The 109,787-nt window shown below is 45.0% G+C and overlaps 1 protein-coding gene across 1 annotated transcript; it reads right to left on the minus strand.

Moving 5' to 3' along the window:
- Positions 1-13,973: 13,973 nt before the first annotated feature.
- On the minus strand, positions 13,974-97,016 carry PPP1R21 (protein phosphatase 1 regulatory subunit 21). The gene is made up of 22 exons (XM_066595524.1): positions 96,794-97,016; positions 91,925-91,993; positions 91,698-91,844; positions 89,117-89,215; positions 87,347-87,511; positions 77,543-77,601; positions 73,519-73,613; positions 64,308-64,360; positions 60,228-60,377; positions 57,405-57,506; positions 57,221-57,309; positions 53,348-53,484; positions 52,254-52,346; positions 49,105-49,232; positions 46,528-46,680; positions 36,730-36,822; positions 33,092-33,307; positions 31,054-31,089; positions 26,916-27,032; positions 23,934-24,032; positions 15,979-16,107; positions 13,974-14,586 (listed from the first exon to the last, which is right to left on the minus strand). The coding sequence occupies exons 1-22, from the start codon at positions 96,848-96,850 to the stop codon at positions 14,557-14,559; spliced, it is 2,316 nt and encodes a 771-aa protein (XP_066451621.1). The 5' UTR covers positions 96,851-97,016; the 3' UTR covers positions 13,974-14,556.
- Between the last annotated feature and the right edge of the window lie 12,771 nt (positions 97,017-109,787).

A 109,787-nucleotide genomic window follows, 5' to 3' on the forward strand; every position in this document is an offset into this window, starting at 1 on the left:
ATTTGTGATTTTTTTCTTTTAACACCTTACCGCTCCAGGAAGTACATTTACGTCCTGGAGCGTCGGGGTATGCATGGAGAGAGCATTACATTATACTGCAGGAGCGATCAAAGCATCGCTGGTTGTAGTCCCCCAGGGGAATTTTAAGGTAAAGTAAAAAAAAAAAAATCAATAAAGTTTTATTAATTGTTAAAAAAAAAAAAAGTTATAAAAGTTTAAATCACCGCCCTTTTGCCATATCTATTATTAAAAAAATCAAAATCATAAAATAAAAATACATATTTGGTATCGGCGCGTCCGTAAAAGTTCGATCTATCAAAGTAATGCATTATTTTTCCCGCATGGTGAACGTCATCCGAAAAAAAAAAAAGAACGCCAGAAATGCACTTTTTTAGTTACCCTGTCTCCCAGAAAAAACGCAATAAAAAGCGATCAAAAAGTTGTATGCATTCCGAAATGGTACTATCGGAAACTTCAGGACATCCCGCAAAAAATGAGCCCTCGCTCAACTACATCAACGGAAAAATTAAAGGGTTATTGTGCACACAAGATGACGGCAGAAAATAATTCCCATAATGCACTACTATACTTCGGAATAGCAGTGACTGAGCCTCATAGGCCCCAGTAGCTGGCAGACCAGGAGGCCATATTCAAGCTATTGGGTGCCATAACAACCTATTGGGTCCTTGCAATCACATTGTAAGGGTCCGATGGGTCAACCTTTCGCATGCAGAGACTGTGGCATGCAAAGTGTTAAATAGCGGGGATCAGAGGTTACTCTGGTCCCCACTGTTTGAGTAGGTGGCATGCTGTTATCTGGCAGCTGATTATTGGCTCCCCTTGACACGGCTGCCAGGCTTCTGATGCAGCCGCTATAAAAAAAAATAAAAAATTGAAATCGCATCAGAATAAAGCCCATTAACAACCACAGTCAGAAGACATATCGGCAGTCGGTAAGGATTGATTTATGGTATTACAGAGAGATGTAAAAGAAACATGGCTGGGGACTATAAAATCTGCAAATGTAGAATCTTACAAATATTGGGATGGACCGCCACCCAGAAACCCATCACCGGTGTGCAATCCCAGGAGACGTGCAAAGAAGTCCTTTCTTCAGTATACTGGGGTAGAGGGGGGATAGATCACTAGCAGTCTGGTGGGTACCAGTGTGTTTGCAGTTTATACCTCGTTCCCTAGTATTTCCAGACGGTCGAAGACTTACGCCTAAACTCAAATATTCAGCTGTCCAGCTGAGCCGAGGGGAATGACATCGGTCTCCCACCTCGTCAGTAGCTTCCTGCATTGTTACTTTTAACCCTTTCCAATCCAATTTGTAACCTGGTTTTCCCAGGGGGATTACTCTTTTTCTGTCATTATACAAGTGCACTATCTGCTGGCTAAAGCCAGTACTGCACGAGGTGACATGTTGGATAGGCTCTGACAGCAGAGAGGCTGGCAATATATAGTAAGAGAACCCCGACGGATGTCTTCCAACATTAGAGCTGTACAGCCTTAAATCATAATGTCTTCAGAGGTCAGACAGTGGACTGGAAAGGGTTAAAGGGCCAGACACATTCCGTCAGATTTTTTACATTCTGGAACCTTCCAGTGACAGATTGGATTCCATCAGATTGGATTACTGCTGAAGATTTACCCCAGTAAACAATGTTTTTTGAAGAGCGGTTCTTTAAGTCAGCACTTTTTTTTTCCCCGTCTAGTTTAGCTTGAATTCTATTGAGTTCTAGGACACAATTGTGAGGGGTATGCTGTATATGTGATGAGCTGTAAACTGCAGTTCAAGCAGATTAAGTTGCAAAACCTTCCTGGATTCATTAATTTTCCAATTTTGTACATTTCAAAGTAATGTTTTTCTATCCTCCCGCTTAACAAACAATTTCGTTGGGAGAATGACTCCCTTTAAATGAACTGCACACCAATTATATAAATGATTTATGAGCGGGGGCTGTAAGCTGATAAGACTTTTTAATGGAAACACTGTAGCCTCCTGCTTCACAGAAATAGAACCATTGTCATTGTTGCATTGTCTTGCTATGCCACCTTCTGGAACTTCTGGACATTTAAAGAGCTAAAGACATAACTAGAAATGCTGAGAATGACGAAGGCCTTACCGATATAGCAGAGTTTGACTTGACGTTCAGAAAAGAGGTCTGTGCCACAAGTTATTTGCCCTTCCAATGGCTTTTCAATTACACTTGTCGCGTTTAAATATGTCAATAGCTTTTCAATGGCTTGAGAAAACTGGGCAAAAAAAGTTATCGCGCTCAAGTTAAACTTTGCTACATCTGTATGTTACTCCTGATTAAGGTGCTTTCCACCCCATTTATGACATTTTCTCCCCTACAGCCACCCTTTTCCATGACAATCGAGATCATATAGAAGAAATGGACACAACAGGCCTGGAAAAATTGGAAGATATGTATGACCAGATTGGATGGATAGATTAGATGTACTGAGTGGCCCCTGGATTAGAGAAACCGACCTTTTCATGATGGTGCTTCCCTAATGGAAATTAGACCTGTGACCCTGGGGTGCAGTATAAAAGCAAATAAGCTGTGATCAGTTTTACTGTGAATCCACATTAGATGGGAGAAGCCAGCAACCTGAGCAACTTCCAACGAGGCCTGGTCATCAGTCCTAGCCCAACCGGGGCGAGGATTTCATACACTGCCAACCTTGTGGGGTTTTCTTATGCAGTAGTGTGTAGAGTATGGTGTGATCAAGGGTATCTTGTAGACGAAAAGGGTCAGAGGAGGATGTCAGGAATCAGTCTGATGAACAGGCCATGCAGGAAATTGCAGCCAAACAGAACCCTGGTGCTGCCACTAAGGTATCCGAACGCATCACTCACCATTCTTTAGCACGGATGGACTAGAACAGCAGATGACGAGTACCAGCTCCATTGCTGTCTAAGAGAAACAGATGGGTAGGACTTCAGTTATCAAAAATATTGGATGACTGAGCAGTGGAGAAGCATCAGTTGGTCAGGTAAAACCGGATGTCTGTTGCACCGTAGTGATGGGAGGGCCAGAATTTGACACAAGTAGCATAAGATTGATGACCCCTTCCTGTCAGCTGCTCTGGGGATGTCAGTACTTCCATCTAATTTGCAGCAACTATGAAAAGCTTCCTGTCCGCATGGGCCGTTATTTCTGCACAATGCTTTTAACACCTAGTGGAATTTATGCCATGACATATTGCTTCAGCTCTGAAGGCTAATGGAGGTACAACGCACTACTAGATGAGAAAGGGGATGGGGGGGCTTGTCTCTAAAAAAGTGGCCATGCATGATAGATGAGCTAGTCTCTTATCACTGGGCACTAGTGGCATCTCATGTACATTATTCTAATTAGGTCTCCTGTTCCAAACTACACTGTATATTCAAATTTCATGAATATTTCAGACTATGAATATTGAACGCACGCCTCTGCTGTCGCTGATGGCAGATATTGCAGACCAAGTCTTACTCAGGTAATGGCCTAATTTAATGTGAAATTTAGAAAGGTAGATGGCTTTTTCCCCATTCCAAGTTTTAGAATGTATAAATGTGCCCTTTTATTCCATTCATTTCTACACTCGAAATACCAGCGGCAGACCGAGGCTTTTAACTCCTTCAGTGCTGAAAGGATTTGTATCCTTTCATACCTAAAGCAAAACTCCACGTTAAAGAACTCTTTAAAGGGCAAAGATGTGTTTTTTCTGTAGTCCATCCCATTCATATGCAGCGGCTGTGAGGGCAGGCGGGGGGGTCTTCAGATATACAGAGTTATTCAAAAAGAAGCAAAGTTGGGATTTAAGTATAAAAAAAATACTACAGAAGAGACAGCTACACAATCCGCACATCACTGACAAGAGGACGTTTTATGAGATACCGGCAAGTTCCATTTTCTGCCACATCGCAGCGCTATTTCTTGTTGTTTACAGTCTATAGGAAATTGTTGACGTGCAGAAGAAATCGTTTTGTGTGCTTGAGTTTGCCAAGCGTGAACCCATTTTTGAAGTGCAAAGTAAATTCTGGCGTCCATTCCAAAAACAGACGGCTTGGCACAAGCAAATATCCGAGTGGCAGAGAAAGTTTGCTGAAATTGGTTGCATATGGAAGTGTGTAAAACTGTAAATGAGACACCCAGTGCTGTGATGTACCAGATAATGGAACTTAGACCCCATTTACACTGCCAGATGATTGCTCAAAGTACCATTTGAGTGACAGTTTTGAGCGATCATCTTTGCATAGTCTATAGTAGCTAATTAGCTACTAAAGAGCTACACAGGCGGAGCAGGATACCACTGCTATCGCTTGCCGAATAATACAGATGTTTTGCATAAGCAAACAGCTGCATTGTTCTCCACGCTTACAGCTCACGTTCTGCTGTGAACTACCAGTGGGGGAAGAGCTGAAAGAATCTTATCAGCGCTGCCGCCTGTGATGACAGCCTGCACCGCTGATTAGAGTTCATCGCTCAATGCTGGAAAACTAGAATTGAGCGAGGAACGAATCGTGCAGGAAAACTGCACAATGTCCGTGCATTTAGACCCAACGATTCTCGCTCAAAAGATGTCTTTGAGCGAATTTTGAGCGAGAATCGTTGGGTCTAAATGGACCTTTACTGGTATGGCATTAAAACAAACCAATCTTTGAAACTTCCTCTTTTCAGAGATGTGTGGATTGTGTACCGCTCTTTCGTAGTTTGTACTTGCTCTGTTGTAGTCAGGCTGTGTTTTCTTACTTTAGCAGGTCATCCGTTTTTTACAAATGCAGAAAAAAAAAGGTCCATTTCCCTTTTTTCTGCATTACTTAGCAACTGATTCATGAAATACAGCAAGCACAGAGACATCATCCAAGTGTTGACCGTTTGTTTGCATCCCTATTGACTTGAATAGGCGAGCCTCATCCACAAATCCGGTCAAAATAGTGCATTCTGCGTTTTTGTTTTTTCTTCACGAGACCCGTGTGACCATGTAATTAAACTGATGGGTGATTTGGTACACTGACTACTATGGTTCAGTATGTGGTCAGAGTCTAGTCAGTTGTAGACTCGGACAGCACACAGACTGAAAATATGCTCATGTTCAGAGCAGGGATACGTATGGAGACGCTGCCCGTCATACGCAGAAAAATAGAGCATGATGCGATTTATTTCTCTTGCGTATCGATGCGCAGTGTCCACACACTGGTGTGCATGGAAGAATGAAAGTCCATTGCCTTATATTGAATCCATTCACTGCATACAACACGCTGTGAAAAGCGCCCTCAGAGTACGTCCAGGTATGGTGGGTTTAGCACTGCAAATACGCAGCAAGTTAGTCTGATAGAAGTGGATGTGGTTTCGAAAACCATCCACATATAGCAGAATTGTTCAGTGCGGAAAGACAAGCATGGAGTGAACTTTCAAATCTGCAACATGCCCATTCTGTTGCACCAATGCTGCAGATTTGCATTCACATGGTGCAAGTTTTTTTGCATTGTGAGACGCACAAAACTTGCATGAAAATACAACCCTTTTTTAAAATACAGTTAGTACAAATTTTGATCAGAGTGTAAATGCCTATATGCCACTTCATGGCTGCCTCATTTTAAGTGGGTACTGAGGACCTCATGTTCATTCCGTAAAGGGGACTAAAATATTGATGACCAATCCTCAGGATAGGTGATCAATATTAGATCGGTGGGGGTCTGATTCCCAGCACCTGCATTCATTTCAATGGCAGCGCCAGAAAAAGCCAAGTGCTCCAACCCCCAACAGTTGAGGATGAGCTCTGTTCATTCTGCAAGAAAAGAACACTACAGTTTTAGATGAACAGAACTCGTTCTACTTCAAAAGGCTCTGCCAGTGCTATCGCCATGCTTTTGGTACCATTTTAAAAAAGAGAATATTCTTACAGAATCGGAGCTACAACCATTTGAAGTGGGGTCGGGAATGCTGAATTTACAGTTTTCACTTTTCAGAGGGTTGATACAGCAGAAAGCGGGAAAGGGAGAGCAGCAGAGATCTGCAATTCTCCTCGTCTCTGCCCCTGTCCCAGGCAAGGGGTGAGATGAATATTTGTTCATGTTGTTATCTTCCCATCAATCAGATAGCATATTTGCTCTCTGATTGTCACCTATGGGATTTTTTAACCCAGAAATGGAGTGAAATAATGGGGATTTGCTCACTTGATCACTCCTCGACATCCTTTTACCCTGCAGATGTTGCAGTTTATTGCCAACTGTGACAGCTAATTAGAGATGAGCGAACGTGCTCGGCCACGCCCCTTTTCCGCCCGAATACCGCGATTTCCGAGTACTTCCGTACTCGGGCGAAAAAATTCGGGGGGCGCCGTGGCGGCACGGGGGTAGCAGTGGGGAGTGGGGGGGGAGAGGGAGAGAGAGAGGGCTCCCCCCTGTTCCCCGCTGCTACCCCCCGCACCGCCACGCCTCTCCCCGCCCCCCGGCGCCCCCCGAATCTTTTCACCCGAGTACTGAAGTACTCGAAAATGGCGGTACTCGGGTGCGTAAGTACTCGAAACGAGTACGTTCGCTCATCTCTACAGCTAATGTAAAAAGTTTTTTTCTCCCTCTTAGACAAGGCTTTAAATATTGAAGAAAAAAAAAACCTTCCCATAATTCTTATTACCACATCCATAACCAACTGTACTATAAAATATTACATTTATCCAGCACTGTAAATTCCATAAAAAATACCAAAATAGCTCTTTTCTGTGCATCTCGCTTACACAAAACAAGAAGAAACAATAATGAAAAGGTTGTATATACCTCAAAATGCTACCAATAAAAACTACAAGTTTTACTGCAAAAAAACAAGCCCTTGAACAGCTCTATTAAAAAAGTCCTTTAGTCCTGAAACGTGGCGCCACACAAAACGTCTCCATAAAAATTAAAAAAATAATTTTTTATCTATTTATATTGTGCAGTAGTAATAAAACCTCTATAAGTTTGGTTTTGGCATAATCATAATGACCCAGAGAATGAAATTGAACATAATGTTCATACCACACTGTGAATGCCATAAAAATAAATCTCAGAAAACAGTAGTGAAATAATTTCCTGCAGAGCAATGAAAAAAGAAAAAGCAAATAAAAAGTTATTCAATACATTATATGTAGCCAAGATTTTAATCCTATAAAAATTAGAACTCGCTCCACAAAATACAAGGTGCCATACAGCTACACTAACAAAATAACTATATATAAAGCTATGATCACTGGAACACAAAAGGAGAGACCATTTACTGGTTCTTAAAATTAGTTATGGCACTAAGGGGTTAAAAATGGACCTAAGGTAGCCACATTCTGCGCCAAATATATTTATATAAGAGGATTTCAAAACGTACAACTTAAAAAAGAGGATTTTTTACTTGCCGTAAAATCTTTCTTGTCTCGTCATTGGGGGACACAGCAAAGACCGTGGGATATAGCTACTGCCACTATGAGGCGACAGTAAGCACAAAAAGTGTTAGCTCCGCCCACTGGCTATATCCCTCCCTGCAGACACCCAGCTAATTAGTTTGTATGCCAGCAGTAGGAGCAGCCATGCGGGAACGGAAAAACAACAAAAGATAGCAATATGACACAAAGGTTCTAACTGTAATGAAAACACAGCACCATGTGCAACTTACAGAACCAGGGTCCTGGCCCAGACAAAAAAACGGTGTCGTATAGAAAGGAAGAAAGGGCGGGTGCTGTGTCCCCCAATGACGAAACGAGAAATATTTTACGGTGAGTAAAAAATCCTCTTCTCTTGCTCGTGTCATTGGGGGACACAGCAAAGACCGTGGGACGTTCCAAAGCAGTCCCCGAGGGAGGGAAAAAGGAAAATCCCCAACGCACGCAGTCAGTTTACAGCAGTCTGCAAACTTCCGCCTAGAGAAGCTTCAGCTGACGCAAAAAGTGTGATTCGATAGAATTTAAGAGAAAATGTGTAGGGATGACCAGGAGCCCCCCTACACCCTTGGAAGGCGGAGGCACCATTGCCTACCGCCCGTGAGGCTCTCACCGCCCTGGTAGAGTGTGTTGTCAACCGAAACGGCGATGTCTTACCCATAGCCCAGTAGGCCTCAACCAGCACCAAGCGGATCGAGCCTGAAATTACGGCTTTTGGAGGCCACGAGACCACGATTCGGAGATTCTGGTATCACGAATAGAGAATCAGATCCTCAGAATGACGAAGTCTGTTCCAAATAGATCTATAGAGCTCGCACTAGGTCTAAAGCGTGCAGAGCCCGCCCCTACAGAGCAATGGCTGGACAATGTCCTCATTGATATGGAAAGATGACACCACCTTGGAGAGGAAAGAAGGAACCAGACTCACTACAACCTCATCCTGGTGGAACCCTGTGTAAAGGGTGGCTTCGCTGTGACCTCTGAGACCCTTCAGAGGGAAGAAACACCAACAGGAAGGCTACTTTCCAGGATAATAACCGCCATGGTACCCTTGTTAATGCTTTGAATGGATGAGCCTGTAGGGCGTCCCAGACCAGATTCAAATCCCTACGTGGTACCGAGGAGTAAAACGGGGGTGCGGTGTGAGCGACTCCCAGCAGTAAAGCACACAAAGCCGTCCTGGATGCGAAGGGGCGCTGAAAAAGGACAGACAAGGCGGAAATCTGTCCCTTTGGAGAACTGAGGTTGAGCCCTATCTCCAGCCCATCCTGGCACCAAAGGACGAACCCTCTCCACACGCGATGATACACCCTAGACGGGAACGGCTTCCTAGCCTTAAACATCGTTTGGATGACCGGGTCTGAAAAAACTAGATTTTGTAAGGAACTGGCCTAAAATCTCTTTCTTGCCCATATCATTGGGGGGACACGGCTTCAACCTTGAGACGTTCAAGAACAGTACACAAGGGTTGGGAATATATAAGCAGCCGCATGTAAAGAAGCAAAATCAGCTCTTCAACTGCAAATGGGTCCCTAGGCATCTAGGAGCAAAACGGGGGTCCAAGAACCAGCCCACCACCAAGAAAAAAGTGGAGCTCCCGACGAGGAGCCTCCAATGAGGCACCCGTTCTAGAAACATGTGCCATAACACAGACTCTGGCACAATGACCCTGCACTGCCGTGAAGTGGTGCCACTGCGAGGAAACCACCACAGAACACCAAGACTCCACCAGTGTTGTCAGGAGCAACAGCAGAGAGCCAGGGTGACCAAAGAACCTCTGCCCAATAGCACATCCCAATTAGTAGAGAGACGAGTAAACTGTGCGAGCTGAACGTGACATCAACACCATTAGAAAGAGGGGATGAAACTAAAGAGCTGGGGCCCCTTGACAGGCAACCTAGTTGCTGCATGTGAGCCTCTTTTCGCGATACCCTCCTGAGACGGGAGGGCAAGTGCTAAGAATTATAAATAGTATTAGTGTATACCATCTCACAGTCTCCTGCTAGCAATCCAGCAGGAGGAAATAGCGCAAGAGGATCACAGCGCGCTACTAACTCCGCCGTATTAAATGCTTTGTCTCCCCGATGGTGCTCTTACCTGCATAGGAAGGCTACGTGGAGAAATGCTGCAGGAGTGAAGTCGTTGACCGATCTGACTACAGAGTACTCCTAATGGCAGCAGCCCAGACATGCTTAATAGGGAAGAATGCGAGGTCCGTTTGACATTAGTAACCCACGTCCGCATTAACACGGCTGCCTGAGACTGCAGCACAGTCATCCTAGAAAGCCACGGATGCTGGTTTGGTTCCGAGGCCGCTAGGAGAAGGACTGGACCCATAGTTGATCAGCATGTCAGAGCTGACTGGAGGGGAGCTAGTAGATGGATCTACCACCCCCAGGCACCCTGTTGGAGGAGGCACCCCCCAGCCTACCACTATCCTGACTGGATGTCCATCCCACATAGCGGCATGAGTGCACATAGTATGCAGCACCGGGCGGCCCCAGCCCGCGCCTACTCCTGTAAGTGAGGAAAGTACTAAAGCTGCCTGCAAAGACAGTGCAGACAGGCCACCATAGGGAAGCTAGCAATCCGGTACGGCTCCCCCATTCCGGAGTGTAGGAAAAAAAAGCAATATGTCTGTGGACTTCTTGTGCCCAGTATCCTTCCCTATGGAAGGAACTACCGATGTCAGTAAGCCCAGAATACTGCTGATAACAAGTCTGACCATGGCTGGATGCAATCTTGTACTGCATGGAGAGTGCACATGGCACGTGCTTCTTTTCTTGCCTGCAGTCATGGACATAGACACTGCGCCAAGGCTGCCTGTCGAGAACCGCAGGCGACACCCCTCAGTGAGCTAGCCGCTAGGCAAGTCTCACCCCTGTCTGTCACAGACTTGAGGGGCAATAAGTCCAGAGGCTCCCTGTGCGAGTACTCCTTCCACATGAAGGGTACCACAGGTGTCAGCACAGCCGGAGCCACGCTGCAATTAGTTTGCAAGAAGAGATGTTCACCGGCTGGATACCTGTAGTGAGAGCGCAGATAATAGGTGGCTCTGGCCAGCTCCTGTCCATGTGTCATTGTGCACACGGACACTGCGCCAAGGCTGCCTGCAGGGGAAGAAGAGATCCATCATCACTCAGGAAAACAGGATGCAAGCCACAGAAGAGTCAGAGCCTCCAGACTCAATAGGCAATCCAAAGTACTGAAAAAAGTGGCAGCATGGAGGGATTAAACAAAATCTTAGAAGATCTTTATTGTTCCTTGATCATTCCATAAAACAAGAGAGCAGGCAAGGCTGCCTGCAGGGAACTGCAGGAGGAGCAACCGGAGAGCCACCGACAGGCAAGGCTCCACCCAGTGTAAAGCAGACCTGGGGAGAGATGAGTCCAGGGACTCCCTGTGTGAGTCCTCATTCCACATGAAGGGTACCACAGATCTCAGGAAGGCCAGAGCCATGCTGGCAATTAGTTCGAACACAGTCGTTCGTAAAGACAAGATAATTTCCGGCTGGATGTAATCTTGTACTGTAGTGAGAGCGCACATAGTATGAGGCTCTGGCCGACCCCTGACCGCATGTCATTCTAGATACAGACACTGCGCTGAGAATCCCTACAGGGAACTGCAGGAGGGCGACAGGCGAGGCTTAACCCATATTCTCTGTTGGATGCAAATCTTGTCCTGTGGCGAGAGCGCACTTCTTATGTGGATCTGGCCGGCCACTGTGCGCGTCATCCTGTACTCCAACACTGCGATACGGCTGGCTGCAGGGAACTGCAGGAGGGGCAATAGGGGAGCTACAGATAGGGTAGGCTCAACCCGGTCCAGAGCATGCATAGAAGGTACCATTGGTCAATTAACTCGAACACCGTTGTTCGCCACACGAGATAACCTGTAGCTTGGTGTAAATCTCGTACCATGTGCAGGTACTCTTCCCCATATGGGAGGAACCACAGTAGGACTAGAATCACGCTAAGGTTGACTGCGTTTGCTCTCCTGAGTAGGGGTAGATTGGAGAGTAATACTACTCCATTAACCTGCAGGAGGAGGTGGAGCCATGACGCCTAGGAATGGGGCACATAGCCATTGGTGAGGTGGGGGGGGGGGGGACACGAATTGTGCAAACAGTATAATGCGCGGCAGCCAATACCTACATGCCCATGGTGGCACCAACTAAGCCATGTGACCGCATGCAAAAGACGCCCGGCTACACAAAAACCGCAACGCAGCAGCTACAGCAACCAGTGGCCGGGCCATACATTAAAAGCCGCCCAGCCATGTGGCGGATGGTCTATACCTTAAGGCCATCTATACACCAGAAGCCACATGGCGGCTGGACTTTATCACATTAAGCTGCTTTACCCACAATACCTGGCTTAGGAGGCCAGTGCCTTGCCACTGGGGCTACATGCACTGACTCGCAGGCATGCCGCCTGACGTTGGCAATCAGTTCCTCCTGGATACATCAGACACTCAGGAGAATGACACTGTTCACAGCAGGACATTGCAGAACAGACATACAGAAGTATGACACAGTTCACACAGAAACTGCGCAGAGACACAGTTCACACAGAAACTGCGCAGAGACACAGAAGAATGATACTGCTTACAGCAGGACATACCAGAACCGTGCACGGCTTACAAATGACCCACCATGCCTGCTGCAGAGGACCAGCAAACACTGACAAGGAGCTCCCTTGGCTGACTGATGCCCCAACACAATCAACCCCACCCAGCCTGCACAATTAACCCCACATGTGCAGCTGAGCCTCTAAAAAACAGCAGATCCCATCAGAAGCTCTAAACATGGCCCCAAAGCAACCAGTGAAGGCATAACACAACACATTACATGGCAGCAAATACCTCATGCAACAAATACACAGCCTGACGGGTAGTGTGACACAGGAGGAGACCCTGAACAGGACAGGGTAGCAAGGGAAGCTATTTTGTTACCTGCTTTTTTCTACTCACCTATCTTCTCTTTTTTTCTTAAGACGGCTCCTCAACTCAAGCAGAGCTCAACCCTCACTATCGCCTGCCCTTTCACGGGGAGGGGGGGATGTGGACCACCCGGAAGAAAAATGGGGAGCTCTATGGCTGGCAGGTCCTAGTGCCTTTGGGGTCAACCAGCAATCACTTCCAGCAAAGCACTCACCCCAAACATCGCCTGCCCTGCGCGGGGAGGGGATGCTGACCCAGACAAACGGGATGGGGGGGGGGGCTCTATGGCTGGCGGGACACACGCAGGAGTACCTGGGTGGTGCTCCTTTTTCTTCTGAGGGGGCCAGGCAAACAACAAAAGGAGCACTGAACTTCTGTTCGCCCTCCTCGGTTGGGTTAAAAAGGGAGAGCTGTTACTCTGTTAGCCCTAGCCCATTCTGGAAAATCCATTCAGCCCTTGAGGGTGAGACCGTCCACCTCCTACGGACAATAAGCTAAAACTGATTAGCCGGGTGTCGGCAGGGAGGGAAATAGCCAGCAGGCGGAGCTAACACTTTTTGTGCTTAGTGTCGCCTCCTAGTGGCAGTAGATATATCCCACGGTCTTTGCTGTGTCCCCAATGACACGAGCGAGAAAAGTTAAATTTTTGGGAGGCTTTTTCCAAATTTGACTCTTAAGGGGTTAACATGCCATTTCTGGCAGCCTCATTGATATGAATTGAGCAGTGATGCGCATGTACGACCACCGCTGTCTTAATAGTAGCGCACACCAGGGCCCCTGCCCTGTGGGTAAGGGTGCATTTACATGAGCGTGTGCTGTACATAGGTGCGCACCCACGTACATGCACAAACGCATGAATGCAGGTCCGTGCAGATTGAAAGCAATGGGCTTCCGGCAACCCCTGCAGTGATTTTTGGGGAAGGGCTTTAAATAAAAGCCCTTCACTAAAAATCATCCCTGGCTTGTGTAAAAATAAAAATATATTTATTTAGATTATTTTTTTTCTTTTCACCTCTCCGCTGCTGCTGTGTAAATATTCCCCACAAGGAGTCCCCTTGTCACTGAACACTGCCTGCTGAAAGGGCTGGATCTGACTAGCTGAGCGCTCAGCCAATCACAGGCAGCTCTCAGCCATTTAGTGAATGACAGCTGAGTGCTGCCTGTGATTGGTCACAGTACTCAGCCAATCACAGGCAGTGCTTGGCCATTTATTGAATTCAGTGGATACTTTACTCCCCATAGGGATGAAGAAATCCTCTGCCACAGCTGTGACAGCCATGGCAGGGGATTCTTTACTCCCCGTGGGAAGTTCCTTTGTCACTGAACACTGACAGTGCTTTCACAGTGTTCAGTGACAAGGGGATTCCCCGTTGGGGAATATTGACGCGCACCAGGGCCCTATGGTGTACGCATGTCCTACGTTTTGTTTTGTAGGTACGTGCGTTTGCACGCCTGTAAAACACAGACATGTGAACACACCATAGGGAACCAATGGTTCTAACAGGCGCGTGGTTTTCTGCGCACAATTGTACGCACATAAACATGCTCTTGTGAAGGCACCATAAGTGATAAAGGGATTGTCCCAGCAAAGCAAGTTAAGTCTTTTACACTACGGCATAAATAGAGTCAAAATCTAATTTTGTAAGAATTTATTGATAAACTTAGTAATTTCTCCTTTTGCTCAATGTACAGACATTAAAGTTTCGCACTCGGAGGCATCTTTTTATTTATTTGCACGTAAACAGACCTTGAATGGAACAAAATTCTCCCTTTATGTCTCTGTCGTACGAGGTCACAGAGCAGAAAACAACACAAGTCTCTTACAAAAACAGAACATACGCTTACAGATATTCCATGTGTCTTATAAATGAAGCCTGAAAAAAGTACAAAACAAAACCCACTTTAAAGCTGTAGAGTGTAACGAAATAAAATCTGGTTAAAAAAAAACAAAACAAAAAAGTGCATTGTAAAAACTTTCGAAGGAGGTAAAATGATGCAGTGGAATTCTGGATGATGTTCCATACTTTCCAGTCCGGTCACAGGTTGTTGTCAGGGAAACGTTGACACATTTCATGTTTGGCGAGATCCTTTCACGGAGAGAAAGGGCTCGATTCACATATATCACAGGGATGAGCTGACGGCAGAAACCTTCGTCTGGCAAAGATGGTTTTTCATGGTGTATATAGCAGCAGCGTTATCTGCCCTCATCTGCATCAACTATCGATTCTTGTTCTTCTTAGAATTTCCCTGCAATCACACATTTTAAGAATTGAATTAGCTTATTTTTTCAAGGGCCACTCCAGTGAAAATTCATTTTTCCACCCCTCACTCAATTGCAATATACATAGCAGACATCCACAGTGTGACAGGCAATCACTTCCATGCAGTGCAGCCTCCTGTCCAAACCGTCTCAGACAACATCATGTCGAGGTTTCACCCTGCCTCCTCTTTTACTATTCTATGCCATCAATCCCAAGATTGCACAGCATTACATAGCCAGATAGAGCCTGTACCATCTCTGCCTGCTGGGAGGATAGTGCCATTATCATCTGTAGTGTACATTCACCTAAATAAGCTACCGACCATAAATAGACAGGAGGGTGAGCTGTGAGCTATTCCGTGAGACAGGCGCCTCTAACCATCAGCAGTAAATGTGATAGGAGTGTCCGTATTTCCCTCTAAAGAGCCTGGGTGGTAGGGTCAGTCATACAGGAATGATGCTGTCTGAAAAAAACTGACTAATTAGAGAGCACATAAAGCCAAGAAAATGTGAGCTGGTCAGAATGAGAATCACGTGGCCATCTGAGGAGACCTCCTCCAGGATTTTCAGATAGAAATTAATCAATAGTCAAGGTAATACTATTTTTGTCATATATATCTACTGGGGGCTAGCTACATAATAAAGGGGGGGGGGGGGAAATCACAGTAGGGGCTCATTTAGCTTAAAATGTGGCTAAATGTATAATTTTTAATAATAAAAACATTAAATATTGCTAGTCAATTTTTTAATAGAAGAGCTTGTAGGTCATACACTGAATGGCCCCTTAGTAGAGACACCAGACCTTTCACAATTGGAGCTTCCCTGCATGCGAATTAGACCCGTGACCTCGGAGTTCTGCATAAACTCAAGTGTAGTGAGTTCTCTGTGGATCAGTCTCATAGTTATTCCACATCAGGATGAAAAAACCCAGAGATCTCAGTGGCTTCCAATGACAAGCCGAGGTAGGGGGTTTTCTTGTGCAACGTGTGGAGAGTTCAGTGGAAATGGTGTGATCGAGAAAAAACATCCACCCTAGGGGATCCTGTGGACATTAAAAATAACTAAAGAGGTCATAGGAGGATGTCAAGAATCGTTCTGATGAACAGGCAGTGCACAGACAAGCAAATTACAAGGAATACAACAGTGGGGCTCCAACAGACGTGTCTGAATGCACAACTTGTTGTTCATGGATGGGGTATAACGGGAGACGATCAGTTTGCGTGCCATTGCTGTCCTAGACCTCTGACATTCGAGTTGAAGCTGCAGAGAATGTTGACTGCAGCTTGTTTGCCAAGTGCTTTTCTCATTTATTTCCTATATTAGGTAGGCATTTTCAAGCCCCCACAGGCCATTCACCATCCAATGGTCTCCTCACGTACCTTACTAGCCATCTTCAATGTATCTATTTCTTCCCGTTGCTTTGTTAACGTTTCGTTCATAACGCAGAGGTGATCGCTCATCATGCTCAGCTGATCCTCATAACTTCTCTTTGTTGTAATCAACTCATCCTACAAAGAAGAAAACCTGTTACCATAGTAGATCAGTAGGTGCCATTGTACAGATTCTGTAACATTAAAAGGGATTGTCTCACTCCATGTCATAGAGGAGGATTCTATGTCTGGGATCTTCCTTATCCCTTTAATAGCCCTAGCGCAGCAAAATCATGACGCTTGGTCCTGGGCTTTAATCCCGGACGATAGCAGAAGTATGGTTTGGGATTAAAGCTCTTGCAATCAAGGAGGAGCTGATCAGGGCCTTGGCTGTCAGACAGTTGAGGACCTGGAGGAGAAGGGAGAAGTGTTTTTTAACAGCTTCTGCCTTCTTTCCAGGCTAAATAGAGCTCAATGAGTGCTATGTACTAAAGAGAGAAAGCGGAAGTGTTACATCTGCCATGCGACCCAGCAATCACGTGACTGCCAGGTGCCCCCCTATCACAGCAGAGCTGCAGAGTCCTAGCAGACTCCGATCAGTTTTGTTAGTGGCTGATGTCACTACAGGGGGAGGTTTTCCATTGTAGCTGGAGCTTCCATAGGAGCCCCACTTACAGGAGAAAAGTGTGAAAAAAAACCAAAAACACAACAACACGTCCATAACCCCCAGAGGTGTTACATGATGTCAGGACGGACATGGATGTTTAAAAAAATTGAAATAATAAAATCTATAAATAAATGAAGATAACCGACTGCCACGTTGCCTTCACTTTGTAACATTAAAGAATATTTCCCACCTACACCCTGGTTGGAATATTACAGCGATAGCACCATACCTGTATGAAGTGTCACTACTAGGAGGGGGTTTCTGTGAGTCATATCCTTCAAAGTGTCAGCTACATTTCTGGTTAGACGTTATGGTTTATTGTCATCTAGCAGTATACGGCTGTCCAATGAGCGCAGGATTTTTGTAATCATTTTTGTTTTCTTTTTCTCCTATTTTCGTGTAAGTCTTACACGAGAACGGAACATGTAATGTGCAGGGTCGCCGCACATCGCACTGAAAGCGGATGGGGTGTCTGTGTGCTGTGCGACGCGAGCTGTGCTCAAGGATCTCTGGTGCAACTTGTTCTCAGAGTTCTCAAAAAATATTCCAAAAGCAGACTAAGTGTCCATTGCTGCTATTTGCACTCAGTTGGAGCTCTAACAATTCAGTTTTCCATGTACATTCTCCTGTGTTTCTGTTGCCCTGCTGTTTGCAATCCAGGTGTAGGGAGTTCTAAGCCATTCTGCCAGTACTGTACTGACGAGCATGTCCTCTTCAACACTGCCTTACACAGCCCTGCTAATCATCTGCAAGGCAACTTCTAACTGCCTTCCCCCTGTTGGATGTAGTAACTAGCAGGATCCCCAGTGTCCCTGTGACTACAAAAGCAAAATGCCTAACAACAGGCAGTGGACTGCAGAGGTGCTGGAAGAGACACCCCTACTGGTAGGCACTTCAAATCTGATCTTTTTTTTGTTTTATCACTGAAAAATTAAGAGAAAATTTGTGAGAAAACATCCATTTAAAAATGGACACAGTTTATGGGACTCAAAAGGCGAGGTAGCGGAGAGTCCAGGGAGGCATCTTTCATACTCACCGAGTGCCTGGTTCCCGTGCTCTGTCCCCATCAATTTGGCGTGCGCCAGTAGCTTGAGTGCCTGCACGAGCATCTCCCATTCATGTCGATGGGAGGTGCGCACGCAGGAAGAGTCAAGCTGCCGGTGTGTACTGACTTTGCTGGGACATAGCCTAGAATGTGGTGCTCGGTGAGCATGAAAGATGCCTCCCTGGACTTCCCGTTTCCCTACTTTTCAGCTCTAACTTAGTTTGTAGGACTCAAAGGTGATGACGGTGTCCCTTTAAAAAGCACTTAATGTGAACTGCACCCAAGATAACAATTCTCAGGGTGCAGCCGACATAAAGTTGTTAGTCGTGAAGGTAATATACTTGCCAGTTGCTTTACTGATAAGATATCAGCTGCGGCCCCCTGTTGTGTCATGTGACCCACGCTGTTCCTAGCCAAATCCTACAGCGTCTTCTTTGTGGACTGACGGTTTTTCCCCCTCTTCATTCCTATGAGAGCCACAACGTGAGTCTTATGGGAATTAATAAAGAAAGTGACTTCCGGTTTGCTCTAAAATTCAGCTTGGAACAGTGCGGGTCACGTGGGCCAACAGCGGACCAGAATGGCTCTCTCATCACTAAAGCGGTCTGGAAGTATATTAAAGGGGTTTTCTCAGCTTTTACTATGGAAGACCTATCCTTAATGAGAGCTGTGCCTGCAGTACCAAACTGGGCCACTGCAAAATGGAAAGTGCTATCCTGTTCCAGCGCTCATTGGTCATTGATAGCAACTTTCCCCAACAACCCCTTTAACTGTCCTAGGAGGCATATTGTGTCAACTGCACCCTGAGGAAACAATAAGAAGTTTCCCAAGAGTAGCTCTTTAATGCTTAGACAGGACTAATTAGGAATATACTTTGCAGGATCAAATAGTCTTCTATGGTAAAGAGCAAAAAAAAAAAATCCATTCACATATGTGCACTGCCACCTACTGGTCAAGCAGCAAATCCAAAAATACATTTACAAACTATAAAAAAGGGTTCTCCAGGCAGTGCTTGGCTACACTAGGGTCAGAACCGAAACCACTGCTCCAACCCCCATGTAGTCAACGGCACAGCTTTCATTCAAATCAATAAGACCCAAGCCTGCAATTACAAGTGACTGCCACTAAACAGGAGTCAGAGCAACAACGTCCACTCCGATCAAATTGTATCTCAGCACTAACAGTGGGCACTGCTTGGAAAACCCCTTTAATATCTCAGACTCTGCAATTAAAGCTCCCGTGCCGGAAACTGGTAGCTTCCTTTCTCTCTGGTCTGCTAGTGTTCCGTAGTGGCCAACAGATGTCACCAGACCTAGTAGATAATATTCTAGCTGCCTGAAGCCACCACTAGAGGGAGCTAATTGCGCATGGATATATATTGAACTCAATACCACCACAGTATGCAACTAGCTCTTGCACTCCCTCAAGTGGTGGCTGCAGGGATACAAAATGTTATTAATTCTCTTTGTTTACGGAAGGAATTTGGAGCTCCAAGAGATATAATAACCAAGAAACCAGCACAGAACTTTGAACTTTAAAAAACTGTAAGGGTTAAAAAGCGAACATTTACTTTTAAGACAAAATCAAAACATCACAAACAAATCCAAGTGATGGAAAGTGAAGCGAGGAAGGATGAAGACGAGACATAAAATGCCTTATATCCTTCTTTTAGGCTTTACTGTTATTAAAATGTCCATGCATCTTCCTGACAGTGCACAAATGGCAGACTACATTATTCATGTCCAAAACACGAGACTGGAGCACCGCTGATGGCAATCTGTATTCTTCAACATAAAGGTCATCAAGGAATAAAGCGCGCGGGGAACGAGAGCAGATAAGAAGAGGGGAGAATGGGATGAAAGGCAATAATACACTGAGGAAAAATGAAATGCTATTTAGAAGACATTTCTATAAAGCTATCAGGCCTGATGGAAGAACCAAAAGAGGAAATCAGCAGAGACTTCTAATATTCTTCTCTACGTGGTGACAGAATTAGCATGAGATCAAAAAATATCTGACTTCTACTTATCTGGCGTGGTGGGAAAGTGTCATTACGACGAACAAGGGTAAAACGGCCATTTCTCAGAGGGAAAGGTCCGAAAAAACTTTATTTAACCACTTAAGGACCAAGCACAGTAAATTTACAGCGCGTATATATATATATATATATATATATATATATATATATATATATATATATATATATATATATATATATATATATATATATATATATATATATATATATACATATATACACACACATACATACACACACACACACCACGGGATTAAAGCTCCTGCAAAGAAAGAAGCAGGAGGATCAGATGAGGTTCTCAGTTGTTAGTGACAGCCGAGGACTCAGGAGAAACATTTGACCGCTTCTGCCTTTTCCTTTACAGGCTACAAGGCACTCGATGAGCACCACGTAGTGCGGAGAGAAAGTGGAAATGCTACTTCCGCTATGTGCCCCGGCAATCATTTAACTGCAAGATGCCCCCTGTCACAGCAGAGCTGCAGGGTCCTAGCAGACCCTGATCAGCTCTGCCAGTGACTAGTGTCACTACAGGGGGATGTAACTGGGGCTCCTATGGATGCGGCTCCTGATCATGCCCCAGCTACAGCAGAAAAGTGTGAAATTAAAAAAGGAAAAAAATATATATATTTGCATGTATGTGTGAATGAAATAGAATTTTTCAGCACCAATGGGAAATATTGGGAGATTCTGTTTCAGAATCACCCAAAAATAAGACATGCTGCGAATTTTTGTTTTCGCACTTCCAATGTAAGCAAACAATCACTCACGCAAATTATCCCGTTCAAAGCAATGGGTTCTTACCACATGCGATTTCTGTGCACCTTGCACCTTGAAACGCGTCCATGTAAATACACCCTAATGTGGATATGTGGCAATGGTTTACATATTTCGCTGCTAAGCAATGAGCACCGATGCGGAGGAATGTGCGATTCACTCTCTGCACAGTCTACCATAGGCCCTCCCCTCTCTCCATACAGATACACAGCCTGTGCGATTCATACCCTCTCTTTCTTCCCTACCCATACTGTGTTCTATCAAATCTTGTGATCTGCCCTTCCTGAAGACTCAGATGCTTTCTACAAATCAGATATGCCATTTACAATTCCCCCTGTCCCCACGGTTAGCTACAAAGTCTCATTCATGTGGCAGTATTTTGGATCACTGTTTGTAAGCCAAAGTCAGGAAATTCTCCAAATTACAGAAAAAGTACAAATCTTTCATGTAAGTTTTTGTTTCTGTAGGATCCACTTGGATCTCATTCAGATGGCAGCATTTTGGTTGGTATTTTGCTTTGGTACTGTTGAATCAACAACACTAAAAAGGTACTTTTAACACCGGACGACTGTTGTTCCTGTGTTTTCATAGAAGAGTGATAGTCATTCGGTACATGGAGCAACCATCGCTGAAAATCGTGCATTAGAGCACTTGCTGACTAATCGGCTAAAAAAAGTGAAGAAAGGGGAAGAGCAGAGCAAGCAGACACAGCCATAAGCAGTGTGCTGTCAACTTCAGCAGGGCAGCCACCTATGTGAAGGAGTTCCACAGACTTCACAGCAGCAAAATGGTAGGATATTCTTAAAGGAAACTATTTAGAATGTTGCTTCATGTTGAATGTAGAACGCAAAAGGAACAACAAAAGTTTAGTTCAAAAGGGGTCCATAGCCTTTACATACATACGTATGTTTTAAAAATGCATGAATTAAAAAAAAAAAAGTTGATGTAAATTTTCCATACACAGCCTGCATTTCAAGACCTTGCAGCAAGGACTACAATGCAGCAAAACTGTTCCAACATCACTCACTTACGTGCCTGCTCCGTGTTCCATATTGGTTTCTTCTGACTAGTAATGTCATTGAAAGACGGCTTCATCTGGGTTAATGCTCAGATAAATAATCAATGGCGTTCTCATCTTCCTAACAATGACACTTCCCTGGCAGCGGATCAACAATGGCTCTGATGTCTGAGGTTTAGAACCATGCACAGCGCATTAGCCAGAGGAAATCAGCGGAAGAAAATAAGACGATTCAAATAATTCTTCTCGCTTTTGTGAGCAAACATTGCAAACTGCAGTAAAATCTCATTAGTCTGGCATCCAATACTCCAATTGTGCAACCAATTCCAGAATCTTTGAGAGCAGTACAATCAGGGTGCTTTTACACGGGCCAACTATCAACCGCGCAAAAAAAAAAAAAAGGAATTGCTCAAAAACGAGTGCTTTAAGTGACAGTTGTCCCATGTAGACGTGGGACCAGACAGGGTACTGAGTGAGAAATCACTCACTGGTCGCTGGTCGCTCCCTTTCATATCGCTGAAAGAAAAACAACTTGCGAGCAACTTCTTGGAGTGAACGTAGGCGGGCGGCCGGAGGAGATCTCCGCATGCTTCAGCTCCATTCATTGCCATAGAAAGTTCAGTAGTAAAGGTCAGTGAATAATGGATGGTCACCGCACTCTGAGACAAGTTGTGTTATCACCAGCGTGATAAGTCGCAACGGTGCAAATCACTTTATTTACCTAAAATCATGTTCTTGTGCTGAAGAATACTCCAAAGTGCTGGCCACTATGGCTCCCCCTTCCTCCTAATTTGATGTCCAATGCCTGTTTTCATGAAAAATCTATCCCAGGTAATGGAGAGGAGACTGAGCACAGGAAGTGGAAGAGGGTGATGATCACTCATGCTGCCCACAGAAGTCTATAGAGTGCAGAAGGGAAGGGGGAGGAGGAAAAAAGTCCCACAAGATGCTGCAGCACCTAAGGCCTCCTGTCCACAAGCGATATTTTACTGCGTTACTCGTGGCAATAATTCGCACGCGGGTAACGAAATGAACGCTTTCCATAGGATAACTATGGAAAGAGCAGCCTGATGTACGGTGATTTTCCGTCCGCATATAAAAAAACCCGCGATTTTTTGCGATAAACCTAGCATTATGATAGGTTCATCGTGGAAATTTGGGGTGACAAAGTGCTCTCCAGCGGCAGAAATCCGCGGCGGTATATCGCAATGCCTGTGGACAGCCAGCCCAACTCAAAATTAGGCCATATGTCCACGGGAACGCGCGGATTCCAAGTGCAGAACCCCACAATGTAATTCACCTGTGCCCGCAGCCATGGACATTTTCTCACCTGTCCAGATGCAGTGCGGGTCTTCTCCACCCTGGACGGATCAGCTTTTCTGTTGCACTTCAGAATGTGCGGGCGCCAGCTGGCGTGCTACACACATGTGCAGTGCAGTTTTTTTTTTTTCAAATCTCCTGCTTTCCCGTGGATCTGCGGCACGTCCGCAGTGTCAGCTACGGGTGTCCCACGGATCGGACGGCTGCCATGGACTTGAAAGGAAGCTGTCCGTGTGAAAATTCACAGTAAATGGAACATGCTGCATTTTTTTTCCCTAACGTACGTCAGGAGGAGTGACATCCGCAGGCATTTAATTACCTGCGGATGCCCAATGATGGTTCATGGGCATATTGAACTGCAGATCGTCCACAATTCAATTATGCCCGTGGACATGAGGCCTTACAGATAGAGCCTGCAGAAAGGGAAGACGGCGAGAAATTAAGATGCATGTGATGACAGCTCTGTGGGACATTCCCAAAAACCATCTGTAGTTCCTGCTGGATGAGCTAAACCAGTTTTCCTCAACTGCAGTCCTCAGATAGACATTGCCACGGGTCTTTTTACTATAGGATATCCTGAAAACATGATCTGTTGGCGGTCCCTGAGGACTGGAGTGGAGTTCATTCTCCTGTTCATTATGCATAGGGGATACCTTGAAATGCTGGAACAACCCCTTCAACTGTGGTAAAACCAAGTTCTATGATTTTCCATTATACTTGATGTATCAATTTCAAAATCAATGTTACAATATTACAAAGATTGAGAAATAAGTTTCGAAAAACTCCAACATTTCAGGTGGAAACCAAGGAGATGCCTTTAGAAAAAAAATGTATCTAGTGGCCGTCCCGCATAACCACGATGGCTGCCCTGTACACAGTCATTAAGCCGGGGGCATCAGGACTGCATGCGTATTTACCAATAAGAGTAAAAGTGTCCTTTCGTCTTTCTTGCTCCTGACATTTAGCGGAGTGCAGCTCATACAATGGGGGATATTGGGCCCGCGGGTGGCCTTTGTATTTAAGCGAGTCTTCCCTCTGGACGGTCATTGTGCGAGATCAATGGACGAGTGCGAGGACTGACTTGCCAGCTGGCCGCCCTTACCTGCAATCTGCTGATGCTCAGACTGGCTGATTTGGTTTCTTCTGTTAGGCTCTGATTGGATTTCTCTGCCAATGCTAATCTCTTAGCGAGAGCGCGGCACTGAAAATGTAAGCACATAAATGATAACAAGGTAATACTCGCAAGGCTGTAATTAATCTCATGCCTAACCAAAATGGACTGTCACAGTACCTCGCGGCAGGAGGGGATAGAAACTCAAGCTGTGTGCGGTTCCATCACTATAAAGAGAACTGCCGTCACAATGAATGTAATGACTACCCCAAAAGCCCTCGTTTGCCTCCTGGTAAGAGTGTTTTATCGTGCAGTTAGCAGCGATGGCGTACCTATCCACCAGCTGTTGTAGCAGAGCCGAATTTATCATTTCCCTTTATAGAAGTGCGCTTTTTATGTCCTGTACGACTAACTGACTTGCCGCCCTTAATGATACCACGATGTGATGGGGCAAGAGACTCCGTTCTGAGACTAAATGCCCCTTCACGTTGGCAGAGGATTCGGAATGAATCCTGTGCCACTGACTGATGGGCAAAACATTTGTTTACAGGGCGATTGCATCCTTTATGTGGCACCGGTGATCACTGTGGTCGGCAGCACACCTCTCTACGTAAACGAGGGGTGTGCTGCTCACAGCGATCAACCTCTATGGGGAACGGAGACCATTGTCCCCTACACAATCCTAATCTGCCTATGTGAAGGCCAGTTAAACTAGCATCGATCTTGCCGATTGGCACCCATCATCCAGCTTGTGTTGAGCTGTGTAAAAAGACCCCAACACTACAGTAGAGCTAAAAACACTGTTGGGATGTTCCTCAGTTATTCTTCCTGGAATCACATGCAAAAATATAGACTTCTCAAAACGAATCTGCTTCTCTTGACGTGTCCGTTTTAGTAAAAATTGAATTCCCCAAGTTAGAACAACAGAGCATCTTTCAGTACCCTATAATGTACTGTTCCTCTGTTATTCTTCCTGGAAGTGTATGAATAAGTGAAAATTGAGTCATTACCATTCCCTTGGTCAATGGGGCATGCTACTATACAGTCTAGTACAAGGTCAACACGGATTTGACAGTAGGTGCAGGGATAAACGCCAGTGACAAGGGAGATAATAATGTCCAGTTGTCAACTTTGCACATATTTTCAGGAGGCATAATGGAGGAGTATCAGAACACCAAGATGTATGAAAAGATGCTCCAGAATTGTTCTCCTATGGGGAAAGCAAGTATTTAAGAAAATAAACATGTCAGGAGGGTTGACAGGTCATCTTTAAGGGGGCTATGTCAAGGAGACAACCCCTGTTCCTATGCGCGGTTAGGGCATATAAACGTCAGAGCAGGGTCCCTTGTTCATATCGTTTATCTACAACTCATGCTGGTGGACTTTGTGCCGTCCTTGTATTACAAGATGGCCATTCATTTGAATTTCCTGTGTAAAGTCTGCTGCTGGGGAGATGCCTGACCAGCTATGATGTCCCTTGGCATAATTAGCTGCTCCATGGAGGTGCTTGGAGCAGGACTTGGGGTGATCAGCTGCTTGCCCCTACATTTTCAAGGTTGTTGTGTTTGATGGCACAGCCTTTTTAAAGGAGTGTTCCCATCTCGGCATATTATACCCTAGCCACAGGATAGGGAATAACTTGCCAATCGTGGGGTCCGACTGTTGGGATCCCCATTGGTCCAGAAAAATTGCCCCTGACGTGTCCCGAAATGGTCTCAGGGGTGGTTGCACATGCATGCCACCACAACATTCACTTCAATAGGACCCCCGAAGGTAGGCAAGTTCAAACACTTAACCTCCAGGAGTCCCACTGAAGTGAATGGAGATTACCAAGCACTTGAACTTGCCTAACTCTGGCAGTTCCCGTGCATGCGTGGCCACCACACAAAATTCAAAGACGGTGGGGGTGCCAGGGGTCTGACTTAAAAAAAAATGTGTGCCTGTGGCTTCAGTACACAATTCAAAAGATTTCTTAAAGGCCGATTGAAAACTTGGGGTGCACAAGCCAGATAAAACTTTTTTCCTACACGTTTCGAGCTATACTTGGCTCTTACTCATAGTAGAGCTCGAAACATGAAGGAAAATAGTTTTTAATTATGCTTTAATAAAGATGTTGGATTCTTTTTTTTTTTTTACTGACGCTGAATTCACACATTTTTTCAAGTCTTTTGCCAAGTCACCTATTTCCTTCTCTGTGCTTTGTGTGAAACTGCAGGGCTAATTACTTCCACGAGGAGACTGAGCTGATGTTTTGCTTTCTTGGACTTTGCTTTCTTGACTGCCACCAATCAGCAAGTCATCCCCTACTCTGTGGGCAACGTGCCAAGATGGTAATACCACTTTATGAGCAACTATGACCTACATACAGGGCTGGCAGGCATCTTAACGGTCCAATATCTAAGCCGCAGCACTTTATGAGTTCACCTGTATCCACAGTTGGTAGTTACTAGAGATGAGCGAGCGTACTCGGAAAAGCACTACTCGCTCGAGTAATGTGCTTTATCCGAGTATCGCTGTGCTCGGGTCTGAAGATTCGGGTGCCGCTGCGGCTGACAGGTGAGTCGCAGCGGGGAGCAGGGGAGAGCGGGCGGGAGAGAGGGAGAGAAAGATCTTACCTCCGTTCCTCCCCGCTCTCCCCTGCAGCTCCCCGCTCCGTGCCAGCACCCGAATCTTCAGGGACGAGCACAGCGATACTCGGATAAAGCAAATTACTCGAGCGAGTAGTGCTTTTCCGAGTACGCTCGCTCATCTCTAGTAGTTCCCCATCATGCAATATACAATTCTTCAGTATATTAGCAGCAAGTGGCATTACCTAGATGGGGAACAGGCTCTTGAGAAGAGTTAATAACATGCTGATTTCCTTAAGAAATAATGAGAAATGCTTCCAAATCTCCTTCCAGCTTCCTGCCGAGAGCCATGTCACCATACACAAGAGTATTTCATCAGCTGACAATTACAAGTACCCAGACATACCTCAGCATGGAAATGAACGGACTTGCTGTCTGCCAGCTGGAGCTGAGTTGTGAGTTCTGCTATTCTCGTCATGTAATGATTTTTTATCAGACCTTCCCTTGAGTCGTGATCTGGAACCTGTTCAGGACAATAAAAGGGATTATTTTTAGAATGACCGGTCCGCCTCAGTGCTGATCAACATCTGAACTGTCATTCAAACTTCTCGCTGGCGTTATCTAAATCAGACCCTGACCTGGGCGGCTAGCGCTCTGATAATGACTGCGGCACGGAGAGACAAAATGTGCCTAAGTATCTAGGAAAGAAGCGTGTCCTTCCTGTTTAAGACACACATTAATCTCACTGAGTGCGCAGAGGAGGCTGCAGCCAACAAAAGTTCTACAGGAAACAAGCGAACACGATTTCTAGACGGGGCCAATTCCTACAGTTTGTGGAGGAGTCAATGACACTGATGAATATTCTTGCCGTTCTGGCGAGCGCAGTCCTGTTAGAGACATTTTTTGGCCGATACTGGTCCTGTGTAAAGCCACTCTAAACAGGCATATAGGCTACTTGTGCCAACGACCACTGACCATCAATGAGCACGTTGGTCAGTGCTTGTTCTTTTCGTGTAGATAGGCAGATTATCTGCTCTACCAGGACAACCGATGGTTAGCGTCATCACTCATCCCCATAAGGTCGTCATTGAGCTGCTGCATGCCTTCCAGTTTTCTCAGCGAGACGTGTAGCCAAGCAGTGAGCATTTTTAGGGCTCATCTATGCAAGCAGTCAGGCCGATCATTTGGTCCCTTTACACTGCTCAATTGTCGGGTGACGTAGCGTTCAGAGGAACCATTGGGCCCGATCGGTTTGAGTAAAAGCACCTTTAGACTGTTTGAAGGAGCCCTGCAAAGACTCCCCTTCACAAATAAAAAAAAAATCTCTATGCAACTCACTGAGTAGCCCTGTGTTTTGGAAAAGTTGGGTAACTAGAGATGAGTGAGCATACTCGCTAAGGACAATTGCTCGATCGAGCATTGTCCTTAGCGAGTATCTCCCCGCTCGGAAGAAAAGGTTCGGCTGCGGGCGCGGGTGACAGGCGAGATGCGGCCATGAGCGGGGGGGGGGGAGCGGGGAGACAGAGGGAGAGAGAGAGATCTCCCCTCCGTTCCTCCCCGCTCCCCCGCCCACCGCCGAATCTTTGCTCCCAAGCAGGCAAGTACTCGCTAAGGGCAATGCTCGATTGAGCAATTGCCCTTAGCGAGTATGCTCGCTCATCTCTAGTAACAACCTATATGATCCCAATCACAGTTCCCATTGGGGTTGTCACCCAACTTAATTCCAGACTCTGAAACAGCAGACTGGTCTTGTTTTTCCACAATAGCAGTTGAAGTACATATATGTATCAGTGCAAAACTAATTTGCCATTTTGGGGTCTGGAAAAGCTTAAGCCCCATTTACAAGCAACGATTATCGCTCAAAATTCACTTAAAAGCCATCGTTTGAGCGATAGTTGTTGCGTGTAAGTGCTCCCATCTTTCACTGTTTGGCTGAACAATGATTTTTAGATGAGCATAAAATCCATTGTTCAGCTGGAGAGCCCTATAGCAGGGACCGCACGCTGTGTTCTCCACGGGGAGCACTGATTACATTGCATTTAGCTTGCAGCCCCCTGGGAGAACAAAAGGAGCTGTATGCAGAGAACAGACCACTTGCTGTTCTCTGCATACAGCTTCAGAGGCTCATTTACATGCAAATTAAGGTAATAAGCTGCTAATGGGCATTAGTGCCTTTAGCAGCTTATGCAAAATGACCGCTTAAACGGTCATTCTCCCCATCTTTTGAATACATTTTGAGCGATCATCTTTGCGTGTCAACGGACCTTTAGAGTACCCCATACATAATTTACATGTTTTGTGCTTTCTAAGTGTTGGAGTTATTTTTGCCGTTAGGGATGTCTTGCTTTCCTTTACACATAAAATTCTGGCTATCTGCAGCTGCCACTATGGGTTGCTTCTTGTACATGACTTCATTATAGGTGTCCATCTCGGGAGTCACACTGGTTTGGGCAGCATGAATCTGATGACAGAATCCCTTTAAATTGACCCTCCCGTTTTTTGGTCCTCATTCTGGGGAGTCCATCACAGTATCAGTGATCTCTGCTGTGAAGACTGTACTTCTATAGCTCGCCCCATGGGCATTCTGAAGTTACTTATGGCTCACAAGTCACATGACCTGCACTCTGCCAATGCTCTGGGCATATTCATCATTGCATTCCATGCATGCTCTGAGTGAGGAAGACACAGACACCAGGAACTGGAGAGAGGTGGAATAAAAGACAAGTCAGACGTAGTAGGGATAGAGCTGACAGTAGACACTGCCCAGTACTACAGTCTTGGTTTCTATATTTTCCGTGCTCCGAGCATGCTCAGATTTCAATGATGAATATGTCCTCCGTGTCCTGCAGTAATGGGAGAGATCTATAACAACTGCCGAAAAGGAAAACTGTTTTTGCTGCCCATGGCAATCAATCACTGTTCGGTTTTCCTTTTCAAGTGTAGGAGGTGCAACGATTATTTGCTAAAGGCAAGAAAGACGTTCTTTTCAGCAGTTGACCAAGTTCTGTGTCCTGCAGTTAAAGGGGTATTCCGGGCACAGACGAACATTCCGAAACCTAATGTACATCATCACTATAAGTCATTTTATAATAGGTCCACTGAACCTGGTCTTGCTACTTTCTTCTATCTAGGTCACGTGACTCTCCGATTGAAAAATCTCTCTACTTCCTATGACACCTTGTCTGCATTTGCTACTTCCTCCCCTGTCCATAGCCTCCAACATCCTGTGAGCAGTGCATGATGGTAGGACAGGAGCGGAAGTATTGCGCTGTATTACTCATGTGCAGTTCAGAGTGCTGGAAGCAGCTTTCTCTGGCAGTCTGAGAGGATGGCTGGTGCTGGGAAGTTGTAGGACCTGTGAACTGTGGGCGGAGCTGCAACACTGGCCAGTACACAAGCTCTATGCATGCTGGGAGTTGTAGGTAACAGTCTACTGCCGTGTTTTTTCGGGAAGTGATGTATATAAACACGGCGGAAGTTTGGCGGCTGTACGGGATGAAGAAGAGGGTCCAGAGCGGCAAATAAAAAGGTCATACCTCCTAGATGTCAGCATTTTCAGAATTTCCATTTTATGCCTGAAAACCCCCTTTAAAAAGAAAGGCTTTATGACAGAATGCTGGTCATGTGATCTGAAGGCCATAAGAAAAGTGTAAAATACATAGTGAAGAGGGGAGGAGGTACAGAACCCTACAATGCCTACTTTTTTTTTCTACAGCACAAAAAGGTATAAGTTATTCTGCACACCAAATATGAGGCAGGGATTGCATGGTATATGGATTTTCTGGAATGAAACACATTATAAACCCCATTTTTCCCCACAGGGTTTGCTTTTATGTTTATTTACACAAAACTTTATCTTTTCCATTTTTTTGGTCCCACAAAGGAAGTTTATTTTTACATTTTTTTAACAACTTGCTGCCATACTATTCACAAGATAATGCCAGGCTCACACGAGTATATTTGACTTACGTGTTACATTGATTTTCACTGTTCCACTCACACTTGTGTATATTCATTGCGCATAATAAGAGTGAAAAAAAAAAAAAAGAAACGGTGTATGTTCCATTTTACCGCATATTACGTGCGATGAAGCCCCATTGCCCTTTATGGGTGCATAGCAATCGCTGTACATATGCAATTACATTGCGGATATGCTGCATTTTTATGTGATGTTGCTAAGAGACAATAGAAGGAAAGTAAAAGGAACCAGGAAGCCGGCGCATGACCGTGTGTGTGAAATACGCTGCCATGCGCAACTCCACACAGTGTTTTACCATACGGTTGTGTGATGGTTTGTGTTTGATGGGGGTCCAACCACTATGCCGAGATGCAAACCCACCCTTCTGCCAAGTGGGGATCCTGAAGTAGTCCCAGCGGTTGCACCCTCACCGATCATGAAGTTATCGCCTATCCTGTGGATAGGGGATAACTTTATATCCTGGCAGAATCCCATTAATGCCCCAACCCCTGCAATTCTACAAAGCTGAACTTGGACCACCATAGACTATTTTGCGGTAATACAGATGTAAAGTCATGCACTGTACCTGCAGATTTTCACTGTTCATGGTTAACATGCCGATCTATGAAGAAAAAAATAAAACGGGTAAATTATAATCAGTGCAGAACAATTTATTAATGTTTTTAAGCCAAACAAATCATGGCCATATTATAACAGACAGAGCAGAGCATATACCATCAGGACACGGAGCAGTCTGGCTGCAAAATCCCTGGTTACACAAATCCCACATGAAGGCTAACTTCACACGGGTGAGCGCAATATCGGGCCATAAAACGTGGTCCAATATGGCAATGGGGGCCTCCTCCCATCACTTCAGGGAAGTAACGAGCCTCCGGCGCGGCTGAAAGGATCAGCAAGCGTTTCCCATTGTTTTCAATGGGTAAACTCACATTGTACTCGTGTGCGCAGTGCACGGTGTGCAATTGTTTTTCTGGCTCCATTGAAAACAATGGGCAAGGCATTCCGAGGAAACGCCCAAAGTGAGGACATGCCGTAATTTCCCCCCCCCCCCCACACCGCAATGTGGGAAACAAAACCCCAAATTTCTCATGTATATGACCCCATTCAAAATAATAGGCCTCATACTCGTGCAAGATTTTCTATCATCTTGGGTGCGAAAGCGGCCCAACATGATAGGTTTAACCCCTTGAGTGGCACGCCCGGAAATTTTCCAGGACGAGCTCCACTGCTCATAGCGACATAGCCCGGAAGATTTCCGGGCTATGTATCCCTATGGGAGCTGCAGAGCACAATGCCACAAGCTGTGACAGTGTGCTCTGCCTGCACAGTCCCACAGTGAACAAAGCAAGGGCTTTGAAAAACCAGCAGAAGATATTGCCGATATGCCGGCAATCTCCTGCTTTGTTTACAGGTTGCCATAGAGACCAACGGCTTGTCAGAAGCAAGCCGATGGTCTCTGTGGCAGGGAGAGCTTGCTGCTTGGCTGTCAGAGGACAGCTAGGTACCAGCTCTTACAGCAGAGATCAGAGAAAACCTCCGATCTCTGCTGTGTTAACCCTTTACATGCTGCAGTCTATGTGACTGCATCATGTAAAGGGCTGTCACTGCAGCATGTAAAGGGCTGTCACCATCGGACCCCCGGAATGTGATCAGTGGGTCCTGATGGGTCCCTGTGGAAGTCCCCTAAAGGGACAAAAAAAAAATTTTTTTTAAATTATAAAAATAAATAATAACACTTCTCCCTTTACTTTGTAAAAAATCAAAAATACAATCACACATGTGGTATCCATGCGTCGTAATGACCCAGAGAAGGAAGTTAATACATTATTTAACCCCTTAATGACATGGCCCCTTTTTTTCTTTTTTCCCCCATTTCTTTTTTTCCTCCCCCCTGTTTAAAAAGTCACAACTTGTCCCGCAAAAAACAAGCCCTTATATGGCCATGTCAATGGAAAAATGAAAAAGTTATGGCTCTTGAGACGCAACTGCAAAATTAGTTGAAATTCAATGATTAGACCATTTTAAAAAACCTGCCCTGGTGGGCACGACAGGGTGGTAGGAAACCCGCCACTCAAGGGGTTAATAGGGTCATCCAAGATTGGGAGGGGGGGGGCACCTTTTTTTGCCAGAACAGGCGCCACCCGTGGGTCGTGTCTGTTATCATGACTTATTCCTAGTGAATAGGGATGAGCTGCAATACCAAATACCACCAATGAAAAAAAGAGTGGCGCCATAACAGGAAAGTAGTAAACGTTTTTCTAATCCTAGGCAACCCGTTTACAGACTCAGACTGGGCTATATACAATTATGATCTGTGTTGATTCAAGGATTCCCCAAGTCTGCCACTTAACTATGTTCACTACTAGAGGTGGGACCGCGCAGCAAAACCCCTTTCCGCAAAGCACTACATTGAAATCAATGGGCCATCTTTTCATTACAATGGAGTTGTCGAGGTCCTCTGGAGTGAGAGCCACTCTGACTGCTCGTGATCACAGCGCCCCCTTGGGCATTTTTGAGGGAATAATCCGATAACATGCCTTTGAAGGGTTTTAGATTTACATATTTCATATAATAACATTAGATAACGGTGAATAATTTCTTACCAAACTTGTAGTTTTAGTTTCACCGGCGTTGTCAGTCACATGTAACAAGGCATTTTCCTGTGTGGGGTCCGCCAGTTGTCTTTTGTCCATATTCTTCACTAAATCGGCTATCCGTTGGGTCTCCTTCTCTAACTTAATCTTGGACAGCTGCGCCTCCAGCATCCAGTGCTCCTTCTCTTGCTCTAGTTTGCTGATCTTCTCAAGGCTATGCTGAACCTGTGGGCACATCAGCATGATGTAGACCGAGCAGAAGAAAGAAGAAGTCAACCAATCCCCTCCCCAGAAAGTCACAGAAGGGAGACAGGCTGAAAACTGACTCATCTGGCAATTCTCCTATATGTTTGACCGGTGTGACTGTACAAGATGATGCTTGATGTGGGGTCTAACGTGTCCTACAAGGGTGGAGGGCTCTCATTACCATCAGAAAATTATAAGTACAAACTAAGTCACCCTATAACTATATCGGAGAAGGCCCAATCTGCTTCAATTTCCAGGCTGACGCCTGGACAACGGTCACCTTGGCTCACACTAAGGTTGTCCAATTACAATTTCGAAAGCAGATAATTTCTTTTTGGAGGGGGAAGGAGTAGATATTCTCGAACGAACGTGCGCTTGATAAGAACATGAGTACTGGCAGAACACTGTCATTGCAAATACAGATTTGCGTCTGATAGTTCTATTGAAACAACTTAAAAGGCTATGGAAACCTTTGTGGATGAAAAATTACTATACACATTGTACTAAGGCCTTGCAGAGAAAAAAAAATTAACTAAACATTTTTTTGCATTAGTTTTCCTTCTCACGCATTTAGAAAGCCTCATACTTGGTTTGCACTCAGGTTTCTGGCTCTGGCGTGTTCCCAGCACAAGCTCAGCTACCTCTCTCTCCTCTTTCAGAGGCTGTGTAGCATAACCACACCTCCTTAATACTACACAGGTGTCTCTCCATCCTCCCTGAGTAGCTCCTAGTCCCCTTCACCGCCAATAAGAGCAAAAAAAATAAATAAATTCACCCTATTTCTGCTCTGTCCTTCTGATCTCCTCGATTGTCCCCTGGCACTGTCATACAACCCTCAGTATTAGCTCAGTGGAAAGACAGTAACCGCACATTCAGAACAGAAAAGCCGTTTACTCTGACAGAATTTGCTAAGATTTCAGTTGTCCAGTGCTTTGGAAAACAATACAAGCATAGAAATCAAACAATCAGACATTTTTAATTAAAACCTATTACAATAAGTCTTCATTTCCAAATAAGGAAGATGGAACAATACCTCAATACTTCTACAGCGCCACCAACTGGATGGCAGCATTCCTTCAAATCAATGTATGACTTTTTAAGAGGTTTGTTAAACAAGGATTGGGAATGAAAACCAAGCCAGAAAACCATACACAGACAGCCGTTTCGGGGCGTTTGCTCGTTACTGTGCCGCAGGTTTCTGGCTTGGCTGATGAGAGGCCTGTGTTTCCAAAAACACACTGACAGAACAGAACAAAGGTGTATAGTCTTTAAGGACATTCAGCTATACAGTTACATATTAGACAAGCATCCGCTGGACCCACCAATTTCAGCAGGACTGTTCAAACATCTAAAGTGTCCAGGTGTGTCAATTTCCCTCAATGGCAGATGCAGGGGGAATGAACAATTGGACATATTTGATTTCAACACGCCTGATCTTATGATCTCAAGGGAGGTAAGCCACCACTACCAAGCGTACAGCAGTGACTCTCCCCTCCCTATCGAAATATCTGCACACATTGCTGAGTCAAGAGTGTGCATGTGTGTAGAGGATCGTGAGATTGAACGAATACTTAGACATCTAAGGTTTTGCTCACATTGGTGTTCAGGTATTCATTTTGAATGGATCGGTTTTGCTACAAAAGTATTCAAGAGACAGATGCCAAACCGAAATAAATGGAAACTACGGCTTCATTTTTATTTTTTTCAGAGACGTAAGACCGATTCATCCAAAATAGGACATCGTTACTAAAACAATTCTGGCTCTTTGTGTAAATATTTATTTTCTTTTGAGTTTTTTTCCCTTTTCAGCATGCACAGAAGAAAAGCCGGGTCTGTAAAGCATAAATAATAATTGATACAAACAAAAGTCTTCCCATTTGCATCTGCACTTCATTGACGATAGTTTAAAAAAGAAAAAGATGATAAAGGCTGTTTTTTTAGCAGGTTTTCATTCCTTTGGACGTAAAGAGAAAAAAAAGACTATGCTATGGATTCCATTACGGTAAAAAAAATTGGAGAGGACACAAGGTGAGAAACTAAAATCCCTCAAAACCTGTTAAGAAAAAAAAATCTGAAAAACTTGATTCACTTCTTTCTGTTTCTAGGACAGAAAAGAAGATCGGAAACATGAACAGAGATCTGAACATAGCCTTAGGGCCTCTTCACATCTGCGTCCGAGCCTCCGTTCACAGCATTCCACGTAGATCTGACACAAATTCCGCGCTGCCCTATTTCATTTGGCAAAATGTTGGTCAGGATTCCGTAAGTCGGACAACTGGGTCAATAGTCAGTGGGGTCTGTTCTGCACCGCTCGGGTTGAGCATGTGCCATAGCCGGGGATTTTGGTATTTCGCGGTTCGATTCAGAGGACGTGAATTAAGATGCAGATGTGAATGGGGCTTTAGCTATAAGGCCAGCTTTAGAGCCAAAGATTAGACAAATGACAGAGCCGAAGGCTGCCAACTAGAGATGAGCGAGCATACTCGGTAAGGACAGATACTCGAGCGAGTATCGTCCTTACCGAGTACCTGCCTGCTCACCGCAAAGATTCGGGTGCGGCAAGGGGCGGGAGAGAGATCTCTCTCTCTCCCATCCCCCAACACAGCGCTCACCCGCACCGGCATCCGAATCTTTGCGGGCGAGCAGGCAGGTACTCTGTAAGGACAGATACTCGAGCAAGTATCGTCCTTACCGAATACGCTTGCTCATCTCTACTGCTAACCATAAACCAAGCTAAGGCCGGCTTCATACGGGCAGATTCTCATTGCGGACTTCACGGGGAGGATCCACAGCAAAACATGGCCATTGCAAAGCATGTAAATTCGCTTTTCCGCTCAGACTTGCGGATACAAATGGCATATTCCATGAACAGATGACCTCCATTGAAGTCAGTGGAGGCTGTCCGACCTTTAGCTCAAACACAATTAAAATTGCGTATGGGCTGCGGGTACCAGCGTCATCACTAAGCATTGGCCCGGGAAAATACAAACGTTGTGGTCACACCGAATACAGAAATTACAGGTACCCAGGGGCATTGGCTGGGCTCACAGCCGGATTCCACTGCGGGCTTCTCACATGCGGAATCCAGTCCGCTCGTGTGAAGCGAGCCTAAGGGTTCTGCTGACTTATCTCATATGTAGGGTTGTCTTACAGCTGGGCTTTTAAGAGATCAGCCAACATTAAATCTGATTGATGACTGGATAAAGATCTGAACATGAAGAGACCCCGGCAGCGTTGCTCCGGGCTTACGTCAGCTGTATCTCCTCCGCAGACAGGTGGGATCAGGCTTGTACATATCATAGGCAATACACATCAGACTAAAGACTCATCAGCTGGCTGTAGTACACATCATGGATCATATGTACATAAGCTTTCCCACCATGTATCTTATCCCAACCTACCTGCTGGGCGAGGCATTCTCTGCTCTCCGTAGAACTCAGGAGCACTCTGCGGTTCACCAACGCCTCCTCATAAGGCACAGAGTCTGCACGGGGCTGTGGCAGAAGAAAGAACATAAAGACATCTGTAACAATATGACACTAAACAGACCTGCTTCTTTATTATTGTATATTGACCTTTCTGGCGTCCCCCAAGGATTCGTGTCTGAAAGCAAATCAATTTTCCTTTTTAACCCCTCAATGACTGACAACGGTTCTTCAAACAGACATGAATTGACCAGTTTCATGCAAGAAACCACGTCATTATTACAATAAAGAAGAAAATGATGCCAAAGCATGCGCCCTACAACAGGATCACGCAGTCAGTCAGTCTGCGGCATTTTCTGCATGGTCCCGACACAGTGTTGCAGAAATCTTACAGAGAACACAGGTGGTATAGGGGTTGTCCCACAAAAATAGGTTATACCCCATCTACAGGATAGGGGATAAATATTTGATCGGTGAGGGTCTGACCGCTAGGACCCCCATGGATCACAAAAACGGAGGCCTCAAAAGGTCTTCAAATGAGTGGCACAGGAATCACACAAGTGCTACCGCTTTGTCCATTTCTAAAGGGACTGCCAGAGATAGCCAAGCACTTGATCTTTCCTTGAGATCATCCCTTTAATCACTGGTTGAGCTGTTCCACTTTTAGCTGGGGAATAGCCAAGGGATGGAGTTTAATGTTTTGTCCTACTGCAGACAGGGCAGAGGGGAGAGGCTCCTGCTGCAGCCAGCTGTCTTACAGTCACATACAGGACAGCAAGGAAAAAGGGATGGGACATGGCAGATTTCCTAAAACAATTTGAATCTAATTGGCATTCACAGGCCAATGCCGTTTTTGGAGGAGAGGAGACACCAAACTTTGATGGTGAGCGGGGGAGGAGTCATAGGAATGAATTAAGACAGCATATCCACAAGCGGATTAAAATAGGGTGGAATGAACCGACATTAGAAAAATATCTTCAGAAGAAATTAATACCGAGAGGTTTACGCATTCAAATATTTCCATCATTTGGATGAGAGAATGAGGAATTTCTGAGAAAGTGGGAGTCCATCTGCAGCAGATGCTCTAATGAGCTGAATGAACTCATTGTCTCGCATAATGAAGCAACCTTGATCTTAGAGGAACAGATTGAGAAGCTCGATGTTGAGCTAATGGCTGCGCTCACTACCGATGAAATCATCAGATTGAAATCTGAGATTGACGAGATGATCAAAATTTGGGAAAAAACAGATTAGTAATAAACCAAAGAAATATCAAAAGGGATTTGGCAGATTTCCGGGATATTCGAGTGTTCAAGTGGAAATTCCCAAAGAGATCCATGAGTCAGAGTAGATCAGATTCCTTTCCTGCCATCTCTGGAGGCGAAGAAGGTGCATACAAATCTAGTGAAGCTAGAAATAGAGATAAAGATGGCTAACGAACGCGTTTCGGGGTTATGGGGCCCCCTTTTTCAAGCTAGTTTGATCTGAAGATCAACTTATTTATGGAGTCAGGAAGGAATTTTTCTTCTCCAAATGAGCTAAATTGGCTCGTTGGGTTTTTTTGTTGTCTTTTTCTAGACCAAGAAGTGGGGGGAGGGAGGACAGGCTGAACTACATGAACAATGACTTCATTCAGCCTAACATACTATGTTACTTATATAGAGGAGCAGGTGCAGTTGCCAATCGGAGTTCAGGTAACTTTCTATGGCGTCTCTACTATCTAGCCCTTCTGGATTACGTCATCTGGAGTGACAATGGTTCCAAATGACGCCGTGGGATGTCATGAGCGTACGTGTCACATGGGATGCAAGCGCAGCGCTGCATTCCAAATGCTTTTCAATAGGCTCCATGATAATAGATCGTAGTTACAATAGATGTATAGAAAATATATAATAAACAGGTGTGTGTCTACATCTGACTGGATTGTGTACCTGTGAGGATTACTGAAGGCTAACATGGACCATAGGTGTGGAATCCTTTCATCCGACAGGCTCCATACCAGGCGAGTCCACATATACACTACCTGCTACTGCATTACTACTTTATTGCTTTGTATATTCTTCTCGGAGCGCCATTACATATATGGGTAAATCTAAGAAGTTTCCCTCGATGCATTTATATCTCAATGTAGATCTATTTGTTAGGTTAGCAAGCAGGGATCTTGAGAGGATCCCTAGATGGATTAGATAGGATATTACTCCATCACAAAGACAAGCATTAGATGAATTGGCTCAGCTGAAGGACATGGTCATTAAAAGTTCAGACACGGGTGGTAATGTTGGTCGTAAGAAGTGAGGAGACAACTAGGGGTTAGTTCCAGGTATAAACGTCTTACTTTGAATCCTTTAGATAAATTTAAGACTAAATCTTGTGATCTTATCCAGAAGGCAGTCGAGAGGGGTGCAGTTACACAGTCGGAGGGAGACTGCCTAAATTTTAGACCACCCAACCATACTGGTGTTATAGCTTCTGCTCAAGGTTCACAAGAGTCTGACAGATTTCCCTAGATGACCCATCATCTGAGGTGTGCGGAGTCTGTGTGAACCCATGGACAAATTAATTGAGCATGTTCTCAAACCGATGGTTGAAATTTTGCCCTCTTTCTTGAAGGATACGACTGATGTTCTAAACAAAAACGTGCGATTTACAACTGGAAGAAGATAATGGTTACACGTGGTGTTGAATCCTTGTATACATCCATAAACCATGAGGATCGACTTTGAGCCACTAAGTTCTTTCTGGATTGGTCAGGCATGGGGCAAACTTTTGGCGAGTTTATTCTTGGACTACTGGAATTGATCCATAATTTCTTTATGTTTGGGGGTGTCTTCTTCCTGCAGATCCAAGGCACGGCTATGGGGGCGCCATGCGCACCCTCGTATGCCAATTCATTCTTGGAGCTGTGGGAGAGGGGCATCTTTTTTGATAATTCCTATACTCCTGTCGGACAAGGTCCAATTATGGACAAGGTATATTGATGACATCTTATTTGTCTGGCAGGGGTCTAACGAAGATCTGGATAGATTTATGAACACCTTAAAAAACAACGACCCTAACATTAAACTGACAGACTAGTCTGGTAGGCAAAATATGGAATTTTTGGATGTAATCTTCTCGGCAGATGAGAGGGGTTTTGTCCATTCAGAGATCTTCAGAAAACCTTCAGCTGTAAATTCCATTTTAGATACGCATTTGTACCAGTGGCCCAATTACTTCAAATAAAGTGTATATGCTCAAGTGATCACACCTTTGAGAAGAGAGCCCTAGAAAGGAGTAGAAGATTCAAAGAAACGGGTTATGATGATCGCTCGAAAATACCCCCTTCTGATCGAGCCAAGAACACCACTTGAACATCCTTGCTGAGGCCTGGTGGGCAGCAAAGAGATGATAATGATGTAAGATTCAGCACACAGTTCAATTCGGACAGGAAAGAAAGGAGAATACTTAATAAACATTGGAGCATACTGAGATTGGATGAGGATTTGGGAGAGGTCCTACCACCTAGATCAGCAATTACCTATAGGAAAGTGACGAATATAAAAAGGATCATCCTATAAGGAGCAATTATGTTTGAGAGTCCAATTTATCTACATTTCTCTCTACCCCAGGCCCAAAATGGGGGACCTGACCGTGTGGCCACTGTATGACATGTTTTAATATGGATAGAACTACAACTTTAAGGCCTCATGTCCACGGGGAAAATCAGGCCCGCTACGGATTCTCCAAAGAGAATCCGTAGCGGGTCCCTCCTGCCCCGCGAACATGAGGCATTAAAATCAGAATAAACTCACCTGCTGCGGACCGTGCATGTCTTCCCTTCTTCGCGGCCGGATCTTCTTTCTTCGGCCCGGCGGATGTACTCGGCACGCCGGCTGTGTGCCGCGCGCATACACCGGGCACACCTGCCGGGCCGAAGAAAGAAGCTCCTGCCGCGAAGGAAGGAAGATCTGTATCGCCCGGAGCTAGTGATTTTAATTCAGGCGCGGGTCTCCTGTGGATACGGACGGCTTCCATAGGCTTCAATAGAAGCCTGCGAGAGCCGTACCCGCGGGAGACCCGCACCTAAATAAAGCATGTCCATTTTTTTTCACGCTCCAGAAATTTTTTAATTCACTTTTATTGACCATCCGTGGGTATTTATCTACTTGCAGGTGGTCAATGCATTCCTATGGGGCGCGGATCCGCGTGCGGGTGATCCACTGTGGATTTTAATTCTTCTTTTCCCCGTGGACATGAGGCCTTAAGGATTCTCAATCCGATAAGACCCATCAGATTAGGCATCATATTACATGTGATACAATGGGAGTTATCTACCATGGCGTGTGGCCCCTGCAATTTAATCTACATAGGGGTGACTACACGGCCGAAGAAAAAGCGGATAAAGGAGCATGTTCGAGATATTGAGTCAGCTTCTCAGGAATCATGTACAACGCAATTAAAGAGGATTCCAATACATTTTAAGGAAAGATATCAATGTAATGGTAGCCTCTTTAAGATCAGGGGCATAGACGGGGTTCGAATTGGTTTGAGAGGGGGGGGGGGGGGGGTAACTGTAGGAATTGTATCTTCAAATTACAGTTACTCCTCTGTCTGAATGAAGATATTAGTTTTCCTCTCATGTCTCCCTGCTTCCATTTAGTAGTATTTTTTAACCGTTTTTCTAATGTATTTTTTTATATTACATGAGTATAGTTATTACTTTTTGATATTTAATACGGATTGAAGAGAGATATGGCAGCTGTTTTTTATGTTGTTACTAATGCATATGACATAGCCCTCGGGTTGTATACATTTTTTATATTTTTCAGGTGGCTCAATTCTGGTGGTTTCACTTCATATAGGATCTTATGAGGTTTTTGGATCCTCCTCACTCATATCATCACTAATCAATTTTCTTTCCCTTGTTGTGAATATACAATGGGTCTTATTCCCTTATCCCTTTGCTTGGGGAGCACTGGTTTTTCCACCAATTGTCATACACTTTTATTTATCTTATAATATTGTAAACTTATTGTATCCCCTCACTCATATTAACTTCTATTATCACCAATGACCTTTTTTGTATTCTATTATAATGTATCCCGAGGTCTCCTCTATGAATTATACAGACATCTATGGGATATATAGGATAACTAATCGAGTGTCTCCTTGGGTCGGGTCCAATAGGACATATCAATAGGTCTCATATAGATTACACAAAATCCAGTCTCTCATCGCTCGGTGTGGATTACTCTTGCATCTCCATTGCTTGTGGAGCTGTTAGGCACCTTTTTTGTGTGCGCTCAGCGATGCGATTGGAGGGTTATCCCCTTATAAATGTTAATTTGATGGGTGACGTGTTGGCGATGTATTGTTTTGCCATTCTATGTGGGTTGTTTTTGCGATTTATCAGTCCACTAATAAGCAGGAATAGTCAATAAACACGGCAGCCACTTTTCTGAATCTTCAGATAATACTTATGTTGTTAATGGGAGCGGCCATGTTTTTGTGGCCCACTCGCCATTTAAAGGGGTTGTCCCGCGGCAGCAAGTGGGTCTATACACTTCTGTATGGCCATATTAATGCACTTTGTAATGTACATTGTGCATTAATTATGAGCCATACAGAAGTTATAAAAAGTTTTTTACTTACCTGCTCCGTTGCTAGCGTCCTCGTTCCCATGGAGCCGACTAATTTTCGCCCTCCGATGGCCAAATTAGCCGCGCTTGCGCAGTCCGGGTCTTCTGCTCTCTTCAATGGAGCCGCTCGTGCAGAATGCCGGCTCCGTGTAGCTCCGCCCCGTCACGTGCCGATTCCAGCCAATCAGGAGGCTGGAATCGGCAATGGACCGCACAGAAGAGCTGCGGTCCACGGAGGAAGAGGATCCCGGCGGCCATCTTCACCGGTAAGTATAGAAGTCACCGGAGCGCGGGGATTCAGGTAAGCGCTCCGGTAAGCTTTCTTTAGGTCCCTGCATCGGGGTTGTCTCGCGCCGAACGGGGGGGGGGGGGGGGGGGGGGGGAAGGGGGGTTTGAAAAAAAAAAAAACCCGTTTCGGCGCGGGACAACCCCTTTAAGTAGCTCTATAAACTATTCACTTCTGGCGGCCATTTTCTTGTAGCCCGCTGATTATTGGAGCTCTTGGGTATATGGCTAGTCATGTGACTTTTTCAACACCGCTAATGACTGTTGCCTAAATGTTCTGCATGAGCGGGTGACGTCGCCACTAGTTATTCACGCAGAATGTTAAGACAGGCAGATCAGCGCGGAGAATAGCTTACTTCTCGCTCAATGCTTCACATTCGATGCGTAACACTGAACCGGAAGCAAACCAGCGATGATTTTTATGCTGGTTAAAAGTGAGCAACAAACAAAAAGTAAAATGATGGCGACAATTATCGTGCATTTTCATTCGTTTGTACGCATTTTGCGTGATAACCGTCCATGTAAATGGCGGTTAAGAAGAAACTTTATCTGAGTAAGATACATACCCAATAAGCTATACAGAAATACAATACTACTTGGGAAAAACCATAAGGGAGCAATCTCACTAAATACAGAGATAATAAATTTGCAGGCGGCGTCACCAAGAATTCTTAAAACAATGCCGAACCCGAAATGACACAAACGCGTTCCATTAATCATCAACTTCACACAAGTGCAAGAGGAGACGGTAGGCGTCTAGTATGGAGGTAACCGTACGTAGCAGAGATAACTACATTAGAGCTCGGTGTATAAAGCCCGACTAATGTCTCGGAAGCGGGAGATTGCGTGCGGCATCTGGATGCGACAGGATTTCAAGACCGTGAATTTATAGTCAAGTTAATTGGAAATATAGACATAATGAGCCCCCCTTGTCATCTTACTTTACATAATAATACAGGCTATAGCTCAAAGTATACAACAGGGAGACCAGCTGGAAACAAAGTGCTGTAAAACCATGAAAAGCAAATTAGTTAAGGGATCAGGTATGACGCCGAGGTACGACAAGAGTAAGGTTGGACAAAGGACATATAAGGAAGCTGAATAATTTATTTTAAACACTGGCTATAAGCGGTCCCTTACTCTTTATTCGCATTTATACATTTAGTGGTCGCTTAATTAGGTACGCTGCACACCTGCTAACCAATGCAAATATTCAACCGGCCAATCAGGCGGCAGAAACTTAATGCATAATGACGTGTAGGCCAAAGGCTAGAAGAGAGGAGATGTAGTCCGAGTGACAGGTTACGAAAATGTATTTCCTTAAAGGGTTGTACAAGTTATACTCTACAGGTAAAAACGTGCTGATTGGTGAGGATCTCAAGGAGGGGGATCCCTACAAAGTGTGAAAAAAAAAAAAAGATCAGATTTCTACTCAGTGTAGCTACCCTCCAATAGGTGGCGCTATTTAGGTAATATTCCATCACTCCTTTGCATTCACAAAGGAAGGCATTAGTCCTGTGCACTGCACGAAGTGGCATTAGGCTTCTATGGCATTCTGCAGGTGAACAACAGAGGATAGCTGAGACATCGAGTCTATACACACGCAATAGACGTGTTGCAAAAGCGTACTTTTGCAATGGGAAGTCAGCTCAGAAAGAAGTTATTTTGGTGGCTAGTATGTGAATTTCTGTAAGCCCCTTTAGTATAAATTGGACAGTGGGCAGACTCGCTGCACAAATTTCAGCAATGTGAATATAACCCAAAAAAAGGAGCCCGCTGCCTGCATTCTACCGGGAAACAGGACTAAAATGAACACCTACTGCAGTTTGTCTGGGGGCCTTGCAGACAGACACCTGTTCCCCCATTAATCAACCTTCATCATCCTACCAACTGGTTGCAAAACAATATGGTGGGAAAATAAAATGACCGAGAACGGTCATACTTACTGATTCAAGCGCAGGTACAAACACCAATTCCCAGCAGCATGCAAAAGAGCGAAATGCTATATGGGAGAGTTAGCGCAAGTGAAAAATACTGACCACTTACCTACAACACATTGGCAGGGAAGCAACTGCTTAATATCATCTTGCACATATGTAAGGCCTAGGGAAGATTGGGGTGTCACTTCCCTCACTGTTTTATTATGGCTTGATCCCTTTCTCAGTGTTTTTTGCGTTATACTAATAAAGGGACCCGCAAAACATGAGGACCCTTGACATGGGTTGCAAGCTTATGTATTACAGGCAAAATATCAAGTAATACCTCATAGTTATTTGCAGAAGCAGTTCAGCCCCAAGATGTTGGGGAGCAGAGTGTGTCAGTGCTTTGTGTGGTACACTTAACATGTGCGATGCCCACCAGATCCAATAGTAAAGGTGTCACTAATAAGCTGTAAGCCTGCATGGTGCACTACATATCTGTGATACTAACACCCTATGTGTAAGCATAATACTAAGCAGCCCTCCTCCCAGTGCGTGATGGGTGTGTGAATGTTTAAAAGTATTTCGCACCTATGCTATCTCTCCCATATATCACTTTGCATTTTGGCGTGCTGCTCGGAACTGGTGTATGTACCAGACTTTGTATCCATAAGTATGACCATTCTCAGTAATTTTTGTACGGATTGATCAATTTCTCAATTTTTTTTTCTTCAAAAAAAGGCAAATTTTTGTTGCAGAATCCGGAGTGGGCGTCTGCCTCCAGACTCTGCAGGAATAACCCTGCATAGCATGCTATGGAAAAACGATTGCACACGAGTGGAAACAAATTGCTCTTTCGGCTCGTGGATGAAAAATCACAGCATGCTCCATTTTGCTGTGGTTACCACGTGGACAGCTTCCGTTGAAGTCAATGGAAGCCGTCTGACCCGCAGCCCGGATTACAAGGGAAAAGCAGGGGATTAAAAAAAAAAATCTGTACTGCGCATGTCCAACAGCGAGCTGTGCAGTCTATCCAGAAAAAGAAAGAAGATTTGAGGTACGCACGGACGCTGCTGCCGTCAGGGTTGGATTCCGCTGCAGACTCCTGCATGCGGAATCCGCCCCGCCCCTGGGGACATGAGGCCTTAAAATGAGGACTAAATGTAGCGCCTTCCTGCAAAAACATAGTGATATTAGGAAAATAAATGTATGTAGGTATGATTTTTCTCATCCAATAGAACCTCCTAATGCTATACTTACACCCATAGAATATTTATACGTGGTTGCAATTAATTTTTGTATAAGTGCCTTCTTCACTCCTAAAATGAATACATCACTTATACATAAATCATTTGCCGCTAAGTTTTCAACGTTGGGGGGGGGGGAAAAAGAAAAAAGCACTTTGAAAACTGTACCTGACCTTAAAACGAAGTGCACAAAACTCCTCCTCTCTGTGCAATTACCATCCTCCAAAATAGATTCAGTCTCTACTTACCTCGCAGAACAAAATATAATGTACGTCTGAGTTCAAGAGAAACAAGATCATTATTGGGAAAGATAAAAGGAAAAAAAAGAAAGATCGAAGACAAGGGCCCTAAAAATAAAATCGACTCATTCCGACAATTAATGGCTGGCCGGTTTCTAAGTAAAAGCCGCACTCTGGGCAGACGCTACCCAATTATAATGAAACCCTTAAATATCACACGGCTCAGAACAGTCCTACAAGCAGACATTTTGCTGGCATGAAAACAAATTAATGCTGCAGACCAGACTTGTTCAGCACAAATTGTCAGCAGTATCCGCTTTGCTGGAGATCTAAATATTTAATGACCTGTGGTGGATGTCTCACTACCAGCCTGGAACGCCGTGTCGGCGTTTGAAGAGACAATATTTGTTCTCTAATCAGGAAGTAATGCAGGTTAAAGACTGGGGAGGTAAGAGAATGTACAAACCGGCTTTAAAGCTTTCATATACTGGGCGGCTTTCTGCTTGTACTGAAGCATCATTTCGGCGGAGAGGGGATTGGTGAAGCCCGACCTCCCTTTTGGTCCGTAACTTAAGGATGTCATGAAGTAGTCCAGGTTGTTGGAGAAAAAGGTTGCCATCTGAAGAAGGAAATGTGAAAACGGGTCATTTTAAAACACTTAATACGAGCGGCTGGATGTAAAGAGTAAACTATTTGTGGTGTGGCAGAATACAATCTTAACCCTTTCCAATCCAATTTTGGATTCAGGGTTTCCTAAAAGGCTTTTTCTTTTGGCTGTTATACAACGCTGCCATCTGCTGGCTAAAGCCAGTGTGTGTGCCAGAGAGGCTCCGACAGCGTAATGGCTGGCAACAGAGGGTAAGAATACCCCATTGGACGTCTTCTGACATTGGAGCTGTACAAGCTTCAAATCAGAATGTAGGAAGACGTCAGGCAGTGGATTGGAAAGAGTTAAGGCACTTTTAGACAGAAGGATTATAGTTAAAAAAAAAAATCGTATAAACGAGCAAAAGTAAACAATAACTGTTCAGTTTAACCCTTTCCAATCCACTGTCTGACGTCTAAAGACATTATGATTTAAGGCTGTACAGCTCCGATGTTGGAAGACGCCCGTCAGGATTCTCTTACTGTATACTGCCAGCCTCTCGGTTGTCGGAGCCTATCCAACATGTCACCTCATGCAGTACTGGCTCTAGCCAGCATATAGCGCCGTTATATAACGGCAGAAAAAGAGTAAGCCCCCTAGGAAAACCAGGATACAAATTGAATTGGAAAGGGTTAAACGACTGAACGATAATTCTCACTTTTCGTTAGTTGTTAATTTCGTACTAATGCAGGAATAAAAAAAATTTAAAAATCATTGTTGTCTCGTCTGGTTTAGGGCTCTTCCACACTGGCGATAGATTTTCCTGCAATGTGAAAGTGAGTGAAAACACATGATTTTGAAACCAATGATTTTCAATGGTTTCATTCTCATTTCTGAGGTTTTCACTCACTCGAAGTTGCAATAAAAAAAAAATCTGCAATAACGCCCATTGCTTTTAGTGGGGTCAACTGCAGCAGTGCCGCCCCATTGAAATCAATGAGAAGAGAAGATCGCGAAAGAGCTTTGAAATCCCCTATAGAGAGGAGGGGGGAACCTCTACATATCTCCCCATATTTGAAGAGATAGGGGGCGGGGCTAGAGGGCTTTCCCGAAAGCCGTTGCGAGGGGGCAGGGCTAGAGGGGTTTTTAGTGATTCTTCTCTAACCAAGAGAGGGAGCTGGAGGGATGCTGCTGGCCCTCAGACACACGTTTCGGACAATGGATTGGAAAGGGTTGAAGTGTGTCCTGCACATTACTAGTTTTAGCCCTTTTAACGTTAAAATAAATACATAGGTAATTAGGTAGGAGGCGGGTGCAACAGATTAGTGCTGATGTTTGTATTGCAAAAGCAATTTACAGTATGACACAAGTGGATGGGGTTTGGAAAACAATCTACATGAATTGGAAAATTTCCTCATGGAAAACAGCATCCGGCACATTTTCTACTCTGCAGCATTAAGATCTGCCATAAAGTCTGCATATAACGCATGCAAATTCTGCAGCACATTAGTTGAGGATTTAGGGGGGTTGGATCTGATGACCCTGGAGGTCCCTTTCAACTCTACCAGTCTATGAATCTATGATTTATGGCCAAATCCCCGGTGGAAAGTTTCTACCGTGTTTGGAATTGGCCTAAATTAGTAGGGGTTCCCTAAGAGAAAAACTTTTTCCACAGTACTAAAAAGTTTGGGAACCACAGCCAACCGAACAATCTCTCACGATTGCCCCAAACACACGTATGCTTAAATCTTCTTGCAATGGAAGTGGGGGGGGGGGGGAGAGACGCTGCCAGAGGAGTATATACAGAACCTACCGTGAGCACAAAGGATGATTGAAACATGCCCAATCTTTCTGTTTCCCATACAGATTAACCAGCCAGTCTAAGGTTGTTGGTGTGGATGACTTTTATCTAATGTGTATGGGCACCCTAGTGCCCATGTATGGGCTGCTTATGTAAAGACAACCACAAAGGCCCAGATTTTCTGCACAATGTGTGACAATTTCCACCACATCAAAACACTGGGGTAAAGTTTAAGTGTTTTTTCCAACAATAGTTAAAGCAGACGCAGAACTGCCGGAATCTCCATCAATCCAAAGAAAGTGGGTCTTGTTCCCATTTCCTTAAATTTGAATGGGAGAGTTGGTAGAGCATATATGAGCGCTCTCTAGTAGAGGTTATTATGGGCAAGGAACTCGCCAAGAACACCTCATCCTACTAATGCATGTTTATGAAGATTGCTCAGCTGCATGTCTGGTTTTATGCACCCATTAGTGAGCGAAATTACCAAAATCACTAATTAGAGGAGTTTTCAAAGACTTTAGTCCATGTAGTGTAGTTCTGCCTGGCCTTTAAATAAAACTGTGAAAGCCTGACAGTCAAAGGGTATAACTTTAACTACGCGCTTCCATCCAGTGAGAAAACGAAAATACTTTCAATACCCGCAGCAATATCACTACCTTGCTTGTTGCATTGGTCAGAGCAACGAGTGAAGACAAGATGCAATCATTTGTGGTTTTAAGTTTATCGGTGGCTCCTGGCAGCTCCTGCTCGAGTGCAACTTTATGACTGTAGTGCTTGGAAAGCTCTGCAATGACATAAACCAGTGAAAATAGACAAACTAGGCAAATCCTCTGGAGTTACAAGCCTGGAGTAAAGCATGACTATGGGAAGTGGCAGATATTACTGCGTCATCATTTATAGATCCTGTATAGAACAGACAGAGCCCATACTTACTTGTAATACATCAGCATATGGGGCGAAGAAAGGCGTATACCCGGTTTCCTCGGAAATAAGACACTGTCTTAGATTAATTTTTGCCCAAAAGAGGCACTAGGTGTTAGTTTCGGTGAATGTCTTATACTTACCAAGCAGGCGCGGTCCAGGTACCTCCCGCTGCTCTCCGGAGGCCCACAGTCCTCAGCTGCTCATACAAAATCACTTTCTAGTTCATAAATCCCATCTCCAGGAAGTGATGGCTGTGATTGGTTCTTTGATCGCTCTTCAGCCAATCAATGCAGCGCTCGATGAACCAATCGGAGCCATCGCATTGGTTCATCGAGCACTGCATTGATTGGCTATGCAGCGGTCAAGAGCCATATCAATAGGCGTTGTGTTGTGGAGGTGGGATTTATGAATTGGCTGAATTTCCTATAAAAAGCTGATTGTCTCAAGGAATGGCTCTAATTTCAGCTTCAGCTCACTCGAAAAAGGATTGGATCTACTCCAACAATGGGGACTCTCACCATTGGACAGGGGGCGTTCCATAGCAATGCTATGGAAAGTGTGCATTGCGTTCCCTGCAGATTATCGCCACGGGAAATGCAATGCAAAAACGCTCGTGGACAGGCAGCCTTACGCTAGAACGAAATTGGAAAAGCAATAGAATATCTTCCATAGAGGATATCATACTGATCGTTTCAAACAACTGCTAGCAGTCCAAGGTGAGAAACTAGATGCCTTCACCGACAAATGGAACATATGGCTTAACCATTATCCTTCGTTAAATCTAAAAACTCAACCCCTCCCCTTACAGCCCTATTCGTCAATACCCAAAGGCTCAATAACTATCAAAGTGGTCCACACTGCTTAAGTGTTCTTTCTTGTTTCAAATGGTAATGTTATAAATAAAATAATCAGAACATTACAGGCTACAGCTAAACTTATGTAAAAAAATCTGTATACTCGGACCACATGTGGTATAAGAATGTATAGTCGATCCTTTATAATTAATACCGATGTGCACAACCATAATTACACCTGTATGTTAGGTTATTGGAAAGAAAAGTGACACCTATATACAGATAACAGGATCCAGCTTTTACTATAGGGGATATCAAGGACATCTCAATTTTACACATTCCTATGGTCCATGTGGCCGCTGTAAAGCAAATCTCTCAATGCTGTTAACCGTAGCCAAGATAACATGACCGCCCCCACATAATATACAGACAATGGAATTATAAAGAAAATTCTACAATCAAAAAATATAAAAAATATACATTTTGCAAAAAAGGGAAGTCCAGCACTTTAATTATTCCATTAATAAAATACAGGATAACGGTTAATAACAGTGTGAACACCTACAGATTTCAAGCGGAAATGGCTCTTGTTCACAGCATGAACAAGAGCCATTTCCGCTCGAAACACGTAGGAGTTTATACTGCACTATGAACTTTCATCTTAGAAGTTTTTTAATGGAATAATGAAGAATTGATTTATGGAGGCGCTGGACTTTCCTTTTTTGCACATTTTCCTGGGCTGATTACCAGCAGCTAGCTGTCTGTCGCACTCTATGCAATGCCAGGCTAGAAAGTACAGTGTTTACCCAAAAATAAGAACTACCCCAATAATAAGTCCTATGCTGATTTTTGGGGTGGGGGCTTGAAATATAAGCCCTCCCCTGAAAATAAGCTCTAATTACACTACATGAAAAAAAAAAAAAAAATACTCACCTCGCAGGCGCCGTCCCTCTCGCTGCTCTCCAGGCGCTCTGTCAGTCTTCAGTACTGGAAGAGCATTCTCTTCCTGGTAACGTGGGTTGAATACCCCGCCTCCAGCAAGATAATGCTGTGATTAACTCAGGACCGCATCCTGAGCCAATCACAGCCAGCGCTCGATGAGCAAATCACAGCCATTCAGTGAATGACATCATTGAATGGCTGTGATTGGCTCATCGAGCGCCAGCTGTCATTGGCTCAGGCTGCGATCCTAAACCAATCACAGCATTCTCTTGCTGGAGGTGGGGTATTCAACCCACGTTACCAGGTTTAGAATGCTCTTTCAGTGCTGAGGATGACACGGAGGACTGCGGAGCGCCTGGAGGGATGCGAGAGAGACAGTGCATGCTAGGTAAGTATTAAGATTCCCCCCTGGAAATAAGACACAGCGCCTCTTTTGTGGCAAAAATTAATATAAGTCAGTGTATTATTTTCAGGGAAACATGGTATACTGCTCCATAGAATTAATTAGCACAAAAAACAGAGGATGTACAGTGTTCTCTCACACTGGATTTCATATATGTGAAGTAGGATTGACTTTTTTAAATTTTTTGCTGCCAGTCAAACAATAATGTCACATCAAATCAATAACATTCAGATTTACCGAATTCAATACTATGTAATCTAAGTTTAAACCGTCAGTAGATGAGAAATCCCATTATTATTATTAGTAGTGGGGATTTATTTGGCTCTGAGAAGAACTTCTTTCCTGTTCTCATCCCTGGTGACAGATCGCTGCTTGTAAATATAGAGCTCGGACCTTCGCCAGGAAATCCATCTAACTACAGCCAAAATTGCTGTGTGTAAACTCAGCCTGACCCACTAATCTGCCCAGTTTTATCAAGGTCTAATCTGCCGGCGTTAACCGTGTGTGTGGCCGGTGTACAAGCCATTACCATCACAAGCTATAATAAGTTACAGCTATATAGAACAAGCACTGCTGAAGAATGCACTGAGCACAAACTCGGAGTCATGGGACTGTAATGTATTTAGGGATTATGAGCGGATAATTGTCATCTAAAGAAACAGATCTCTATGGAATTCCAGCCATGAAGAGGATAACGAGAGAGAGCGTTAAGTGAGTAATTGTGTCGCTTACTGCACATTACCTTTCATAATATCATGAAGTCCACGGAGAGAGTCAGATATCTGTGTCAGGATGGAACCATAGTTGGCTTTCAGCAAACCTTCTGGTTTCGTGCCTGGAGTAATTAGTGAAAAAAATAGATTATTAAAATGTGAATCAGGTCATTAATATTGACGAGACCCTGGAGGAATGCTAATTCTGAAAGGCTGCAGATACTGGATCTCGCAAATTAACCAGCTTGGTTCTGGGCTTTAAACCAGTCATAAAGTTATGGCATGGGTGTAAAGCTCTAGCAGGGGCAGGTTGGGCGCTCGGCTGGTTACTAACCGCTGGTCTCCTACTGTAATGGCCGGGAGTGGAGAGATCTCAGTTTCCAACTTTTTAACTGCTTCGATAACATGATCAATTGCAATGGCAGCATGGTAGCAGGTTACAAGGGTAGGGAGGCTCCCCTAGTCACCCATCAGCACCCTGAAATGTGATTCCGAGGTGCCGATGGGTTACCATAGCAGCAAGGCCTCTGTGTCTGCCAGGTATCTCAGCCTAATCAGACCCTGCAAGCTTTTTGCCCTACAAAACAATTCTTAAATGAAAAGAATTTACACCCGATGCCTCCACCCCGTGCCAGTCACTACAGCGAAGGCCTCCACCCCGTGCCAGTCACTACACCGAAGGCCTCCACCCCGTGCCAGTCACTACAGCGAAGGCCTCCACCCCGTGCCAGTCACTACAGCGAAGGCCTCCACCCCGTGCCAGTCACTACACCGAAGGCCTCCACCCAAAAGGGGAGGAGGAGATGTCCTAGCTTTCAGAATGCAAAATCAACCCACTACATCCTTTAAAGGAGTGCTGCTGAACGCGAGGAGGCTTGGCTAAGCTATGCTGTTTCCTTAACTGGCATAGAAGTCAACAGAAGTTACACCGAAACAATATAGCCCATTGTGCTATGAGGTCTACATACCTCCCATTGACTTCTATAGGAGTTATAGAAACAGCATAGCTTAGCCAAACTCTGCTGTACCCGTCCTTCTCATTACGCCCGGCCACCACAGTCAGAGGTGGTTGGGGGTAGTGGGGTCCGGAATAGGAGTTGCAGAGTCTTTACACGTTACTCACTGGGTAAGGCAAGGAGGGCAATGTAAGTCTTCAGCTTCTCAAACAGTGCAGTCATTCTTTTCATGTCCCGTTGCAGTTCCACATTGTGTTCACGTAAAGCTGCTGTGCAAAGGGAAAACTCCGATTCCTCCTCCAAACTTGGGGTGGAGACATTGAAAGAGGAAAAAAAAGGAAACAAAAAACTTCCATTAAAGTCGGCTCTATCAAAGCTTTTCTCACATCTTCTAGCCTGTTGGCTCTAGGCCGGAGAGCTATGGAGACCACTATTCAATCTTTCCAGTACACTCAAAGGGGTTTTCAACTTATCCCCTATCCTGTGGATAGGGAATAAGTGTCTGACTGGTGGGGTTCTGGCTGCTGGGAAACCTCAATGATCATAAAAACAATGTCCCGTGCCCCCCGGACGAATGGGTTAAGCATGCACACTGCCGCTTCATTCATCTCTCGGAGATAGAGTACTTGGCCAGATCCAGTAGGGCAAAATTGCAGAGCCTCCTAGGATATTCACAAATCTACCGCAAGCTCTATACCCTCCTGCAACTTGAGCTCCCCACCAGCAAAGTGATTACACCCCCAAGTTTTGTTTAGTTTAATTACAGGGGTTATCCCATGAATCCATTTATACTTCTTATGGCCTCCAACACATTAAAGTATATTTGGGGGCCATGCAGCGTCCCTGTAATTCCACGGACAGCACCCTGCCCCATTATAGTCTGTGGGGCTATACAGATGGACGTTTTTACACGATGAAAAAGAAAAAAAAGTCAGATTCCTGTCCGTTTCATGGAAGATAAACTAGGACATGTCAATGGATGTCAAGGTGCTGTGTCTATGTGCTGTGGAATGAGAGTCACACCCAAATCTCTCAGGCACAACTTGCACTTACAACTAGTGCGCACTTAATGGGGATTTCATGAATTTAAGCCCCATTAACAAATTACTAAGGGATCCTTCACAGGGCTGTAAGCATAAACCGCTGGGTGGATCACGCAGTGTTTTACCGCCGTGGGATTCGGTGATGAGCTCGCTATTGTGTATTGCGTATGGTCAGCATTGCATACACTACCCATAGAGAATAATAGGGCTGGTTGTGCGTGAAATGCGGTGAAATAGAGCATGCGGCCATCTTTTTCCCGTGTGTGTCTACATTCACCGAATACGCGCTAATGTGAATGGATCAATGAAAATCAATGTCCTTTCATAGGACACTATTCACCGCATTTCAGCTGGGCATGCATAGCGTATGTAATGCACACTGAAATCACGGGTGAGCCCTTAGGGCGCTTTCACAGCAGAGTCGCTGCATATTATCTTGCAGATCTGCAGCCGATTTCACCCTTTCAACTGAATTCAAATCAGCGCCGAAGCCTGTGTGCAGATTTTGCCAAGCGTTCACAGCGGATTTTACCCCATCGATATTGAAAGGTTGACGTCTACTGTGGATCCACACCATAAGCTGTTGCATTTGACGTGGATTTTGGTGCAGATTTCTTCCATCCTTAGGCTGTGTTCACACATCAGATTTGCTGTTGATGTGCGTGCAGACGTGGAATCTGCTGCAGATTCTCACCAACATCTGCAACAGATTCTGCAGCAAGTCAGCTATGTGTGAAGACACCCTGAGGCTACATTCACACATTGAGAAACAAGGGACCACCCAAAGATCGAACGTGCTGAAATTTTTTTTTTCTCCTATGAATGAATCGTTTAAAAGGAATGGATTTCGTATTTGTGTGCATCGCACAAAACTCGCACGAGAATATTGCTCGTGTGAATAAGCCCTTAGAGTGTGGCCAATTTGATGCAGATTTTCAGCAACGGAAAAATCTGCATCAGATAAGCGCACTTGGGTGTGTATTTTGGTGTGAATCTGCAAGACATATCACGCCTTTAATTGAAGGAGTGAAATCTGCTACAGAACTGCACCAAACGCCACGGATTTCGATGCAGATTTTGGTAAGGAAATGATGCAGAATCTTCCTTTTCGGAGATTCCAAAGCAAATCAGCTGGGTGTGAATGCTCCTATAATGGCTTCAAATACGGTCACATCTCGTTCCTTTTAAGAACGTCCACCTTTACAGGTGTGCAGCAGTCAACAGGTGGGAGTTGTCTCTTTATTGCATTCCAGGTACTGCAGAGGGATGCAATGGCATCCCACAGCTGCTCTGATGAGCGATGAAGAGCAATAATAACACTACTCTGTGCATGTCCACCTACAGAGCGGAGCACTGGAGGACGCACATGCTCAGTCTCTTCCCAGTCAGGTCTCTACACAGCGACCCTCCGTTCCCTGCATATCGGCCAACAGAAATTGCTTTTGGCCCTGTCCGAAAGAGCAACCTCAACAGTACTATACAGTGGCAAATACTCCTTCCTTAGAGTAGGCAAGAACAGACTACATTGGCAGCTGCCAGAGGGGGAAGGAAACAGATTTTATCCAGCATTCACTCCAGCATCACCATGGGACATGGAAGCAAAAGATGACAGTTATTTTTTATGCTAAAAAATAATGTAAACTACTTTCAAAATCGCTATTAGAGATGAGTGAGCGTACTCGCTAAGGCAAACCACTCGAGCAAGTAGTGCCTTATGCGAGTACCTGCTCGATCGTCTCTAAAGATTCAGGTGCCGGCGGGGGAGAGCGGTGAGTTGCAGGAGTGAGCAAGGAGGAGCGGGGGGGAAAGAGAGTGAGAGAGCGAGTTCCTCCCCGCTCTCCCCTGCCGCTCACCGCCCCCCGCCGACACTCGAATCTATAGAGACGAGCGGGCAGGTACTCGCATAAGGCACTACTCGCTCGAGTAGTTTGCCTTAGTGAGTACACTCGCTCATCTCTAATCGCTATACATTGTCTTCTGGGGACCTTTAGTAATAAAACGATTCATCAGATAAGCCCTTTTAATATCCCATTAATCTGGCATTATTGGAACTCAACTGTGCCAGATTATCAGATCGCCATAAAAAGCAAACAAAATCTGCTGCTATGCCTTTATTTGATCATATGATAGGCCAAAACGTACTAAAATCAGCAGACCTAATAGATGAATAGGTGCCCGCCTCTTCATGTATTAGGCGCATCACGGCAGCTCCATGCGCTTGCACAGGAATGTAGACGTGGTCCAACCTGGAGTACATTTCACGTCAGTTTCTGGTATAAGTTATGCATAAACGTGTCATTCCAGGTCACCCGCTCCCACTTTTCAGAGCTATAAAAATATAAAAATTGCTAATTTTTGCAAAACTGGGACTTGTGCAAACATTAGCGACTTTTAGACAGAATTCTGACATAAAAGCCTTTATAAAATGTCCCTATACTCTTCCTGGCCTTGTGGAAGTTCAGATTCGGGCAGTGCTATGTGCTTCCTGAAGTTCTGGAATAAAGGTAGTTTCTAGATCCTTGTGTCTAACTGCAGCTCTCATATATCAGATGTACAGCTAATAATTCCCATTTATTATCGGTCATAATCGTCAATCACCTTCATCCGCTGGCACCAGTTTTGCAGTGGGACTGTACCGTCCGGAAATTTGCTCGATGCCAGCCTTACTTAAAGCTAACTGATGGTATTAAACGGATTTTATCAGAGGTTATACGGCTGTGTTCCAACACCTCGGAGGGTGAATATGGGCAAAACTAAGAAAAAAGGAGTCTGGTTCATTGGCAGTTGCAGCAGCATTACAACACGACTTGGCAAGAAGATGTTATACAGAACCGGTGGGGATAACTTTAATTACGGCCTCTGCTGTGGCCAAGACATGTTCACAGTTACAATGCTGCAAACCAAGCCAATAGCGGTGCTAAAAAGCAGCGGGAATTTCCAATCTTAGCGGGGCCAAGCACAATCTGAATTGTAATGCTGACAAATGACTCGGCATACCTTTGCAATTGGTACGGCAGGATCTTGCGCAGGTAAGAGACATACGATGTAAAGTACTCTGAAAAAAATTTCAGCTTCACCGCCGTTTCCTGGGAACGAAATTGGAATCTGACATGTGAATTGGATAGAGATTTATAGGCAAGTCGGGGAGGGAGAGGTAAAATAATGAGGGCAGAAATATTACCAGGACTGTTACGGTGCCTTCCGTGATGCTGTCGTACAACGAGAGCATTCCTTCCTCCAGAGGACGCACGTACGAGGCATTTTCATGAAGGTAGTGAGAGAACTGCGGAAAAACAAAACAGGGCATTAACGGATCTAATGGAGGCGATTATACCTTGCATCATGCACGGTGGATACATCACTGTCAATTACAGGAAGACAAGGCTCAAATTGAAATCAGAGGCGACATTAATAATTCAAAAGAACTCAGCTGAAGAAAGAACTACAGTTTCATCTCTAGCTCAGCCGGGTGTAATAATTGCATTGTCTTCCACGAAAACGAAATAGGCCCCATAATATGTAAAGAGTGAAATCTTATGGTCATAGGAAGACCAGAAGTAATGAGATGTATGTTTAACTGTAAGCAAACACTGCCATCTAGTGGCTACTATGACACAATGCAACATATGAATTCCAGTGATTACCTGCAAAAAAAGGATAAAAATGGCATCAAGGTAAGTCAGCATGTTCTGTCAAATTGGGAGAGATTCAATTCAGAGGTTTTTCTTAAGATTCTGGGAAAGAAGGGTGCCAATATGGCCACCATCACAGTTCCCAGGGGAGCCGTCAGACAGCTGTCCCACACGCCTCATTGGCAAATCTGTCTATTTATGCAGAGATATATTCCCCAATGCCATATTGCTGCATACCAAGGCAGGTAGAGAAGTAATGGACGTTTTGTTTTTTTTTTAACTTGACATAGGAGAAAATTTTATTTTTGGATGATTCTTACCTGTAAATCTAGTTTAAAGACTGAATTTCCAGAATGCTATACAGTATATATCAGTAAAGCTTGGTAACGAATTATAGCGACCCTCTGTCATCCCTCTGACCCCCCAGCTGCAAGTCCTGTTTTCATCTGGCCAACATGGTGGCAGCAAATTTCCAACTACCTAATGCAGACTGTGCACGGCTCTCCGATTGGCCAGTACTGATCACATTAGCAGGTCTGGCCAATCACAGAGCAGGTATGGAGCATTGGTAGTATAACCTTACTAATACACTGTGGAAATTGGGTTGTCTGAAAATTGAGTCAGCCATCTTGGATGCCCAAAAACAGGACCTGAAACTGGCAAATAGGAGGTACAGCAGAGAAGAACTAATGCAATCAGTATACCCCCCGCCTGTGTGAAATTAGCCTAAAAGGTAACAAAAATGCACAACTGGTTACTGATCATTTTTTATTCTGATGAGCCTTGTTGCAGTTGTACACTGAAAAATCCCAGCATTAGGAATAGTTGGCGTGTGACATCATGTGATCAGTGTGACATCATGTGATCAGTGTGACATCATGTGATCAGTAACGCGGTATCATGTGATGGATACGTCACGATCTGCTCTACATAATGTGCTGATCTCTCCTCTGTGCAGCAGAAGGCAACATTTGGGTAAACATGGTGACTTGAGTGACTCCGACAACGTACAGTCTGTTGGTTGCCGGTATTTCTGAAACAGTCAGACTTGTTGGCCGTTTCCGAACCACGGTATCGAGAGTGTACCAAGACTGCTTGAACCATGGGCAGACAACCGACAGATGATCACAGATGCCTAGTTGATCCTAGAGGCGAATGTCGGGTGGCACATCCGTTAACTACGTAGTATGTAAGGCCGAAAACCAACATGTCTATCCAGTTCAGCCTATTACCCGCCCAATGTTGAGCTCAGCTACAACATGCCACAGTGGACCAACTGACCCAGCAGTACAACAACTGCAAAGTCAGACAGATTTCCATAATGACCATGCAGTACATTATATCAACTGGGGTTCAATAGTTAAATACCAACAAGGGTGCCCCTAATGACCCTACGTCCTAGCCACCACCTCACGTGGGCCCAGGAAAGAGGTCAATGGATCTTGGACACGTGGCACAAGGTTGTCTGGAGTGACAAGTCACATATCCAGCTGAACCATACAGACGTCCAGGTCCATATCTAGCATAAATAGTAGAGATGAGCGAGCGTACTCGGATAAGCACTACTCGCGCGAGTAATTTGCTTTATCCGAGTATCGCTGTGCTCGGGTCTAAAGATTCGGGTGCCGCTTCGGCTGACAGGTGAGTCGCAGCGGGGAGCAGGGGAGAGTGGGCGGGAGAGAGGGAGAGAAAGATCTCCCCTCCGTTCCTCCCCGCTCTCCCCTGCAGCTCCCCGCCGGCACCCGAATCTTTAGACCCGAGCACAGCGATACTCGGATAAAGCCAATTACTCGAGCGAGTAGTGCTTATCCGAGTACGCTCGCTCATCTCTAATAAATAGCATGAAGCTGTATCCCAAGAGCATTTTCCTGGCATGGTCACCTGGCACCATTGGTCATCATACTCCAATCTTTGAATGATAAACCCTACAGGGACCCACAAGCTGACCATCTGTACCCATTTCTTCAGGATGTCTACCCCGACCACAATGCCATCTTTTAACAGACCACCACCCATCGAGCTTGGATCAGTAGGGAGTGGTTGGAGGAACATGACAATGAATTCCCCACACTGCCTTGACCATTAAAACGGATCCCGGTTATCCCAAAATGTGCCCCAACTGATGGAGCTGCTGCAGCGGCCATGGGCCAAGTTAAGTATGGAGGACTATTCACTACAATGTGGAGTCTGTTCCTCAGCGTCTGAAAGCCGTGATGGTCCAAAAAGATGGTCACAAGGCGTTATGGAGTTCCTAATGCAGTGCATGTCAGAACCAAGTGCATGACTATTAGAAATCATGGACTCTGATGCCAGATTACTGGAACTTCACTCTTCAGCTAGCGGAACGCACACACAACATAAGTCACAGGTACCTTTTGATTCAACGGTGAGATGACATCGATGGCAGAATCTATGGGAAAGATCTGGACTCTCTGTTCTGTATATGTATGAAAGTTCAGGAGGGCAGTGACGAGATCCTGGACGAACGCCAGAGCTTGGCCGGCTAATTCCCGGGTTTTTAGCTGGAAAGAAAAAAAAACAAAAACAAATAAAATCAGTGGACTCATCAATTCATCCTGCTTATCAGCTAGAGAAAGCGGAGGTCATTCCAGATCTCCGTGTTATGCATAAAGTACGACAGTATGTTGGGTGACATACAGACAGCTAATACTTAAAGGGCAAACAGTCTAGTTCTTTACGGCTGCACATATTATCATAGACATAATGAGGTCCCCACTCCAAGCAAATGGCCAATTTTACCAGAGAAGACACGGCCAGGAAGACGCTTCCCCTTCATAATTCCGCAGCGATCACACACACAGATTGTAGGATATAAATACACACATACATGTAGTACGTATTTACACATACACACATTATAATACACACAGATATGCAGAGTACAGTTGTGGTGTGATTAGATGAACGGTCTTGCCACCTAAGGGCCCTAAAAGTGGTTCCACCCTTGGCCTATAAAAGGCTCTCGGAGGCTCCTTGTGTGTAGTGACCTCTTCTTCCGCTTGTGTAGAGCTTGTTGGCCACTAGACGCCTCTACAATGCAGAGAAGAGATTTCCCCCAGTTACCGGAGTCTGAGAGGGGCGCATTATTGGTATGCGAGAAGCTGGATGGTCGTATTGATGAAATGCTGGCAACTGGGCCGTTCTGACCAGACTGTTGGGATCAGGGGATGTGTGAGGGCACACACACAAGGCAACCATATGTCTAGGGAGGCCATCGCATAGCACAGTCTGTCCCCCCTAGTAGTGGTACGAGGGACAATGACAGCTCAGCGATATGTTCAGGACATCCTACAGCCACATGTGTTCCTCTTATGGCAGGATAATGCTCAGCTGCACACACATGGGGGTCACAAGAATGTCCCTACAACATTGTCACACTTCTGTGGCTGCCCGGTCGTCAGATTTAGCATCAATAGAACATGTATTGGACCAACTGGGACACCAACTTTAACAGCCTACGAGTTTTCACGATCTAAAGGCCCAGTTACAGCAAATGTGGAACGATACCATATACCTCCATGCCCGCCCGTATCACATCTTTTATACAAGCTAGAAGCAGCACAACAGGGTACTAGAGCCTCCATGCCCACCTCTATCACATCTTGTATCCAAGCTAGAGGTGACACAACAGGGTACTAGAGCCTGGATGCCCGCCTGTATCACATCTTATATCCAAGCTAGAGGCGGTACAACAGGGTACTCGAGCCTCCATGCCCGCCTGTATCACATCTAGTACCGCCTTTAGCTTTTGTATACTAGATGTGATACAGGCAGGCATGGAGGCTCTAGTACCCTGTTGTACCGCCTCTAGCTTGTATACTAGATGTGATACAGGTGGGCATGGAGGCTCTAGTACCCTGTTGTACCTCCTCTAGCTTGGATGCAAGATGTGATACGGGCGGACATGGAGGCTCTAGTACCCTGTTGTACCGCCTCTAGCTTGGATACAAGATGTGATACGGGCGGGCATGGAGGCTCTAGTTAGTACCCTGTTGTACCGCCTTTAGCTTTTGTATACTAGATGTGATACAGGCGGGCATGGAGGCTCTAGTACCCTGTTGTACTGCCTCTAGCTTGGATGCAAGATGTGATACGGGCGGGCATGGAGGCTCTAGTACCCTGTTGTACCGCCTTTAGCTTTTGTATACAACAGGGTACTAGAGCCTCCATGCCCGCCCGTATCACATCTTGCATCCAAGCTAGAGGCGGTACAACAGGGTACTAGAGCCTCCATGCCTGCCTGTATCACATCTTGTATCCAAGCTGGAGGAGGTACAACAGGGTACTAGAGCCTCCATGCCTGCCTGTATCACATCTTGTATCCAAGCTGGAGGAGGTACAACAGGGTACTAGAGCCTCCATGCTCCCATATCATATCTTGTATTCAAGCTAGAGGTGGTACAACAGGGTACTAGAGCCTCCATGCCCTCCAGTATCACATCTTGTATCCAAGCTAGAGGTGGTACAACAGGGTACTAGAGCCTCCATGCCCGCCTGTATCACATCTAGTATACAAAAGCTAAAGGCGGTACAACAGGGTACTAGAGCCTCCATGCCCGCCCGTATCACATCTTGTATCCAAGCTAGAGGCGGTACAACAGGGTACTAGAGCCTCCATGCCCGCCCGTATCACATCTTGTATCCAAGCTAGAGGCGGTACAACAGGGTACTAGAGCCTCCCTTCAAGGGGTCAGTTTTCTGCAATAAACTTTTGCTCTGATATGGTCTTACTTATACTGACATTACAATCACACAAAGAAAGTTTCATTTGATTCAGATAACTCCTTGCGGGGGAAGTTTTTAAAAATATTTTATGTAATTATTTTTTTATTTTTTTTTTACCCCTTATTTAAACCAGGTAGAAACATATGTTGTTATTTTCCAATTGTAGATTTTATTTCTTTGTAATATATTTATCAATGACCCGGTAGAAGGATTGCACAGTAGATGATGTGTAGATGATACAGAACTATGTAAAGTAATTAACACTAGAGAGGCCAGAACGTGGTTCCAATTGGATCTGGATAAATTGGGGGCTTGAGCAGAAAAGTGCCAATTGAGGTGTAACACTGATAAATGTGAGGTTATACACGTGGGCAGAGGAAATACATGTCACCATTACACACTAAGTGAGAAACCACTGGGGAAGACTGGCATGGAAAAGGACTTGGGTGTTTTAGTGAACTGTAAGCTTAACTGGAGCAATCAGTGTCAGGTAGCTGCTGCCAAGGCAAGTAGGATCACGTGGTGCATCTAAAGAGGTCTAGGGACACATGACGAGAACATTGTTCTTCCTCTTTACAAGTCACTGGTCAGACCACACATGGAGTATTGTGTACTGGTGCCCAAAACGGTCCTCAAGAAGGACATATCAGAGCTTGAGAGGGTACAAAGGTGGGCAGCTAAAGTACTAAACTGAATGGGCGGACTACAATACCCAGAGAGGTTATCAAAATTGAGATTATTTAGTTTTGAAAATAAGACAGCTGAGGAGTGACCTCATAACTATATATTGATATACCAGGGGACAATAATCTCTCCCATCATCTGTTTATACCCAGGACTGTAACAAGGGGGCGCCCTCTACGTCTAGAGGAAAGAAGGTTTCTACACCGACATTCTTTACTGTAAGAGCACTGAGACTATGGAACGCTCTGCCTGGTGATTGAGAACTCCCAGGGGGGTCTTGATGTCTTTCTTGAGTGTCACAATACTACATGTTATAGTCCGGGGATTATTCCGATTGCCAGTCAACTTTGGGGACAACGGGCTGAACTGGATGGACATGGGACTTGTTATTTATATAGCGCCAACTTATTCTACAGCACTTTCAGGTAATTTGGTTTATTACCCCCCGCCAAGCTGAGTACTCATTTTACCGACCTCAGAAGGATGGAAGGCTTGGTTAACCTTGAGCCGGCTACCTGAACCACGCGGTGACTGAACCGGCAACCTTCAGATACTGAGTGAGAGCTTGGGACTGCATTCTGCTGCATTAACACTCTACACCACACAAGGCCCTTATTACATGTGTCTTTTTTCAGCCTAACATAACATTTTACTAGGTCATTGTTTCTACATAACTATGGGGGCAACCATCTTAACTTACAATATGCTTTATATGCTTATATTTAAAGCCTTCCCCTAAAAATCAGATTAGGGCTTATTTTAGGGGTAGGTCTTATTTTTGGGGAAACGCAGCATTAGTTTAGTTAGATTGTGTTTATCTAAACTCTGATAGCAATCGGACCACATTGTATTAGTGCTCAATGCAGAACGCCTGGTAATTCCAAAGGGTTCACTTTTTCCTGCAACTATATGTTGGGTGCAAATAGAACAGAAAGTTTCTTTACTTTTAAATCATCCACATTGTAATGGAAAACTGGTAAATGCAAACAGAAAAGGTAATTGGAAAACAAATAAGAGCCAACCTGATGTCTTCTGCTGTGCAAAGGTACATTCAGGGCATTGAAGTCGCTTATTCCTAGTAAAGAAGAGAAATAATTTATAGGAGGTTGTTACAGGAAGGAACACATTAGCAATCAGATACACTGTGTGGAGACGCAAGGTCAATTATTACACCAGAGACAAGATGGCAATGCAAGAAAACGGGAACGGATAACAATAAAACTCGGCGCTGCATCGGTAAAGTGCTCACAGCAGTCTAAGACCTTGGAATCTGTTCCTCTAATAGAGCTATGAATACATCCACCATATAAAATGTGACACTGGCTATTATTTCGAAGTTCCAACTAATAAACCTTTTATACGGCTGCGGATGAGGCTTTCCTTCCCCATTATTCTTATAATAACTTGCACAATTTAAGAATTCAAAAACAATGAAGAACCATCTTGCTGGACACTAGAGATGAGCGAGTATTGCCTTAGCCGAGTATCTCCCCGCTCGTCTCTAAAGATTCGTGGGCCGCCGGCGGCCGGGGAGAGCGGGGAGGAACGGAGGAGAGATCTCCCTCTCTCCCCGCCGCAACTCACCTGTCACCCGTGCCGGTCCCCGAATCTTTAGAGACGAGCGGGGAGATACTCGGCTAAGGCACTACTCGCTCGAGTAATGTGCCTTAGCGAGTATACTCGCTCATCTCTACTGGACACCTAAAAAGGAAGTCACCAGGACTCGGTAAACGAGGAGCCAATAATAAAGCGGTGTCACAAAAACAAAAAAGTCTGAACTCCGCTCAATTTTTCCATCTCTTGCGACTTCCCTTGCTGACCCCCTCTGTCCTGCACAGAAGCAGGAAACCACAATTCCCTGCAGCTCACCGACTTCAGGTCCCATATGAAGACTCAAATATCAAGGCTAGAGCTCTAGCTGCAATACTCTCAAGTCAAGGTTCTCATTTGAAATCAAATCACAGCACACAAGTGCCAAGTAGTGAAAGGGTTAAAAAAAAAATGTAACCTCCTCGCGTAGATGTCTTTGTCCGATAGAAGCCATGAGTTGAGGCTTTTGCCATGGCAAACTATATGAGGCAAGACTGCAACGTCGTCAACATCTCGGTCCGGCCATAAAAAGCGGTCCCTGACCGCACCCATAAGTACTTCTGTTCAGTTAGGTATTAATATCAATAGCACAAGAAAACTTTAAGTAACTTTATCTGGCATCTTTCCTGCCACCTGAAATCCATCTTGGTTCACAAGATTGCGTAATAGCTCACTGACAGATCAGGTTACATGCTGCCCATAGAAGCCTATGAAGAAAGGAGGGGGGAATGAGATGCCAAGTGAGAGAGGAGTGAAGAATCGTCCACAGATGCTGCTACAGCCAATAGTGTTTTACTGTCTCAGAGTACGATCACATCTGCACTGTTCAGTACTGCTGTATAATGTCCTCCATGATGCTATTACCAATGAGGGTATGCTACATACAGCTAGAGAAGAGGAGACCGTGCGCTCCTAGGTGTACAGCGAGTGGGTAATATCATAGCGGCTAGTCTACACCCACCATTCTCAGGGAAGACTGAGAATTAGAAATGCAGTCTACAGAGGGGGAAGTTAGAAAAAAAAAAAAAAAAAGACATATATACAAGCTATAAAATGGTATTCGTCCTCATGTGCACACAAAGTAACTTATTCTGAAAGGTCACCTGAAACGACAGGTATGATTTAAAGGCCTGGGCTAGTGGCCTTGGGTGTGACACGTCATTAAGCCAAAGATTGCAGCGTCACCCTGTCTGCAGTGAAAGTGAACCCACAAGGAGCCGCAACTTATACATGACAGCGGCAAGAAATCCAGCAGGGTTGTTGTATGACAACTGTAGGTCACAACGCGACCACATATAGTTTCATTACCTGCCATGCAGAAAGGGCGGCAGTGTGATTTTTGGCCGTATGATGTGCCCTACATTGCCATATCATCCAAGCCAAAGCAACAATCTAAGCAATGGTACAGATTGCTATGCTTCGTGCCGGGCCTGCATGACACAGGGAATCTCTAAAATATACTTTTTTTTTTTAAACGATAAGAAAAAAAGCCAGAATTTTGAGTGTTTTCATAGATTTAGTTTGCAACCAGCATTTTTGCCATCTTTATTTTGTAACGCCTAAAATATGCATATTTTTTCTCCAGCGTTTCTGAAGTCCTATACAGCAGTTTACAGGAGGGGGGAAAAAAAACCGCCAAGGGTTGCTGCTTTTCATTAAAGAAAAAAAGGTTTCAAAAAAACCCCACAAAATTCTTTATATGTAGAGTAATTAATAAATTTGCTATACACGAACTCTTCAATGACAGTGCATCTTAATGACCAGGCCCATTTGTCTTTCCATGGTCAGGTTCCAGGAACCATAACGTTTAATTTTTTTTTTTATTCTTTTTTGTCGACAGACTTCTAGGAGGGCTTGTTTTTTTTGTAGGAAGTGTTGTGTTTTTTAATGGCACCCCTTTGGGGTACATATATTGTTACTTCTTGCCTGTCCCACTCTGGTGGTCTCATCTAAGTATTGCTGCCACTTTCATTTCAAAATATTTTTCCCCATTTCCTTCTCTAAAACCTAGGACCGCCTTATAAAGCAAAAAATACAAAAAAGTAAATAGTCCTCCAAGTAGATCCAAGGTGGTCAGAACGAAGATAACATGATCATCTGAGAGGGGAAGGGGGGGAGGCACAGTGCCACCTATTGAAAGGCAGCATTCCTTCAAGTCAAAGTCAGACTTTTTATACAAGCCTTGTTACAATGTTAAAAAGTCTGACTTTGACTTGAAGGAATGCTGCCTTTCAATAGGTGGCACTGTGGAGGATTCCATCTCCCTTATTTGCATATTACCCAGAGGAGCGTGCGTGGCCATTTGAGTCTCCTCACTTAGTTTATAGTTGCTCTCCCTAAGGAGAAAAGATAGCGTTTCTGACCCCCAAACTAACAAAGCTAACACTTGCGCATTTATATATAGTGGGGGAATAGCTATATAATGAATGAATAAATAAAAAAAAAATACTGGAGTGGCCTTTTAAAGAAGTTTTCTGGGACTTGACTATTGAAGAACCATCCTCAGGTTATCAGATCCAGATGCCATGCCGATGGGAGGGTCAGAATTTGCTGTAAACAGCATAAACTGATGAAACCTTCCTGTCAGCTGTACAGAGCAGGACCGTACTTCCATCTAAGGCCAAAGGAGATCCAACGAGCTACTAGATGGAGGTCTCTAATACACTGACCCCTCAATATAGAGGTCTTCTCTAAGGACAGGATAAAACAAAAAACTGGGGACTGCGCTCCAGAAAGAAGTTGCTAAGTGCTCAATGAACCAGTGTGTAAAAAGGCAAAGCTTTTCGGGGCGATTACAGAGCCCTTTTTCAGTGCCATACATCAATTTCTGTAGATAAGGGAGATGGAACAATACCTCTGCAGCACCACCTACTGGAAGGCAGCATTCCTGCAAGTCAATGTTAGACTCTTTATACAAGTCTTGTAACAATAACTGGAAATTGAAAGCCAAGACAAAATCCATACACAGACAGACGTTTCGGGGCGTTTGCCCCTCATCAGTGTGCAGTAGGTTTCTGGCTTGGCTTTATACAGAGTCTAACATTAATTTACAGGAATGCTTCCTCCCAATAGGTGGAGCTGCAGAGGTATTGTTCCATCATCCTTATTTGCATATTACCCAGAGGAGCATGAATGGTTTTATAGGTCTCCTCACTCACTCACCATCTAGGTGCTCTCCCTAAGGAGAAAAGTTAGCATTCCTGATCCAATTACGTAGTTCACACCATGGGTATTTATGTGCTCACACTCACCAAAGTGGAGATTCAGCCTGTGGAGCAAGGCTGACACCCAAGTATGTTGTGGAAAGTTTTTGGAGTTACACTAGATTTCAGTCCATGGTTTCGAGCGCTAGCCCATTTTTAGTTAACTATGGACAGGATGTTAACAATGTCCAAATGACACACACAGGTGTCACATAGTAATAAATAATTCATGGTAAACCAAAGGAGGAGGTTTGTGCGTCCTTACGTTCAGCGCTAGTTTTGTTAAGTCGACCGTACACTTCAGACTATTGTAGCTTTAGGTTCTTTTTTGTTTTCTCCGCTACCTTCTCCGTTTAAGTCAATAACAAACATGGATGTACTTGTCCTACTGTATTATGTATGACTGTCACACCGCTCCGGTGTCTTCCACGGGCGCTGGATCGGTAATGAATATGCAGTTAGCAATGCAGACTTACTGCTATTTTGATAAACAAGAGCGGAAAATAGTAAGAAAAATCTATTATTAATACTAGTTTTCTTAAAATATAAATGGTGGGAGAGACAAGATGGAGAGAAATGCCATTTCTGGGGGCCTCCTGAATTATTGATTCGTCTGCTACCATCTCGGAACAGCAAGAGCTTCACGGTCGGCTGCATGCCTGCCTGGTGTTAAGGGGTTAACCATATAATGAGATAGGAAGAATGTAGTATAAGCTCTGAGTCATAGTTGACTTATATAATACTGAACTGGAGATGTGCCGGGGAGACAAGAGCATTAATTATTCAACGGGACTTTTTTTTTCAGTTTCTTTAAGGAAACGGAGCCTTCCAGCCAAGTAAGGGATTATTGGATTGTTATTCTCTAACTCTACCACATTGTGTGTCCTCATAGACCTTATACCACTCGCCTTATAAATTGTTAATTCCTCTTTACCTCTGATGCAGGATTGGAGAAACAGGATATAAATGACAATATATATGTATTATAGACAGGAGCTCCAAGTACACGGACTCCTAACCACCGGTCTGGCTTCAACAGTCACATCAAATTTGGAAAAACCCCTCCTGAAAATGTCACTTTTGTATTGTAGATTTCTAATTTATGTCTCATGTAAAAATCAGCAAGTCATTCTCCCTTTTGTGTTACAGCAATCATAACTTTTGCAGTTTTCCTGCAATTTGTCTGTAGGACATCTCATATTTTGCAGTTCTAGTTTTTTGAGGAACCAAACTTTTGGGCTTTTTTTTGCCAAGGGAGAAAAAAAAAAGCAATTTCACTATTGTTTCTTTGAATTTGTTTTTATGGCGTTTACTAGGGCCGCCGGCACATGAATGGGTCAGATTCCAGCTGCGCGATCTTGCAGGGGAATCCAACCATGTGACCCCTGCGTACCTGTCCGATGGCTTTGTGTGCAGGTGGCTTTTGTACTGCGGATCTGCCAGCCGTAGCAGATGCGCAGTGCAGAGTGCGACGCGCCGTCGCTAGGCGATGACGCGCATCCGCGGCCCATCTACACTGCTTAATGCAGAAGGCCCGGGGGACGGATGGCTTCCATTGACATCAATGAAAGCGGTATGCACCAAAATAGAACACGCTGCGATTTTCCCACCCTGAGTGGTGCGGAGGGGTAATCGAGGTTGATTTTTACTTGTGGGCAGGAAAAAGCGGTTTTAAATGTTATGGGTAGTATTTGCTCTGGGATCTAGAGGCGGATGCCCACTCCAGATCCCGCAGTGAAAATACGCCCATTAGCAGGCGGCCTAAGTGGAATATATTAACTTTATTACGATTAAGATTATAAGTTTATAGAAGGTTTCATTATGATGTTAGAGTTTTTTTTATGTACAGTAAACCCTTGAGTAGCATTGGTTTTAAGTAAAGCTGTTTTCAACTAGAGTCGATGTGTCAGGGCAGCGGCGGTCCCTCAAATAAAGTTGCATTCCTCAGATAAGGGCGCAGACCGCACCATGACCCCGGGCCCCCCTCAGTGAGCCGGCGCGCTGCTGATGCCGGTTACTTCCTGTTTCTCCTGCATCAGTGCACGCCTACTCCTTCCCCTCCCCTCCCCTCTCCACAGTGCCGGATGAACGTTGCTGTGTCTGCCTGCCTCCTGACAGAGTACAGCAGCTGAATCCTTAAAGTGCCGGCTGAACGCTGCCTGCCTCCTGAATCCCCACTGTACTGCAAAATGTAAGTACTGTACAGATGAGTACAGTATAGAAACGTTTGCAAATAAATACTGCAGTCCTATGTCAAAGCACAGATAACACAACGATACATACTGCTAATGATGTCCCGGCAGTCCTATGTCAAAGCACAGATAACAGTGATACGTACTGCTATAATGATGTCCCTGCCATGTTAATTTATTCTTTACAGTTGTGTTTTATATTCATTCAGTATTGTTATTGTTTTTGGTATTAAAGACCAGAGTTATTCTCTATTAAATGGGGTTTGGTGTGTTTTTTGGAATGTCTAGAACCAATAACTGGATTTACATTAATTCCTATGGAAATAATGTCCTCAACTAACATTGATTTCTACTAAAGTCTATTGCTTCCGGACGGATTAATGACGTTAGTTGAGGTTCTACTGTACATATTACATACACAGATGTATTACACACACACACACACACACACACTTTTTTTTCTGTTGACCGAGCCAATGGCTTGTAGATTTTATTGGTACATTTCTGCGGTATATTCATCTTTAGTTAATTTTTATTCCTGTTTTAGGGAGATAAAATAAATACATACAGTTATTATGGAATTGTATTTGTTTTATTCTTCCTTACTGAATTAACCATGCTGCATCAATGTAATATTTTGTACTACAGATTATTACGGATGTGGCGATACCAATTATGCGTAGGTTTTTTTGTTCTTTTTATTTTCAATCTCTTAAGCCTTGTGTGAGGAGGGGGGGGGAAAAATTGTTCTATAAAAACTATTTCAGATGCCGTGGTCTGCCATGACTGCGGTATCCACAGGATCAAATGGTGTAGAGGAGTGATTAGATGAGCAAGTCCTCATCATTGTACTCGTTCTGTGAAAAAAAGACCCTTATATGTGACAGCCAGTGAGCAATTATGCTCCCTGATTGATGGAAGCACAATAACAAACAAGACTTCATGCCATCCCTTCCTTGTGACAGGAAAAAGAGACCCACTCCACACACCGACTGAATAGTGACAGCTGTCAAGTCCCCATTTCCAACTGCACATACAAAGGCTATAGCTCTGACTCTGTAGCTTTGGCTTTAAAGTGACACCAAAAACATGTCCGTAGCACAGATAGAACCAGAGCGAATACACTTTGAAGCCTGGTTCATCCAAAGCCTTAATGTCCTTTTCCTGCAGAATAAACAGAGCTCCTCTAAAACTGTAGGAGGGGGAGACACGATGAAAGTTATCAGTGCGCATGTGTTCACCCCTTTTACTATGAAGCCCTGAAATAAGGTTTGGCCCCTTAATATAATTAGTTGAAGAAGTTCCCCTTGTGTGCTAAGTGTCACATGTGGTCAGGCCCCACCAAGTTTGCAATACTACCAACTAAGCAACATGAAGACCAAGGAGCTCTCCAAAACAGCTCAGAGACCGAGTTGCAGAGAAGTATAGATCAGGGTTGAGTTATATCTCAAATGTTGAACATCCTGCGGAGCGCCATTACATCCATTACAACACAATGGAAAGAATAATGTGGCGCAACTTCAAATCTAACATAAGAAGGAACCCACCAAAACTGCTAGACGGAGCAAGGAGGGAGTACATCCGAAACTCAAAGACACGAAGGATAACACTGACGGAGCGACTAAGATCCACAGGGGAGATGGAAGCATCTGTCCCCAAGACCAATATATGCTATACACTGCACCAAGTGGGGCTTTATCATCTACCAGGACATTAGTATATTAGAAAAGAGGGCCCAATACCGCCGCCCTTGGTACCCCACTAGTAACTGTGACCCATTCAGAGTATGTACCATTTATACCCACCCTCCGCTTTCTATCGTTGAGCCAGTTACTTACCCATTTATATACATTCTTATACAGACCAAGTATTCTCACTTTATATACCAAACTTCTATCACATAATTCCCTTAGAATCCCGGGGGTGTAGGACATTGGGACCAAACGATTGGTCTATTGTAATCTTTTTAAGGCAGCTTGGCACTTCTTTCCTGGGTTAGACTGGTAAAATTTAATGGAGAGTTTACTTTATCACTCTGCATTTCACCTCTCATTGTCCTGGCCAAAAAAAAGCTATTTAAAGAGATTTGCTTTATCCTCATCGCTCTACGGTTTTTCCTTCATAACTTTTTAAAAAGGGCCAACACTTTCAGTTTAAATTGTTTTTTTGCCATTTATATTGAAGAACAGTTTAGGGCTAGTTTTACTGTCTTTGGAAAGGAGTCTGTCGCCACCTTTGCTGCTTTTATTTGCTTTTTACATAATTCATTTTTTTTTCCTTATAGGTTTTTAATGCTTCTTCGCTGCCCTCTTGTTTTAGTAGTTTAAATGCTTTCTTTTTGTTGTTTATTGCCCTTTTTACATCTTCATTGAGCCACATTGATTTTGTCCTATGCCTGACCTTTTTATTCCTGTAAGGTATGAACCGCTCATAGTGAGTATTTAAGATGTTTTTATACATTTCCCGTTTATTGTCTGTACTCTTATTTCTGAGGGCATTATCCCAGTCAATAAGGTTAAGGGCATCTCTAAGCAGATCGAACTTTGCCTTCCTAATGTTTAGTGTTTTCATAGCTTCCCGATAAAACTCTCTTTTGAGAGACAAGTGGAAATGTATTATATTATAGTCATTATTTCCCCGATGCCCCCCAACCTGCACCTCTGTTACTATGCCAGGTCTATTGTTTAACAGTAAGTCTAAAATAGCCGTTCAAGTTGGGTCCTGTACAGGTTGCTAAAGGTAATTCTCTTTAATTACTGAAATGTCAAGAAGCTTGCTGCAGACAGTAACTTATCAAGCGGGAAGAAATTGGGGGAGTTTTGCCTGTAAGAATAGGGGAAGCATTTTTTCTTACAAGCTATATTTCATTAAAAAACAAAAACACAGCATTTATATAAAAGGTGGAGATTAAAGATGAGCGAGCATACTCGTTAAGGTGATTTACTCGAGAGAGCATTGCCTTTTTCGAGTACCTGCTGGCTCGTCCCTGAAGATTCGGGGGGGGGGGCTGCGAAGGGCGGGGGCCGGCGGAGGGGAGCGGAGTGGAGAGTGAGAGAGATCTCTCTCCCTCCCGATCCCCTACGCAACCCCCCGCATCTTCAGGGACGAGCCAGCAGGTACTCGAAAAAGGCGATGCTTTCTTAAGTATATCGCCTTACCGAGTATGCTCGCTCATCTCTAGTGGAGATCAATGATCACTGGAGAAGAAAACCGTTCCATCACCAGCACTGAATATTAGCCATACTCACTTGTATCATTGAACGGTACTTTCTCCCCGATGACCCCCAGAGACTCCTCCAGTCGACTGCTCAGGTCTGAATGAAGAGTTTTCAGCTGGTTCTGGCTGATGAGGCAGAGAATACATTTCAGATGTGGAAAACAAAAGCTTTTATTTCAGTTTAAGATAAATTATTGGATCATAAACATACAGCTTCAAGATGTGCAGTGAGGACATGTTGGGGAGGAAGGGGGATGGGGACACTCCAAGTTGTGCATTTCCACCACTTCCCTGAAGCAAAAGTAGATTTTCTTGTAATATAAAGGATATGTGCAGTTTTGCAACCAAGTATTTTATTGCATTGATGTATATAAGTAGGGGGGAAAAAAACAAACTTTGGCCTACCCTGTTTTCCTGAAAATAAGCCCTAGCATTATTTTTAAATAATGTCCAGACAGCTATACATGTAAAAAAAATATTTTGGTGCAAAAAGTAATATAAGACCCCATCTTATTTTCGGGGAAACACCGTAGTTCACATCAGCATAATACTGTTAAGCTTTTTTTTGTTATTTTGTTTAAGTAGATGGATGGTAAAAGTCCCTTGGTGCAAGCACCGAGTCATGACTGACTCCTTGGGTAATGTCACATTGTGTCATTTTCTAGGCGACTGTTTTTGCAGGGTTGTTTGCCATTGCCTTCCCGTGGTCGCCCTCCTCCACTCCCGACTTGACTACTGCAACTCGCTACTGCACCAGACTCGCTCGACTCCAATCCATATTAAATGCGGCAGCTAGGCTCATTTTTCTATCCAGCCGTTACTCAGATGCCTCTGCACTATGCCAGTCGCTGCATTGGCTGCCCATCCACTACAGAACTAAATTTAAACTCCTCACCCACAAAGCTCTGCATGGTGCCTCGCCACCATACATCGCCTCCCTCCTGTCAATATACCACCCAGCCCACTTACTCTGATCCGCTGACAAACTCCGACTAAACACCCCTGTAATACGAACCTCACATGCTCTTCTCCAGGACTTCACCAGAGCAGCACCCATCCTCTGGAACGCTCTACCCCAAGGCATCCGGACGATTCCCAATGCACGAAATTTCAGACGTGCCTTGAAAACGCACCTCTTCAGGGAAGCATATCAAACCCCTGACCTAGTCCCACGTCTCTCCCTATGGCCAAGAGACAGCAATTTGCCCTTGTTTATCTGCTTATTCTCCCACCATGGGACCAAATATATATTTTTAACATTTTTATTATTTAAGGCATAACTAAACGTTTAAATAACTTTTCAGAATAAGCAGCCACATGTGTACGTGAGGAACAACATCCTTCCTGACCATCATATGACTTGTACTCTGCCTTTTTTTAGCCGCTTTTCTCTCTGCAGGCTCAATTCCTAATTTTTAGTTTTCTCTGAACTCAGCTCCAGGATGGATGGAGACTATCTTCCACGTTGTCTTGCATACACTGCACATAAATGGGAAGGGGGGGGGGGGGGGGCAGTACAAATTCCTTGTCTCTAAGCACATCTAAAAGCAGTAGCAGCAGTTTTTCATCAACTCCGTCCCATTTACTTGATTGGAGATCTGTGCCATAGTCAATACAATGTGTTCATTTTTTTCTTTAGATATATAGATTGTTGCATCCAGATCCACAGCTAGAATACAAATCCACACCAGCAATCCCAACTTAAAGTGAACCTCCAGTGCCAAGTGGGCATTGGTAGTCCGAGACACTTTGCCTTGCTTTTGGATTGGTCAGCACTGCTCACGTGTCCAGAACTGGCCAATTAGAGTGCAAGTGGATTTTTTTTGTTGAAGTAAAATTGCAAAGTAGATACGGCTGAGCTAAAACAGACTAAAATTGGTGGTCGAGGGTAATTATTGTATATTTGGTTTAGTGTACCTTTTGCATGAGAGGATTGTATTAAAAAGGGGTTATATGGAGAAATACTTGCCTGATCCAGTCTGGGTCCTGTGGTGTCAACACCCCCACTTCCAGCCCAGCTCCAACTCCCCCGATATTGCATCTTCCTCCACCCTCTTTTGGTTGGTGAGGTCACTGCAGGGGACTGGCTGTCAGGCTCATTTCAATAACCAAGCCAGGCCCCATTTCTGTATCGGCAGTGACAGAGAAGGGGGCCAGCTTAGCTCCTGAAATGAGAGAGTCGACTTCCTGTGATTATTTCACGGATAATGAAGGGATTTCCACACCACATCATCCAGCGTCAGAGCCGGGCTGGAAGTGACAGGACCCGCACCACCTCCATGGATAACTCTTCATGTCTCAGCACCCAATGCCCATGCAAAATGTGCTGCATTGTGCAGAAAGTCTAAAATTGATGCATGTAATTATTAAGAGATATATACATTTTTGGGGAACTGGAAGAGGCCTTTATTTCTCATTTTCATCATTTTATATATTTAGTATTTTTTTATCTTTCTATATTTTATTAACCATTTTTTTTTACACTATGGGGGCACAGATTAGCAGGAAACACATTAACTATGTGCTCCCTGCTGTGCCCATATACAGAGCAATGGAAATAGCCCATTAGAGTACCTGTTACCACCATAGACTTGCAGATGTAGAGCGTTTCTTCTCAGTATCCTTCAAGCCCCCTTCCTGCACAGGGAATCTCTATGCCTGTTCCAATGTTGTGAATGCTGAAGCAATGCATCTGCATTTGGGATCGGTGCACTCAATATGGCTGCTGTGTCTTAAGAGTTGTGACAGGTAACTGATTACTTCAGATCCCTATCACAGTACGTTACAGTGTGACAGCCCAATCCTACCGACACGCAGAAGAGGATAGTGCTAGAAAACGCAGCACGAAAATTTACAGACTTCTGGCATGGGGACCATATTATTAGACTGTTCTAGGTGCGCACCAGGTAAATTATGTTGTACTGCAATACACAACAGTTATCAGCTCTGAAAATCAGTGTAACAAGTGTGTCTTTACAGCAAAGTCCATTGGACGGGATCCTGCAATGGGTTAAATCAATATCTCCTATAGACTGGTACTAACAGTGGCATCATTTACATGCAAATAGTCCTCTGTTATGGCACAAGTAAGGGCCCTTTAACAAGGAATGACCTGTCAGGCACAGATGCCCGACAGGTTGCCCAATAATGGTTGTTTCTGTGCTTCTACATAGCAATAATCATCGCTCAGTGAATGGAGGTCGTGCCGGATGGGAATCGTTGCGTCCCGGCTACCTCCATTCACAGTAAACAGGCAGTCGCTCACAGATGAGCAACTGCCTGTTTATACGGGCCGATCGTCATTCAGTTTTTAAGCATGCATAAACTGAACGACAAACGATATTATATTAATGCCTTATAATGAATTCTCTCATCGTTCTTCGTTCACTCGATGCATGCATTTTAACTAAATCACGGGAATCTGAACGATTTATCTGCCAGTGTAAAAAGGTACTTAAGGCCCTTTTAGACGCAACAATTCTCGCTCAAAATTCGCTCAAAGCCGTCTTTTGAGCGAGAATCGTTGTGTCTAACTGCACTGACATCGTGCAGATTTTGTTAACCAGTAGCTGATTGTTCTCCTTTAGTGTGCTGAAAGAGAACGATCAGCCTTATCAGGAGTTCACAGTGGGATACAGCTGATACTATTGTTTCAGCTGTATCTCGCTCCCTGAACACAGGGGGGGTATGAAGAACACAGTGGTCCAGCTGTGTTCTTCATTCTCCGCATGGAGCGCACAGCTGTATACCAGCTGAGCGCTCCGTCAACAGCCGTGGTATGAAGAACACAGCGGTCCAGCTGTGTTCTGAATACCCCACTCAGAGCGTTTGGCTGTATACCAGCTGAGCGCTCCGAGCAGAGAACAGTTGGTTGCAGAAGACAAGCGGGGTCTTCTGCATCCTCCGCTCGAAGCGCAAGGTGATCGTTTGAGCCATCATCTCGCCCTGAAAATGCACACAACGATTATCGCTCAAAAGACATCTTTTGAGCGATAATCTTTGTGTCTAAACCAGGTTTTAGGCTGTTTTTTGTTCTACATCACTTAAGCACTTACCAGTCCTCTGACCGCAGCCGGCATTCCTTCGCCTCCTTCTCCAGGCCCTGAGCTTTTACCTAAAGGAAGCAACACAGAAATTAGATGAAAGTGCATTGTCATCATTTACCTCTTCGTTCATTGCAGGGAGGAATAAATTATGAATGTGTGCAGAAACTATCATGTCCTGAAATCACTACAGCTGTAGCTCATAACGAGGAGGGAGTACTTTTAGTGCACTACAAAAAAAACAAGCCTCAATCCAGTAAATGCCATATAGTAACGCAAGTAAAACACAATATACTGAACAGTTTCCAGCAGAACTTATAGGGCACTTCATTATTTCAGAAAAAAAAAAAATCTGCAGGTCTGGTGTGTGTGTGTATATATATATATATATTAGAACAACAAATATAAAATGGTTTATTGCCCACTGTATAAAAAAAAATAAACAAACCCATACACTCATTTATTCTGTACAGGCCATTAAAGGGGTTATCCCACTTCTATCTGATTTGCTGCAAGGAGCAAACAGCTCTGTACATGGCGCAGTGGCGCGGATCGGTATTGCAAGCTCAGTCCCATTAACTTTAATAGGACTCAGCCTGCAGTACCAACACATACCACTGCGCAATGTATAGAGTAGTCTGCTTCAAAACAGACTGCAGGGAGAAAACCCGTTTCATGCGCGGTCATATAATATTAAAAAAAACAATTCAGGTGGAGCAGCACTGAATTGACCAACAATGCAAACTTTCAGTTCCTCTATTGATTCAGTTATGTGGCTGTAGACTTTTTTTTACTTTCTGATAACCCCATAGAAAAAAATCTAGGGGTGACAAGTCTCAGCACTGAAGAGGCCGTTCTACCGGACCTGTCCGCCCGACGCAGTGCCTAGGGAACATGTTGTTGAACCAATTAGTACCCACTGTGGCAGCACCTCGTCTTGCTGCCATTACAGTTTGCCAATATTGTAGTGATCAATAAGACGTGGGTAGACCGTATCCTGGAACAGTTCCAGGTAGGTTTTCCCTGTGACCCGATGAATCCATTATAAGCCGCCCTGCCCCACACCATCACCCATGGGCCTTCGCCATCATGCTCAATTTGGACCTGAAGACTTTGTGTGTGCCAATAAGACGCAGTAATGACAGTTAACGGATCCTGACAGATGAAATTTTGCCCATCTGCCCATATCACCCTCTTCATCGATGTCGGCTCGTCCTGTAACGGATTCAGACACTCCTCAGCAAACTGCAAACGTAGATCCGGATTGTCTTCATCTAACTTATTACGCGTGCGTGATACGGGTGAAGCTTCATATTTGCCACAATAGGTTGCAATGTTGTTCCTTGCAAGTTTGTGGCTGCATTTTAGCAAATGGAGTTAGGGATTTGGTCGTCCTCAAAGCTGAGAAATGCAGGCAGATACTTATCCATAATACAATACCATCAGGGAGGCGTCTGATCCGCTGCAGAAACAATTTGGAGCCAAAAAACAACCCTAAACATCCATCCAAAGTCATTATCTTCGTTGTATGGAAGAACAAGAAGTCCTGGAGGTGATGATATGGCTACACACAAAGCTCTGATCTCATCATCTTCCAGTCTGACTGAAATAAGCGGTCAAGGAAAGGAAAGCATGGAGAACATTGATGCATAAAAGGGACTGAAAGTCGGCCTCCACTGAATGGATGATCATCAATTGACAAAAATAAACTATTAACCCTTTCCAATCCACTGTCTGACGTCTGAAGACATTGCGATTTAAAGGGGTTGTCCCGCGCCGAAACGTTTTGGTTTTTTTTGCATAGGCCCCCCCCCCCGTTCAGCGCAGGAAAAACCCAAGGGATGTGATGAAATAAAAAAAAAAAAAATGTTACTTACCTAAATCCCCTGTCTGCAGCTTCTTCGTTCTTTTCCTCCAAGATGGCCGCCGGGATCTTCACCCACGATGCACCGCGGGTCTTCTCCCATGGTGCACCGTGGGCTCTGTGCGGTCCATTGCCAATTCCAGCCTCCTGATTGGCTGGAATCGGCACACGTGACGGGGCGGAGCTACGCAATGACGCGTAGAAGGGGCGGAGCCAGAGCGCCGCTCGTGCCCGGATAGACCAGAAGGGAGAAGACCCTTCTGCGCAAGCGCGTCTAATCGGGCGATTAGACGCTGAAATTAGACGGAGCCATGGAGATGAAGACACCAGCAACGGAGTGGGTAAGTGAATAACTTCTGTATGGCTCAAATTTAATGCACGATGTATATTACAAAGTGCATTAACCCTTTCCAATCCAATTTGTATTGTGGTTTTCCTAGGGGGCTGACTCTTTTTCTGCTGTTATACAACAGCGCTATATGCTGGCTAAAGCCAATACTGCATGAGGTGACATGTAAGATAGGCTCCGACAGCAGAGAGGCTGGCAATATACAGTAAGAGAACCCTGACGGACATCTTCCAACATCGGAGCAGTACAGCCTTAAATCATAATGTCTTCAGACGTCAGACAGTGGATTGGAAAGGGTTAATATGGCCATACAGAAGTGCTGAACCCCACTTACTTTCGCGGGACAACCCCTTTAAGGCTGTACAGCTCCGATGCTGGAAGACGTCCATCAGGGTTCTCTTACTGTATATTGCCAGCCTCTCTGCTGTCGGAGCCTATCCAACGTGTCACCTCAGGCAGTACTGGCTCTAGCCAGCAGATAGCGCCGTTGTATGTCAGAAAAAGAAGAAGTCCCCTAGGAAAACCAGGATACAAATTGGATTGGAAAGGGTTAACACTTCTATTTTTGAAAACATTCTTACTTTGCAGCATTTTTCCCACAGCACTGCCATCTATACTAGTCGGTGACTACAGCACTGCGCCTACTTAATGACATCCAGCTGGTCTGGTTTTTCCAGTCTGTTTATTTTGGTCTTTGAATATGTTCATATTGTTTGCAGACGTTCATCGCCGTTCCCAGTCTCCCGTGTTCTTCTATACTTTGTCAATGTGCATGCACCTTCCCTTGCGAGTATTGTGTGCCCCGATCAGGACGCCTCTTCTCTTAGCATGGGGACATCCGCGCACCAACATTCTGCATTAGTGCATGTATCGTTTACACCGAATGGGCACACATTGTGGGTCCCATGCATTTGCATAATGGCGCTTGCTCTTACTTGGGAGGGCACTTGTGTCTTTATGTAACACTTGCATCCTCTCCTCTGGACTACAAGCCTGTTTGATCACTTCAAAATGTGAGATTCATTTTGCTAGATTCGGTAGAAACGCTGCAACATCGTTCTCCTGACGAAGCTAGTGAGATAACGATACTTGCTTACCGCCTGCTGACTGCGCTCAGGGTTGTTGGGTCCTCTCATTTTACTCTACCGGGAGTTTCTAAAAGATGGACCGAATTTCAAAGCAGTATATCTCATGATGGTTACAACTACACAAAAAGTTACCAGCTGTATAATCCAATGGTTCCCAAATTTTTTCAGCCATGGAGCTCTTTTTAAAGCAAAAGTTTCTCGTGGAGCCCCAAAGCGGGACAGAGGGTGTGGTCAAGGGAGGGGTTAGGGGCGTGGCTTATCACATGCTTTTTACTTCCTTCTTAATAAAAAGGACAGGGCCGTTTAGGAAAAACAAAACCGGGAAGGAACACTGGATGGGCTATTTAAAATTAGCATGCTGCGGAATTAAATCCCGCACCCCATGTTAATATCCGCACAGGTTTTGTACAGATATTTTCAACAGTGTGTGAATGAGATCTTCAAAATCCCATCCACTTTGCTGCTACAGCTACTGGCAATTCTGCAGCAAATCCGTCCAGTGTAGTAATAGTGACCTCCCTATAATGACCCCAGTAGCGACAGGGTCCCTCCATTGCCGCCCCAGTAGTTATAGAGTCCCCCTATTGCCACTATGCGCTTCAGATGCAAGTAGAGGAAGGGGTTAAATTACTTACTACACATATCCTTCTCTGTCTCTGCTGCACCAGAGGGAGATTACAGGCAGCAGAGATGATGGATGGAAGGCTGTGAGAACAGGAAGTAACTTAACCCCTTTCTCTACCTGAAGCTAGAGGTTTAGCAGTGCAGATTACAATAGGGGCGATTGGAACAGCTGTGGGTCCCCTTGAAGTCTCGGGCCCAGGGTGGTCACCCCAATTGCCCCTATTGGGCTACTCTTTGGCTGGAGTCACACGGGACAGAATTGCCAGCAGAATGACTGCAGCGGACATCCCGATGCAGATCAGCCGCGGAATGCCTACCTCCAAACACGCACCATTTGTGGTGGGTTTTAAAACGGGTTTCATCGCGGATTCCTGTGCAGAATTTATCCCCTTATTGAGAAGAGGCGACTTCCGCAGCGGAAATTCTGCGCCGCAACGAAGATGCCACACGGGTTTTGTGCGGGTTTTTCTCACAACAGGTGGACGAGATTTTCAAAATCTTGTCCACTTTGCTGCTACTGTAAGTGCAGTGGAATTCCCATGCGGAGGGTCTGCACGGATATCCCCCCCCCCCCCCCATGTGAACCCAGCCTTAAGATGCCTTCACACTGGTGAGAATATCGTCCGAGATTCGTGCGTTGTGAGACACACAAATATAAAAGCTATTCTTTTGAATGGGTTCATTGACATTTGCAATGTTTTCCTGCATAGCACAATGATGCGATGCGATTCTATGAGGGGAAACACATGGCAGCATGCCCTTTCTTTTTGCGGGATCACCCATTGCTTTCAATGTGGCCGGAGGCAGCAGCACCAACCCCAGTGAAAACAATGGAAGAACTCCGCGATTGTCTGCTGCCGCGGTGATGCAAGGCTGTTTCCACGTGGAAACGCCTCGCATCCAGGGATTTCAGAAGGATGGCGAGGGCAAAAATTGGGCCGTGAATCACGCCAGTGTGATCCGCGTTGCTATGCCGACCACAGGTCCTGGACGTTGCTTTCCTCAGTACAGACTGTCGGGACAACACTATAGCGGTGAGTAGAGCAAGGACCTAGACCCTCCGACAAGCGCTCGCAGAGCCCGGAGCACACTTTGGGAAGCCCTGGATAAATGAGTTATAAAGTTTTGCTCCCCATTTTTTAAATACTCCATGAAACCCTCCACCTGCTGTACAGACATCAAGACAACAAAAACATTCGGCCCAAACGCCTCTCAAAGTGTATTTTTCCACGGAGGTCTCCGTTGCCGCGATTCTGTTTTTTGAGGTCATCGAGATTAGTCGCTAAAGGTGGCACAAAAACACAGTCTTTGTTGTATCCCCACATGAAAAGGTTGCAGGGTGTAATGTCCGGAGGGAGATCATTGATAGTTTTCTGTACTAAGAGCCCTTTTACACAGACCAATAAATCGCTCAGTGTAAATGCGGGCCCCGACTGAGCGAGAATATGTTCGCTTCTCTGTATGCAGAAAACTGAACAACTGATTGTCCCATATAAACAGGCAGTTGTTCACTTATCAACGACTGCCTGCATACTGTGAATGGAGGCGGACAGGCCAGAATGATCCCCGGCCCGCTCCGCTCCCATTCACTAGCGATGATCATTCCTGTGTAAAAGCAGAGGAGTTGTCTGTTCCGGATAAAAAGAGTGCTTACATATATATCAAATCCCCGCATCTTCACTTGGACTGCTGAGTTACACTTTAAAAAGGAACCTGTCACATCCCGACGGCACAAGTTATGGCGCTGTTAGGGGATGTGATAGAGAGCCGGGTGATGTATTTTTTATACGGTACTTACCAGCTTCCACGGTCCAGCGGTGGCCCCCTCTGAAATCCTGGCGGCACATGAAAATCTGACTCTTTTTAGGGTTCACTGCTCTCCTATAGACTTGTAAAGGAGAACAGAGAACTCTGAGAAGAGCCAGGTTAAGTCATGAGCCAACTTCAGACGAGGACACTGCAGGATCGCAGGAGCAGACGAGTATAGAAAAAAAAAAATTTAAAAAAAAAAAAAAAAAAAACACATTACCCGGCCTCCTGTTACATCCACTAACAGCACCATAACTTCGTTTATTCCTTTTAATATAGATAATGTCACTGTGTTTAGTAAAAACCATCACCGTAAATGTTAAAATGACAGTATAAAATATATATATTTTAAACATACACAGTAAAAAAAAAAAAAATAGATAGATGAGAGAGAGAGAGATAGGAGAGAGAGAGAGAGAGATAGGAGAGAGAGAGAGAGATAGGAGAGAGAGAGAGAGAGAGAGAGATAGGAGAGAGAGAGAGAGAGAGAGAGATAGGAGAGAGAGAGAGAGAGAGAGATAGGAGAGAGAGAGAGAGAGAGATAGGAGAGAGAGAGAGAGAGAGATAGGAGAGAGAGAGAGAGAGAGATAGGAGAGAGAGAGAGAGAGAGAGATAGGAGAGAGAGAGAGAGAGAGAGATAGGAGAGAGAGAGAGAGAGAGATAGGAGAGAGAGAGAGAGAGAGAGATAGGAGAGAGAGAGAGAGAGAGAGATAGGAGAGAGAGAGAGAGAGAGAGATAGGAGAGAGAGAGAGAGAGAGATAGGAGAGAGAGAGAGAGAGAGAGATAGGAGAGAGAGAGAGAGAGAGATAGGAGAGAGAGAGAGAGAGAGAGATAGGAGAGAGAGAGAGAGAGAGAGATAGGAGAGAGAGAGAGAGAGAGATAGGAGAGAGAGAGAGAGAGAGAGAGAGAGAGATAGGAGAGAGAGAGAGAGAGAGAGAGAGATAGGAGAGAGAGAGAGAGAGATAGGAGAGAGAGAGAGAGAGAGAGATAGGAGAGAGAGAGAGAGAGAGAGATAGGAGAGAGAGAGAGAGAGGAGAGAGAGAGAGAGAGATAGGAGAGAGAGAGAGAGATAGGAGAGAGAGAGAGAGATAGGAGAGAGAGAGATAGATAGGAGAGAGAGAGATAGATAGGAGAGAGAGAGATAGATAGGAGAGAGAGAGATAGATAGGAGAGAGAGAGATAGATAGGAGAGAGAGAGATAGATAGGAGAGAGAGAGATAGATAGGAGAGAGAGAGATAGATATGAGAGAGAGAGATAGATATGAGAGAGAGAGATAGATATGAGAGAGATAGATATGAGATAGATAGATAGATAGATAGATAGATAGATAGATAGATATGGAGATAGATAGATAGATAGATATGAGATAGATAGATAGATAGATATGAGATAGATAGATAGATAGATATGAGATAGATAGATAGATAGATAGATAGATATATAGATAGATAGATAGATAGATAGATAGATAGATAGATAGATAGATAGATAGATAGATAGATATGAGATAGATAGATAGATAGATATGAGATAGATAGATAGATAGATAGATATGAGATAGATAGATAGATAGATAGATAGATATGAGATAGATAGATAGATAGATATGAGGATAGATAGATAGATAGATAGATAGATATGAGATAGATAGATAGATAGATATGAGATAGATAGATAGATAGATAGATATGAGATAGATAGATAGATAGATAGATATGAGATAGATAGATAGATAGATAGATAGATAGAAAGATATGAGATAGATAGATAGATAGATAGATAGATAGAAAGATATGAGATAGATAGATAGATAGATATGAGATAGATAGATAGATATGAGATAGATAGATAGATAGATATGAGATAGATAGATAGATAGATATGAGATAGATAGATAGATAGATATGAGATAGATAGATAGATATGAGATAGATAGATAGATAGATAGATATGAGATAGATAGATAGATAGATATGAGATAGATAGATAGATAGATATGAGATAGATAGATAGATAGATATGAGATAGATAGATAGATAGATATGAGATAGATAGATAGATAGATAGATAGATAGATAGATAGATATGAGATAGATAGATAGATAGATATGAGATAGATAGATAGATAGATAGATAGATAGATATGAGATAGATAGATATGAGATAGATAGATATGAGATAGATAGATATGAGATAGATAGATATGAGATAGATAGATATGAGATAGATAGATATGAGATAGATATCAGATAGATGGATATGAGATAGATAGATATGAGATTTCACCCTGTTACCAGAGTCTGAGAGGGGTGCATTACTGGATGGTCGTTCCAACGAAATTGCTGCCACCTGGGCTGTTCAAACCAGACTGTTAGGAGATGATGAAACCAGTGGATGCGTGAGGGCACACAAGGCGACTAGGTTTAGGATGCCCTCAACAGGCCACCAGTAGAGAGCACAAGCAAGTCCAACTGTTTCGCTGTCCACCATCCAGAGACAGGTGGCGCCATCGTTACACTCCTTTGTCTGTTTGAACCATTTACTGGTGCTTGGCTGAAGAACATTTGGTCTCACGGCGCCCCCATTACATGTACGGCCTTTGATACACACCCACTGTTGCCTCCATTTGCAGTGGCGTCGTTACTGATAAAATTGAACACTACGGAGTGAAACCGGGTTGTCTTTAGCAATGCATTTAGGTTTAGTTTGGGCCCTGATGATGGCTATGTTCCATGTCTGAGACCTCATGGTGAGCGTCTCAATCCTGCCTTTGCTGTGGAGCGGCACACTGACCCCTGCTGGTGTAATGGTCTGGGGGGCCATCGCATAGGACAGTCGGTCACTCCTAGTAGGAGTACGAGGCACAATGACAGCTCAGCGATATCTTCAGGACATCCTGCAGCCACATGTGTTCCTCTCATGGCGGTTTCCAAGAGGCAGCAAGATAATGCTCAGCCGCACACACAAGGGGGTGACAGGAAGCCCCAACAACATTGTCACACTTCTATGGCTGCCCGGGTGCCGGGTTTATATTTAATGGAACATGTATGAAACCATCTAGGACGTCAACAGCTTACAAGTTTGCACGATCTAAAGGCCCAGTTAAAGGAAATTTGGACCAATATGCCGCAATATACCATACAGAACCTGTATGCCTCCATGCCCGCCCGTATCACATCTTGTATCCAAGCTAGAGATGGTACAACAGGGTACTAGAGCCTCCATGCCCGCCCGCATCACATCTTGTATCCAAGCTGGAGGCGGCCCAACAGGGTACTAGAGCCTCCATGCCCGCCCGTATCACATCTTGTAACCAAGCTAAAGGCGGCCCAACAGGGTACTAGAGCCTCCATACCCATCCGTATTACATCTTGTATCCAAGCTAGAGGCGGTACAACAGGATGCTAGAGCCTTCATGTCCGCCCCTATGACATTTTGTATCCAAGATAAATGCGGTACAACAGGGTACTAGACCCTCCACGTCCATCGCCCAACAGGGTACTAGAGCCTCCAAGGTGCTTGATTTATTTTGACAATGAGTGTATATAAGAGGTAAAGTCACTGTATATTGCTAGGATATACCATCGCTTTATGATTGGCAGGGATACAACCTCTGGGGCCACTAAGCATGCCTGGCCAGTAAGACAGCTGAGCATAGAAGCCATAACTTTTAGATACTAATGAAGAACTAAGCAGGAAGGGGGAGACCACTGCTAAGGAATATCTCTGCAGCTTTGTAAACAAGTTATACCATTATATTGCAAAATGACATGTTACCATCTTACTTCTACTTTAAAGGGGTATTCAAGCAATTCAGACTGAATTAAAATGCCCTCCGAAGTATCCGCCGCCTCACATGTAGTTTTGTTTCCTTATTACTATTGCATCCAAAGACAATTATAAGAAAGCAAGTGATAAATAGCTAAAAACTAAATCGACCCGTTTACCCCCAGGCCACGTAGGACTTGGTGTACTCTTACTAGCACTCCTCTCCCAGACACTCTGCATAGTCAGCAAACCCCCAGCCGCAGGAAGGAAGTGCAGTCATGATTACTGACAGAGCTTCCCTCAATATGCTTACCTCTAACTTTGCCTTATCATTCTGTAACCTCTCAATAGTCTCCATGTATTTCTGCTTCAAGCCTTCCACAACAGCTTGGTGCTGGGCAGCGCCCGACTCCAAGACCTGCAGCCGGGTCCTCAGCTCGTCCTCTATCAGTCGGTGCTTCTCGCTGGCCTCAAAGAACTGAACACACAGAGAAAGGGATCAATAAATGTTCTTACGGATGGGGATCAGCTTCCAAATAAATAATATTGTAGAGTGCATTTACGTTAGGGCAGAACTCCCCAATACACTAAGGATATATGTGGGGAAATAAAAGTATGAGACCAGGTGCTCAGAGGTAGAGTATCTTCACAAACGGCGGATTTGCGGTGGGTTTCCCCCGCAGCAGAAAAAAAATCTGCCATATGTGAAATGCCGCTTTGTGTATATTGACACGGGGATAACAATCTGCAGCATTTACAGTAAAGTGGTAGAGATTTTAAAAATATTGTCCACGCGCTACAGAAAAAATGAACTCCTAACATGTCAATTATGGCACCGGATTCTTGGTGTGGATTCTACATCTTCTAATGAGGGGGAAAAATCTGCACCAAATGGTGAGGATTTTGATCCGTAATTTGCGCTAAAAATCAATACTCCTCTAGCAGGTGAAGCCGCTGTCCCCAGCGCCGCCGTCGGGACCTTGTGAAGCCGGCAGATTGCTGCGATTGCCTAAGTCGTTTTTCCGAATTTCGCCCCGTGCAAATGGGGCTTTATGTGCTGATCTGCAGCATATTTAACCCTTTCAATTAAAGGGGTTGTCCCGCGAAAGCAAGTGGGTCTATACACTTCTGTATGGCCATATTAATGCACTTTGTAATATACATCGTGCATTAAATATGAGCCATACAGAAGTTATTCACTTACCTGCTCCGTTGCTAGCGTCCTCGTCTCCATGGTGTCGTCTAATTTCAGCGTCTAATCGCCCGATTAGACGCGCTTGCGCAGTCCGGTCTTCTCCCTTCTGAATGGGGCCGCTCGTGTCGGAGAGCTGCTCCTCGTAGCTCCGCCCCGTCACGTGTGCCGATTCCAGCCAATCAGGAGGCTGGAATCGGCAATGGAACGCACAGAGCCCACGGTGCACCATGGGAGAAGACCTGCGGTCCACCGTGGGTGAAGATCCCGGCGGCCATCTTCGCAAGGTAAGTAAGAAGTCACCGGAGCGCGGGGATTCGGGTAAGTACTATCCGTTTTGTTTTTTTTAAACCCCTGCATCGGGTTTGTCTGTCGCCGAACAAGGGGGGCTATTGAAAAAAAAAAAAAACGTTTCGGCGCGGGACAACCCCTTTAAATTCAAATTGAAGCGGTAAAATCTGCTGTAGTTCTGCACTAAAGTCCGCGTTAAAACCCAGACCATTGAGTGTTTTTTTCTGTGGATCTACAGCAAAAACCAATAGTGTGGATTTTGATGCGTACTTTGGTGCAGATTTTCTTCAGCGGAAAAAATTGCACCATTTCTGCTCAGTGTGAATGTGCTCTTAAAAAAGGTCATGTCTGCAGCGTATGAGGTGCGTGTTATAATGTTCTGCAGCAGCAAGGGCACAGAACTGTATAAGGCCAAGTTCATCTCTATTCAGACGAAATAACCCAGTGGTGGGCATGACGGCTGCTGCAGGTAAGTGTTCATTTCTTTACCTTACACCATTTTAAGCCCTTCGTTTTTTTTCCCCAAGTCCTGGAAAGCCCCTTTAAATAAGTCGCGTGAATGTTTTAAGTCATTAATTTCTAGGAGTACTTTTTACCAACCTGAATGTGCAGCCTCTCGTTCTCCTCAATCTTTTTCTGAAGGTCCTCATCAAAGACATTCTTTTGCTCCTGACTCATTTGAGAGGACTCTACGTGTTTCTAGAGGGTGAAAGGACAGAACCGTTAAAGAAAAAAAAAAGTTAAAACAACATCTAATCATTGTGCAGCAAGAGGACCTATTCCATAAAAATCTTCAAAAAAATATTTCTCCATGCATTTTGCTGGTATACATAAATATACGGCTGGGTGCCAAGACAGAGCCGAGAACGTACATAGATATTGGACAATGCGTTTCTGTGGCATACTGCCACTATGTAAAAAGGTTGTGCCAAGATTAGAACTCATCCCAACCCAGCAGTCTCACTGAAATGAATGGAGTGGTAGCGCACACGGTTGGCTGCCATCCCATTCACACAGAGGCACAAGGGACCCCCCCGTTCTTGCAATCGATGATGGTCTCAGCAGTCGGACCCATGCCGGCAGGATAGTTAATCCTGTATCTTGTTTATACGTGATCATTTTTAATCTGGCCCAACCCCTTTAACGGAGCATTGCAACATGCTGTATCCTTCATGTCTGGCATGCCTATGTTTATATATACTCGTTACTCCCTGTATATACTTCTGTAGAACTTAGCATTGTGTCATTCCTCTGTTATTCCACCTGGAAATATATAAATAACTAAACACAACTAAGTATCATTCCCCTTACATACTGACATTGTACAATCAGTGCTGATTTTTGCCAACTGAGTAGTGATTGCCAACTGAGTAGTGACTCACCCTATTGACAAGAAGAATGGTAACACCCAATTGTCAATTTCCAGGATAAGCAACAATGCAGAGTTCTAGGAAAATCTCGGTCATGTCCTGGGGACATATATTGTATTTCAGCAGGAGTTCACTAGCGCTGAGCGATTTCAGCGACCTCATTGGTTGTTGGGTACACACCCGCCTTTGAAGATGTGCACGTGAGTGCTAGTTCACGAGATCTCACGAAGCCCCGCAGGCTTTGACATAACTGCTAGCGGCCCCCTGCAGCGCCTGCCAGCGTTACACTTGTACTGTGTTGTCCGCCGTTCTCACCCCCCCCCCACCCCCCCACCCCCCCACACACACACACACATGCTGGCGTTTCCTCGTGTTACATCGGCGCAGCGCTCCCGGTCACTTAATGTACTCAGCCCGGGTCTGAGCACTGACTGTCCGCACCAATCCAGCCTTCTATAATAAGACACGCGGGGATGTAGCGGATCTGCTGATCAGGATATACTTCTTCCAGCCTTATTATTGAAGGGTGGATCGGTGCGGACGGTCGGAGGGATCCAACGCAGGATACCGCAACGCACGTGGACAAGCAGCCTTAGTGACAGCTTTCAGCGATCCTTTTGCATAAACTATTAAGTAGCTACTTAGTAGCAATTAAGTTGCAAATGAAGCCTTAGCTGAAAGCAGTTAATAGCCCAATGGCTCTTATCTGTATTCAGATGCTTTGTTCTCCAGCGGGAAACAAATGCTATCAGCCCTACCTGCGGAGAACTACTAGCTGAAGGACGATTTTTAGGTTGGACTGAATTTAACGATCAGCTAGAAGTGCACGATGGGCACGCATTTAGACGCAACGATCATAGCTAAAACGATCGCTTTAAAGTGATTTTTGAGCCATCATGTCTCTGTGTAAATGGGCCTAAAGCTTGCTGGCAGCACTTACAAACCAGAGCTACAGCCATTTGAAGTAGGGTCGGGAATACTGAATTCACAGCTGTCATTTCCAGTCCGTGTGCAGAGTGAGGGAAGGGGAGATCGGCAGGTAGCAGAGAAGAGCTATGATTCTTCTGTCTCTGAGAACTTGCTCATTCAAATCATACCTCTACAACATTTAACCCTGCAGATGATGCAGTCATTGCTGACTATGGAATCTAAACGTTTTTATGGCCTCTGATCCACGGGCATAATTAAATTGAAAATCCACGTGGGTCACCCGCAGTTCAATATGCCCATAGACTATCATTGGGCATCTGCAGGTATATAAATACCTGCGGATGTCATTGTTTTCCCGGCGTGCGGATCGCACATGCGGAAAAAAAAATGCAGCATGCTCCATTTTTCTGTGGATCCCGCAGGGACGGCTTCCATTGAACTCAATGGAAGCTGTCTGATCCACGCCACGTCTGCAGCTGACACTGCAGACGTAACGCGGATCCGCAAGAAAGCAGGAGATTTAAAAAAAATAAATTTAAAAAAAAAATGGCGCATGCACGTGGCACAGCGGTCGGCGTGGCACAGCGGTCGGCGTGGCACAGCGCATCCGCCGTGCAGAAGAAAGAAGATCTGGCCGCGATGGAGAAGACCCATGTCGCGTCCGGATAGGTGGGTAAATATCTTTTTTGCCTCACGTCTGCGGGCACGGGTGGTATCCGCTGCGGGATGCCACACTCAGAATCCGTGTGTGCCCATGGACATGAGGCTTCAAATGGGAAACCCCCAGCGTTATTGATGTAAAGAAAGCCCACTGTGAACATAAGAATGTGGACAACAGGACAGTTACAAAGTATACAGGACACAAGACGACGCTTCAGCACCTTGGCCTTCTTGCCTTTGGTTTCCATCACAGACAGTTCTTCTTGGAGGAGTTCCACCCTCTTGGCCAGCTGCTGGTTCCTGAAGGTCAGGCTGTCCATCTCCTGCTGCTGCTTCCTCAGCGACTGCTCCTTCATCTTCAGCTGCTCCTAGTAGAAGGAACGGACAGCATTACTACATGAGCAGATCAGGCAGGTATATCACACTATTATATACAGTGAGAGGATACCTTTAAAGCTGCAGAATTAGCTTGTTCATCTACAACCGCCTTCTTCAGCACCTGGTTCTGTGCCCTTAGCTGAAAAACAGAAGAACACGCATGTAAAACCACTTATACACGGATATTACATGTAATGCAGCTTCAGCAACCTCGAAATTACCATACCATCTTTACATGGACTAACACGCGGTCCTGTCAAATCCACCGCAGGTCCTAACAGGGTATAGAGACGATCTGAATGGGTTTGAGCATTAATGCTTAGTGACAGGCGGCCATGGAATATTCTATGGTTAAAAATTCACTGTTTTATGCATGACAACTTGCAGTTTCGCTGACTGACCAAAGTCCCCTGTTCTGGTCGAGGGAATATTGCTGTACAAAACTGTAATTGGAAACACTGGCTTGTTACATGGCATGTGACCCTAGGGAAACCATACACGGGTCTAGGAGTCAGCAGTGATGGCTTATCTTCAAGGGCCCGTTTGTCTTTCATGCTCCTTCATATTTTGCACATCCCGTCCTTACTAGTCAGTGTGAACTCCCTCTCTCACCTCCTCAAGCCACGGCAAAACCCCCCCTTCCCTCTCCCGCCTCCTCAAGCCACGGCAAACCCCCCCCCCCTTCCCTCTCCCGCCTCCTCAAGCCACGGCAAACCCCCCCCTTCCCTCTCCCGCCTCCTCAAGCCACGGCAAACCCCCCCCCTTCCCTCTCCCGCCTCCTCAAGCCACGGCAAACCCCCCCCCTTCCCTCTCCCGCCTCCTCAAGCCACGGCAAACCCCCCCCCCTTCCCTCTCCCGCCTCCTCAAGCCACGGCAAACCCCCCCACTTCCCTCTCCCGCCTCCTCAAGCCACGGCAAACCCCCCCCCTTCCCTCTCCCGCCTCCTCAAGCCACGGCAAACCCCCCCCCTTCCCTCTCCCGCCTCCTCAAGCCACGGCAAACCCCTCCCCTTCCCTCTCCCGCCTCCTCAAGCCACGGCAAACCCCCCCCTTCCCTCTCCCGCCCCCCCAAGCCACGGCAACCCCCCACTTCCCTCTCCCGCCCCCCCAAGCCACGGCAAACCCCCCCCCCTTCCGTCTCCCGCCCCCCCCAAGCCACGGCAAAAAAAACCTTTCCTCTCCCGCCCTCCCAAGCCACGGCACAAAAACCCTTTCCTCTCCCGCCCCCCCAAGCCACGGCAAAAACCCCCTTTCCTCTCCCGCCCCCCCCAAGCCACGGCAAAAAAACCCACCTTTCCTCTCCAGCCCCCCCCCCCCAAGCCACGGCAAAAAAAACCTTTCCTCTCCCGCCCCCTCAAGCCATGGCAAAAACCCTCTTTCCTCTCCCGCCCCGTCAAGCCACGCTAAAACCACCATTTCCTCTCCCGCCCCCTCAAGCCACGCTAAAACCACCCTTTCTCTCTCCCACCTACCAAAACCACAGCAAAACCCCTTCTTCCTTCTCCCGCCTCCTCAAATCACAGCAGTTTCTCCTCCTCACCTCCAGAAGTCACAACAATTTCAACCCTGTACTGCAGTAGTCCAAGTAGTCTTCTCTGTCCTTAATCTTACTGTCCCCGCATAGTTTTCGGACCAGGAAGCACACCCCGAGCCAACAGCCGTTGTACACTCCGTGACCATAAAGTCCCATCCCATCAGCATGCACTGGACTGCAGATGCCAAATGCCCATAGTGCCAACTGGAAAACCCATTCCTTTTGTTTCCTAGTTACCATGGTGACCGTGTTTTGTGTAGCTCAGATATCAAGATACCCATATATGAGAGAAAAGCAATCACCAGATAAGTTATCAGGATCACTCCTGTACTCTGTAGAAGTCAATGGAAAAGCTGAAATGTTTTACTTGCATCCAACACAAAGCACTGAAGGATGTGGTCACATGACCTCACAACGTAGCGTGGCGGACCGCAGTGCCACACTTACCGTTGGCGGTTCCCATCTTTACTGCTGAACGAGATCTCCTGATATGTCTGTTTCAGTAAATATTTGTACAGAATAACCTAAGAACCCCGCATTATGCTGTTCCTCAGTTATTCCTCATGGAAATGAATGAGACAATCAACAGGATTTTAAAGGGGTTGTTTAAGTCTGAACTATCCTCAAAATGAGCAGCGGTCCTCCGCTGACGACTCATCCACTGTCAGTGTGGATGCCACTGGAGGCTGGCAGCCCTGTACACTTGGCAGCAGCCCCGGTTGGTGCTGCATTGAATTCAATGGCTGAAATACCCATTTTACGGCGATGTGTATGACGCTGTCAGCTCTGCATGCAGTGAAGAGACTGGAAACATCTGACCACTGGTGGTCTCCATCGGAAGACCCCAACTGTCCAACTGTTGAGGACCAACCTTGAGAACAGATCATCAAAAGTTACAGAAGTGGACAACCCCTTTAACATCACCCTTGTCAATGGGCTGTGCCCTCTCTGATAGTCTAGGGGCAAAGGTAATGCCCAATTGTCAATTAAGGCGTACAATTCCAGGAGGAATATAAGAGGAATGGCACAAGACCAAGATCTAAGAAAAGATGCTACAGAATTGTGATTTCATGGGAAATATAAGTATTTACTAAACCTTGTCTCCTTGGGGAGAGCCTCTAGAAGGGGTGTTAGGAGACTTGTAAGGCCATTCATGCTCCTCTGGGTATTATGCAAATAAGGGAGATGGAACAATACCTCGCCAACGCCACCTATTGGAAGGCAGCATTCCTGCAAGTCAATGCTAGACTATACAAGCCTTGTAACAATGACTTTTCAATTCCCAGTTATTGTTACAAGGCTTGTAGAAAGAGTCTAACATTGACTTGCAAGAATGCTGCCTCCCAACAGGTGGCGCTGCACAGGTAGTGTTCCAGCTCCCTTATTTACTAAAAAAGAGACAAGTCAGCAGAGGAGAGAGATTCTCTTTTAAGGGGTTGTTCAAAAATGAACCTGTCCAGGTGATAAAACTCAGATCCGCGGGATCTTCACCCTACTGATCCTAGGGATGGGTCCCCGGCTCGTCCTCCCTGTACCCCCCGCAGTGAGGAGGAGAGTGAATGTAGCGGCGGATACACACGCACAGCGCCACCCCATTCATTTCAATGGGGCTGACGGAAATATCCAAGTACGAGCTCTCGGCTATCTTGGGCAGTCCCAAGATGACTGCGTGGCACAGCGAGTGCGCTACCGCCATCTAATGTAGTCCTCACTGGTGCGGTGAGCCTAGAGGGAGGCAGCCCGTCGCTGCTCCCAGAGCAGAGCTGTCAAGAAGAAAATCTGTCACAGCGCAGCTTTTATTGTACTTCAGCAATACAAGAAATAGCAACCAATCACAGTGTAGCTTTCATTTTACTTCAGCAGTGTAAAAAATGAAAGCTGCGCTGTGATTGGTTGCCATTTCTCACCCTGCTGAGGTAAACTGAAAGCCGCTCTGTGATTGGTTGCCATTTCTCACCCTGCTGAGGTAACCTGAAAGCCGCACTGTGATTGGTTGCCATTGCTCACCCTGCTGAGGTAAACTGAAAGCCGCACTGTGATTGGTTGCCATTTCTCACCCTGCTGAGGTAAACTGAACGCCGCTCTATGATAGGTTGCCATTTCTCCCCCTGCTGAGGTAAACTGAAAGCCGCACTGTGATTGGTTAGCATTTCTCAACCTGCCAAGATAAACTGAAAGCTGCGCTGTGATTGGTTGCCATTTCTCACACTACTGAGGTAAACTGAAAGCCGCGCTCCGATTGGTTGCTATGGGAACAAAGCTTTTTTTTTTTTTTTTTTAGTCCGCTGTCATTAGAGTATAGTGCCGACTGATTTTCCGCGCCCCACCTTGTAGTTAGCGGGGTCTGTCAAGGACCACCGGCATATGGCGGATACGGCACTTTCATCATGTTTGGCTCCTATGATGGAGGAAAACAGCGATGGCCCGGCGTAGGTGTGAACCGAAACCAATTACCGACTGAAGACATGAAGGTAACAGTCCGGTTATCCCACTGGTACGTCTTCTGTCCGCACTCAGAAGATACACCCGCCTAGACGGCCTGTCCTCCTCAGGATAAGACATCACTAGTAGATTGCTGGGGGTCTGCTGCTGGGGCCCCCCTGCCAATCAGCTGCTTGTGCACTGAGCCGATTTCTGTAGGAAGCAGACAGCTCTGTTCTCCCTGCAGTGGCCAGCCCTGGTATCGCAGGCAAAGTTTACATTTATTTCAATAGTAACTTGTCCTGCAATACCAAGCCTGACCACCGCAGTGGGAACAGAGCTGTCTGCTTCCTGCAGAAATCAGCACAACGCACCTAGCCAGTGACCGGCAGCGGCCTGGGCAACGAACGCCAGCCAATCTACCATTGTTGAATCATCTTGAGGAAAGGCGATTCATAATCTAGGGATAGATTCATACGGACGCATTTGTGCGCCAAATTTATACACACACAACTACACGGAACTGAGAACCCATTCATTTCAATAGGCTCGTTTACACGTGCGCATTTTTTTTTCCTGCCCATTCCGTCTTACGGAATTAGCCATTTCAATTGGTGCGTCTTCGTTTGGCGCGTGCCAATGTGCGGGCATTGCGGGCGCAAAAAGTACAATAATATACGCCAATGCGCACGCAAAAAAAAAGCATCATTCATTCTGCAAAAACGGTACATTCCTGCGCACAAATACGCAGGCGCTGGCATGAAGGCTGGCAGCTGTCATGGCACCGCTGGGCATAAGTAAGGATACGCAAATGTGGCGGCAGCAGCAGGGGTGATGCCAGCATGTAAGTCATGCCCAGCAGCGTGCCATGTTGCAATAATCCCTCTCCTGTAGGCACAAGTCACCTGCACCCTATAGGCGAGAATGGAATGTCTAGCATATTAACCCCTGCATGCCCACACAGCAGCAGTGCTGCCCCCCTCACCTTGGAGTACTCCTGTGCCAGCTTCTGGTACTTGCCCTGCAGCTCCCCTGTGGCCATTCTCTAGGTGGAGGAGGGAGGAGCAGCAGTGTCAGAGGGATGGAGCACGGCGGGTCCTCGATACGGTAATACCTCCGGCCGGGGTCTTGTATTGACCATACCTCCCCGCAGCGCCGGTGCAGGACGGTGGGTGTCGCTGTGACAGAGATGGAGCGGAAGTCACAGAGCAAAACACTTCCCTGATGCTCGGAGGGCACCGCCCACAGCCGTCACACTCAGCCAATCGTTTAGCTTAGCGTCATCCGCCAGTCATAGCTTAGCTCTCATCTGAGGTGTGACCAGCGGCAGCTGTAAGACGGTCTGTGATTGGTTGCTTGGCGGTGACGCGCGCTTGAAGGGTTACTGTGCGGCCTCGCTTACCGGCTTGCAGGCAGGATTGGTCGCGGCCTAATAAACGTGCTGCTTAACCCCTGCACTCCCGAGACAATTTTTTTTTTTGAGTTTTTTTTCCCTCTGCTGTCAGAAAATCATGACTTTTGTAGTTTTTCTTTTATCGGCATTAGCAGCCTGAGGCTTTTTTTTTTTTGCTGGACGAGTTGTATTTTTCATTGGTTCCCTATAATGTATATTAATTTAAAAAATGGAAAAACAATGCAATTTTGCCTATTTTGTGAAGAGTCGATTTTAACGGTGCAGCAAAAAAAAGACATCATTTAATTCTACGGATCGGTGCGATTTTGGCAATAGTAAATTTATAGAGTTTTTTTGTTTATTATTTTGCTTCAAAAATAAAATATTTCAGAAAAAAAAATGGCCACATTCTGCCCCCATAACTTTTTTATTTTCCGGTCGCAGGGGTTGTGTGAAGGTTTTTCTTTTTTGCCGGATGACCTGCAGCTCCTATTGGTACTATGTTGGGGGTAGATATGGCTTTTTAAGGCTTCATGTAAAAGTTTTTTCTTGGAGTCGGGATGACCAAATAAGCGCAGTTCTGGCGTTGTGTATTTTTTTCGGACAAACTTTCATCCTTGCTGGACAAATAATACGTTATTTTAATGGATCGAACTTTTATGGCCGCGGCAATGCCAGATTTTTTTTTACGTTTATGTTAAAAATGGGAAATGGGGGTTTAAAATTTTTTTTATAATTAAAAAAAACTTTATTCAAAGCGGTTGTCCGGGACGTTTTTGATTTTTTCTTCTGTCGTTGACTTGTCATCAGGATGGGTCATCAATAGATGATCCCCAGAGCTGCTGTCACTACAGGAAGCAGATCGTGACGACCATAGCGCAGCGGCCTGGGTTGCCGAGGAAGCTGCACCTGCATTACTGACCTGGGCTGCTGGAACTACACTGAGCACAGTTTGCTTTGTGCAGTGACAGCGGCGCGACGGATCAGCTGATCAGTAGGGATCACAGGGCCCAATGATCATTTATTGATGATGAGCCCTGAGGGTAGGTCATCGATAGAAAAAAAATGTAAAAAGTCCCAAACATCCCTTTAACTTATTTGTCCCAGATGTCGCTTGAACTAGCAGTTGTCTGATTGGTTATAGAACACTGCAACACTTCAGTATTGCAGTGCGTTGTAGTTCTGCAGATACTCTATTAAAGGGGTTGTCCCGCGAAACAAAGTGGGTCTATACACTTCTGTATGGCCATATTAATGCACTTTGTAATATACATCGTGCATTAATTATGAGCCATACAGAAGTTATTCACTTACCTGTTCCGTTGCTGGCGTCCCCGTCTCCATGGTGCCGTCTAATCTTCAGCGTCTAATCGCCCGATTAGACGCGTTTGCGCAGTCCGGTCTTCTCCCTTCTGAATGGGGCCGCTCGTGCCAGAGAGCGGCTCCTCGTAGCTCCGCCCCGTCACGTGTGCCGATTCCAGCCAATCAGGAGGCTGGAATCGGCAATGGACCGCACAGAAGACCTGCGGTCCACCGAGGGTGAAGATCCCGGCGGCCATCTTCACAAGGTAAGTAAGAAGTCACCGGAGCTCGGGGATTCGGATAAGTACTACCCGTTTTTTTTTTTATCCCTGCATCGGGTTTGTCTCGCGCCGAACGGTGGGGTTATTGGGAAAAAAAAAAACCCGTTTCGGCACGGGACAACCCCTTTAAGATGTACCACAGACAAGGCTTAATAGGCAGAAATACCTGGCAGCCCCAAAGACCCTCACAATTCTGCAAGTTGCTATGACATCTGAAAGGCCACCCGTAATCTCAGATACCAGCTGTCAGAAACAGCCAACACCCGCCCCGTATGGAGTGGGATTTGCCCCCTTTGTTAACCATTTACATACCACAACCAATATTGTTATGTCATTGGCTGTAGACCCCATGGCATCCCGTAAACCAGACAAAACTGCAGCCATAAACGGTGACCGGTGCGGGGAACCGAGCGCCATTGTGGTACACAGCGGGAGTCAGGAGAAGTGAGTATATCACCATTTGTTATGGGGAAGGGGTTGTCCAGAGCTCTTACAACTCAGACAACCCCTTTAAAGACTACTTACACTCTGGTGAGCCCAATATCGTGCTTGTCAACGTGCGTTTTACCCACAGATGCGAGGCGTCTTTATGGCAAAAATGCCTCGCATCACTTCTCTGTACTTCTGATCCTGCGGCGCTTGTTTCACGACAAGGAACAGAGGATCGGCAAGGGTTTTCCATTGATTTTAAAGGGAAACATTACATCACACTCGCGTGTACATCGCACGGCATGTGATGTGTTTGACTGCCCCATTAAAAACAATGGCGATGCGTTCTGAAAGATGCGAAAAAATAAGACATGCTGCGATTTTTCTACCTTATCTGAGGGAACACATAGCTCATGTGTTTGACTTGTGTTCGGTATTTCGAGAAGCTGCAATGATATGTTTGGGCCTGGCATTACTTCTAGTTGCAGGGGCTCAGATCTAGGGGTTTTGGAGGCTGAAGTTGTAGGTGAACTTGCATGTTTAAAGTTGAATAAGGCGATGGGTCCAGGTGGCGTCCTCCGCAGAGTTCATAAATAATTCCAATCTGTGATTGCTGCCCCTCTGACTGATTGGTTCAACCAATCTCTTCTAACAGGCGATGTTCCTGATGACTGGAGAATGGCCAATGTTGCACCATCTATAAGAAGGGTAGTAGAGAAGAAGCCAGGAACTACAGACCAGTTAGTCTGACATCTGTAGTAGGTAAAGTAATGGAAACTTTCCTGAAAAAGGTTACATCACTACTTAAAAAACAACCAACTGTTGACCCCGTCACACTAATCTCTTGATTTCTTTGATTATATTACAAAAATAGTGGATGAAATTGGTGCCGTGGATATCGCCTCTCTGAATTTCAGAACAGCCTTTGATACAGTCCACATAAAGAACTCATAAGTTATTGAAACTTTGACTTAATCCTTTGATAGTCTGGTGGATTCACAATTGATTAAAAGACAGATATCAGAGTGTTGTTGATAATGGAGTGTATCCTGAACAAGGACGCGTTACAAGTGGTGACCACAAGGGTCTGTCCTGGGTCCTATTCTTTTAAGTATGCTCATAAGTAAGGTGACCAGACTTTCCCAGGGACAAAGGGGTGTGGTCAGGGGGCGGGGCTTATCACGATGTATAATTTAACCTCTGTCGTAATAAAAAAGTACAGGGCCGTTTCAAAAAAGACAGGGAGCAAATTTTACAGAATTTCTGCATCCAAAAAACAGTCACCATTAGTGCAGATTTTGACTGGAGATCAGCCGCGTATCTGCAGCTGATTTCATACTATGCGGTGCTCCCCCTTACCTCCTCCGAAGGCTTCCCGCTGTCAGCGTTCCCCGGCTTACGGTTCCCAGTGGCCACATAGTATGAAATTAGCTGCAGATACGTATCTGATTTCCAGTCAAAGTCCGCACCGATGGCATAGATTTTGACTGGTTTTCGATGCAGAATTTCCACCACGTGTAAATATACCCTAAGTCAGCTTGAGGTATGCAGGCAAGTACAGATTGGCCTCAGTAGTAATAGTGCGCTCTATATCGTCCTTAGTAGTAATAATGACCCCTACAGTAGCCCCAGTAGTAATAGTGTCCCCTATATTAGCCCCAGTAGTAATAGGGTCCCCTGTATTGGCCTTAGTAGTAATAGTGACCCTCACAGTACCCTCAGTATTAATAGAGACCCCCACAGGGGCCTAAGTAGTAATACTTCCCCCTGTATAAGCCCTAGTGACCTCCCACAGTGGCTTCAATAGTAATAGTGTCAGTAAGTAGCCTTACTAGCGCTGAGATCCCCAGGAATCGTGAGAACGGGGGTCCTCTGTCCCCTCTGCTCCTCATTCAGGCTCTCTGTACCCCCTCAGTGACTAGGAGATTGAACAGAGCAGTGGTCGCTCACGCACGGTGCTGCGGCATTTATCTTCAATGGGACTGCTGGAGATAGTGGACTGCTTGTACTTGACTATTTCCATCAGCCCCACTGAAATGAATGGAGTCACGCATGCACAATCAACACTCCATTCAGTCTCGATGTCACTGCAGGTAGGTGCAGCGAACGTGCAGTGAGCAGGAATGGGGGACATGGCATCCCCATTCTTGAGATTGGTGGGGATTGCAGTGGCAAGAACCGCACCAATCAGACTTTTATCACCTATACCGTGTACAGGTTACAAATGTCAACTTTGGTACTGTTATCGGACCACACCGGTACCGATCTGATGACCTCGTTGCCAGGTGCCAAATTGGTAGATATGGAAGCCCGTGATGAGGAGATTTTGCTAGCATTATCTATCAATAGCACGAAATCACTCCATGTTATGTCAAGACACCTCCATGAGAATCAATGAATTCTACTTTATTGTGAACATTGCCAATTCTTATACAAGAAGAAGAAGGCGTATCCACATGTTGCTTGGTACAAAGATTAGTGTTACGTAGCTTACTGTTACAAGGTGAAAATACTTAAGACTTATTGACATCTATCAAATAGTCTCAAAGCTCAGACACAGAATTTCCCAAGTCAGAATATTGCTGTTGCATTAGACAATAGTTCTATAATAATTGTGTGTCTTCTCTGTTAACATAGCTTAGCCTTATTTAATTTGTCTGTTGACTTCTTATCTTAAAATCCTAGTTCCTGGCACTACAAAGCATAGGTTTTAGTCTTCTATTTAAGGGTCAATAGTCCAAAACAAGGTAAGAAACATACACTTATTTCATTCTGAAACTTAAAACTTTATATTCCATGACATTACAACCCCTTTAAGTGGTTTCTTGAGCTCTTGCTGTACTCAAGTCAGTAGGCAGAGGAAGAACAATACCAGCCAACTACTTGGATGCCGAGTCACATTCTCCACAGACATATTTTGGGTTTATATTATTAGATGTGTTCACATTACTCTAAACAACTTATTAAAAGGGAAATAACCCTCCTATATTTTCATTATGTGGATGGAGACATAGAACGTTCCAAGCATTTCTCCCATCCACTTCAGCTATGGAGCCCAACCACTAAGACCGAACCACTATTTCATATCTAGTTGATGAGAATACTGTGATAAAACGGACGCCTGCAGTTAATGTGGCCTTATTCTCTCTCTAGTGGCATTTACTATTCATTGCATCTTGAAGACTGAAGTTAATGTGGTATAGTGCTCCCTCTAGTGGACTGTATACTGTTTAGGCTTATAATGAACCATAATGTTACTTATTCTTTAAAAATAAAATTGTAAAGACTTTTGGGGAATTTAAAATAATTTTTGGGGATCTAAAAACATAAAAATAACAAACTTTCCTACAGTTTACATTACGGTTTCCAGATTGTATGTCAGCAGTATTCACTGCCAGAATTCGCATACTTCTGTGTGTTCTAGCCTTCCCATTACCTAAAGTAGGACATGCCAGCACTAGAGATGAGCGAGCATACTCGCTAAGGACAATTACTCGATCGAGCATTGTCCTTAGCGAGTACCTCCCCGCGTGGAAGAAAAGGTTCGGCTGCCGGCGCGGGTGTGAGTTGCGGCAGTGAGCAGGGGGAGCGGGGGAGAGAGGGATCTCCCCTCCGTTCCTCCCCGCTCTCCCCCGCCGCTCCCCGCCCCCCGCCAGCAGCTGAATCTTTTCTTCCGAGCGGGCAGGTACTCGCTAAGGACAATGCTCGATCGAGTAATTGCCCTTAGCGAGTATGCTCGCTCATCTCTAGCCAGCACCCATGCCCCACTCTATGCCAGCAATGTGTGATTAGCAGGTTTCCAACCCCCGCACTGATCAAGTAGATTGTGTAGGCGCTACAAAAAATGTGTTTGGTGGCTCTTGATTTCAATAATAGACTTTAAAGCTACACATACATTTTTTTAAGGCTTCATTCACATGAGCATATATCTGCTGCGCTTTCACGCCCGGACGATATACGCTGCCCATCTGATGCATTAGTTCACAATGCATCAGTTCAGATGGGCGTATTACTTCAGCCAGGAAAGATAGTATAGGAACTATCTTCCTGGCCGGAATATGGTGGCGGCTCCATAGACTCCTATGGGAGTCTATGGTAGCTGCTGGAGAAGGGAGGTGGGAGGGAGTTTAGCAGCGTATCTGTTAAACTCCCACCCCTTCTCTCCGCCCATTGCAGGCTGTTTACAATGGGTGAGGGGGGGGGACGGGGCGGGAGCTAGTTGCTAAGCTCCCGCCCCTCCCATTGCTGGCAGCCGACAAGGGGCAGAGAGGGAGTGGGAGCTTAGCACACTAGCTCCCGCCCCCTTCCCTTGCTGAGAGGGGGCGCGCAAATGGTCTCCCCCTGCCTGACGGCAATCTGGGCTCGACATACATGTGCCGGACGGGGGCCATCTGAACGGGCGTGCAAACGGCAGATTTTTGCGCCCGTTCATGCGATTTTCAGTCGTGCTGTGGCAATGACACAGCCGACCGAAAATCGCTACGCTCCTGTGAAAGAGCCCTAAGGGCTCATGTCCACGGGGAAAATAGGATTTAGGATCCGCAGCGGATTTCCTGCATGCGGATCCGCACCCCATAGGGATGCATTGACCACCCGCGGGTACATAAATACCCGCGGATCGTCAATAAAAGTGATTTTAAAAAAAATGGAGCATGAAAAAATCTGGACCATGCTCCATTTTCATGCGGGTCTCCCGCGGGCTTCTATTGAAGCCTATGGAAGCCGTCCGGATCCGCGGGAGACCTAAAATAGGAATTTAAAGCATTTACTCACCCGCAGCGGACCGCGAAGCTCTTCTCTTCCTCACGGCCGCATCTCCCTTGCTTCGGCTCGGCGGATGTGCCCGGCGCATGCGCGCGGCACGTCGACGACGTGCCGGCGACGTGCCGCCGGCGTCAGGAATTCATCCGCCGGCCGAAAATGAAGATCCGGCCGTGAGGAAGAGCAGAGCTTCGTCGCCCGCGCCGGATAGGTAAATTCTTTTAAATTGCTATTTTCGGCGCTCATGTCCGCGGGGCAGGAGGGACCCGCTGCAGATTCTCCATGGAGAATCTGCAGCGGATCTGATTTTCCCCGTGGACATGAGGCCTAAGGCAGTGTCTTGGCTGACTACTGACAGACAGGCTCCTGCTCTCACTGCATTTAAAAACAATGTCACATGTACTCCTGTATGGCAGCGATTAAAAACAGCAACTTTTCTTGCCAAAAACAAGACCTCGCACAGGTCTGTTGTCAAAAAAATAAAAATTCTATGGATCTTAGGGTGGATGCACACGAACGTATATCGGCTCGGTTTTCACGCCGAGCCGATATACGTTGTCCTCATGTGCGGGGGGGGGGGGAGGATGGAAGAGCCAGGAGCAGGAACTGAGCTTTCGCCCCCTCTCTGTCTCCTCTCCACCCCTCTGCACTATTTGCAATGGGGAGAGGCGGGACTGGGGTGGGGCTAATTCAACCCACTTAGCCCCGCCCCTGTCCTGCCTCCTCTCATTGCAAATAGTGCAGAGGGGAGGAGAGGAGGCAGAGAGGGGGCGGGAGCTCAGTTCCTGCTCTTGGGCTCTTCCATCCTCCCCCCCCTGCACATGAGGACAACGTATATCGGCTCGGCGTGAAAACCGAGCCGATCTACGTTCGTGTGAATGCACCCTTAGAAGGTAGCAATGTAGATTCAATTGTTTTCTTTAATCCCTTCCCGCCCCATGACGTAAGGGTACGTCATGGGAGCAGGGTACTTCCCGCAAAATGACGTCCCCTTACATCATGGGGATAGCGCAAGATCATAGTAGATCTCGCGCTATGCCGCAGCAGGAGCCGGCTGTAACTAATAGCCCGGCTGGTTGCTATGGCAACAGGTTGCCAGATACCGGCGTCCTGTATTGCCATAGCCTAAGATCGCTATAGTAAGCGATAAGGCATGGCACTAGAGAAGTCCTGCCATGCCTTATCGCAGCAATCTGCAGTCCTGCACTGTAAGTCCCTCAGAGGGACACAGACTGTGTAAAAAAAGAGAAAAATAAAGTACAAAAACTAAAAAATGTAAAAAAAATGTTAAAAACCCTTTATTTATGCCTTTTCTCATATTAGCATAAAAAAATTAAAAATCCCACATATTTGGTATTGACGCGTACAATACATTGAACACCTGCATGGCAAAAAGCGTTTAAAAAAATGCTAAAAAAACATTTATGCCTCCCAAAAAACGAAATAAAAGTAATTTTAAAAAAGTGCGTACCCCAAAAGGGTACCAATAAAAACTACAGCTCATCTCGCAAAAAATAAGCCACCAGAGAGCTCGGTCCATGGAAAAATAAAAAAGTTATAGCACTTTGAATGCAGTGAGTTTAGAAAAAAATAATAATTTCCAAAAGAAGGGTTTTTATTGTGGAAAAGTGGAAAAACCTAAAAAAAAATAAGAATTTTGGTATCGTTGTAACTGTACTGGCCCGCAGAAAAAAATGTAGTGTGTCATTTATGCTGCATAATTAACGCTTCAAAAAAAAAAATCTATGGCAGAATTGATGCGTTTTCTCTCCCTACGATCATAAAAAAAATAATAAAAGTTTTACAATGTAGTCTATGTACCCAAAAATGGTACCAATAAAAACTACAGTTTGCCACGCAAAAAAACAAGCCCTTATACGGCCGCGTTAACGGAAAAATAAAAAAGGTATGGCTTTTGAAAAATGGAGATGAAAACATACCAAAAATCGTTTGGTCCTCAACGCCAAAATAGGCTGCCAGCCTACCATTCGGTCTGGTGCTGCTGCCTTTTATTATTTTGGTTCCTGTCTGGGATTCTTTGCAAAAGGGGGGAGTGAATACTGTTCTGAACGACTATAAGCTTTACTATATCTAAAACCCTTTACTACTCTATACTATTAACAATCTACAAACTCTAACAGGGCTCTATTGCAGCTATTACCTGTTCATGCTGTGACATATGGGTTCCTGATGAAACCATATATTGACGGCAGAAACGTGTTGAACCCTGAATTTGATTTCGAACCTTACATTTATTACAAAAAGAACCCTGAGCATAATATTATACGATTGAAATAAATCCCTTATGTAACTTTCCAGGTCCTTAATTTTGGATGGCATAGTCACCGCTATAGTTTCTGGGCTCTTTTTGCCCGCTAGACCTATATGGTGGGTTTGGACAAACTGTTATGAACAGAGTCCTTTACAATTTAGGAGGATCCATACAATATTATTGGATCACAGGAACTATAAGTAAAAGGATATACGCTATCTCTTCATTTATTATCTAAAGTGTCCTTACTTGGACCTGGATAATACCAGTTGGAATTAAGGACAGCGTATTCCTTTCTTTTAAGGGGCTATATATAATTTTTGAATCCCCCTTTCCAAGCCCCTTTCAGATCTAAGACGCATTGGCAAGACAATATACCTATGGTATTTTGTTTTCTGTTTGTTTGTGTTTGTGTGTCTGACAGGAGTCAGGCTTTGTACAAAGTCTTTTTTAGGCTGGATTCAGACGACCGTATATCGGCTGGGTTTTCACGCCCAGCCGATATACGTCGTCTCTCTCTGCAGGGGGGGAGCCTGGAAGAGTCAGGAGCAGAAACTGAGTTCCCGCCACCTCTCCGCCCCTCTGCACCATTTGCAATGAAAGGAGGCAGAACAGGGCGGGGCTAAGTTCCGAGAATTAGCCCCGCCTCTCCCCATTTCAAATAGTGCAGAGGGGCGGAAAGGAGGGAGAGAGGGGGCAGGAGCTCAGAGCACTGCTCCTGGCTCTTCCAGGCTCCCCCCCCCCGCAGAGAGAGACGACGTATATCGGCTGGGCGTGAAAACCCAGCCACTATAGGTTCGTCTGAATCCAGCCTCATATTGATAATTTATTAAAAGTTATGTTTTAAGAGTTGACAAGAATCCCTACTTTGAAAAAAAATGTAGTGTGTCATTTATGCTGCAAAATATGATTGTTCCCAGCAAGAGAAACCAAGTAATCTTGTAGATATGATACCTTTTAATCGCTAACAAAAAGACATGATGTTACAGCGAGCTTCCAAACCAACGCAGGGTTCTTCTTCAGGCTTAAATGGATTGGATCTGAAGAGGCATGGATATTTATACACACATACTTATGACAAGGCACATTTACGCTGCATAATTAACGCTTTCAAAAAACCAAAACAAAAACAAACCAAAAATCTATGGCAGAATTGATGCATTTTCTCTCCCTACACCCATAAAAAAAATAATAAAAGTTTTACAATGTAGTCTATGTACCCAAAAATGATACCGATAAAAACTACAGTTCGCGACGCAAAAAACAAGCCCTTATTATACGGCCGCTTCGACGGAAAAATAAAAAAGTTATGGCTTTTGAAAAATGGGGATGAAAAAATACCAAAAATCGTTTGGTCCTCAACGCCAAAATAGGCCATGTCATTAAGGGGTTAAAAACATGTTTTTATTGTGCTAAAATAGTTTAAAAAATAAACAATCTATAAAAACTTTGTATCACAATAATCATATTAATCCCGATATAAACATTATTGTTATTCTTATGAAATAGTGAATGTCGAAAAAACAAAACTAAATGAACAATGATGGTATTTCTGCGGGGGTTCCATCTTCCCCCTCCAAAAAGAATAAAAGTTATTCAACACATTTTCCTCAGTTTCTCCTGGAGGCCTATATATGGCACCAATTCTAATTGTAAACCCAGAGAGTTTCTTGTTCCTTGTGTGTCTTTTGAATAAAGGTTGATTTAAAACTATCCTTGACATAAATTTCTCCGCTGCCCCTACTTCTACTTCTGTCTTTTCTGTACATTGTGTACAGTATGTTATGAACATTATAATCCGGTAAAGACGACCCAGGACAGTTGAGCAGCTGGAATCCTACATCAGACAAGAATGGGATAATTTTCCTCTCCCCAAACCCCAACATTTGGACTCCTGGATGTTTACAGACTGTTCTAAAAAGAAGAGTGGGTGTTACACAATGGTGGACACAGCCCTGCCCAACTTTTGTGAGATGTGTTGCTGCCATCAATTTCTAAATTAGTTAAATTTTTTTTTTAATTAAATGGGAAAATGTCTCCCTTTCACCTTCTAAAAAATGTGTTCTATATTCTACTGTGAATGTAATATATTGTTATAGATTTCCAAATCATTGCATTCTTCTTTTTCCTTTACATGTTACACAGTATCCCAACTTTTTTGGAATTTGAGTTATACTATAACAATGGCTAATTGGCCGGCTGGGTACAACGACTCTCCGCTGACTTATCAGAGCACAGACCATCAAATAAATGAGGACTAGTCGGCGTCTGTCCTTGAATGGAATAAATCAGAAGAGAGGTATATATGTATATACATACATATAAAAAGGCACAGACATGGAGTGATTAACTTGCACTTAAAAAAATACCAGAACAGAGTATTTAAGTAAATACTTAATTAGTCCACTGATAAGGGATGTGAAAGCTTTATGGTTTCCAAATTGCTGCTAGGGGAGGCACTGGGCCAGCATGATATCTCTGCTCCAGATTTCTCATATTCTCCACTGATGTAAGAAGCCCCCTCTGAGTTTTTTTTTTTTCTTTCCAGTCCTGACAATGTGAAAGATGGTTATAAACTTGTATTCCCAAATTCTTCTATGACGTTGAGATTTGAAATTGCCCTTTAATATACCACGTTTCCCCGAAAATAGGTCCTACCCCGATAGTAAGACCTATCAGGTTTTCAGGGGAGGCTTGAAATATAAAGCCTCCCCCGAAAATAGGGCCTAGCTAAAGTGCCCCCCCCCCCCCCCCAAAAAAACAATACTCACCTGGTACGCGCCATCCCAATGGTCTCCAGCGGCGCTGCGGTATACTTCGTCCTTCTCGCCTCACAGCTGCGCTTCTGCTGGTGACTGAGCTTTGAATACCCTGCCTCCAGCAAAGTGAGCGCTGTGGATTGGCTCATCGAGTGCCAACAGCCATTCAGTAATGTCATTCAGGCCCCCAACAGGACATTTACTGCACAGGATCAGGTACACAACATTGGACGTGGACCATGTTAATGTCCCCGGGTTATAGCCCTGCTGTGTGTTGGGGATTTGTATCCTGTCCGCGGTCAGTATATGTCAGCAGGTCTTGCAGCTCCTTTTATTACAGGGATAAGTTCCTTTTTGTGTGTCAGAGGGTAATGTACTCCTGGTAGAAAGTTTCTCAAAGTTGGAGGTTGTCTGTAAGACAGAAAGGGGGGGGGGGGGGGGGGGGCGAAAATATGGTTTTCAGATGGTTATCCTTGTGCCATGATTACCATACACTTTCGTTCATTTGAACTAATTTTGAGTGACAATCGTTAAGTATAAATGGGCCATGCCCCTCGTGAATGTTACTTCAAGTAGCTGGAATTAATTGATCATCTGAGCAGTGTAGCCACGAACTGTGTATGTAGCTATACTGCGCCCACAGCACTCATGTTAACGAGCCCTTAAAGGCAACACTACTGACACGTATCGATATTTCTTACTATATGATTTATCCAAACAGTAACCGATGGTCCTCTCCCACTTTTAACCCCTTAGTGAGCACCCCATAGTGTTTTTATGTC

This window comes from Eleutherodactylus coqui, chromosome 3 (genome assembly GCF_035609145.1).
Source record: "Eleutherodactylus coqui strain aEleCoq1 chromosome 3, aEleCoq1.hap1, whole genome shotgun sequence".
NCBI lineage: Eukaryota > Metazoa > Chordata > Amphibia > Anura > Eleutherodactylidae > Eleutherodactylus > Eleutherodactylus coqui.

Bases quoted from the DNA above. Each gene is read 5' to 3' on its own strand.
- PPP1R21 (XM_066595524.1), bottom strand. From the start codon at position 96,850: ATGGCCACAGGGGAGCTGCAGGGCAAGTACCAGAAGCTGGCACAGGAG. The intron at 33,308-36,729 runs GTAGGTTGGGAT...ATGTGCCCACAG, and splicing joins GAGAATGCCTCGCCCAGCAG to GTTCAGCATAGCCTTGAGAA. The intron at 16,108-23,933 runs GTAAGGGCGGCC...TCTTCTTTGTAG, and splicing joins TGAGCATCAGCAGATTGCAG to GATGAGTTGATTACAACAAA.